Source organism: Scyliorhinus torazame, chromosome 18 (assembly GCF_047496885.1).
Source record: "Scyliorhinus torazame isolate Kashiwa2021f chromosome 18, sScyTor2.1, whole genome shotgun sequence".
Taxonomy (NCBI): domain Eukaryota; kingdom Metazoa; phylum Chordata; class Chondrichthyes; order Carcharhiniformes; family Scyliorhinidae; genus Scyliorhinus; species Scyliorhinus torazame.
Genome location: NC_092724.1, coordinates 161,732,303 through 161,849,957, shown reverse-complemented (window position 1 = coordinate 161,849,957; position 117,655 = coordinate 161,732,303). Strand labels below are relative to the sequence as shown.

General features: G+C 45.9%; 2 protein-coding genes across 5 annotated transcripts; one reads left to right on the top strand and one right to left on the bottom strand.

The window, feature by feature from the left end:
* Window positions 1-18,787: 18,787 nt before the first annotated feature.
* LOC140395701 (BUB3-interacting and GLEBS motif-containing protein ZNF207-like) lies at window positions 18,788-64,911 on the bottom strand. 4 transcript variants are annotated; one of them, XM_072483786.1, is made up of 12 exons: window positions 64,728-64,911; window positions 63,904-64,030; window positions 59,392-59,532; window positions 47,540-47,678; window positions 45,891-46,064; window positions 45,332-45,407; window positions 44,549-44,652; window positions 22,917-23,065; window positions 22,517-22,621; window positions 21,793-22,035; window positions 21,457-21,619; window positions 18,788-19,980 (listed from the first exon to the last, which is right to left on the bottom strand). In XM_072483786.1, the coding sequence occupies exons 1-12, from the start codon at window positions 64,766-64,768 to the stop codon at window positions 19,811-19,813; spliced, it is 1,632 nt and encodes a 543-aa protein (XP_072339887.1). In that variant the 5' UTR covers window positions 64,769-64,911; the 3' UTR covers window positions 18,788-19,810. The 4 variants fall into 4 exon arrangements, with proteins under 4 accessions (XP_072339887.1, XP_072339888.1, XP_072339890.1 ...); XM_072483787.1 differs by lacking the exon at window positions 22,517-22,621 and having other exon boundaries at window positions 64,728-64,909; XM_072483789.1 differs by lacking the exon at window positions 59,392-59,532 and having other exon boundaries at window positions 64,728-64,909.
* Window positions 64,912-88,619: 23,708 nt separating this feature from the next.
* On the top strand, window positions 88,620-112,682 carry c18h17orf75 (chromosome 18 C17orf75 homolog). The gene is made up of 10 exons (XM_072483785.1): window positions 88,620-88,985; window positions 96,532-96,627; window positions 98,190-98,315; window positions 101,069-101,215; window positions 102,319-102,376; window positions 105,241-105,360; window positions 106,004-106,068; window positions 107,345-107,481; window positions 108,560-108,663; window positions 111,409-112,682. The coding sequence occupies exons 1-10, from the start codon at window positions 88,855-88,857 to the stop codon at window positions 111,628-111,630; spliced, it is 1,206 nt and encodes a 401-aa protein (XP_072339886.1). The 5' UTR covers window positions 88,620-88,854; the 3' UTR covers window positions 111,631-112,682.
* Window positions 112,683-117,655: the final 4,973 nt, after the last annotated feature.

Below are 117,655 nucleotides of genomic sequence, written 5' to 3'. Positions count from 1 at the left end.
TCTCCCAGTTCATTTGAAATTCCCTATTAGTGCCCTATTGTTTCTGTCCTTCTATTTTTCTCTCTATACTGAAATGACTGTCGTCTCAGAATCCTGTAAAGAATCTCTATTTCTAGCACTCATCTTCCTGTCCTCTTGCAACGTTTTTAAAACCATGCCACTTAATCAAAACTTCCTGCTTTACCTGATCTCTCCTACTCTTCAGTTTTTGGAGTTCTCCTGGGGCCCTGGGCAGCATGGCGATTATTCCATATTTAACAATCCCGTATGACTATTTTAGGCCTCCTAAGGTTCAGAGACGGAATTAGATGTAATTCAGCAAAATAGCACATCAATTTAAAAAACTTGAGGAAAAGATTGGCAAATTTTAAAGTTAGATTTTAAAAAATCAACTTCAGATTTCAGTAAAGTCAGGCAATATTCATATAAATGTATTTCATCCATCCTGGGTGCTGGATCGCAGATCAAAATGATGTGCCTGTACAACAGGGCAGGTGCATTTTATCAGTCTGATCTGGTTATTGCAAGAATCAGAATGCTCCTTTTCGCACTCGTCTCAAGACACTTTGAATCAGGGCAAAAGCAACGTTTTCCCGGTGAACCCGAGGGGATGGGACAGGGGCAGAGCTGGAGGGCCTACCACTTAAAATAGCCTGAAACAAATTCCGCTACCTGGAAATCCACTGGGATCCAGATTGCCCACGACTGGACACGGATCGACAAGCGGAATCTGACCAGTCTGGCGGAGGAAGTAAAAAAGGACCTTCAGAGGTGGGATGCACTCCTGCTTGCCCTGGCGGAGAGGGTGCAGACGATCAAGATGAATGTACTGTCCAGGTTCCTCTTCCTATTCAGGTCCACACCGATCTTCATCCTCAAGGCGGCCCTCCTGAACTTGCAATACTACCACTGGGCAGCTACAGTGGAAAGAGCGAAGGGATGGGTAAAGGACCCAAACATGGAATGGGTGAGGCTGGACGAGTCATGGCCCCCATCTGCGGCAACCATAAGTTTGCACCAGCCATGCTAGACGCCACCTTCAAGAGGTGGAGGCATGACGGGGGGACACCGACGGTTAGGGTCTTTTACCCTGCAGGGTGACAGACTAGCAACCTAGGAGCTGACAGAGACTGGACACACCAAATGGGAACAAACTCCGACATCTACAGGTCAAAAAATGTATCCGCAAGGATACAACTACATACCCATGAACCCTGAAAAGCACAATGCTAGAGGAGTTACTGGGTGTGGACAGAATGGGGAGGGGAAACTGTGGGGACCTGTATGGACGATTGTTAGAAAGGAGGCGCTCCCAACTGGCCGAAACTCGGGAAAAATGGGAAGAAGGGGTAGGGACGGAAATAGGGTGGGCTTTGCAGCAAGTACACCACCCGAGGGTCGGACAAGTGCTTCCACAAAGCGTGGAAGCCATGCACCAACTTGTTCCAAGATCTGTCTGAAGCAGACATGCAATAGAACGGGGGAGAGGGGGAAGCACGGAAGCCAACGGGACACATGACCACTGGGAGCAAAGAGGAAATGAGGAGGGGGGGGGGGAAAGAGAAGGTCACCGGGAAAAGGGGGAGGTCAGAAAACAAACGACACCGAGGCCAAAGAGCCTTGAACAAGAACGCAAAAAAATAAACCCCCAAGGGAAGGCTGAAAACAGGGGGGTGGGGGAGGAAAGAGGCCCAACAACAAAGTGTGGGGCACTGCCCACTTGTAAAGGACCCTTAAACAGCGAGTGAGGGGGGGGGGGATTGATATGTACATTGTCATCTTGCACAGTTACCCTTACTGCTTGTATAGTGTAAACATGTAAAAGATACTTCAATAAAAACATTTTTTTAAAAAAAGGCTCTTTCTTTGGAAAACCAAGATCTAATTAAAATGGTGCTTGGATCATGAAAAAAAAAAATCAAATATGGTCAGAAATTGGTTTTAAACAAGTCAATAAAGTTACCAAAGAATGATATTCTAGACTAGAGCACTGAAATAGGCCATTGAACCCAACTAAGATAAGATAGTAATCTTTATTGTCACAAGTAGGCTTACATTAACACTGCAATGAAGTTACTGTGAAAATCCCCTCGTCGCCACATACTGGCGCCTGTTCGGGTACACTGAGGGAGAATTCAGAATGTCCAAATTACCTAACAGCACGTCTTTCGAGACTCGTGGGAGGAAACCGAAGCACCCGGAGGAACCCCAGGCAGACACGGGGAGAACGTGCAGACTCCACACAGTGACCCAAGCCAGGAATCAAACCTGGGACCCTGGAGCTGTGAAGCAACAATGCTAACCACTATGCTACCGTGCTGCCGAGGAAAGTGATCTTAAGCACTTAGTCAACTTCGGAGGAGGGATTGTTGGAAGTTCTTGAAATTGCTGGATGGGTCACTACAGAAATTGAGATGCTTTCAAACCAATGCATTTTATAGACTGCTATTAAAATTGCTTTTTACATCCAACATGTATTTACTAGAATGGTACCAGACTACAGATTATGTACAGAGGCTAGAAATGCTGGGGCTTGGGCAGCACAATGGGTTAGCCCTGCCTCACAGCACCGAGGTCCCAGGTTTGATCCTGGCTCTGGGTCACGGTTGTGTGAAGTTGGCACATTCTCCCTGTGTTTGTGTGGGTTTCGCCCCCACAACCCAAAGATGTGCAGGCTAGGTGGATTGGCCATGCTAAATTGCCCCTTAATTGGAAAAAATTAATTCAATACTTTAAAAAAAAAAAAAAAAGATGCTGGGGCATCTGTTCGTGATCACGGAAGGTCTAAAGGAGAATTGAGCTGTTCAAAGATCAGTAAATAAAGGCAAAAGTGTTTCCAGCAGAGGGATTGGTAACCAAAGAACACAGATTTAAGGTGTTTGACAAAGAGAACCAGAGGCGGCATGAGGATTGGTTTTAATAAATCGAGATGCAATCTTAAATGTAAATCGCAAGATTAGAAGCAAATTCAACATTAAATTTCAAAAAGGAATTGGATAAAAACCTAGAGGAGAAAAAGAAAACAGGGCCATGGGCAAACAGTGGGTGTGCTGGACTAACAGGAAAACTATTTCAAAGCATTGGCCTAGGCTTGATGGGATGAATAACCTCGAGTTATCTCTACGATCTACATAATTTCCATCAATCTTCATTGTAAATTATTCTATCCACTGCAAACTTGCTACAATAATTACACCTGCATTCAGCTGAGCATGCTTCTTTGGTAGGAAGGTGCAATTATAGGATGACATTTTTACCAGTTGCTTGCAAAATGAAACATTGCCACAACATTTTATCGCATGCCCAGCTCAAACTATACCACTTGTAAAAGGATCGCATTTGCCTCTGACTGCTTACGTGTATTGTCACAAGAGATCAAGGTGTACAGAAATATACAAAAGAATTGATGCGACTTAAGGGTTAAGATCTTCCACAGCAATGAGGCTGAACAGTAATGAGAGGAAGTGGGGCCAACTGTGAAATCTATTTAACAAAATTAAGATGGGTAAATACAATTGATATTGATGATCGGGACTCCTGGCGGCGGCTATGAGGTGAGCGGTCACCTTTGCTTTTGGCCCTTTTTGCCTGGTGAACAGGCGTAGGTTTGGGAAGAAAGGTGGACTAATTTAAGTTTGTTGGTTTCTCCTCCGGTGTGGGATGTCTCCAGGATACTACACCAGAGGTCGAATAAAGGCCCCTAATCAGACTCAGAAGTCCCTTGTGGCAGAGTGGATGAGAAAATGGCAGAGCCCTCCATGACGTCAACGGACAAGTTAGTGGAATTCCTTGCAAGGGGGATTGCAGAAGCAAAGACTGGTGATGTTGGAGGACCTGTCCAAAGCGATTGAGATGGAGGTGGCACCCATTCGCATGACTTTGGATAGGGTGGAGCAGCGGTTGGAATCGCAGGGCAAGTCAATTTGGGAGGTGGAGGAGGTGCCAACAGACCACAGTGGCTGGATTGTCTCTTTGGAGGCAGAAGTGGCACTGTTGGCAGAGGCCCAAAACATATTGAAGGCCAAGGTGGATGACCAGAACTGGTCCAGGCACCAGAACTGCACATCTTTGGGTTGTGGGGCTGAAACCCCCAGGTTGCCGGTACGAACGCACAGAGCACTTGCCGAAGATGTTCGGGATGTTGGTGGGGGAGGGGATCTTTGCGAACACTCCAGAGTGGTCCAGGCCCACTGGTCGTTGCGACAGAAGCCCAGACCTGAGGATCCACTGCGGGCAATCATAGTCCGCACCTCCATAGATATCTGGACACAGCTGAGTTTAAAATGGGTGAAGGCCACGCGAGAGTAGATGGGAGGGCCCATCCAAATTTACCAAGACATTGAGCAGAACTGGCAAAACGACGAGATGGGTTCAACAAGGCTAAGGTGGTGCTCTACAAGAGCAAGGTGCAGTTCGGAGTGGTGTACCCAGCTGGGTTGTGGGTCACATTCAAGGTTAGAGACCATTATTTTAATATACCAGAGGCGGCAAATGACGGAGGAAAAGTGGACTGGGAGATCTGATTGTGGCTGTCAGATGTTTTGAATTTTACATGTTCACGTTAATGTTTCTCGCCTTTTTCTGTGGTGTTGCTATTGTTTTTTTTCCTTCCCATGGTAGTATGAGGTTGCTTGGTATAGGTTGTTTCATTGAAAGGGGGTGCGGGTTCTTTCTTCCCAGAATATACTATATTTGCTGAGGAATTGGGAAGAGGGGGCTTTTGGTTCTTTTCTTGTTCTCCAAGTGTGGGGCACCCTGCCAGCAGTGGGTTAACTGAAGCGAAGTGGGGGAAGAAGGCTGCGGCTGGTGACCGGGGAAAGGGGGGGGGGTGGCCTTGTTTGAGGGATTAGGTAACAAGTCTAGGTTGGCTGGGTTTCTTCGTTTGGAGTAGGGAAGGGTGATTTTTGAAGCTGTGTGGGTTGGTTACTTGAAGTTCGAAGGGGGAGGTTCAGGGGCAAGTGAGGGAAGGATAGTAATGGTGGCCCCTTTGGGTGGGCCTGGAATCAGGGTAGATTGAGGCCCTGTTGGATCTCCTCAGGGGTGGAGTATGGCTAATTCCAGTGGGGGGGGGTTCCAGAGACCCCCAGTTAGGATGGCTACGTGCGGGCAGCACGGTGGTTAGCATTGCTTCCTCACGGCGCTGAGGTCACAGGTTCGATCCTGGCTCCGAGTCAATGTCCGTGTGGAGTTTGCACATTTCCCCCCTTGGTTTCGGCCCCACACGCAAAGATGTGCAGGGAAGGTGGATTGGCCACGCTAAATTGCCCCCCCAAAATTGGGAAGAATGAATTGGGTACTCTAAATTTATTTTTATATAAGGATAGCTACTTAGAATGTGAGGGTGTTAAAAACGGTCCCTGGTGTTTGCCCATTTGAAGAGTTTGAAGGTGGATGTGCAGGAGACACATTTGACGGTTAGGGATCAGACAAGGCTAAGGAAGGGATGGGTGGGGCAGGTGTTCCACTTGGATTTTGATGGGAGTACAAGGAGGCTGGCCTTTACAGCAGCCAGTATTTTTTTTCTTTAATGTATTTAGAGTACCCAATTCATTTTTTCTAATTAAGGGGCAAGTTGGCATGGCTAATCCACCTAGCCTGCACATCTTTGGGTTGGGGGGATGAGACCCACGCAGACACGGGGATAACGTGTAAACTCCACACTGACAAGTGACCCAGAGCCGGGATCGAACCTGGGACCTCTGCAGCCAGTATTTTGACAGATCCTGGGAGGCGATACGCGAGTGGGGTGTTGGTAGGCACTCTGATGGTTTTAGTTAACATAATTGGGACGTGGACGTTAAGATATTGCCGGCCATTTCAGGGCTAGATTCGCTTCAATTGATCACTGGGGGGGGGGCTTTAGATATCCGAGGGAGGGGGAGTTTTCCATCTTCTCGCATGTGCACCAGGCCTATACCCCAATAGATTTTTTTGTGGTGGGGAAATCGTTAATTCCAGGGTGATGGGAGCTGTATACTTGGCAATTGTAATACCGGACCACGCCCACATTATGTGGCTATACGGCCGGGGGTCAGCTGACCCCAACGCCCCCCGTGCAGGTTGGATACAACGCTCCTTGCCGATAAGGGTGTTTTATCGAAGGGTAGCATCGGCCATCAGGAACTATGTAGGTTTTTACAAGAATGTAGAGGTTTTGCCTTCCACATTCTGGGAAGCGTTGAAGGCGGTGGTCAGGAGGAAAATAATTTTGTCCACAAGGATAAGGTTGGGAGGGCGGAAGCAGAGGTTGGTCGACTCCATTTTGGAGTTGGACTGGCAATACTCCATGGCCCCAGTGGCAGAGTTGTTTGCGGAAAGAGGCTACGGATGGAGTTCCAGCTGTAATTGACAGGGGAAGGCGGTGAGCTAACGGTGTCGCTTGCGAGGGGCATTTTGTGAGTATGGTGAGAAAGCCAGATGGATATTGGCTCGGCTCACCAGTTGAGGCAGCAGCATGGGAGATAGCCATGTTAAGGACAGGGGGAGGGGGGGCCCGCGGCTGGTTACTGCTCCATATTAGATTAATGGGACACTCGAGGCTTTCTACCAGGTGCTGCACAAATCTTCCGGGGATGGAGCAGTTTTTGAATGGGTTGGATTTACGGTAGTGGTAGAGAAGAGGGAGGGATTGAATGCGCCACTGAGGAGGGGAGGCACCGGATGGTTTCACAGTGGAATTTTAGTTTGCTGCCTTGTTGGCACACTTATTGGTGATGTTTAATGATTGTCTCAGTGAGTGCTGCTAGCCACATTGGGATCAAAGAGATCAATGCCTGTGCCAACCAAAGAAGGCCAAGGATCCCATGGAGTGGGGGTCTTACAAACCTATATCATTGTTGAATGTCAATGGCAAGGTGCTGGCGACTCGTCTGGACGGGTGTTTGCTGGAGGTGATCTCAGAGGACCAGATAATGTTTGTCAAGGACCGACAGTTGTCGGCCAACATAAGACTTTAAAATATGGTCCTGTTGTCCTCTTGCTGCATAAATTGAAGCTGGCCACTCTGGTGGAGGGGATATGAGGGGAGATGCCCTCCTTTTGTCTTTGGTGGGAGAGTGCAGACGGTCAAAATGAACATTCTGCCAAAGTTCTTATTTGTGTTCCAATTGTCTCCCGATCTTCCTCCCCAAATCTTTCTCGTTAAGTCAATCTCGACTTCTGTCTGGGCAGGTAAGACTCCCAAGGACTCTCAGCCTTCCTGCAGAGAGGACGGCAATTGGGAGGATGGCGCTACCAAATCTGATGTTCATTACTGGGCAGCGAACATCGGGAAATTGAGGGTGGATGGAGGAGCTGGGGCTGAGGTGGGGGAGGCTGGAGAAGGCCTCCTGTGTAGGTTTGAGTCTAAGAGCATTGGTTATGGCCACTCTTCCGTTCTCTCCAGCCAGGTTCTCTGCTAGTCTGGTCGTAGTGGCAGCGTCTCCAAAGAATTCGGAACAAATTTAGGGAGCAGTTTAAATTGGGCCAATGTCAGTACTATCACCAATTTGTGAGCAAAGGTTTGTGCTGTCCGGGATGGATGCAATGCATTAGATATGGAAGAGGGAGGGGATCGAGAAGTTCAGAGATTTGTGGAGGACAGGTGTGAGCGTCGTTTGAGGGGGCCGGGTAACCATTCACACATGTTCTGGTCCTGACCTCTAAGTCGGTTGAGTTCTGGGTCCCCTTTGTTGAGACTAGGTCGCAGGTCGTGGGGGTCAGGCTGGGGCCAATGTCCATGGATGCTGATCTTTGGGACTTTGGGCTCACCAGCGCTGCTCCTGGAGGGCACGAACGTTGATGTCCTGGCCCTCACCTCTCAAATAGGCCAGAGATGAGTCCTGCGTGGTTGGAGCCACCCAAGGCCTTGGGCATGGTTGGGGGACTTGGCAGAGTTTGAGATTAGAAAAGATTAAGTATGGCATTAGAGGTTCGGAGGAAGGGTTCTATTCCAGCTGGAAGCCATTCATCACTTTCATTAAAGACTTATTCGTGGCCAACAACTTTGGTGGGTGGGGTGGGGGGTTATTTTTCTTAAAAGGAACAAATTGATTGTTTTATATTGGAATGTTTTGTATGCGATAATCTGAAGATTTTTGGAATAAAAATATTTTTAAAGAAAGATACTAATTGGTTGCAAGCCCTGTTATAATGGACACATTTGCCAGTGTTCAAAACAATTGGTTAAGGTTTTCAATGGGGACGGAGTGGAGGGCTTTAGAAAAATATGCCATGGCATCAGTCCCAGAAGTTTGAATTCAGTTTAGTTAAAACACAACTCAGTCTTAAGAAAAAATAATGTTGGACAAGGAACACCAGACAAAAATCAAGAACTTTATTTCAAATAAAAAGCATTTTCCAAACCTTAAAAGTTTTTCAACAACGATTAACTGCAAGAGAAAAGAAGCAAATAATTTTCTTGTAAACCTTGGTGCTGGCAATGACCTTGCATCCAGCTGGTTGACTGTTTAATATGTAAACAGAAGATTGCAGACGGACATGTGCAACCTAAGATCTGAAGATGTTTGAGGAGATTATTCAAATGCAGAGGTCAGGCAAGCTCCTTAACAGGGGTATCCAAACTACAGCCTGTGGGCCACATGAAGATCCTGGGCTCTGACAATCTGGCCCTTGTCCCAAGTAACTTAGACATATTGGCACTTAGTTCATATGTAGATTTGTCCTGTTTGAATTTCATGGGCCTTGAGGTTTGAGAAAAGATTTTTAAATCTGGTGATATGCCTCACTGGTGGAAAAATTCCAAACCAGAATATTCAAGATCTAATCCATCAACAGCTATGGGGGGCATGTAAATTAATGAAAATTTTGTTCTAAGTATTATACATGAACCCCAACACTCCATCGTTTACAGCTAACCTTGGATTAATACCAGTGCCCTTATGTCAGATCTTCATTAGGTCCTTATAATTCTGCTCACTTAAGGGAAACATTTTCTTCAGTACAGCCAAATAACAGATGTGACAGTTATCAATTGTCTCTTCAAATGTTCATCGTACAACATAGCCAAATGTATTTCATTTATCGATTTTTGTTCAGATCAGGCAATTACAACCAACAGTCCATAGCAGTGTTACTCACCACTTTGAGTTAAAGTTTGAATACTCCAATATATTGCAGTGATGGGACATAGGTTTGCACGTGACTCCCAGTGATCATCTGATTTTGGCTGAGTCACAATGAGCACTTGCCAAGCAAGAGCCCATCACTCCCCCTCAGTAAGGGAGAATGCATACCTTCAAAACCACCAGGCTTTTTTATTCTCATATAAAGATGTATCTCCATTTCCCATCAATTTGCTCATACTTACTATAGAGCAAGAGCAGACAAGGAAACCGTACCCAATCTTAGCTCCTTCAGATGGGGAAGCTTTAAATTGAGATCTTGAGTCAAATGATAAAATTATTCTGATGGCCATGAATGAAGCGCTGCAAATGGTTGTCATTTTGTAATTACTGCTGGGCTCAAATCAGGGTGAAATGATTTCGAAGTTTCACACAGCACATTAAGGCAGCCGTAAAAAGTCAACTACTTAAAAGTTAGCACCAACCGAACCCAGTGGAGACATCGTATACACAACTTTGATTTGTTTTGATCACGTTTTAGTGCCCTGGAGATTTCTGGTAAACCAACTGAGCAGACCAGAGGAACTGGGGGAAAAAAAACAAAAACTAGACAATAGTGATTGCAGAGCCCAAATTTCTCGTTTCAACATGGAATGCAATAAATTTGGTCCATTTTCTGAAAGTTATTCTGGTACGCACCATATTAATGAGGCAAACGCTGATCTGACCTTTGAAGATATTCATTGATTGAAGATATCCTTTTCAAATCATTTGCTAAATGGCTTCATAAGGCATCGGTTCTCCATTAGGAATTACTTTTCTTCAGGGGCACGTGAATTCAACGGTGCTTGGATTCTTCCGTCTTTCCCCCCCCTCCCCCCACTTGTCACAATAATTCAGATATCAATTAAAGGGGAACATTGATAACAAAGAAAGGATGTTCCTATCAAGGTTAGAGGAAAGAAAAATCCAATTGCACCTCTCACACCCAAGCATGCAATGGTTCCATAACACAACTTTGATTTAAGTTTGACATTGTGACATGGAGATGTTGGGGTAGCACACCCATTTCAACTCTGTGTATTCCAAGACCTTTAAACATTTACAAAACCCCAAGAATTTATCAAAATTGCTTGGCAATCAGTACGTTTTTTGATAAGATTAAAAACACAAATTCAGATTGTGTCAACTGGATGTGATCAGTAGATTCTATTCAGCCGACAGTAAAACCGGTATTAAATGTTACACTTCAAAAAGAAAAAGGCTGTAAACTATTAGCCAAATGTTCATCAACCCGAATCCTTCCAGCCTGTTTTTGTGTGAATGCACAGAACTCAGATTAAGACACAGGAGTGTTCACAGTCAAAAGGCCGTAGAAGGAAATTTATATAAAAATAGACAAGACACCACCTCCATTTTCAAACATTTTGCTAGAAGTAAAAATGCATTTAAAATTCTACAACATAAAACTCCATGCCAAAGTTATGGTATCCCCTCTGCAACATAAAAGTGTGGCAAAAGTTTCAAAAACCTATGACAAAATAGCTGACAAGTTTAAGGCACTAACTAAAAATCATACTGCTGTGTGGGCCTTTGTAAAACAATTCCTGGGTAATCACCAGAACTACGGCCTGGTTTGGTTCATCAGTGACTGTATAGAACAATAAAGGTTGGTGTTTCTGCTACTAAAGTACTAACATTTTTCCAGGATCATGCGGATGTAGCAGTGCTCCAGTCTGTTTCACTATGAAGTTCACAACATAGATGCTCGTATTTGAGGATTTCTTGACATCAGCTCTATTAGTACAACAGTAAAATGCACACCTTTCCAAAAACTACAAATTTAGAGTAAGAGACCCAGTAGAAAGTGCTTTTCTCGCTCTGATATAAACGTAGATTGGTTTGTGCTTTGTGCAGCAGGGAAGGGGGTGCAAAGATGGGCCAGCAAAGAAAAGCTCAACAAAAAACCATGGAACTTATTAATTTTATTTTGTCTCAGTCTTTCCTTTTGCCCCCATCTTCCTGAAAGGCACCAACTTTTGCAGGTTAGTTTCTTGGGTGCGGGGTTAGTCAATGGCCATTAGTTGACTATTTGGATGTGGAAGACTTTGCAGTCAAGCCAGATTCCTGTCCACACCTGAAAACCGCACAGAAAGGCTTCCTCAATAATCAGGGCTAGGAACCCCATTCATATTTCCTCTTTGAGTCCAAGGAACTCCAATCAAGATCAACAAATTCAGCAGGTGTGTGTGCATTGTTCAGTGCCCTGCTCAGTGCATTTACACATCAAGTCTTCTGAAGAGCCATGTAATTTTCAGTTAACATTTGTTATGATCCTTTATCACACTAGATGACATCAAGTTAGAAGTAAATAAGGGCAGCATGGTGGCACCAGCGCCGAGGTACCAGGTTCGATCCCAGCTCTGGGTCACTGTCCGTGTGGAGTTTGCACATTCTCCCCGTGTCTGCGTGGGTTTCACCCCCACAACCTAAAAATGTGCAGGCTAGGTGGATTGGCCACACTAAATTGCCCCTTAATTGGAAAAAATTGATTGGGTATTCTAAATTTATTTTTAAAAAGTTGGAAGTAAATAGTAATTGCATAAGAACGGCCAAACAAAAGTAACATTTAGCCATAAAGTTTTCTGTTTTTTTTCCAATTCTTACTGACTTATGTCGCAGAAAAATTTCTGCAGCCATGTGGGGAAATCACTTAATAAAGGTTTTACTGTCGATCGCTAGAAACTTGTTCTTTTTTGAAAACTGTTATAGACATTAGTTCTCAATGTGTTTTTTTTTAAGGAAAACTCCACCACTAATATTCACACTGTTTAGAGACAACAGATACTTACAGATTAAACTAACCTGTACTGCCAGAGCTCTTGGCATTTCCTTTCCTACACGTTAAAAAGCAAGTGACGGAACGCTGCTGTTATAGTTAACTGAAACAAAAATTATGTTGAAGAAAATCTCAGTTTTGGGTGCAGGGAACTTCCATATTAAAATATGCTGAACATTTGAGAACCCAATCATCTGAATGGAAATCACCAATAAATAAAACCAGTTTGCAACATTGCAAATTAGAGGGTTACATTTTCCATTCAGTGCTGATTTAGTACAAACATTAACATGGTCGCACCAAATTCTGGTCTACTGTTTTACCACTGGCTTTAAACCAACGGTTAAAAGGGCCAAGTGGAAAACCCTCAAAACAAAAAGATAAATGTGGTTAATAATCTGGAACTAATCTATTAAGTGAAATATTGTAAACGGCCCAAAATGTGACGCAGAAAATACCGGAATCAGGATCAGTTAAAAAGCACTAAATGAATTAACTGAATCCTGTAAACCCCAAGTTTGTGCCATTAGCCAAGAGGTCCCTTATTTACAGAAAAAGGAACATTGTATTCCAATCTCAATGTGTTTATATCCTGACGCTATACAATAAAATTGATCTCGCCCTTTTATACATTTCCTCCAATGTTGGACACAGGCTGTTCCCTCAGAAGTAAAATCCTGTGTTGCTAATGGAGCTGCAAGAGAAAATATCCACACACTCCCAAAGCTGCAAAACAGAGCAAGAATTCACCTTTGCATTTCATTCCCAACCAATAACTGGAGAAGTCCAAATTCCAACCCCCTACCCAGATTTAGCAAAGTAGCTTAATCTATGCTTCGCAGCTCCTTCATTACGAAGACCAGTTGACTGTTCTTGGACACGAATGGGAGCAATGCAGTTTTGAAATCTAAATACAGAAACTGTATATTTTAGTCAGAAGTTTACCATTGCAATTAGATTGAGGGTTTTAAAGCTCAACATTTCAAGAACCGAGCTTTTTCCATTAGTTTCAAAGATAAAATGGTGCATGCTCACTGGAAAGAGGCATACCAAAGCTTACTTTCGCAAAACATGCTCACACAAAGCGATCAAAATTTAGTGATGTCTATAGATAATGTGAACCTTCTCTCCAGATGATGCCTTGCCATGCTAGGGTAACTTCATGGGCTCCAGCAGACTTCCAGTATCTAGTCCAAGAGGTTATTCTTCACACAAAAATGGACAGCAAGTATTGGCAGTTTATTTCACTGTGCATGACATCACCTCTCCATTATTTCTCTCTCTTTCCTCTCTCTCTTCCCCCCCCCCCCCCCCCAAGTAGTACTGAGGCTAAGTGTAACAACACCTCTCTGAAAGTCCCAGCAGACATTTGTCCACAGGAGAAGGCAGCTTCAAACCTGTAGCCTATATCACTCAGTTATGGACTTCGTGGAAGCTAACTTTTAAAAGCAATATACGTCACCCCAATCAGATGACTGACTCATCCAGGTCATATTATTCCAACTAATTGTTTACTGGATCCTGCTTCCTCTTAGGACTCAGAACACAATGGAAGATTCCAGACAAAGTGAGATGCTCATTCACTGGCAGGTTTCCAATTACCTACCCTGCCCCCCCAGGCAGTGGGTTGTATGATGGGACCACAAGTCTATTGACTCTTCAGCTGCTTTTAATTAATCAAGGACAGAAGCTCATTACAACTTTGCCATGGGCAGAACACGGAGAAGCTGGAAAAAGGATACAAGAGCAAAGAAACTATGAAAAAAAGATTAGCAGGTAACAAAAGGGAAACCCAAAATCTTTTTATAACCATAAAAGGAACAGGACAGTTAAAGGAATGATGAAGTAGATCGCGAACAAAAGAATTCTTGGAGGCAGAAAGGATGACAGTGGATCCAGATGAACACCTGGTAGTCTGCCAAAGAGGATGAAGTTAACGTTGCAGTAACATGGTTTGGGGAAGATAGAAATTCAGGATAGATAAACATAAAAAGGTGATGAACAGGTTGGTATCACTTGCAGATTGGTATCACTTCAAGTTAAGTCATCTGGTCCAGACTGATCGGTGAGTCTCACGTCAGTGGTATGGAAACTATTGGGTGAGAATTCTGAAGCAGACACTTAATATGCACTTGGAAAGGCATGGGTTGATTAGGGATAGTCAGCATGGCTTTATCAGAGGGAGGCTATGCCTAACAAATCTGATATAAACTTTTTGATAAAGTGACTGCGTGGATGAAGGAAGTGCAGTTGATGTAGTTTATATAGATTTTAGCAAAGCTTTTGACAAAGTCCCACATGGGAGACTGACTAAGAAGGTTGACTAAGAAGGTCGGAGCACATGGAATTCAAGGAAACTTGGCAAGATGGATCGGAGTATGGGTGGGATGGTGGCACAGTGGTTAGCACTGCTGCCTACAGCACGGAGGATCCAGGTTCGATCCCAGCCCTGGGCCACTGTCTGTGGAGTTTGCACATTCTCCCCGTGTAATGGTTTTCTCTCCCCCCCCCCCCCCCCCACAACCCAAAGATGTGCAGGTTAGGTGAATTGGCCGCAATAAATTGCCCCTTAATTGGAAAATGATAATTGGGTACAGAGGTGGATCTGAGCTGGCTTAGTATTAGGACACAAAGGGTGGTGACAGAAGGCGTTTGAGTAACTGGAGGCCGGTGTCCAGTGGCGTACCACAGGGATAAATGATATAGACAAGAACATGGGAGGTATGATAAGTACGTTTGCAGATGACAGAGAGACTGGTCGGGTGGTTAACAGTGAACAGGGTCCTGTAGGTTACAGGATGACATAGATGGGTTGGTCAGACGGGCAGAGAAGTGGCAGATGGTATTGAACTCTGGTAAGTGTGAGGTGATACACTTTGGAAGAAGGAACAGGACAAGGGAGTGGTTAAGGCATATGGGACACTTGCCTTTATCAGTCATGGCATAGAATACAAGAGCAGGGAGGTTATGTTAGAGCTGTACAGAACGTTGGTTAGACCACAACTGGAGTAATGTGCAGTTCTGGTCACCTCACTATAGGAGAGAAGTGATTGCATTGGAGGGGTACAATAGGGATTCACCAGGATGTTGTCTGGGATGGAGCATCTGAGCTGAGAGACTTGATAGGCTTGAATTCTTTTCTTTAGAGCAGAGAAGGCCCGGGGTGGGGAGAGAAATAGATTGAGGTGTAAAAGATTATGAGGGGTTTGACCAGGATAAACAAAGATAGCAGATTTATTACAGCATATCTTGTGAGTTTAGCACACTGGGCTAAATCGCTGGCTTTGAAAGCAGACCACGGCAGGCCAGCAACATGGTTCAATTCCCGTACCAGCCTCCCCGAACAGGCACCGGAATGTGGCGACTAGAGGCTTTTCACAGTAACTTCATTTTTGAAGCCTACTTGTGACAATAAGCAATTTTCATTTCATTTCTTTAATGAAGTACCAGAAGGCTGATGTAAATAGAGCAGATGACATACACATGGTCATTCAAAAAGTACCTCGTGAACTGGTTTAGAAAAGAAGCATATAACATTAAAGAGCAAGTGGTAAAGTGGATGCATTATTGGATAGGAGATTCAAATGGATTAGAGATATATAGTGGGGTCTCCCAGCAGTCTGTGTTCAAACAACTTTTTTCATGTTGTGTATAAATGATCTGGCGTTGACCTTTGGGAACAGTTTTGAAATGTGCATATAATACAAAACAATTTACTAAATAGTAGGCAGGGTAGCAGCAGACTTCAGGAGAACATCCCAAGTGAAATAGGCACATATACCAAATGTAACTTAAATACAGAGATGTGTGAAGTGATATACTTTGGGAGAAAGTATATCTCCTTATTTTAGGAAAGATGTAGTGACATTGGAGGCAGTTCAAAGGAGATTCCAGAGAGGAGGGGTTTGTCATATGAAGAGATTGAACAGTTTAGGCCTATAATTTCTTGAGTTTAGAAGAATGAGGGGAGATCTAATTGAGGTATACAAGGTGATAAACGGTATGGATGAAGTAGATGTGGAGCGGATGCTTCTTCTTGTGGGGCATCTAGAACGAGAGGTCATAGTCTTAGGATAAGAGGTAGCAAATTGAAAACAGAGTTGAGGAGAAACTAATTCTCCAGAGGGTTGCGAGTCTGTGGAATTTGCTACCCCAGTGTGCGGTGGATGCTGGGACCGTGAGTAAATTTGAGGAGCAAGACTGATTTTTAATTGGTAATGGATTGAGGGATTATGGAGAATGGGCAAGACGGTGGAGTCGAGGCCAGAATGGGATCAGCCATTGTCGAATGGCAGAGCAGACTCAATGACCAAATTCTGCTCCTATATCTTATGAACTTATAAGGAAGATGAAGGAGCTGTGCTCTGAAAGCCAGTGATTCAAAACAAACCTGTTGGACTTTAACCTAGTTTGTAAGACTTCTTACTGTGCCCACCCCAGTCCAACGCCAGCATCTCCACATTATAAGAAAGAACACAGAGGTAGTATAATCTAAACAGGATTACTTGGTTGGGGAGGGTGCACAATTCCTTGAAGGGCAAGCTTATGAAACCATTTAAGAAATTTCACAAGATACTTGGTTTTACAAGAATAAATAAGTCATGCTTTACAAATCACTAGTTAGGCCTCCATTGGCATATTCCTGCCATTCTGCCACCACTTGGTGATACATAGTGAGAGACTTCAGTTATGTGGAGGGATGAGGGAAGTTGGGATTGTTCTCCTTGAAACAAAGAGGGTTAAGGAGAGCCCCAATAGAGGCATTCAAAAATGAAGTGTTTTGATAAAGTAGCAAGAAACTGTTTCCTTTGACAAATGGGTTGGCAACCAAAGGTCACAGATTTCAAATAATTGGCAAAAGAGGGAAAATTATTTCAGAAGGTTCTGGCAATCTGGAATGCATTAATTACCTGAGAGTGTGGCTATATGCAATTGTACATATACTTTGAGAATCAATGCGCAGGGTTATGGGGGTGGGGAGAAATGGGCGGATGACTAAATTGAGCTAGAGTCAAATGGTCCCCTTTTGTGCTGTAAGATCCTATATCAATATTACCATTGATCAAGTAGATCTCATAAGTTATATCTTTTCCAGAAACACATCAGCCCAAATTTGAGTGGACAGCAGGGTTTCTGCTGCTCAATTAAGATTTGCTTGTCTAAAGTTGACTGGTGCATCTTCTGCATGTGCAAGAAGCAAAATGGAATGAAGCGTCTTCCGATGCTGATCAGGACAAAATTCCGCAACAAAGGTACACAGGAAAAGTCAGCTTAATTAAATGTACATGGAAGTGTACATTAGGCCTGTCCTGACATTTCTGACACCCAAGTAGCACAGGAGTTTTAAATGTAAACTCCTACTCTTATTCTGTAATAGTCAGTGCTCAAGTATCTTTCTTTTAAACAACTTAATTGACTCTGCATGAGCAACTTTCCAGATGGGGTGGTGGGGGAAGGAGGCGCCCTCAATGTTCTTATTGCCCTGCACGTGATGTATTTCAAAATCCACTTTCAGCCAGCTTGGTAGTAATTTGAATTGTCTCCTGGTTCTGAAGTCCCTACCTAGAGATGTTGAACATTAAATGCCCCACACAATCAATCACACGCAAATGATAACCTGAATCTGTCTGAGATGCCATGTAGATAAGTGGTCCCCCCTTAAAAAAATACTCTGCTGCAAAATGCAATGAGCAATTCAACTAACAGTATAGCAGCAATAATGGTTGTCGCCCATCATTTATTGAGCACAAAAAAGTTTCTATCATTTATTGAGCACAAAAAAACAGAACTACGCATTGGCTGCAGATGCATGTTTCTGTGATCAGGACAGAATCTCAATGGTCACCTAATAATTATTCTTGGAGCATTTTAGGAAGCAAAATTTGCAGTGATTGTTAGGGACAGGTTTCAATTTCAGTTCTATTTCATTGGCTGGGTTGGATATTTAAAACCAATTCAATTCAAGCAACAAGCTCACTATGGTTAAACCTCGCCTCCAAGTTTTTATACATAGTGTAGGTTACGACATTTAACAACAGTCTGACCTCGGAGTTCAGAGGTCAGTGCAACCCAAGCAATGTCCCACTTGCCAGATACAAGGAAATAAAAATTTTAAAAGCTAGGCACAAATCTGAATGTGCATAATCTCTAGATAAGCATATGACCCCACCTGTTTCTCCATCTGTGGACTATAGAAAACGGTTTAAAAAGGGAAAAATAACCACAAATATTTAAAGTTTAGGTACATGGTAGCAGTAAATAGCAATCTAATCTCTGCAAGCATTAGGCTCCCATATCCAGCAAATAGCACTTCGCTCCAAAGTCAAATACAATCACAATACAATACAGTTGTTACTAATAATAGATTTTATAAAAAAGGGCCTTCACCAAACTTGCTACAAGTTTGGGGACAGAGAAATCCAACAGCCATAATAAGCTGTGAAAGCCCCTGGAAAGGAATAAAATGAAATCTGACTTGCCTCAGACTGAGAGGGCAATAACATTCAGCCTCAGCCTGTCCCATGGCAGGGCTACAGGAAGGAAGAAATAAATTCCAATTTTAGCAAAACGTTAGGGTGGTCAATTTCTACATCCATAAACCATGCATTCACGCCACGATCTTTCCAGAAAGGTTTTAAATATACTCTCTTTTTGTTGCTTTACTGACCTAGTTTCCCCACAAATATGAATAATTTAGTATATACTGGTCCAATATAAAGCATGCAGAGATATACACAGATATATACAATGTTGGTTCATTCCGAAAGCATAACCAATAAAATCCCCCTCCAATGCTTTTACTTTTATTTTTGCATTGAATCACAGCAACATGCAGTGGTACAAACCTTGAGGCAGTGATCCACAGCTGGTCATGAATAAAGCAACATTAATGTTTCCATCAAGTTTTATTACAATGAGCTTTACAACAGTACAGAAATTAAGAAATCAGGTACGACCTATTTAGGTTCAAAATGTTTTTTTGTACCCTGGATACGGGGTACGTTAAACAGTTACATAATCAAAACTCAACTTAACAGGTATATGGTGCTGCAACAAGCAATTGCACCAGAAGCCCTCACCAAACAATGTTGGGGACAGTAAAGTCCAACAGCACCTAAAGTGCTGCGAAGGCCTCACTTTTGTTTTTAATACAAAAGCAAATTTTAATTTACAGAACTTGCCTTTAAAGGTGGTACTGTACGTTCATGAAACTCCAGCGCCTTCAATATTTTTATATATAAATGGACCATATTTATTATACTTCACTTCTAAAAACCTAGATGAAACATGAGAAAAGAAGCTATACAACATGAATTGCAATTACATGGGGGGGGGGGGGGGGGGGGGGGGGAGGGAGAGGAGAGCGCGGAGAGGGAAGCGCATGTGAGGAGAGGGACGGGGGAAAAAGGGTGGGGGTGGAGAGGGAGGGGCGCAGGAGGGAGGGGGAAAGGGTGTGGGAGGGGAAGGGCGCGGGAGGAGAGGGAGGGGGAAATGGCGCAGGAGGGTGGGAGGGAGGGGGAAAGTGCACGGGAGGAGAGGGAGGGGGAAATGGCGCGGGAGGGAGGGAGGGGGAAAAGGGCGCAGGAGAGGGAGGGGGATGCGCGCGGGAGGAGGGGGAAAGGGTACAGGAGGAGAGGGAAGGGAAAACGCTGGGGAAAGAGCAAAAGGAAACGCATCAAGATTTTGCTTTTCAAGAGTATGCTTTTCTTTTCCCCACTATTGAGGTAAAACAAACAGCAGGTCCTCGGGTTTTGCAAGTGTTTGTGGTCATCATTAGCAGGCAGGAAGAGGTTTACCAGGTTTTTCTTAAAAAATGTTAAAGTCACTTATATTCACTGAAGCTTGTCTAGTTAACAGCAAGTTGAGAAAAGGTTGAATCTCCAAACCTATTAACGTAGGTACACCAACTTCAGTAGCGGCCCCCTTGTGACATTACTGGAGGCCTCATTCCTGACATTCCCATTGGCGGCCGAGGGGGTCCACCCTGGTAAGGGGGCACCATTGGAGGTCCCTGTCCATAGGGAGGCATGCCACCAGGGTGGTAACCTGGCATCGCCTGTGGAGGGCCACCAAACTGACCTGAAAGTAAAGAAAATAGGGCTTGTAAGTACAAACACTAGTGAACGGTCAAGTAAGTACGACAAATTTTAAAACAGGGCAAAAGTAAATTTATATGAGCTTAACACCACTTTTTGACTGATTGGTAGTGTGTCCTAGTATTTCTGACCTCATTACAGCCTTGGTTCAAATATGGATGAAAGAACTGAATGCCAGAGGTGAGGTGAGAGTGACTGCCCTTGACGTCAAGGCAGCATTTGAGAGTATGGCATCCAGGAGACAATGGGAATCGGGGAGGAAACCCTCCGCTGGTTGGAGTCATACATGGCACAACGCAAGATGGTTGTGGTAGTTGAAGGTCAAACAACACAAGTCCCAGGTCATCTCAGCTCCAGGACATCACTACAGGAGATCCTCAGGGTAGTCTCCTAGGCCCAACCATCTTCTGCTGCTTCATCAATGGCCTTCCTTCCATCATAAAGTCAGAAGTGAAAATGTTTGCAGGTGACTGCATAATGTTCAGCACCATTCATGATTGCTCAGATAATGAAGCAGCCCGTGTCCAAATGCAGCAAGACCTGGTCAATATCCAGGCTTGGGCTGTCAAGCGGCAAGTTGCATTCACGCCACACAAATGCCAGGCAATGCCCATTTCCTACAAGAGAGAGGATCTAACCATCACCCCATGACATTCAATGGCATTATCATTGCCGAATCTCATGGAAACCTCTGGTTTTGAAATTGTGCCCCCTCGTTCTAGATCTCGCCACCAGCTGGAAACATGCTCTCTGCACCTACGCTATCAAGTCCCCTCAGAATCTTGTGTTCCAACAAAATCATCTCTTATACTTCTAAATGCCAATGAGCATAGGCTAGTGGTGAAGGGTTTTGATACAGTAAATGCTGTTTCGAGTGACAGAAGGGTGGGTAACCAGGGGACATGAATTTGATGGTTACTGGCAAAAGAACCAGAAATGTCATGAAACAATTTTTTTGATATACAGCTGGTTGTGATCTGGAATGCACTGCCGTAAAATGGTAGTGAACAGTGATTCAATATTGACGTTCAAAATGGTCGTGAACAATGATTCAATACGGACGTTCAAAAAGATTTGGCTAAATACTTGCTTGACATGGAAAAATGTACAACTCTTTGTGGAAAGAGGGGGTGGGGCTCTACCAAAGGACCGCACCAGCAAAATGGATAGATGATCTTTGTGCTGTTTCATTCTTTGATCTCTGCACTATTAGGATTTCAAACTAGACACCATTAATTCAATTTTGTTTATAAACCTGTATATTTCCACTGGTTTTCCACTGCATTTACTCCTGCCACACAATGAACCCTTTATCGTATACAGCTTATCAAAATCAGTGGTTAGCTAACAGAAGTTGTATGCACGGGCCTCAAGTCATACGGAGTACTTCTTGGGCCTCTGAATAGTAGCAAATATAAATAAACCATGATTGCTAAACCTACAGAAAGATGTTCCTAACCTGGAGGTGGCATGGGAGGCCTCATTGCTGGTTGCTGAAGTGGCATTCCTTGTTGTGGTGGCATCATGCCACCCATTGGCCCAACTGGTGGTGGCCCCATAGGTGCCTGGCCTTGCCGGGGGATATTGCGCTGATACTTTGGAAATTGAGCTCTCCTTTCCTCCTAAGGGGGGAAGAGGAAAATAAATTGCACCAATACATTATTTCCCTTTCAAAGAAAACTAACTTTTAATAAAAATACGCTACTGAATTTTCTATTAGCATGGCACAGAAGTTATATCCAGTTAAGACAGAAGGATTTTAATTAAATGATTAGAGAAAAGCCCATACACTTACCAGTGATATATCCTCATCTGGATGGATCAACTTACTAGTTGCACTAGTTGTGGTTAGAGTAGCAGGCTTACTGGTTACAGGGATGGGTGGCTTAGCTGCTGAACTGTTCGACGTGCTGGTGGCAGTAGCTGCTGACTGCGTGTATGCTGGGAATGTGGGTTTTGGAGGTTCTGCAGTAGTGGCTGGCGTACTGTTGAGGGGTTTAAAATCTGTACCCACAGGTCCGGAGACAGACTGCTGGCTCTGTTGAATCAACACCGCAAAAGTTAGATTAATTGCAAATCCAAAAAATTTCAATCAAAATGAAGCCTCAAGCAAAGCAGTTTAATTTTCCAAATAACACTCTATTCTAAAAGTTGCAGGTTTACAAGTTTCAATTCTGACAATTCAAATTAAGTATCCTCAAAAGCGTCAGGAGGATTTTTAAAAAAAGGTGTGAAATTAAAAAAAAATCTGTCTCAATTTAAACTGGCAAACCTTCAGCAGACTCTGCATCAGATGTAAAAAGCTGCTGGGTGTTTCTTGGTGATTGCTTTTTATTTTAAATATAAAATTGCTAACTCTACAAAGTAGTACAGCACACTACACCAGATTTAGCATTACACAGCCCATACACACTCCAAAAGCCTCTAAAGCTAGTTTATAGCATGCTCAAGAATTATTCTGGCAGGTGAAGCACTGTGAATTAGTCTAACACCAGAACAGATGGTGACTGCCTGCGTACTTGTGCTGCACTAGGAAACAGAGGTTTAGAGGAAGTTGAGAGATTTGCCGAATTTGATGAAGCTGTAGTGGAGGTTGTAGTTGTGCTTGAAACACGAGTCCCCATCTGAAGCATAAAAAGAGCAGACAGTGAAAATCCTCAACAGCTGCCAGTACGCTGCACTAAAAGGGTGACTGTCAGACATTCAATGCATTAAAACCTAGGGGAATTTAAATTTCCTATAAACATTTTACAACTTACCCTGAATAAATGCATCCCTAGTCTAAGTATCAACTGTAATGAATTATGACCAGATAACGATTAATGTTATTCACACACCAGGAAACAATTGTTGCATTCAGATATTACGTAGGTCAAAAGGACTTTCTAACACTGATAATACATGTCAGCAAGCACTTACTTGGCCAGCACTGGGGAAGAGTGGCTTTGAAATAGGAGGTTGTGGACCAGGTCCAGGTAGTGGTGCTCTATTGGGTAGACCAGGTGCAACCACTGGCTGTGACTGGGTCATTGATGGCCCTCCTGGACGGGGAACAGGTGGTGGCATACCTGAAAGAGTACAAGAAAACTGTGAGAGGGAAATCAGCACAACTGAGACTTAGCAGAACAGTTAAGTTACTAATCTGCAATTCCACTCCGTTGTTCCACAATGCTTATTAAATACAAAGAATATTGTTCATATTATCTAGTTCCTTCAGAACTTAATGGTAAGTAAATTAACAGCTATTAAAGTAATTGGAGACAGTAACTGATTATTGGATTTTGTCACGCTTGTTGAAACCATAAATTATAAATCATAAATCCAGTTCCACCCATTTATTCAATAAAAATGACATTGAATGCCCTGTACCAGCTGCATCTTCAAGTATTTACCAGAATAAATATGGCCCCATATTTACAAAATGAATGGCTTATAGTGAAAGAAGTGAAATCGTACAGCCAGGAACAGGAATCTTTCTATACATGAGTTTAAAATTAGTGCGGAGGTAATAAAAGGAAGTGTGATTTAGGGTATAATTCACAGGGGCACATAAAAGCAAATAAAGGTTTTTAATTTGTACAAGATATTGGCACAGCTACAATTGTAATAAAGGCAAAGTGCTGAAGAAGTAACATTGGACTTGAATTGTTAACCCTTTCTCCCCACATTCTGCCAGACTTGCTGAGCTTTTCCAGCACTTTTGTTTTGTATTTATTCCACAATTGTAATATTAGCAATGGCAGTATTTTGTTTTTATATTAATGTTCTAATATCAATGGTGGCTTTGGACAGTCAATTATAAGATAAATGTTATATTCATTGTAAGGGTACAATAAAGATTAATTAAATCAAACCAACAAGAGTTTGTTCTTTTTACAACTTCTTTCATTCATTTGTCCATGAGATGTCACTCCAAAGCCAGCATTTATTGCCAATCTCCAAATGTCCTTCAGAAATTGGTAGTGAACTGCATTTTTGGAATAATGCAGACCATATGGCCTTGTGAGGGAGGGAATTCCAAAATTTTAACATTATGACAGTAAAGAACATGAGCAGCAGGACAGAGAAAAAAAAATAGATGGCAAGACTTAAAAATGTAAAAGCTTGATCTTGAAGAGAAAAGCTAGCTATTGAGTATAGGGATGGAGAAAGAGATAAGAGAGCTTCAGAGAGAGAAAGCTGTGTGAACCGCCTAAAGTGAAACTTAAGAAAGGAGAGAGTAATTCAGATGGTTACTTTGATTCCTTTGAGGAATTTTATTTTTACTAAGAATTTGAGGCCGGTAGCTAAATTCAGAGGATGGAGTTGAAAGATATTTCACCTCATTTGAAAAGATAGCTGTGAAATTGAAATGGCCAAGATATCCTTGGGGTTTTCATGTTAAAGTGTTTTGTTAGGTACAGCAATGAATGCAAGCTTATCAGAGAATCAGTTTGCAGATTGAGATAGTTAGGGAGGCAATTATTAATGCTTTATGAACTTGTCCCTGAAGCTTATCAGTTGAAGGTTAGAACTATAAGAAACAGGTCTAACCAAACTTTTGTCGGGTTTGCAAGAGAAAAAGAAGTCCCGTGGGATGAAAATTAGACGAGACTTTTGAAAACTCAAGAGTAGTAATGATTTTGGAAGAATTTAGAGACAGCTTTGCAGTGAACAAAGACACATTCAGATGAGACACAAAATAAAAAGATCAGGGAAGCTGCTATTTTAGCTGACATATTATATTCACACAATGTTGTCATATGAGAGTACCTTTAAGACATGGATGTTTAAGCAATGTACCTTTAAGAAATGTCAGAGAGTGGGTGGAGCGGAGGTCAGATCAGCCATTTTGGCAGTTTTTAGTTTTCAGTTTTGAAAAAGAGCTGGTGTGTCTGTGTGTTTCCAGAGAGCTGCAGTTTTGCAGTTTGAAAGAGCTTGGGAGTGTCTGTGTTTGCAATGAGCTGGATCTCTGCCATGAAAGACTATCTCTGGATCATTAGGGTGATTTAAACTAATAACAGTAAAGCCTTTAACCTGGTGTGATTCTGTTTAAAGGTGTTAAGTCTCTTCGAAGTTTGAAGGAACATTTTGAGGAATTATTTACTGTTGCAATATTTTCGGAGTTATCTTTGAAGTAAGGGGTGTTAAGAGATCCAATGTTTATTTAAGATGTTGAGTTCATGGAATAAACAGTGTTTTGTGTTTAAAAACCCACGTGGCCATAATTGTAATCCCATACCTAGGGAACAAGCCGTGTGCTAGGAAAAGCAACAAATACATTAAAGGGGGATGTTGGTTGAACTCCATGATACATTTTGGGGTTCTGAAAACACCTCGCCCATAACAACGTTGTCAAGAAAAGATCATATGAAATTAGCAGGAAAATTGGAGATGTAGGAAACCTAGTGGCGGTAAAAATATTAGTAACAAGGAAGGATGCCAGTTCACTAGCGATGGAAAAGTGGGAAATAAATCTGAAGATAAGAAGGCAATATGTTATCATCGAAATAAGACTGAACACACAAGGTCAAATTGTTGGAAGTTGAATGTAAAATTTATTTCAGTAAGAGACTCAGAAGAGTTACGTGACTAAGAGTCACTGCGGGCTCAGACTTGGTCCAGGACACACCAATAGGTTTTGCACAAGTGAAAAGGAAGGATTAGTGCTAGAGAAATGGGAATGTGTTCATAGTATACCCAAAGAAATTCTGAAAGGCAGGTAACAGAGATGGTCAAAGATTTTATATGCAGAGGGAAAGTATACCCATGCGTGCAGGAAAGAATAGGAGGGAGTGGCACACGACACAGTGGTTAGCCCTGCTGCCCGTGGCGCCGAGGATCTGGATTCGGATCCCGGCCCGGTGTCATTGTCCGTGTGGAGTTTGCACACTCTTCCGGTCGGTGTCTGTGTAGGTTTCACCCCCACAACCCAAAGATATGTAGATTAGGTGGATTGGCCCCTTAATTGGAAAAAAAATAATTGTACTTTAAATTTATTTTTAAAAAAGGAAAAAGGAATTGTTGTTAAGATTTTAAGGGACATGGGGGCTAGTCAGTCCTTGATGTTATAGGATAGTGCTATCTGTTGTCCAGAAGCGTTATTGCAGGAAAGAGTATTAATTAGAGGAATTCACAGAGAAGCCAAACCTATCCCGTTGTGTAGCAATTTTGAAAACAGGAAAAGTCATTGTTAGGGTAATGGAGAAATTGACCTTGCAATTTATAGGTCACAGATATTGACAATATCTACTAAGTAGTGCAACCTGTTGAGATGCATTCAACAGAGATTTTACAGAAAGAACATCCTGGATTGTTTCCAGGTTGTGTAATGATAAGTTCACAAGTTAAACAGGAAGAATCTAAAAAGACAGGGGGAAGGAAGTTGAAATTCAATGAGCTGTATCTGTATCTGAGATTAATCAGAAGGTTGGAGAGAAAGGGACTGATGGGTTATTCTGTGAAATTACCAGTGTTAGAACAGCAAAATCCCAGCATACTCCCACTGCTTCTGGACCTGGAATACCTGACCATGAAGTGTCGTCCATACTATCTTCCACGCGAGTTCACTTCAGCCATCATCACAGCAGTCTACATCCAAGCCCAGGCAAAAGTGAAGGCGGCGCTGGATGAACTGTACACAGTTATAAACAACTACGAAACAGAACACACAGAGGCCTTGTTCATCGTGGACAGGGACTTCAACAAGGCCAACCTCAAGAGTGTACTGCCAAAATTCCACCAGCACATCTCCTGTCCCACCTGGGGTGACAACACTCTTGACCACTGCTACTCAAAAACCCCTTGACCACTGCTACCATTCCATCAAAAAATACAGTGCTCCTTCTCCCGGCATACAAGCAGAAACTCAAGCGCAAGAATCCAGCTAAGAAGGTTGTGTGGTGCTGGTCTGAGGAAACAGAAGAGCTCCTACGTGACTGCTTGGAGACAGTGGACTGGTCCATATTTAAGAACTCAGCGACCAACTTAAATCACTACCGTCACAGACTTCGATGTGGAGATGCCGGCGTTGGACTGGGGTGAGCACAGTACGAAGTCTTACAACACCAGATTAAAGTCCAACAGGTTTGTTTCGATGTCACAGACTTCATCAGCAAATGTGTGGACAACTGCTTGCCAAAGAAAGCAGTATTTACGTTCCCCAACCGGAAACCAAGGCTCAATCCAGTGATTGACTCCCTACTGAAGGACAGGTCGGAGGCATTCAAGTCAGGCGACCCTGTCCGATTCAACAAATCCAGGTACGACCTCTGCAAAGCCATCCGAGATACCAAGAGAGAATATCAGACCAAGCTAGAGTCACAGACTAGCGCTATAGACTCCCGGAGGTTGTGGCAAGGCCAAAACAACATAATGGGCTACAAAGCGAAGCCAAGCAGCATCTCCAGCAGCAGCGCAGCACCCCTCCCCGATGAATTCAATGCATTGTGTGCTCGGTTCGAGCAGGAAATCAACGATCCGCTGTAGAGTGCCCCAGCAGCCCATAACACACCCATACTCACCATCACAGCTTCCAAAGTCAGATCGGCTTTCATGAAAGTGAATCCTCGGAAGGTGAAGGGTCCGGACAGGATCCCTGGTTGTGCACTCAGAGCCTTCGCGGACCAGCTGGCAGATGTGCTCGCGGACATCTTTAACCTGTCCCCACCTGCTTCAAGAAGACCACCATCATACCGATGCCAAAGAAGAACCAGGCAATGTGCCTCAATGACTACCGTCTGGTGGCCCTGACTTCAGTCGTATTGAAGTGCTTTGTGAGGCTGGTTAAGAAGCGCATCACCTCCATACTCCCAGAACGCCTCAATCCACAGCAATTCGCATACCGCCGCAACCGGTCTACAGCAGACGCCATCTCCCTGGCCCTACACTCATCCCTAGAGCATCTCGACAACAAGGACTCCCACATCAGACTCCTATTTATTGACTACAGCGCCGCTTTCAATACCATAATCCCAGCCAAGTTCATGTCAAAGCTCCAAAACCTAGGACTTGGCGCCTCACTCTGCAACAAAGATCCTCGACTTTCTTTTTTAAAAAAAAAAAATATTTTATTGAAAATTTTTGGTCAACCAACACAGTACATTGTGCATCCTTTACACAACATTGTAACAATACAGATAATAATGACCTTTTTTATTTAAACAAAAACAACAACAAATAAATAAATATTAAATAACAAAAATAAAAACTAGCCCTAATTGGCAACTGCCTTGTCTCAGGCCACCCCCCCCCCCCACCCAAGTCCTGGGCTGCTGCTGCTGCCTTCTTTGTTTTCCCCCATCTATCTTTCCGCAAGATATTCGACGAACGGTTGCCACCGCCTAGTAAACCCTTGAGCCGACCCCCTTAGGACGAACTTAATCCGCTCCAACTTTATGAACCCCGCTATATCATTTATCCAGGTCTCCACCCCCGGGGGCTTGGCTTCTTTCCACATTAGCAATATTCTGCGCCGGGCTACTAGGGACGCAAAGGCCAAAACATCGGCCTCTTTCGCCTCCTGCACTCCCGGCTCTTGTGCAACCCCAAATATAGCCAACCCCCAGCTTGGTTCGACCCGGACTCCTACTACTTTCGAAAGCACCTTTGTCACCCCCATCCAAAACCCCTGTAGTGCCGGGCATGACCAAAACATATGGGCATGATTCGCTGGGCTTCTCGAGCACCTCGCACACCTATCCTCCACCCCAAAAAATTTACTGAGCCGTGTTCCAGTCATATGTGCCCTGTGTAATACCTTAAACTGAATCAGGCTTAGCCTGGCGCACGAGGACGACGAGTTTACCCTGTTTAGGGCATCTGCCCACATCCCCTCCTCGATCTCCTCCCCTAGCTCTTCTTCCCATTTCCCTTTTAGTTCGTCCATCATAGTCTCCCCTTCGTCTCTCATTTCCCTATATATATCCGACACCTTACCGTCCCCCACCCATTTCTTTGAGATGACTCTGTCCTGCACCTCTTGTGTCGGGAGCTGCGGGAATTCCCTCACCTGTTGCCTCGCAAAAGCCCTCAATTGCATGTACCTGAATGCATTCCCTTGGGGCAACCCATATTTCTCAGTCAGCGCTCCCAGACTCGCGAACTTCCCATCCACAAATAGATCTTTCAATTGCGTTATACCTGCTCTTTGCCACATTCCATATCCCCCATCCATTCCCCCCGGGGCAAACCTATGGTTGTTTCTTATCGGGGACCCCCCCAATGCTCCGGTCTTTCCCCTATGTCGTCTCCACTGTCCCCAAATCTTCAGTGTAGCTACCACCACCGGACTCGTGGTATAGTTCCTTGGTGAGAACGGCAATGGGGCTGTCACCATAGCCTGCAGGCTGGTCCCCCTACAGGACGCCCTCTCTAATCTCTTCCACGCCGCTCCTTCCTCCTCTCCCATCCACTTACTCACCATTGAAATATTAGCGGCCCAATAATACTCACTTAGGCTCGGTAGTGCCAGCCCCCCCCTATCCATACTACGCTGTAAGAATCCCTTCCTCACTCTCGGAGTCTTCCCGGCCCAAACAAAACCCATGATACTCTTTTCTATCCTTTTGAAGAAAGCCTTCGTGATCACCACCGGGAGGCACTGAAACACAAAGAGGAATCTCGGGAGGACCACCATCTTAACCGCCTGCACCCTCGCTGCCATTGACAATGCTACCATATCCCATCTCTTGAAATCTTCCTCCATCTGTTCCACCAACCGCGTCAAATTTAGCCTGTGCAATGTGTCCCAATTCTTAGCTATCTGGATCCCCAGGTAACGAAAGTCTCTTGTTACCTTCCTCAACGGTAGGTCTTCTATTTCTCTACTCTGCTCCCCTGGATGCACCACAAACAGCTCACTCTTCCCCATGTTCAATTTATACCCTGAAAAATCCCCAAACTCCCCAAGTAGCGTTGTAGCGGATCCTTTTCCTTCTTTAAAAGAAGCGATATCGTTGCTTCTGACATAGTCGGGGGCAGTTGTCCCCTTTCCTTTGCCTCGTTAAAGGTCCTCGTCAGTAGCGGGGCGAGCAAGTCCAAATATTTTCTGTAAAATTCAACTGGGAATCCGTCCGGTCCCGGGGCCTTTCCCGTCTGCATGTTCCTAATTCCTTTCACCACTTCTTCTACCGTGATCTGTGCTCCCAGTCCCACCCTTTCCTGCTCTTCCACCTTGGGAATTTCCAGCCGATCCAAAAAATCCATCATTCTCTCCCTCCCATCCGGGGGTTGAGCTTCATACAATTTTTTATAAAATGTCTTGAACACTTCATTCACTCTCTCCGCTCCCCGCTCCGTCTCTCCATCTTCGTCTCTCACCCCCCCTATTTCCCTCGCTGCTCCCCTTTTCCTCAATTGGTGTGCCAGCAATCTGTTCGCCTTCTCTCCATATTCATACTGTACACCCTGCGCCTTCCTCCATTGTGCCTCTGCAGTGCCTGTGGTCAGCAAGTCAAATTCCACATGCAGCCTTTGCCTTTCCCTATACAGTCCCTCCTCCGGTGCTTCCGCATATTGTCTGTCCACCCTCAAAAGTTCTTGCAGCAACCGCTCCCGTTCCTTACTCTCCTGCTTCCCTTTATGTGTCCTTATTGATATCAGCTCCCCCCTAACCACCGCCTTCAACGCCTCCCAGACCACTCCCACCTGAACCTCCCCATTGTCATTGAGTTCCAAGTACTTTTCAATGCATCCCCTCACCCTTAGGCACACCCCCTCATCCGCCATTAGTCCCATGTCCATTCTCCAGGGTGGATGCCCTCTTGTTTCCTCCCCTATCTCCAAGTCTACCCAGTGTGGGGCATGATCCGAAATGGCTATAGCCGTATATTCCGTTCCCCTCACCCTCGGGATCAATGCCCTACCCAACACAAAAAAGTCTATGCGTGAATAGACTTTATGGACATAGGAGAAAAACGAAAACTCCTTACTCCTAGGTCTACTGAATCTCCACGGGTCCACCCCTCCCATCTGCTCCATAAAATCCTTAAGCACCTTGGCTGCTGCCGGCCTCCTACCAGTCCTGGACTTCGACCTATCCAGCCTTGGTTCCAACACCGTGTTAAAGTCTCCCCCATTATCAGCTTTCCGGTCTCTAGGTCTGGGATGCGTCCTAGCATTCGCCTCATAAAATTGGCATCGTCCCAGTTCGGGGCATACACGTTTACCAAAACCACCATCTCTCCCTGTAATTTGCCACTCACCATCACGTATCTGCCCCCGTTATCCGCCACTATAGTCTTTGCCTCGAACATTACCCGCTTCCCCACTAATATAGCCACCCCCCTGTTTTTCGCATCCAGCCCCGAATGGAACACCTGCCCTACCCATCCTTTGCGCAACCTAACCTGGTCTATCAGTTTCAGGTGCGTTTCCTGTAACATAACCACATCTGCTTTAAGTTTCTTAAGGTGTGCGAGTACTCGTGCCCTCTTTATCGGCCCGTTAAGCCCCCTCACGTTCCACGTGATCAGCCGAGTTGGGGGGCTTCCCACCCCCCCCCCTTGCCGGTTAGCCATCATCTTTTTCCAGCTTCTCACCCAGTTCCCACGCAGCTGTATCTCTCCCAGACGGTGCCCCCCCGCCCATCCTTTCCCGTACCCACTCCCCCCTTTCCCCAGCAGCAGCAACCCAGTAATTCCCCCCTCCCCCCCCCCCGCTAGACCCCCCGCTAGCGTAATTACTCCCCCCATGTTGCTCCCAGAAGTCAGCAAACTCTGGCTGACCTCGGCTTCCCCCCGTGATCACGGCTCGCACCGTGCGACGCCCCCTCCTTCCTGCTTCTCTATTCCCGCCATAATTATCATAGCGCGGGAACCAAGCCCGCGCCTCTCCCTCGGCCCCGCCTCCCATGGCCAACGCCCCATCTCCTCTCCCTCCCCACCTCCCCCCATCACCACCTGTGGGAGGAAGAAAAGTTACCATACCGCAGGATTGAATCATAAAACCCCTCTTCGCCCCCCCCCCCCCCCCCCCCCCCCCCCCCCCCCCCCCCCACTCGTCCCACCACTTTGTCCAAACGTTCATTTTCGTAGTCCAATCATTCCAATTTTTCTTCTACAATAAAAGTCCACGCTTCATCCGCCGTCTCAAAGTAGTGGTGCCTCCCTTGATATGTGACCCACAGTCTTGCCGGTTGCAGCATTCCAAACTTTATCTTTTTTTTGTGAAGTACCGCTTTGGCCCGATTAAAGCTCGCCCTCCTTCTCGCCACCTCCGCACTCCAATCTTGATAGACGCGGATCACGCGTTCTCCCATTTACTACACCGAGTTTTCTTCGCCCATCTAAGGACCATTTCTCTATCCTTAAAACGGAGAAATCTCACCACTATGGCTCTGGGAGTTTCTCCTGCAACGATCCTCGCACCATAACTCGGTATGCTCCCTCCACCTCCAACGGACCCGTCGGGGCCTCCACTCCCATTAACGAGTGCAGCATCGTGCTCACATATGCCCCGACGTCCGCCCCCTCCACACCTTCAGGAAGGCCAAGAATCCTCAAATTGTTCCTCCTTGCGTTGTTTTCCAGTGCCTCCAACCTCTCCACAGATCGTTTCTGGTGTGCCTCCTGTATCTCCGACTTCACCACCAGGCCCTGTATATCGTTCTCATTCTCTGCTGCTTTCGCCTTCACGACCCGAAGCTCCTGCTCCTGGGTCTTTTGTTCCTCTTTCAGCCCTTCAATCGCCTGTAATATCGGGGCCAACAACTCTTTCTTCATTTCCTTTTTTATCTCCTCCACGCAGCGTTTCAAAAACTCTTGTTGTTCAGGGCCCCATATGAAACTGCCACCTTCCGACGCCATCTTGGTTTCTGCTTGCCTTCCTTGCCGTTGTTCCAAAGGATCCGCTGCAATCCGGCCACTTTCCTCTCCTTTTTCCATCCGTGTCCAGGGGGAACACCCTTCTGGTTTACCGCACGGTGTTTTTAGCCGTTAAAATTGCCGTTGGGGCTCCTATCAAGAGCCCAAAAGTCCGTTCCACCGGGAGCTGCCGAAACGTGCGACTTAGCTGGTCATCGCCGCACCGGGAAGTCGATCCTCGACTTTCTAACCCACAGACCACAATCAATAAGAATAAACAACAACACCTCCTCCACAATAGTCCTCAATACCGAGGCCCCGCAAGGCTGCGTACTCAGCCCCCTACTCTACTCCCTGTACACACACGACTACGTGGCAAAATTTGGCTCCAACTCCATCTACAAGTGTGCTGACGATACGACCATAGTGGGCCGGATCTCGAATAAGGAGTCAGAATACAGGAGGGAGATTGAGAACCTAGTGGAGTGGTGCAGCGACAACAATCTCTCCCTCAATGCCAGCAAAACTAAAGAGCTGGCCATTGACTTCAGAATGCAAAGTACTGTACACACCCCTGTCAGCATCAACAGGGTGGTGATGGTTAGCAGTTTCAAATTCCTAGGGATACACATCTCCAAAACTCTGTCCTAGTCTACCCACGTCAATGCTACCACCAAGAAAGCACAACAGCGCCTATACATCCTCAGGGAACTAAGGAAATTTGGCATGTCCACATTAACCCGTACCAACTTTTACAGAGGCACCTTAGAAAGCATCCTATCTGGCTGCATCACAGCCTGGTATGGCAGCTGTTCGGCCCAAGACTGCAAGAAACCTCAGAGAGTCATGAACACAGCCCAGTCCATCACACGAACCTGACTCCCATCCATCGACTCCATCTACACCTCCCGCTGCCTGGGGAAAGCAGGCAGCATAATCAAAGACCCCTCCCACCCGGCTTACTCACTCTTCCAACTTCTTCCATCGGGCAGGAGATACAGAAGTCTGAGAACACGCACAAACAGACTCAAAAACAGCTTCTTCCCCGCTGTTACCAGATTACTAAACGACCCTCTTATGGACTGACCTCATTAACACACCGTGTATGCTTCACCCGATGGCAGTGTTATGTAGTTACACTGTGTATCCTGTGTTGCCCCATTATGTATTTTCTTTTATTTCCCTTTTTCCCCCCATGTACTTAATGAACTGCTCGCAGAAAAATACTTTTCATTGTACCTTGGTGCACGTGGTAACAAACAAATGCAATCCAATAAGGCATTTGTACCAGATAGCATGAAATAGAAGTAGAAGGGCAGCACGGTGACACAGTGGTTAGCATTGCTGCCTACGGCGCTCAGGACCTGGGTTTGAATGCCGGTGCTGCGTCACTGTCAAGAGTGGAGTTTCCACATTCTCCCCGTGTCTGCGTGAGTTTCGCCCCCACAACCCAAAAGATGTGCAGGGTAGGTGGATTAGCCATGCTAAATTGCCCCTTAATTGGAAAAAATAATTGGGTACTCTAAATTTAAAAAAAAAATAGAAGTAGAATGCATTCCAGTGTGATTACCCTACAAAATGTGTCCATAAGGAAATGGAGACTGTCTGATGTTCCGGCAGATGAAAAGTGGGCGGTACTGCACCAAGCAGTGATACCATATGGGTACCAGAATGAGATTCTGAGTGACTTATGAAATTTCAATAGCTGAGCATTTAGGAATACTCAGGTTTGAGATACAAAACCATTTCTATTGGTCTGGACTACATAAAGATGTAGTCAAATTTTGTCAAACTAGTTGAAAGACTAAACTCATGCAGTAATTACTCCTGTCACCTTTACTTCCGATTTCAGCGTTTGAGGAACCCATTAACAGGGTATTGACTGTATAGGACCCCATCCCAAGACTAAAAGTGGGAATCAATATTTGCTGACAATCATGGATGAGTCCACCAAGTTTTCAGAAGCAATACCATTGCGAAAGATTAAATGAGGGTATTTAAAAGTTTATTGGATAAGCATATGGATGATAATGGCATAGTGTAGGTTAGATGGCTTTTGTTTCGGTGCAACATCGTGGGCCGAATGGCCTGTACTGCGCTGTATTGTTCCATGTTCTATAGTAATTTTTAGAGTAGACCAAATTCTTTACAAGATATGAATTACCAAAAAAAGAAATCAGTTCAGGGTTTGGCTTCCATGTCACAGCTGTTTAAAAAATCTGGGAAGAAAGCAGTTTAGGTCATATTGTTGTTTGCTATTAGGAATACTCCGAATGGGGTGGCACTCGGCGCAGTGGTTAGCAGCAGGACTACGGCGCTGAGGACCCCGGTTCGAATCCCGGCCCTGGGTCACTGTCCGTGTGGAGTGTGTACCTTCTCCCCGTGTCTCACCCCCACAACCCAAAGGTGTACAGGATACGTGGATTGGTCACACTAAATTGTCCCTTAATTGGAAAAAAAATTTTTTTAATGAATGAAGGGGACCACTCAAGTTGATTCAGAAGTGAATGAGTCAAAGTTCTGAAACTACTCTCCTGGATTATGTGACAAAATTCAGAAAAAGATTTTGTAGGGCATGCAAATTAGCTAGGGAACATTTAAAGATATCACAGCAAGTGATGAAGGCAAGGGCAGATAAAAGAGCAAAGACTTGTTTTGTGGCTGGGAAAAAGCTGTCAGTATTGTTGCCAGTGTATGATGAATAACTAAAAGGCAGGGTCTAGTGGACCATAGCACAGTGAAAACAGATCGAGTGAGGTAAGCTACTTACTCAGTAATTAACCGACTTTAGTTATTTTTTCTTTATTCATTTGCGGGATGTGGGCTTCGCTGGCTAGGCCAGCATTTGTTGTCCATCCCCAATTGCCCTCGAGACGTTGGTGGTGAGTCGCCTTCTTGGACCATTGCAGTCCGTCATGTAGGTACATCCACTGTGCTATTAAGGAGGGAGTTACAGGAATTTGATCCAGTGACAGTGAAGGAAAGGAGATATATTTCCAAGTCAAGATGGTAAGGGCACCCTCCAGGTAGTGGTGTTCTCATGTATCTACTACCCTGTTCTTCTAGATGGCAGTGGTTGTGGGTTTGAAAGGTGCTTCCTCAGGAGACTTGGTGAGTTCCTGCAGTAAATTTTATAGATGATACACAAGGCTGCTATTGTGTGAAGGGGAGCCAATCAAGCAGGGCTGCTTTGTCCTGGATGGTATCACGCTTCTGGAGTGTTGTTGGAGCTGCACCCATCCAGGCAACTGTGGCGTATTCCATCACATTCCTGACTTGTGCCCTGTAGATGGTGGACAGGCTTTGAGGAGTAGGGGTGAGTTACTTGCCGGAGGATTCCTAGCCTCGGACCTAGTCTTGTAGCCACAGTATTTATATGGCTTGGCCACATCAGTTTCTGGTCAATGCTAATCCCCAGGATATTGATAGTGGGGGATGCAGTGATGGTAATGCCATTGAATGTCATGGGGCGATGGTTTGATTCTCTCTTATCAGAGATGGTCATTGTTTGGCACTTATGTGACGCGAACATTACGTGGCATCTGTCAGCCCAAGCCAGGATATTGTCCAGGTCTTGCTACATTTGCATGTGGACTGCTTCATTGTCTGAGGAGTCATGAATGGCGCTAAACATTGTGTAATCATCAGCGAACATGTGCAATCATCAGTGAACATCCCCACATCTGACCTTATGATGAAAGGAAGGTCACTGATGAAGCAGCTGAAGATGGTTGGGCCTAGCTCTTTAGTCCACGGTTGAGCTAAAGCTGTAATGAGGTCAGGAGTCAAGTGACCCTGGCGGAACACAAACTGAGCGCCAGTAAGCAGGTTATTGCCAAGCTTGATAGCACTGTGCTGACCTCTTCCATCACTTGATGATGATTTAGGGTGGTAATTGGCCAGGTTGGATTTGTCCTGCTTTTTGTGTACAAGACATCCCTGGGTAATTTTCCACATTGCCAGGTAGATGCCAGTGTTGTAGCTGTATTGGAACAACTTGGAAATGGCACAGCAAGTTCTGACAAGTCTTCAGTATTATTGCCAGAATATTGTCAGGGCCCATAGACGTTGCAGTACCCAGTCCATCAGCCTTCTCTTGCTATCACGCAGAGTGTCAAGAGTTCATTCGACAGCTTGAAAGCTATACGAACTACGATAGCTAGAGGGGTGCACGTGGCGCAGTGGTTAGCACTGCAGCCTACGGCGCTGAGGACCAGGGTTCGAATCCCGGCCCTGGGTCACGCGTGTGGAGTTTGCATATTCTCCCCATGTCTTTTTTTTTGTAAAATATTTTTATTCTCCATTTTCACGTTTTCTTCAGAATTTGCATCCCACCCACGAGCAGTAAATGGTAACAAATACAAAGTCGATTTCCTTATCAACAACGATCCCATCCTCCCACCACCCCAAGCAACAACCCACCTGACAATATAAACATCAAATAGAACAAACCCTCCCAACGGTGGGACAAACAAAGGAGAAATTAAAGAGAAAGGAATTAGGAATCGCCTATGGTCACCATTAACCTATAGAGTCCCTCCCTCCCCCTAACATTCAATGCCATCCAATCCCCGAAAGAGTAGCGTAGATGACACCCATGCATTGCAAACCCCCCACCCCCTCCCCTCCACTTCCTCTTACAAAAATCCTCCCCCAAACCTCCGTTCCTTTCCCCCATCTTTCCATCCCGGCTAGACTCATCGGAACCTGTTCTGCCGGGCTCAGATGGCCATAGCCCCTCCTCCCACCTCACTCCTGTTCACTGGCCGGCTTAAATCGGCCAGCCTGGAGGCCCCCACAGGGTCTCTTTCCCCCTTGCCCGGCCCCAGGAAAACCCAAGAAATCCCCTTTAGCACACGTACCCCGCATACACACCCAAGCCCCAAAGAACCATCATTGCAAGTGAAAGTCCCTTCTCTTCCCTTGTCCAAGTATATACAACGTTGGCTCATTTAGCACATACACCCCCGCCGCAGTGAAAAAATAGTTACGAGGCAACATAAGTACATGACCACTTCTCAATTCAGCCACAGTCCTTCTGCCTTCGCAAACTCCTCCGCTGCTTCCGCCGTCCCGAAATAAAGACCTTGGATTTGTAGGTCACCCTCAACTTACTGATGTACAGCACCTTCTTCACCCAGCTGAAGACAGCCTGACTCCTCGCCAGCTCCACCGTAAAGTCCTGATATATGCGTATACCAGCTCCAGCCCACTGCACCACCCGCTTCTGCTTTGCCCAGCACAGGACCTTCTTCACACTGTACCTATGAAAAGTGTCACTACTCTTGGCGGCTCACTCTCCTTTGGTGCAGGCCTCCACGATCCAATTCATATCGGGTGGGATCATCACCCTCCCCCAATTCTTCGCCAACATCGTGGCAAAATACTCAAGACGGCCTCGGGTCTTCCACTCCTTCGGGAAGACCCACAATCCTCAGATTCTGTCGCCTGGATCGGTTTTCCAAGTCGTCTATTTTGGCTCGCAGGCCCTCGTTGATCTCTATCACTTTCCGCATCGCCTTCCCCGTTGAGGTAAGGTGATCGCTGTGCTGTAACAATGTCTCTTCCACTTCCTTCTGCGCCCCGCCTTGCTCCCGTACCTCCGCCACTGCGTTCAATACCGCTGCCCTCACCGGGGCAATCGCCTCCTCCACCAGCACTTTCAATACCGCCCCATCTCCTTCCTCATCGCCTCCATGTGTTTTGTAAATTGCCTTTAGAGTTCCACGGCCATCACCATAGTCATTTCTTCAGCCGTGGGCAATGCGGCCTCCCCTGGTACCCCAGCCTCCACTTTTCTTGCTGTCCCCGCGGTGACCTTTCCACTCCCCGACGGACTTTCAGCTGTTTTTTTCACGGCCGTCTTTTTTATTTGTTCTCGACATCCTTCTTCACTGTGCCTTCTCCCTGCTTTTGCCGTCTGTTACCCCTGGGACCGGGCGTTAGACCCCGAAAATGCCATTCCCGAGCGGGAGCCCTCCAAAGTGCGGCTGCCTCCCGCCTGCCGTCACCGGAAATATTCTCCCCATGTCTGCGCGGGTTTCACCCCCACAACCCAAAGATGCATCGGTTAGGTGGATTGACAACGCTAAATTGCCCCTTAATTGGAAAATAATAACTGGGTACACTAAAAAATTTTTTTTTTTTTTTTTTTTTTAATAAAAACTACGAACACCGATCTCAGTTTCCTCAAGAAGCCCCAGCATCACAGGTGCCAGTCTTCAGCCCACGTGATATCAAGAAATCACAAAAATGGACCTGCTGTGTGCATATTGTCAAGTACCCATACAGGAAAGGGTGAAAGAGGTATCAGCTTTTGTGACGCCAGATGGTCTATATCAAGTCAAAGTCATGCCATTTGGTGTGAAGAATGTAGTAGCAACATTTCTCAGAGGCAAACAAACCTAGTAAATCAAGGACTGAGCGACTGTGCTGTTTATATTGATGGCTTAGTAGTATTCAGTTAAGTATGAGAGGAGCATTTGGAACACTTAAAGGAACTGTGTGAACAACTGCAAGGAGCCAACCTTGTTGTAAACATGGCTAAAAATGAATTTCCAAAAGCACAAGTTACATAATTAGGCCACAATGTTGCTCATGGTCAAGTGGTCCCACAAGACGCAACGGTACAAGCCATTGTGGAATTCCCAGTGCTTACAACAAGCCAGGAAGTTGAGATTTCTAAGCACGAGTTGATTTTATCGCAGTTTGTGCCAAGGTTTAGCAGTGTGGCTGGTTGCTCTGTGACTGGATTATTAAAGAAAAGAAAATTCCAAAGGACGCAGGAGTGTCAGAGTTCATTTGACAGCTTGAAAGCTACACTAACTACGATAGCTGGAGGGCTGCACGTGGCGGTGGTTAGTATTGCAGCCTACGGCGCTGAAGGCCAGGGTTCGAATCCCGGCCCTGGGCTACTGTCTGTGTGGAGTTTGCACATTCTCCCAGTGTCTGCGCGGGTTACACCCCTAAACCCAAAGATGCGTTGGTTCGGTGGATTGACCACGCTAAATTGCCCCTTAATTGGATAATAATAATTGGGTACACTAAAATTTATTTTAAAATAAAACTATGATAGCTGTTCTAGCAGCACGTAATCATACCAAGCAGTTTAACCAATGATGTGCGTGTTGCTATGTTATTACAAGATGAAATAAGAATTGAAAAGCCAGTAGGATATTTTTCATGAAAGGTGAATGGACATCAGAAGAAATATTCAACCAGAGAAAAATAAAGAAGTTTGCAGCGTTTTGAAATTTGCATTGAAAGCAATTCTTCAGTTACAATTATATAATGACCACAACAAAGTTAAAAGTTCTGGAAAATTTTCAAAACCAGAACGCCAGGCTGTTCAGGTGGAGTTTATTACTACAACCACTTTATAAATTATACATGTGGCTGGATGACAAAATGTAATTGCAGATGCAATGTCAAGAGTTTAAAATTCAAGAGTTTGGGCCTTTGGAAAATGGAATGAAATGAACTCTGTTTTTACAAAAACCTGGTGTATATTTTCCTGGTAGTGTAGTGGTTTTGTATGTATAGATGAAAGTAATGCGCAATGAGTTGAGATAATGAAACTTTTTTTGAATTATGACCATTTATTTTTCCATGAGGCTTAAGGCACAAAGAAAAGATATTATTTTTAATATCTCCTGCTGTGTTTCTGTGAAGCAGGCTTGTGGGAGGCAGTGTATGCGTAAAACTAAGTTAGGTAAAAGCAAATTACTGCAGATGCTGGAATCTGCAACAGAAACTACTGGATAATCTCAGCAGGTCTTACAGCACTGTGGTGAGAGAAGGGAGCTGATGTTGAGAGTGGGAATGACTCTGTCAGCTTTGACAAAGTCATCCAGAAACATTAGCTCCCTTCTCTCTCCACAGATGCTGTCAGACCTGCTGAGGTTGTCCAGTATTTTCTGGTTTTGTTAATTAAGCTAGGGATCGAGTGTCTACAAGGATGAAGATATCAAAGAAGTCTAGGAGTGAAATGCATGTATTTGAAGTAAATATAAAACAGTCGAATTTTCTATAAGTAAATATGTCACGAGTAGAAATTTGCCAAGGGAGATAACTTGCATCCATCGATTCCTGTCTACATCTCCCGCTGCCTTGGGAAAGCGGGCAGCATAATCAAAGACCCCTCCCACCGGGTTATTCTCTCTTCCATCAGGCAGAAGATACAGAAGTCGGAGAACTATGAACAGATTCAAAATCAGCTTCTTCCCCACTGTTACCAGACTCCTGAATGGCCCTCTTATGGACTGAATTGATTTCTCTACCCATCTTCTCTACTGTCGTAGTACTACACTCCGTATCTTCACCCGATGCCTGTCTATGTATTAACATTGTGTATTTATCATTTGTCTTATGTTTTTCATGTATGGAACGATCAGTCTGGACTGTACGCAGAACAATACTTTTCACTGCACCTCGGTACATGTGACAATAAATCTAAAACCTAAATGAGGATTTGGATTTTCAACTATTAAATTTCAATGCAAGGAAAAGGGGCCTTACAATTTCAAAAAGGTCATAAATAAGTAAGACACGGTTATTACATCTTATTTGACCCAAAAGTGGGGGCAATAAAGAGAACATTAAAAAAAACTAGATTCTGGGGAAGGCAAGTTTCAAAGGGCGAAGGACAACGAAAAGAAGATGAAATACCAAAAATATTCTCAAGGAGAGAAGCTGACAACTTTGGAGAGTGCCCATATAAGACCTTCTGGGGTGTTGGCTGTCCTGGGAAAGAATGAATTGGCAAACCAAGGCAGCTTTCCAGCAAACCCAGAAAACTGTTTTACAGAAAGCAGGGGTTGGTTTTAAAGTTTCTTGACTTTCCAAGCAGAGTGATGATATATCTTTCTGACTGCAGAAGCAGGTTTGACTACTGGACTTTCATAGTTACAAATGAGGGACAGTTGCCTGAAGGGGTGTTTATTTGCGAGTCTAACAAAGTAGGAAGTATCTATGGGGAATGTTAGGCAATCATAATTTTAACTTAGGTGGGTTACGGGGATAGGGTGGAGGCGTGGGCCTAAGGAGGGTGCTCTTTCCTATGGCAGGTGCAGACTTGATGGGCCAAATGGCCTCCTTCTGCACTGCAGGGATTTAATGTTTTTTTTTTTTAAATTTAAAGTACCCAATTCATTTGTTTTCCAATTAAGGGCAATTTAGCGTGGCCAATCCACCAATCCTGCACATCAGTTTGTGGGAGTGAGTCCCATGCAGACACAGGGGAAATGTGCAAACTCCACACAGACAGTGACCCGGGGCCGGGCTCAAACCGGGGCCCTCAGCGCCGGGAGGGACCCGGGTTCAATTCCAGCCTTGGGTGACTGTGTGGAGTTTGCGTGTTCTCCTTGTGTCTGCGTGGGTTCCCTCCGGGTGCTCTGGTTCCCTCCCACAGTCCAAAGATGTGCAGGTTAGGTGGAAGCCCCAACAGTTAAGTGGCGTTATGGGTTTACAGGGATAGGGTGGGGCAAGTGGGCCTAGTTGGGGTACTTTTAAGGCGGGTTGGTGTACGCTCAATGGGCCGAGTGGCCTTCTGCACTGTGGGGATTCCATGAACTGTGTAAGTAAAAGTTTACGTTTTCTTTTGTTAATAAATATTTTAATTTAATGTTTAAAATCTTTAAAATGTTACTAGAATTTGTGGCTTCTGAATTCGATGAACTTGTGGTCCAAAAATAAAGTTCTGAGAAGTAGGCCAAGTCTCCCTTTGGGATTTGGGTTGCACGGCAATTAACATCTGCCGGATGATAACAGTGAAATTAGAGTAAATTGTACCAGTTGAGAACATAGCACAAACAATCTTAATGACCCCAGCCTGTGCTGTAAACTCCATAATTCCCTCATCAGGTGACATCACAGCATTATAATTTATGGACTAGTTCAAGAGAAAATAGTGATACAGCTTAGAACTGGAGGTGTCGCTGTTTAAGCCCCTTGATGGTATAGATCAGTTACAGTCTAACTGAATGGCAAACATAACTAATGGGGCTAAATTGACACGGTCAACAGATGCATGGGAAGACCACTACCAAGTTACACACTACCCAGACTTCATGGTCACTTGATCAAAATCCTGAGACTCCTTACACAGCACTATGGGAATATGTATAACACAAAGACATCAGTAGTATTAGAAGGCATGAGTCCCTTCTCAATCGTAGAATTTACAGTGCAGAAGGGGGCCATTCGGCTCATCAAGTCTGCACCGGCCCTTGGAAAGAGCACCCCACCCAAGCCCACACCTCCACCCCATCCCGGTAACCCAGCCCAACCTTTTTTTTTGGACACCAAGGGCAATTGATCATGGCCAATCCACCTAACCTGCACATCTTTGGACTGTGGGAGGATACCGGAGCACCCAGAGGAAACCCACGCAGACACGGGGAGAACGCGCAGACTCCACACAGACAGTGACCCAAGCCGGAATCGAACTTGGGATCCTGGAGCTGTGAAGCAACTGTGCTAACCATGTTACCCCCTAATGGCAATCAAGAATTGGCAATAAAGGCTAGTATGTTCATATCCCAAGATTTATAGATGATAAATGGCCTATGTCTATTCCAATACTCCTGTACCCATACAGACGATATCCAAGTCATCATTTTAGAATGAATTTGATGGGTTGCATGACATCTTTACCACTGCTTTCTCTAGCTAGGAAGTAGCCATTTAGTATGTGAACTACTCATACTCTTCTGATTCAAATTGCAATACAACTTAATGGGATGTTTGTTTACTTTTCAGGAATTCTGAAAAATTCTGGAAGAATTTCTTAATGCGATGGTTTTTATAGCTATGCCACCTGCAAGTCTCCAATTGCCTCAATTTCTTTTGATTTATTGTAATGTTCTTCCCAATGGTTTTTCCTCATTTCTCTACTCAGGTAGTATGGAAATTGTATCCTTAACAATACGAGTGGATTTCCAGAGTAAGGACAAAGCACATTTCCCTCAAAGTGCTGCTTCAGCTGTGAGTATGGGGTCTGCAACTATATCAAATGGCAGTATGCAGCAGCTGCAGGCAGAACCTTGTCACTGAATAATTGAGCCGGAATAAGGATCTCCAGACATACGTCTAGATTTCTTGTTTATTCCTAAAATTTTGCAGAATTTTACTATAAATACAGGAATTACTAGTTTTAAAAACTGCCTTTTTTGTAGAAGTTTGTTTTCCCAAATGACCGTATATAATTTATGAGTCATTGGAAGTCTCTTCTGAGCCAGAAATTAAACATTTTTAAATTTCTTCAGGGGATGTGACACGGCCAATATTTCTTGCTCATCTCTAATTGCCCTTGAACCAAGAGGCTTGTTAGGCCATTTCAGAGGTCTGTGAAGAGTCATTACTGTGGACCTGAAATCACACGTAGGCCAGGCAAGGACAGCAGATTTTGCCTTAAGAGACTAGTTTTATATTGCAGATTTATTAATTGAACTTTAATTCCATCAGCTGCCGAGATGCAATTTGACATGCAACATGTCCTGAGGGCCTCTGGGTCACAAGTCCAGTGGCATTGCCACTATGCCAATATCGCCCCCCCGGAGTGAAAATAAGCAACTAGAAAGGTGCCTGTATTTGAAGCATCTCTTTGAAGAGAAATTGTTTGCCAATAAAGTCAAAGTTGATTAATTATGTATTTTGCTAGGTTTGGATATGTGGAAGCAAGTGATTTAGGAAGCAAGTGATTTGGGACACAACAGTACATTTTTGCATTGCTCTAAATAATTTGATGTTAAGATTCTCTGCAATACAGACCTAAGTTGCCGCCAACCGTTTTCAAATACCCACCAGGGTGCATGCCTGGCATCATGGGTGGCATTCCAGGTCTTGGAGGCATCATTCCACCCATGGGCATCATCCTGTGATGACAAGAGTTAACAGAAATTATATTCTGAAATTAGGTTGCGTATAAAAATACAAGTGCTCAATGAGCTTATTCAGTGTGCAGTTGATTTGTAGAAATCACAAAGACCCCAAACTGTGCTGACTTATTTTGGGGGGCTATAATTGACTTTGCAGGCCAAGTTAAGGGGAACGGCAGTGGAAGCCAGCAAGCTCATGCTCCTGATTGCTACCAGCAACTGTAGCTGGAACTGTGTTGTATGGACACAGGGTCAGGTTAGGCAGTGATGCTCTCTAGAGTATTGACACTCATGTTGAGACCCACAGGTGAATAATGGGCACCCTGCAAAGGTGCGAAAACAGCATCCATGGAATCATAAACCAGCCAAGTCAAGGCAGCTCATAATTTGCTTCAAAAGAAACACGTTAGTCCCCATTCACAAATTTAATTTGTTTTGATGCAGACATGAGGCAGATAAGAGACTGGATTGAATTTCATTTTTCTGAGGAAGCATCCTGTCCCATCTTTGTAGTGGGAAGGGTGGGTAAATGGAGAATAGCAGGACCATTTTAAGACACACTGTTAGTATATAGAGATGACAATAACAGGGTGATATAAAAAATTTGCCTTTGTTAATATTGATCATGAAGACAATGCAATAAAGACAGTAACAGATAAATATAGAGAACACTGACCCTGGAGGCATTCCTGGCATTACAGGTGGCATTCCTGGCATCATGGGAGGAACACCTGGTACCACTGGTGGCATCCCTGGAGAAGAATAACAATGTAAAATATAAATTCACAAATAATCCTGGAATATCGCAGCACAGAGGAACCTGCCTAATGACTTTGTTCCAATAATCTGATCAAGAATTAAACATTTGCTCTGGGGAAGGAAATTACTGAAACCAAATAAAATGTATGTACAGAAGATCTCCACTGGCATAGCTCGGAAGAAGTCAGGACTGCTGAGATCAGGGGATGCTTACAACTGCTTGTAAATTCCAGGCTCCAGATCAGTAATTGTGTTGTTTTTTAAATTTATTTGCTCAGAGGTCAGTACATGAATTCTGATATGACAACTGACATTACAATGCAGGATATGCTAACCTACAATGATTATACATATGCTCCCCTCTGGCCAGTGAGGACAACTGGAACTACAACAGGATGGTATTGCTCAAGCTCAAACATCACCTCACTCAGCATGAATCAGCAGTTTCTAAGAAAGAACAAGGTAGTTTGTGTCACCTGGAGGAATTCCTGGTGCACCCATTACAGGGTGCATGCTCGACTGGTTCATACTTGAAACAAAGTTCTGTTGTGGCTGCATTCCTTGCTGCTGGTATGAAGTCCCAGCCTCTGCATCGTCGTCATCAAACTCGTCAGAATCATCATCTTTCTGCTTCTTTTTTTGACTTTCCGCTGGTGGAAGATACAAGAATTTGAACACTTGCACCTTAAAACAGCTTGGGAGGAAGTTCAGCATGACAGGTGTTTGTAATCAACTTTAGGCTCCAGTCAAGACATTTTCCTACTACAGGGTTTAATGTAGGGTAACGGGAGTACTCTGGTACCTCACCTGGGCAGCCATTCATTGCTGCCAAATTGGACTTGTTTAAATTGGTTATTAGATCATAGGAGTCCAGATTTGTGTTTGCTATGGTGTATTACCAGCAGGATTTGCTGTTGTTATGTCTTGACGCAATTACTCCTCTCCTCATTAAGCAGGCCAAAGGAAGTGTTTCTACCCTCGCTGTGAGCAAACATCACTGGCCATGGAATTCATGGACAAAACCTGGCACCACTCCTCGTCTGAATTGCCTTTGTGCCACGTTACAAAATGAACTTATTCACCAAGCCAATTTATATATCGTAAAATTAGAATTCCAATCAACCCAAATGGATTCAACACCAGGCATATGGGTACAATTTATACCAAGTTAGCTGGAGTGGTTAAAAACCTCTTCGCATCATTGGGTATTCAAGAGTGTCCAATTTAGTTCATTAATCAGTGATCCTACCGGAAAGATACAAATAGTTGAAAACGGATCAGATATATCTGAATTTTCTCATTCACTTGAACAAGGTATAATGCAGGTGGAAACATAACCTGGCATTTAATACCACCACTCAGGGAATGAAAAACATAAATTGTCAAGTTTCTATCAAACTCCCCAACCTACAAAAACAGGACGCAGTAATTCTTTCTTGCAATCTGAATAAGGAATGAACAGCACAGAGGGAAAAACACTTCAATTCACAAAAAGCACCGTGTACTTATAAAGCACCTTTGACATAATGAAACGTACTAAGGCACTTCATAGGGTCATTATAAAACAAAATATGACACTGAGCCACAGAGATTGAAGGGAGGTGACCAAAAACTTGGCCAAAGAGATAGGTTTTTGGACCCCCTTAAAAGAAGAAAACAAGTGAGAGAAGCAGAGAGGGAGTGTATTCCAGAGCTTAGGCAACTGGGTGAAAAATATGTGGATTTGAAATTATTTTAATGTGCATTGAGCGACAGCATAAGGGGCGTCATATTCTGGACGAGACATTTAAAGATGCCACATGCCTGTCCAGGTGGATGAAGATAACTCCATTATAGTGTAGAGAGGATTTGGGGAGACCTCCCAATGTCCTGACTAACATTATACCTCAATAGATATCACCAAAAATAAACTACTTTACTGCTATTTGGATGCACACAAATGGTTATTCTCTAACATTGTAACAAAAGTACTTCATCTGCTGCAAAACTCCCTGATAGGAGCAATAGAATGCATATTATTTTGTTTTTTTATTTGGGAAAGGCTCTTATGAAAACAAAGTCCAGCTAGGACTAAATGCCATTAGATAGAAAAGGCCCACAAGATAGTGACCATCACACTATTTACCTTGTGTCTTTTGTTCAAGCAGTCGCCTCCTCTCCTCCATATCCTTTTCTGGAATTCCTTCCATTCCATAAATTTCTAATTCTATATCTGTTCTTCCTGGAATTGCATTTGGGACAGCATCTATTGTTTCCTTGTGAACCTACACCAGACAAAAATATTCCACAAATTTCAAAAGCAGTTGAAAAAATACAACAAAAACATTTTAATACAATTACCATGTAACCAAATAAAAATGACACAAAACAGTAGTCACCCCAGTACCCTTAAGGAACAAGAATCATAACGCAATCAGCACAGAAGATCATCTGGCCCACATTCGCTCTTTGAAAGAGCTATCCAATTAGTTCTGTACCCCGTATCTCGGCATATTTGTCCTCCCAAGTATTTATCCTTCCAAAGTTAATGAATTTGCTCCATCACCATTTCAGGAAACGCGTTACATAGATTACATAGAACATACAGTGCAGAAGGAGGCCATTCGGCCCATCGAGTCTGCACCGACCCACATTAATCCCTCACTTCCACCTTATCCCCGCAACCCAATAACCCCTCCCAACCCTTATGGACACTACGGGTAATTTAGCATGGCCAATCCACCTAACCTGCACGTCTTTGGACTGTGGGAGGAAACCGGAGCACCCGGAGGAAACCCACGCGGACACGGGGAGAACGTGCAAACTCCGCACAGACAGTGACCCAGCAGGGAATCGAACCTGGGACCCTGGCGCTGTGAAGCCACAGTGCTAATCACTTGTGCTACCGTGCTGCCCAATTCTAAAATTGAAAACCCAGTTTCTCATTTAAGATTTGAAAATCTATAAAAGCTTCCCGTTATCTTCTCAGCTTAAAGAGAGAAATGCAATGCAGAGGTCCGTATATACCAGGACTGGAGCACGGAGGTGGCCAACAAGAGGGCCGGGTACAATCGGGCTACGGCGGTTCTGCATCGGAAGTGGGTGAAATTCGGGATGCTGCAGCCAGCGTGACTGTGGGTCACGTTTAAGGACCGGCACCATTACTTTGAGACGCCGGTTGTGAGGGGAGGTCGCGGGGGGCTATTGTGGTTACTGTGCTTTGGGGGATGTTCTGTTCTGTATTGTTTCCTTGGATGCTGGGTGGGGTAGGGTGAATTGGTTCGATGGGGGGTCTATGTGAGTGTGGGCGTCGGTGGTTGGAAGGACGGGGCACGTTGGGGGGAGGGGGAGATGGGAGGCCCGAGGTGGGGGAGCTGGGATTAGGCCGCAAGAGAGAGATGCGGCAGAGAGGGCGGGGCCGGTCTGATGGAAAGCGCGGGCTTTTTCCCGCGCTAGGGAAGGAATGGGGCAGGGCCCCGGGGGGGGGGGGGGGGGGGGGTGTTGGAGAGGAGCACCTGCGGATGGACAAGGGGAGGAGAAAGAGACTACCACACTGGGAGGGGTCGATGGAGTGGCGGGGTCAGCTGACTTACAGGAGAGTGCTATGGGGGGAGCAACGCAGCTTGGGGGGGGGGACCTAGCTTGGGGGGGGGGGGGCGGCGGCACGACTGGGTTGCTGCTGCATTGGCCAAAGGTGAGCTGGTGTTCGGAGAGAGAGTCGGGGCGGGGGTCTGCTGCTGGGGGGAATGGAGAGTGCGGGCACGTGGCTGGCATGGAAAAGGGGATGGCTAATTTGGGGGGGGGCCTGATACCTTGGAATGTGAGAGGCCTGAACGGGCCGGTCATGAGGGCCCGTGTGTTGGCGCACCTGAAGGGACTGAAGGCAGATGTGGTTATGCTCCAGGAGACGCATTGGAGGGTGGCAGATCAGGTTAGGCTGAGAAAGGAGTGGGTAGGGCAGGTTTTCCACTCGCAAAAAATCGAGGGGTGGCGATTGTGGTGGGGAAACGCTGAACATCGTGGCAGACAATGGAGGTAGGTATGTGATGGTGAGTGGCAAGCTGCAGGGGGTGCGGGTGGTATTAGTGAATGTGTATGCCCCCAATTGGGACGATGCCGGATTTATGCGGCTGTATTGAAAGCTATCTAGAGGCTAACGATAATGGGGAGGTGCAGGTGGGGTTGGTCTGGGAGGTGCTGAAGGCGGTGTCTTAGGGGAGAGCTAATCTCCACTAGGGCCCACAAGGAGATGGAGAGGAGAGGGAGAGATTGGTGGGGGAGATTTTAAGGGTGGATAGAAGGTATGAAGTGGTCCCCAAGGAGGGACTACTCAAGGAGCGACGAAGCCTCCAGGCCGAGTTCGACCTGTCGACCACCAAGAAGGCAGAGGTGCAGTGGAGGAAGGCACAAGGGGTGCTGTATGAGTACGGGGAGAAGGTTAGATGGATGTTGGCACACCAGCTTCGGAAGCGGGAGGCAGCGAGGGAGATTGGGGGAGTTAGGGAAAAAAAGTGGGGAACACGGTGCGGAGTGCGGTGGGAATAAATGGGGTATTTAGAGACTTTTATGAGGGGCTGCATAGGTCTGAGCCCCCGATGGAGGTGGGGATGCAGATGCATCAATTTTTGGATTGACTGAGGTTCCCGAGGGTGGAGGAGCAGGTAACTGGGCTTGTAGGGCTGGAGGAGCTGTCTAAGGGGCTGGGGAGTATGCAGGCGGGGAAGGCACCGCGGCCAGATGGGTTCCCGGTGGAATTTTACCGGAAGTACATGGACCTGCTGGGCCCTCTATTAGTGAGGACTTTCAATGAGGCGAGGGAGGCTACCCCCAACGATGTCCAGGGTACTGATCCCGCTAATTTTGAAGCGGGACAAGGACCCATTACAGTGTGGGTCGTATAGGCCAATCTCTCTCAACGTGGACGCGAAGCTGTTGGCTACCAGAATTGAGGACTGTGTCCCGGGGGTGATTCACGAGGACCAGATGGGTTTTGTAAAGGGAAGGCAGCTGAATACCAATGTGCGGAGGCTCCTTAACGTAATCATGATGCCTATAGTGGAGGGGGAGGCAGAGATAGTGGCGGCGATGGACGCGGAGAAGGCCTTCGATAGGGTGGAGTGGGAGTACCTCTGGGAAGTGTTGAGGAGGTTTGGGTTCGGGGAGGGGTTGATTAGATGCCGGAGGTGATGCGGATCCTCAGGGAGTTTGGGGACTTTTCCGGGTATAAGCTTAATGTGGGGAAGAGTGAGCTCTTCGTGGTACACCCAAGGGACCAGGGAAGGGGGGATAGACGAGCTTCCACTGATGAGGGCGGAAAGGAGTTTTCGGTATCTGGGGATCCAGGTGGCCAGGAGCTGGGGGGCCCTACACAAGCTCAACTTGACGAGGCTGGTGGAGCAAATGGAGGAGGAGTTTAAAAGGTGGGATTATGCTGCCACTCTCCTTGGCGGGTAGGGTACAGTCGGTGAAGATGACTGTGCTCCCGAGGTTCCTTATTATATTCCAGTGCCTCCCCATCCTGATCTCCAAGGCCTTTTTTAAGCGGGTCAGGAGAAGCACCATGGGATTCGTGTGGGCGAAAAAGACCTCGAGGGTGAGTCGGGTGTTTCTGGAGTGGAGTAGGGACAGAGGAGGGTTAGCGTTACCTAATCTGTGTGGGTATTACTGGGCTGCCAATGTGGCGATGATACGCAAGTGGGTAATGGAGGGGGAGGGGGCATGGAAGGGGCTGGAGATTGCGTCCTGTGTGGGCACGAGTCTGGGAGCACTGGTGACAGCACCGCTGCCGCTCCCGCCGACTAGGTACACCCAAGTCCGGTGGCGGCGGCGACTTTGAAAATTTGGGGGCAGTGGAGGCGCCACAGGGGTGAGGTAGAGGCTTTGGTTTGGTCCCCGATCCGGGAGAACCATCGGTTCGTCCCGGGGAGAATGGATGGAGGGTTCCTGAGCTGGCACAGGGCAGGAATTAGAAGGATGGGGGACCTGTTTTTAGATGGGACGTTTGCGAGCCTTGGGGCGCTGGAGGAAAAATTCGGGCTTCCCCCCGGAAATGCCTTCAGGTACATGCAGGGAAGGGCGTTTGTAAGACGGCAGGTGAGGGAATTCCCGCTGCTTCCAGCACTCAGGATCCAGGATAGGGTGCTCTCGGGGGTGTGGGTTGGAGAGGGCAGGATCTCGGCGATCTACGAGGAAATGCAGGAGGAGGAGCTAAAGGGTAAATGGAGGAGGAGCTTAGGGAGGAAATAGACAAGGGTACATGGGCGGACGCCCTGGGTAAGGTTAATTCTCCCTCCTCTTGCACCAGGCTTAGCCTGATACAATTTAAGGTTCTTCAAAGGGCGCATATGACAGGGGCGAGGCTGAGCAGGTTCTTTGGGGTGGAAGACAGGTGTGGGAGGGCTCGGGGAGCCCAGCAAATCATACCCATACATGTTCTGGCCGTGCCCAGCGCTGGATGGGTTCTGGAGGGGTATTGCGAGGACGATGTCTAAGGTGGTGAACACCAAGGTTAAGCCGAGCTGGGGGTTAGCACTATTTGGGGTATCGGACGAGCCGGGAGTGCATGAGGCAAAAGAGGCCCGTATTCTGGCCTTTGCGTCCCTGGTAGCCCGGTGGAGGATTCTGCTACAGTGGAAGGATGAGAGGCCCAGAGCGTGGAAGCCTGGATCAGCGACATGGCAGGGTTCATTAAATTGGAGAGGGTAAAATTGGCCTTGAGGGTCTGTGCAAGGGAATAAATTTCCTCCCAGTTAGTAAGGTGTATAATCATCTGGAAAGGAATAATTTGATTAGAGATAGTCAACACGGTTTTGTGAAGGGTAGGTCGTGCCTCACAAACCTTATTGAGTTCTTTGAGAAGGTGACCAAACAGGTGGATGAAGGCAAAGCAGTTGATGTGGTGTATATGGATTTCAGTAAAGCTAATCTGTGTGGGTTCCCCACGGTAGGCTACTGCAGAAAATGCGGAGGCATGGGATTCAGGGAGATTTAGCAGTTTGGATCAGAAATTGGCTAGCTGGAAGAAGACAAAGGGTGGTGGTTGATGGGAAGTGTTCAGACTAGAGTCCAGTTACTAGTGGTGTACCACAAGGATCTATTTGGGGCCACTGCTGTTTGTCATTTTTATAAATGACCTGGAGGAGGGCGTAGAAGGATGGGTGAGTAAATTTGCAGATGACACTAAAGTCGGTGGAGTTGTGGACAGTGCGGAAGGATGTTACAAGTTACAGAGGGACATAGATAAGCTGCAGCGCTGGGCTGAGAGGTGGCAAATGGAGTTTAATGCAGAAAAGTGTGAGGTGATTCATTTTGGAAGGAATAGGAAGACAAGAATACTGGGCTAATGGCAAGATTCTTGGCAGTGTGGATGAGCAGAGAGATCTCGGTGTCCATGTACATAGATCCCTGAAAGTTGCCACCCAGGTTGAGAGGGTTGTTAAGAAGGCGTACGGCGTGTTAGCTTTTATTGGTAGAGGGATTGAGTTTCGGAGCCATGAGGTCATGTTGCAGCTGTACAAAACTCTGGCGCGGCCGCATTTGGAGTATTGCGTGCAATTCTGGTCGCCGCATTATAGGAAGGATGTGGAAGCATTGGAAAGGGTGCAGAGGAGATTTACCAGAATGTTGCCTGGTGTGGAGGGAAGATCTTATGAGGAAAGGCTGAGGGACTTGAGGCTGTTTTCGTTAGAGAGAAGAAGGTTAAGAGGTGACTTAATTGAAGCATACAAGATGATCAGAGGATTGGATAGGGTGGACAGTGAGAGCCTTTTTCCTCGGATGGTGATGTCTAGCACAAGGGGGACATAGCTTTAAATTGGAGGGGAGATAGCTATAAGACAGATGTCAGAGGTAAGTTCTTTCCTCAGAAAGTAGTACTGGCGTGGAATGCCCTGCCTGCAACAGTAGTTGGCTCGCCAACATGAAGGACATTCAAATGGTCATTGGATAGACATATGGACAATAAGGGAATAGTGTAGATGGGCTTTAGAGTGGTTTCACAGGTCGGCGCAACATCGAGGGCCGAAGGGCCTGTACTGCGCTGTAATGTTCTGTTACTGCAAGCCCTTAACCTACTTCATAAAATATGGTGCCCAGGAATTAAGATAATAGAGTTAGGAACAGTTTCAACAAATGAACCAGAGTTGAAATGGGAGATTATTTTTTCAACACAATCATCCAAAGTTCTCAATTTTACAAACTAAGATTCTACAAGCAGCAAATGCTGGTTTTGGTGATGGTATTTTAAGGAATATAGTGATCAGATTGCCTCAAATTAAGCAATCATATCAGATCAGCAAGAAGACGCTAGTTCAGGATTAGATAGGTTTAGTAAGCAACGCAAAGTTCATTACTCATACTGTAGCGGAGAAGCTGCAGACAGTGCGATCACTTGCATAACCCAGTCATTCAAGTGAACTGTTTTACTTGGAGGGCATTTGGTTACCCCTCCCAGGCAACGATTAAAAAGGTTAAAATGAACATCTGCTCAGATTACTGCCTATTCTCGCAGTAACAAAAGAAAACATACAACTCTTTGCACAAGAAAGAATTGAATATTTCAATTTACTCTAGTTTTAAAGTCCAAGTCACACAAAATAAATATTGAAAACATTCTAAGCTCAAATTGAACTTCTGGCCAATGCCACTTTAAAATAAGCAACCAATGAGCCAGCTTCTGATCCAGCAAAGTCGATAACCATGTTTTGTTTCTGTAGAAAAATAAAACTGCAGTAAAATGAATCACTCATTAAGACATGGGATTTCAGTGCTTTAAAAGAAAATGTGATTTTATATTCCATTTTTAGGATCAAAAACTCCAGGTAGCTCAACAATTGGCTCTTCCTAAACAGTCTAACTAATGTTGCATTCCCATCTATTTTAGCACTGGGGTTTTTCCAAATGAGCATATCTTTATGCTACAGCGCTTCAGAGAGTAGCTGTACATGATTATTTCAGAATTAGAGTTTAAATTTTTTTTTTTTAAAACGAGGACCCAATTCATTTTTCCCAATTAAGGGGCAATTTAACATGGCCAATCCACCTAGCCTGCACATCTTTGGGTTGTGGGGGCGAAACCCACGCACACAGGGGGCATCCCAGCCCAGGGTCACTGTCCATGTGGAGTTTGCACGTTTTCCGTGTCTGCATGCACCCCCACAACCTAAAGATGCGCAGGGTAGGCGGATTGGCCACGTTAAATTGCCCCTAAAAAGTAAATGCTCTCTCAGCAGAGCGGTAGGCCCATTGTGCAAAGAAGATATTTTTATTGGGAACTGATACAAATGAGAATCAAAACAGGAATCTCTGATGTAGCAGCCTTAACGGTAGATGGGTGACGAGCAAGTTTCATTTCTACAAATAACACTATCCGTGGAAGCGTTTTAGGACATTCACCATTAAAAAAGGAGTCCCAGAGCACAAATACTAAACCTTCGTTCACCTCACTTCAATGCCCATTCATGTTGTCATGTATCAAAGTTGCACCAAAGTGCACCAATATGCAATTTTAAAAAGTGGACTGAAATTGGATAGTGATAGGATTTGATTCGTGACATTCTGTGGGCACACAACTGACAATTCAATAATCAGGAGAAATTAATGATAATCTCACTGCAATGGGCAGGACGGTAGCATAGTGGTTAGCACTGTGGCTTCACAGCGCCAGGGTCCCAGGTTCGATTCCCTGCTGGGTCACTGTCTGTGCGGAGTCTGCACGTTCCCCCAGTGTCTGCATGGATTTCCTCCGGGTGCTCCGGTTTCCTCCCACAGTCCAAAGACGGGCAAGGTTAGGTGGATTGACCATGCTAAATTGCCATTAGTGTCCAAAAAGGTTAGGAGGGGTTATTGGGATTGGGTGGAAGTGAGGGCTTAAAATGGGTCGGTGCAGACTTGATGGGCTGAATGGCCTCCTTCTGCCCTGTATGTTCTATAATTCTGAACCCCCACCACCACCGTTCTACTAATCAAGATAAACTAGGCGCACACAATCATAATGCTATGGCAACCGTAATGCTTTTTGGAAGCTATAAATTAAATAAACAAATGCAACAGTTAATAAACAATGACGACCTGATAAAATGTGCCTTCCTTGTGTTCCAAATTCAAATATCCCATATTCTGAACAGTATAACATAGTAGGTAAAGTAAATTGCTCTCACCAGAACCAAGTGTCTACGAATATCTTTTAAAAAAATATATTTATTAAGCGTTTTTATACAAAATATCAGAACACAACCTAAAAAACCACAAATCCCCAAGCTCCCTCGATTCCAACACCTCACCGTCCTAATTTTAACCCCCTTAGTCCCCGTCCCCCCCCCCCCCCCCCCCCAATTGCTGACCCCTCAATCCTCCTTGACGAAATCCGAAATCAGTCAACAGTTTCCACCTCCGGGTAAACCCCTCTACCGGCCCCCGCAAAGCGAACTTGGCTTTCTCCAACCTCACAAATTCTGCCAGGTTCCTCACGTCTATGAGCATCTATAATGATCAGCAGGATTTATTGGCACTTTTTTGGTTCACATGCCCAGACACAATGCAAGACTGATGAGTGTTTCACCACAAGAATATTTTGGCCAATCTTTCCAGTCACAACCTCTTTTCCTACTCCACTCCCTCCAGACATGAGAAGATTGGAGCCAGTGTTCAGGGCCTCTTTTGCAATTTCCCTTCCCATTGCTTCAGCCTATACAACCTCAGCATCTTGTATGACATAGGTAGATGTCTGGTTCCATCTCCACCACTAATTATATTGCTTACTATTTTAGAAATTCCAAAATAATTTTAAACAAGAGGGTTGAGTTGATGAGCAGAGGATTTTTTCCATGCAACGTATCCAATTGATGTGCTAGTGAATGTACTTGACTACCCAATAATATACTGTTAGTTTACTTTTGTGAGATCAGAAAATTTATAGATGGGATTAGCAAATTGATATAGCATTTACAGTCAAATGGCGTGTGGATAAGAGATTGCATCTTTGACCATTTTTGCTTTTAAGAGAATGGGATCAGATCAACAGACATTATGTCAGAATACAATCAATTTAATATTGCCCCCATTATTTAAGTTTAGCATGCAAGTCCATGTCCCTCAATAAAGCACGAGGCAGCTTCACTATTTCTTTACTCAGAATGTGAAGTGTTTCAAGTCCAGAAAATGCCAGCCAAGTCATCTCATACTCAAGGACAAATATTTCATACACTTAACGTTTTGCGATACCAGGCATGAGCAATAATTGGATTAACGAGGCACTAGGATGAAAAATGAGTAGTCAGAGGTGTACAGCACATAAAAGGTCCTTCAGCCCATCGCACCTGCGCCGCTCAAAAACAATCATCTAGTCTAATCCCATTCTTCAGCACTTAGCCCATTCCCATGTAGGCCTTGGCATCGCAAGGTGCACTTAAATGTTAGGAGGGTCTCTGCCTCCACCCTTCAGGCAGTGAGTTCCAAACTCCTACCACCCTCCGAGTGAATTTACCCCCCCTCATACCCTCTAAACCTCCCGCCCCTTAATAATATAATAATCTTTATTAGTGTCACAAGTAGGCTTACATTAACACTGCAATGAAGTTACTGTGAAAATCCCCTAGTCACCAAATTACGGAGCCTGTTCGAATATACAGAGGGAGAATTCAGTATGCCCAATTCACCTAACAAGCACATCTTTTGGGACTTGTGGGAGGAAACTGGAGCACCCGGAGGAAACCCACGCAGACACTGGGAGAACATGCAAACTCCGCAGGCAGTGACCCAAGCCGGGAATCGAACCTGGCGCTGTGAAGCAACAATGCCAATCACTTGCTACCATGCCGCCATGGTCATTGATCCCTCCACAAAGGGGAAGTTTCTTCCTGCCTACTCTGCACCTCATAATTCTACGCATCTCAATCATATCCCCCCTCAGTCTATCCAATCTCTCTTCACAGCTAAAACTCTCCCGCCCAGGCAACATCCTTGTAAATCTCCTCTCCACCCTTTCCAGTGCCTATCAAATCCCTCCTATGAATGTGGATTCCAGAACCCCCCGCCAGTACATAAATAATAAATTAACATTAACACCCCGACTTAACACAACAGGTATATACACCCCCTCAGACCCTTCAGTGTAAATAACAAAAACAAAAATACCCCCCCCCCCAGAGTTGCTGCTGCCATTGACCAATGTCTACCGTTCTGCCAGGAAGTCTAAAAACGGTTGCCACCGCCTAAAGAACCCTTGTACCGACCCTCTCAAGGCGAATTTCACTCTCTCCAACTTGATAAACCCCGCCATATCGTTGATCCAGGATTCCACGCTTGGGGGCCTCGCGTCCTTCCACTGAAGAAGAATCCTCCGCCGGGCTACCAGGGATGCAAAGCCAAAATACCGGCCTCTTTCGCCTCCTGCACTCCCGGCTCTTCTGCCACCCCAAATATTGCGAGCCCCCAGCCAGGTTTGACCCTGGATCCTACCACCCTCGACACCGTCCTCGCTACGCCCTTCCAAAATTCCTCCAGCGCTGGGCATGCCCAGAACATATGGGTGTGGTTTGCTGGGCTCCCTGAGCACCTAACACACCTGTCCTCACCCCCAAAAAACCAGCTCATCCTTGTCCCGGTCATGTGTGCCCTGTGCAGCACTTTAAACTTATGAGGCTGAACCTCGCGCACGATGAGGAAGCGTTCACCCTCCCTAGGGCACCTACCCACGTCTCTTCCTCAATCTCCTCCTCCCACTTGCCTTTCACCTCCACCACCGAGGCCGCCTCCTCCATCAACTGGTACGTTTCTGAGATCATCCCTCCCCCCCACCCCGAGAGCACCCTGTCCTGTACTGTGCGTGGCAGCAGCCGTGGGAATTCCACCACCTGCCGCCTGGCAAACGCCCTCACCTGTAAGTACCTGAAGGCGTTCCCCAGGGGGAGCCCGTACTTCTCCTCCAGCTCACCCAGGCTCACGAACTTCCCGTCCACAAACAGGTCCCCCAACCTTCGTATCCTTGCCCTGTGCCACCCGGAAAACCCTCCATCTGTTCTCCCTAGGACGAACCGGTGGTTCCCCCGTATTGGGGTCCACACAGAGGCCCCAACTCCTCCCCCCCCCCCGTGCCACCCCCAGACTTTGAGGGCAGCCGCCGCCACCGGGCTCGAGGTATACCTCCTTGGAGGGAACGGCAGCGGCGCCATTGCCAGCGCCCCCAGACTCTTACCCACACAAGACGCCATCTCCAGCCTCTTCCATGCAGCCCCCTGCCCCTCCATCACCCACTTGCGCACCATCGTCGCATTGGCGGCCCAGTAGTATCCACAGAGGCTGGGCAGCGCCCCCCCACCCCCCATCTCTACTCCGCTCCAGGATAAATAAAGGGCTTTGGGATAAATACGGGGAGGCTCTGGAACAGGAACAAAAACCTTGAGAGCACCATCATTTTGCCTGACTGCACCCTACCCGCCAAGGACAGCGGCAACGAGTCCCACCTCTTGAACTCCTCCTCCATTTGCTCCACCAGCCTTGTGAAATTAAGCTATGCAGGGGCCCCCCAAATACCTGAAGCTCCTCTCCGCCCTTTTTAGTGGGAGCTCGCCAATCTCCCTCTCCTGGTCCCCTTGGTGAACCACGAACAGCTCGCTCTTCCCCATGTTGAGCTTGTACCCTGAAAACCCCCCGAATTCCCTAAGGATCCTCATTACCTCCGGAATTCCCAACACCGGGTCTGCCACATATAGCAGCAAGTCGTCCGCATAGAGCGACACCCTATGCTCCTCCCCACCCCGCACCAACCCCCTCCAGTTCTTCAGCTCCCTCTGTGCCATAGCTAGGGGTTCAATCGCCAGTGCGAAGAGCAGGGGGGACAGGGGACACCCCTGCCTCGTCCCTCGGTGCAACCGAAAGTACTCGGACCTCCTCCTGTTTGCGGCCACACTTGCCATCGGGACCTCATACAACAGCCTAACCCACCTGGCAAACCCCCGCCCAAACCTCTTCAGCACCTCCCATAGGTAGCCCCACTCTTACCCTATCGAAGGCTTTCTCAGCGTCCATCGCCACCACTATCTCCGCCTCCCCCTCCGGTATCATGATAACGTTCAAAAGCCTCCGCACATTCGCGTTCAACTGCCTCCTCTTCACGAACTCCGTGTGGTCCTCGTGGATGATCTGCGGCACACAATCCTCATGGCTAAGACCTTCACCAGCGCCTTGGCCTCTACATTTAGCAATGAAATTGGTCTGTAAGACCCACACTGCTGGGGATCCTTGTCCTGATTCAGGATCAAGGAGATCAGTGCCCGGGACTTCGTCGGGGGCAAAGCCCCCCTCCCTTGCCTCATTGAAGGTCCTAACTAGCAACGGGCCCAACACGTCCATATATTTTTTATAGAATTCGACCGGGAAACCATCCGGCCCCGGTGCCTTCCCTGCCTGCATACTTCCTACCCCTTTAGTCAGCTTCTCCAGCCCAATCGGGGCCCCCAATCCAGCCTCCACCTTCGGAAACCTCAATTGGTCCAGGAAGCGGCCCATCCCTCCCTCCGTGGGGGCATGGACCGGTACAATTCCTCATAAAAGTCCCTGAAGACCCCATTGATGCCAACCCCACTCCGCACCACACTCCCTCCCCTGTCCTTAACTCCTCCGATCTCCCTATCTGCGTCCCGCTTCCGAAGCTGATGCGCCAGCATCCGGCTTGCCTTTTCCCCATGCTCGTAAATCGCCCCCTGGGCCTTCCTCCACTACACCTCCGCCTTCTTGGTGGTCACCAGGTCGAATTCGGCCTGGAGGCTGCGCCTCTTCCTCAACAATCCTTCCTCGGGCACCTCCGCATACCTCCTGTCTACCCTCACCATCTCCCCCACCAGCCTCTCCCCCCCCCGTTCCCTCCTCTCCTTGCGGGCCCTAATGGAGATCAGCTCTCTCCTAACCACCGCCTTCAGCGCCTCCCATATCATCCCCACTCGGACCTCCCCGTTATCGTTGGCCTCCAGGTACCTCTCGGACCCGCTCGCTCACCTCCTCGTCCGCCAACAGCCCAACCTCCAAGCGCCACAAAGGGCGCTGTTCCCTCTCCTCCCCCAGCTCGAAGTCCACCCAATGCGGGACGTGGTCCGAAATGGCTATCGCCGAATACTCGGTATCCTCTACTCTCACTATCAGTGCCATGCTCAAAATAAAAAAGTCGATTCGGGAATTGAGAAGAATGAAAATTCCCTAGTCCCCGGCCTTGCAAATCTCCAAAGGTCCACCCCTCCCACCTGGTCCATAAACCTCCTCAGCACTCTAGCCGCCGCCGGCTTCCTACCCGTCCGAGACCTGGAGCGATCCAGTGCCGGATCCAGCACCGTGTTAAAGTCTCCCCCCATTATCAGGCCCCCCACTTCCAAGTCTGGGATCCGACCCAAATAATATGCTTTGTTAACCACTGTACCCACCTACTCTGCTACCTTGAGGGACCAGTGTACATGCGCACCAAGGTCCCTCTGATCCTCAGTGCTTCCCATGGTCCTGCCGCTGATCATGTATTCCCTTGCCTTGTTTGTCCCGCCTAAGAACACCACTCCATGTTTATTCAGATTGAATTTCATTTGCCACTGATCAGCCCATTTATATTCTCGCATAATCAATACTCCCGCAGAACAATACTTTTCACTGTACCTCGGTCCACGTGACAATTAATCAATCCAATCTAATCCTATCCTCTTCACTATTTACCACCTCACCAATTTTCGCATCATCTGCGAACATACTGATCAATCCCATTACATTCATATCTAAATCATTTATATAAACCACAAACAGCAAGGGCCCCCCAACACTGATCCCTGCGGGACCCCACAGGACACAGGCTTCCAGTCAGAAAAACACCCCTCTGCTTCCTGCCTCAGCCAATTCTGGATTCAAGGGCTCTTACCTTTGCTATCAATCTCTCATGTGGGACCTTGTTGAAGTCTAAGCAGATTAAGCAAATGCATTGCCTTCATCTACACATCTGGTCACCTCTTTGAAAAATACAATCAAGTTGGCCAGACGTGACCTCCCTTTCACAAAACCATTCTGACTGTTCTAGAGTAATCCCCACCTCTCCAAAGGCAGATTTATTCCGTCTCTCAGAATTGCTTCTAATAGCACCTCCGTCACTGAGGTTAGACTGACTGGTCTGTAGTTTCCTGGTTTTTCCATTCCTCCCTTCTTGAATAATGGTACCACATTGACTATCCTCCAGCACCTCTCCTGTGGCCAGACAGGGGAATGGAAACATTGCCAGCGCTCCTGCTATTTCCTCTCTCGCTTCACTCAACAGCCTGGGATACATTTCATCTGGCCTTGGAGATGTCTACTTTTAAGCCTGTCAGACCACTCAGAACCTCCTCTTTCTTATGTTAGTTCCTTGAATTTTATCACTGTCCTTCTCCCTGATTTCTACATCCACACTGTCCCTCTCACTAGTGAACAGCGACACAAAGTATTAATTTAAAACCCTACCTACATCCTCTGGCTCCACACACCAATTACCACTGTAGTCCTTAATGAGCTCTTTCCCTAGTTATTCCTTTACCCTTAATGCACTTGTAAAACAACTTGGGATTTTTCTTTATTTTCCCTGCCCATATCCTTTCATATCCCCCTTTAAGCTCTCCTAATTTGTTTTTTTAAGGCCCCTCTTGCACATTCTACACACCTCTAGGGCTTCTGCTGTTTTCAGCCCTCGATATCTGCCATAAAGCCCCTTATATTTTTATTCAATGCTGTACAATCGCTCAATATCAAGGGTTCACTGGATTTGTTGGTCCCACTAGTTTTCTTTATTGGAACATATTGGCCCTGTACTCTCCCTATTTCCTTTTTGAATGTGTCCCACTGTTCCGTCACAGATGTACACAAAAGTATCTGCTCCCAGTCCACGCTGGTCAAATCATATCTGATTAAAATCGGCTTTCCCCCAGTTTAGAACTGTAGTCTACAGAAATGTAACCTGAAAACGTTATTAAAATTTTTTTTTATTTTTAAAAAGAGTACCCAATTCTATTTTTTGAATTAAGGGCAATTTATTGTGGTCAATCCACCTACCCTGCACATCTTTTGGTTGTGGGGGTGAAACCCACGCAGACATGGGGAGAACGTGCAAACTCCTCACGGACAGTGACCCGGGGATTGGATCGAACCCGGGTCCTCGGTGCTAACCACTGCGCACCCCGTCGCCCTCTTCAAACCCCTACAGACTACAAATTGAAATCCAGGGTTCAACAAAACACCAATCAGAGCATAAGACATAGGAGCAGAATTAGGTCCTTCAGCCGATCGAGCCTGCTGCACCATTCAATCATGGCTGAGGTTTCCCATCCCCATTCTCCTGCCTTCTCCCCATAACCCCTGATCCCGTACTTGATCAAGAATCTATCTATCTCTGTCTTACCAGACAGTCAGTGACTTGGCATCCACAGCCTTCTGATGCAATAGATTCCAGATTCACCACTCTGGCTGAAGAAATTTCTCATCTGTTTTAAAGGACCAGCCCTTCAGTCTGAGGCTGTGCCCTTGGGTTCTAGTTTCTCCTACAAGTGGAAACATCCTCTCCACGTTCACTCTATCTAGGCCTCTCAGTATTGTTAAATTTCAATGAGATTCCCCCTCATCCTTCTAAAGGTGCATTTCAATGGGGTCATTCAAGAAACACAAACGCAACCTATACAGTCCCTGCCTGTCAACTAGGGAAATGTAAACATTTGAGCTGTACATGCTCTTTTATCAAGAAACTTATCAGAACTTCCCAATCCCCCCTCACCCAAATGATAATAATAGTCAGGCAACGCTCCAAGATCCCCCCAACCCAAATAACCATTTTATATGCCACCTTTAACTATGTTAAGTTAAAAATGTCATCACAGATGTACGTACCCCTCGCACCCAACAACACCTAATCAGTCCAAGAATCTAATTTTCAGATGTGATCTCAATCATAGAATCCCCCATCGAATCTCCATCTCTGAGAGTACTCCACTGTCCAATCTCAATAACCCTTTAACCTAATCTGCACATCTTTGGGTATGAAGGGGAAATTTTAGCAAGGCCATTCCACCTAACCTTCACATCTTTACACTGTGGGAGGAAAGCAGATCACCCAAAGGAAACCCACGCAAGCATGGGGAGAACGTGCAAATTCCACACAGACAGCCACTGAAGGCCAGAATTGAACCTGGGTCCTTGGCGCTGTGAGGCAGCAGTCTATTCAGGCAAAAAGCTTCCAGGACGCAATAAAAATTGAGGAGTCACCCCAGTATTTGTCACTCTTTATCTCAAGGTGTTTGCAGTTCAGAAGTAAATTGACTAGAAATTTAGGACAAGATGAAAAACACAGTATGTAAATGCTGGTTCTTTTCCTTTTTTACAAGTCGTCATAGTCTCACGGTGCATATTCAATAATGTTAGATTGTAAATTCACAACTCAGATCACAGACAATGAAGTGGTGTTGGAATACTACAGCCCCTAAAGTCATCTTAAAAATGTCAGTACATTAATCAGTAACAACATACCTGCATGCAGTGAATAGCAAGACCTGGACCGGTGTACAACTTTTTGTGACAAATGTGACATTTGAAATGTTTTGCTTTCTGATGCTGGATAAGGATTTTCTCATCATCAAAGTCTCTGTTGCAATACCTGAACACCTGCGGTCAAGGAAATGAAACACAAAACCCTTCCCGCTGCAAAGAAATAGAATATAACCCCCCCCCCCCCCAAAAAATAAAGCCACTTGAATACAGGTGAAGTTATCATTCAGCAGGCATCAGTCTTCATCGAGTGGCCCCACCTTTACTTAAAAATAGAGCACGTTTGTTAAATGTTAAAATTTTATAACCACGCGCAACAAATCGGGTGCAAAATAAAGCTATTTTTAAAAACAACCATTTTGGACTGGGTGGCCTGATGAGTAATTTGCGACATGACAACAGATTAGGCGAGGATTTGCCCCAGCTCACGCGCATTATTGTTTTGCAGTAATGGTTGGCCCCTCACTCGTTTGGGACAAAACGAAAGGAAAAGTCCTCAAGACGACAGGGGGGGGGGGGCTGACGCCATTTTACAGACAGAGCGCGACCTGGAGAGAGAAGCACAGGCCGCACATGGTCACCCACAGGGCGCAAACCTGGCCGGATGGAATGACTAAACGCCAATTCCCCACCCTCACTCGTCAGGTGTGGGTGTGAACGGGCCACCGCACCCCACTGCCCTCCCCCTGCCTGCTGTGGCCGGAGCCGGGCCTCCCTCTTGTCTATTGTGTCGCCGCGGCCCCTCTGACTGACTGCCTAATGGCGGCCGCAGAAAGCTCGCCGTCACGGCGGATCATCAAGGATACCAGCACCACGGCTTCATCTGCTTCTTCTTCTTTCGGCCCATCCTGTTGGGTTACCTGAGAGAAAGAGAGAGAGAGAAACACAAAGACCGAGCGGCGACCCAGAGTAACCGGAGCGAAGCCGCCTCTCCTCCTCCTCCTACCGCTGGCGCCGCGGCAACAAGCGAACAAAATGGCGCCCGCCCACGGCCCCGCCACCTCCCAACACCCGCTCCTCTGATTGGCTGCCTTCGCGGGGCGGCCGGCCGGCCGTTACCAGGGCAGCCGGAGACAACTGCTGCCAACGAGCTGGAGGCGGGCAGCCGGAGAAACGGAGCCGACGCCTCAGGTCGAGGAGCTGCCTCTCAAACCCCACCCCGGGCGCCTGTAATCTTCTAGCGCGTGCGCGCGAACCTATTAGCTCGCAGCAAGCTCCCACAATGTCAGAGTGACTGCTGTCCAGGGGAGCAGATCAATGGAGATTTGAGAGAGAGGTGCTCAAAACCATGAGGGGTTGGAGGGCAGCACAATGGCGCCGTGGTTAGCATTGCTGTCTCACGGCGCCGAGGTCCCAGGTCCGAATCCTCTGCCTCACTGTCCGTGTGGAGTTTGCACATTCTCCCCATGTCTGCGTGGGTTTCACCCCCTCAACCCAAAGATGTGCAGGGTAGGTGGATTGGCCGCGCTAAATTGACCCTTAATCGGAAAAAATAATTAATTGGGTACTCTAAATTTACATTCTTTTTAAATTGTAAGGATGGTTTCTTGAAGCAGTATGCAGACAGTCCAACTAGGGTAGGGGCCATACTGGACCCAGTACTGGGGAACAAACAGGTGATCAAAGTTTCAGTAGGGGAACATTTCGGGAACCGTGAACATAATTCCATAAGTTTTAAGATCCTCGTGGATATGGATAAGAGTAGTCCTCGGATGAAGGTGCTAAATTGGAGGAAGGCTAATTACAACAATATTAGGCAGGAACTGAGGAATTTTGATTGGGGACAGCTGTTTGAGGGGAAATCAACATCTGACATGTGGGAGCCTTTCAAATGTCAAATGATTAGAATTCAGGACTGGCCTGTTCCTTTGACGATGACGTATTGGGCAAGTTTTGGCAACCTTGGAGAACAAGGGAGATTGTGATTCTAGTTAAAAAGAAAGAGGAGGTTACCGTCACCTTCTAAAGGGAGGGAGGCGGTTGAGCTACTGGGGTGTTGGAGGATGAAGGGGATGTTGGAGTATTTTGTTGTGTTCTATATTTAAAAAAAATAAATTGAATAAAATATTAAAGGAAATATTCTCGAAGGCCCAGAACAGAAGAAGCGCTTGAAGAATATAAAGAAAATAAAAGCGAACTTAAGCAAGGAATTAGGAGGGTTAAAAGGGGCCATGAAATGTTCTTGACAAACAAGATTAAGAAGCATCCCAAGCCATTTTATACATATATAAAGAGCAAGAGAGCAGCCAGAGAAAGGGTTGGCCCACTCAAGGACAGAGAAGGGAATCTCCGTGGAACCAGAGGAAATGGGCGAGGTACTAAATGAGTACTTTGAATCAGTATTCACCAAAGAGAAGGACTTGGTGGATGATGAGTCTAGGGAAGGTTGTGTCGATATTCTGGGTCATGTTGCTATTAAAAAGCATTAAGGTGGATAAGTCCCCAATGCCTGATGTGATCTACCCCAGAATACTGAGGGAGGAAATTGCTGAGGCCTTGAGAGAAATCTTTGTATTCTCATTGGCTACAGGTGAGCGGTAGCACTGTGGTTAGCACTGTTGCTTCACAGCGCCAGGGACCCGGGTTCGATTCCCAGATTGGGTCACTGTTTGAAGTCTGCACGTTCTCCCCGTGTCTGCGTGGGTTTCCTCTGGGTGCTCTGGTTTCTTCCCATAAGTTTGTTAGGTGAATTGGACATTCTGAATTCTCCCTCAGTGTATCCGAAAAGGTGCTAGAGTGTGGCAACTCGGGTATTTTCACAGTAACTTCATTGCAGTGTTAGTGTAAGCCTACTTGTGACACTAATAAAGATTATTATAGAAGGGTAGCAGGGATAATTCAGGAATGAATACGCCAATGAGCTTATGTCAGTGGTAGGGAAATTATTGGAAAAGATTCTTGGGACAGTATTTACTCACATTTGGAAACAAATGGATATTAGCGATAGGCAGCATGGTGTTGTGAAGGGGAGTGTCTCTAACTTGATCGATTTTTTTGAGGAAGTGACAAAGATGATTGATGAAGAAAGGGCAGTGGATGTTGTCTACATGGACTTCAGTAAAGCCTTTGACAAGATCACTCATGGCAGACTGGTACAGAAAAGTGAAGTCACACGAGATCAGAGGTGAGCTGGCAAGATGGATACAGAACTGGCTCAGTCATAGAAGACAGAGGGTAGCGGTGAAGGGTGCTTTTCTGAATGGAAAGCTGTGACTAGTGGTGTTTTGAATAGATCAGTGCTGGGACCTTTGTTGTTCGTAGTATATATAAATGATTTGGAGGAAAATGTAGCTGGTCTGATTAGTGAGTTTGCGGACGACACACTAAAGATTGATGGTGTTGCGGGTAGTGAAGAGGATTGTCAGAGGATAGAGCAAGATATAGATCGGTTGAAGACTTAGGTGGAGAAATGACAGGTGGAGTTTAATCCGGACAAATGTGAGGTAATGCATTTTGGAAGGTATAATACAGGTGGGAATTATACAGTAAATGGCAGAACGTTTAGGAGTGTTGACAGGCAGAGAGATCTGGGCGTACATGCCACTGAAAGTGGCAACGCAGGTGGATAAGGTAGTCAAGAAGGCATACGGCATGCTTGCCTTCAGCGATTGGGGCATTGAGTATAAAAATTGGCAAGTCATGTTGCAGCTATATACAGCCTTAATTAGGCCACGATTGAAATATTGCATACAATTCTGGTCGCCACACTACCAGAAGGATGTGGATGCTTTGGAGAGGGTACAGAAGATATTTACCAGATGTTGCCTGGTTAGGAGGGTTGCGTTGAATTGAATTGAATTTGATTTATTGTCACGTGTACCTAGGTACAGTGAAAAGTATTGTTCTGCGTACAATCCAGACAGGTCGCTCCACACATGAAAAAACATAGGACATGCATAAATACACAATGTAAATACATAGGCACAAGCATCAGGTGAGCATACGGAGTCTGGTACTACTCAGTAGAGCAGATGTGTGAAAAGATCAGTTCAGTCCGTAAGAGGGTTATTCAGTAGTCTGGTAACGGGGAAGAAGCCGTTTTTCAACCTGTTAGTGCGTGTTCTCAGGCTTTGATATCTCCTGCCTGGTGGAAGAAGTTGGAAGAGAATAACCTGGGTGGGAGGGGTCTTTGATTATGCTGCCCGCTTTCCCAAGGCAACAGGAGGTGTAGACAGAGTCAATGGATGGGAGGCAGGTTTGCATGATGGATTGGGCTGTGTTCAAGATTCTCTGTAGTTTCTTACAGTCTTGGGCTGAGCAGGTGCCATACCAGGCTGTGATGCAGTCAGATAGGATGCTTTCTATGGTGCATCAATAAAAATTGCTATGAGTCAATGTGTACTGCCGAATTTCCTTAGTTTCCTTAGGAAGTATTTGTACTGTTGTGCTTTCTTGGTGTAGCGTCGATGTGGAGTATAGGGAGTATAGTAGGGGGCTAAGTACGTAGCCTTGCAGGGCCCCGGTATTGAGGACTATCATGAGGAAGTATTGTTGTTTATCTCTGGTATTAGCTATGAGGAGAGGTTGGATAAACTCCGATTGTTTCACTGGAACAACGGAGGTTGAGGGGTGACCTGATAGAGGTTTATAAAATTATGAGTGGCATGGACAGACGCTTTTTCTCAGGGTGGAAAAGTCAGTTATTAGGGGACATAGATTTAAGTTGTGAGGGGGAAAGTTTAGAGGAGATGTGCAAGCAAATCTTTTACACAGAGGGTGGGAAGTGCCTGGAACGTGCTGCCAAAGGAGGCGGTGGAAGCAGATACAATAACGCCATTTAAGAGGCACCTTGACGAATACATGAATAGGGTGGGAATAGAGGAATATGGACCCCGGAAGTGCAGAAGGTTTTAGTTTAGACAGGCATCATGATTGGCGCAGGCTTGGAGGGCTGAAAGGCCTGTTCCTATGCTGTATTGTTCTTTGTTCCCATTGGTGCAAAAGGTTCAAGAGCCAGGTGATTGACTAAATAGGAATTAGAACATAGAATAGCACAGAACAGGCCCTTCGGCCCTCGATGTTGTGCCGAGCTTTGTCCAAAACCAAGATCAAGCTATCCCACTCCCTGTCATTCTGGTGTGCTCCATGTGCCTATCCAATAACCACTTGAAAGTTCCGAAAGTGCCCGACTCCACTATCCCAGCAGGCAGTCCATTCCACACCCTAACCACTCTCTGAGTAAAGAACCGACCTCGGACATCCCTCCTATATCTCCCACCCTGAACCTTATAGTTATGCCCCCTTGTACCAGCTACATCCACCCGAGGAAATAGTCTCTGAACGTCCATTCTATCTATCCCCCTCATCATATAAACCTCTATTAAGTCGCCTCTCATCCTCCTCCGCTCCAAAGAGAAAAGCCCGAGCTCCCTCAACCTTTCCTCATAAGACCTACCCTCCAAACCAGGCAGCATCCTGGTAAATCTCCTTTGGGCCCCTTCCAATGCTTCCACATCCTTCCTATAGTGAGGTGACCAGAACTGCACACAATATTCCAAATGTGGTCTCACCAGGGTCACGTACAGTTGCACCATAACCCCACGGCTCTTAAACTCAAGCCCCCTGTTAATGAACGCTAACACACTATAGGCCTTCTTCACGGCTCTATCCACTTGAGTGGCAACCTTCAGAGATCTGTGGACATGGACCCCAAGATCTCTCTGTTCCTCCACATTCCTCAAAACCCTGCCATTGACCCTGTAACCCGCATTCAAATTTTTCCTACCAAAATGAATCACCTCGCACTTATCAGGGTTAAACTCCATCTGCCATTTTTCAGCCCAGCTCTGCATCCTATTAATGTCTCTTTGCAGCCTACAACTGCCCTCCACCTCATCCACTACTTCACCAATCAGCAAATTTACTGACCCACCCTTCAGCCCCCTCCTCCAAGTCATTGATAAAAATCACAAATAGCAGAGGACCCAGCACTGATCCCTGTGGCACACCACTGGTAACTGGTCTCCAGTCTGAAAATTTTCCATCCACCACCACCCTCTGTCTTCTATGTGATAGCCAATTACTTATCCAATTGGCCAAATTTCCTTCTATCCCACGCCTCCTTACTTTCTTCATGAGCCGACCATGGGGAACCTTATCAAACGCCTTACTAAAATCCATGTATACGACATCAACTGCTCTACCTTCATCTGCACACTTAGTTACCTCCTCAAAGAATTCAATCAAATTTGTGAGGCAAGACAAATGCCTGACACAAATCCATGTTGACTATCCCAGATTAAGCTGCATCTTTCCAAATGGCCATAAATCCTATCCTTCAGGACCTTTTCCATTAACTTACCGACCACCGAGTAAGACTAACCGGCCTATAATTACCAGGGTAATTCCTATTCCCTTTCTTGAACAGAGGAACAACATTCGCCACTCTCCAGTCCTCTGGCACTAACCCCGTGGACAGTGAGGACCCAAAGATCAAAGCCAAAGGCTCTGCAATCTCAACCCTTGCCTCCCAAAGAATCCTAGGGTATATCCCATCTGGCCCAGGGGACTTGTCGACCCTAAGGTTTTTCAAAATTGCTAATACATCCTCCCTCAGAACATCTACCTCCTCCAGCCTACCCGCCTGTATCACACACTCATCCTCAAAAACATGACCCCTCTCCTTGGTGAACACTGAAGAAAAGTATTCATTTAACGCCTCTCCTATCTCTTCTGACTCCAGGCACAAGTTCCCACTACTGTCCTTGACCGGCCCTAACCTCACCCTGGTCATTCTTTTAATTGACTATGAGGAAGATTGTTTTACTCGGGTGAATGATTTGGACCTGGAATTGACTGCCAGACAGTACGGTGGACGTAGATGCAATTGTGACTTTCAAAAGAGAATTGCCAATTATCTGAAGAGAAATAATTTGCAGGGCTAAGGGGAAAAAGCAGGGGGATGGGGATAATGAGTGCGAGTGTTAGCCCACATTTTGTATTCAAATCAGGCTTGAATTCACAACCTTTTTACTCCAAGGCAGGAGTGTTTCCAGCTGAGTAAAGTTAACTCTTCTTATAAAGGAGACCTTGTCTTCTAAAGTTGCCTTTCTTGTATTTCTTGGGCAGTCCTTCAGGGGTCGAGGATGACTTGCTTCCACCCCAGGGAGGTGGGTTCTGCAGCAGCTAACTAGTCCAATCCTGGATCCACAGACTCTGCCACAGGTTTAGCAGGTGGTGTTTGATGAGGTGGATGGGTGGGACGTTCTGGACTCTGCGCTCTCTGCTGTTTACGCTTGGCCTCCGTGTGCTCCACCCTGCAACACTCTAGGTGATTGGCGCCTTTGCGAATGCTTCTCCAGTTTGTGCGTTCTAAGGCAAACGATTCCCATGTGTTGATGGTGATATTGCATTTATTTAGGGAGCCTTTCGGTGTGGCCTTGTAGCGTTTCCTCTGCCCCTCCCTAGTGATTGTTGGCCATTAAGGAGCTCGGAGTAGAGCTCTTGTTTTGGGAGTCTTGTGTCGGGCATGCGGGCAGTGTGATCAGCCGATCACAGCTAGTCAAGTGTGACCAGTGCCTCAATACTGGGGATATTGGCCTGGGAGAGGACGCTCACGTTGATACACCCATCCTGCCAGTGGAGCTGCAGGATTCTGCAGAGGCAACATTGGTGATATCTCTCCAAGGGGGGTTTGAGGCATCTGCTGTACATTTTCCTTGTTTCTGATGCATACAGGAGGGCGGGGACCACGGAGGCTCTGTAGACCATGAACCTGGTGCTGGATTTGAGGTCTCAGTCTTTGAACAGTCTGTTCCTTAGGTGCCCGAAAACTGCACTGGCACATTGGAGTCGATGCTGGATTTCATCGTTGATGTCTGCTCACACAGAGAGGAGGCTCTCGAGGCATAGGAATTGATCCACATTGTCCAGGGGTTCACCATGGATCTTGATGATCGAGGGGCAGTTTGGTGTGGCAGGAACGGGCTGGTAGTGGACCTTTGTTTTACGAATGTTTAGCCTGAGGCCCATTCTCATATGTCTTGGTGAATGTGTCAACGATGGTTTGTAGCTTGGCCTCTGAGCATGCGCACACCCAGGTGGCGTCTGCGTACTGCAGTTCAATGACAGAGGTTGGGATGGTCTTGGTTCTGGCCGGGAGGTGTCGGAGGTTGAGCAGTTTCCCGCTTGTCTGAGGGTGATGGGGTGGAGCGTTGCTGCAAGGAAGATGGAGAAGAGCGTTAGCGTGGTGACGCAGCCCTGTTTGACCCCAGTTTGCAAACATATTGGGTCTGTGGCGGTTCCGTTGGTGAGGATCTCGGTTTGCATGTCATCATGGAGCAGCCGGAGAATGGTGATGAATTTCTGTGGGCAGCCAAATTTGCGGAGGATGTTCCACAATCCCTCAAGGTTGACAGAGTTGAAGGTCTTTGCGAGATTGATCTACAGAGGTTGATGCTTGATAGAATATTGATTTATTCATGGTTTTAGGTGCTAATTGAATGCATAGCTGAGGAGTGAAATTATTAAAAGTGTCTTGACTGTGAGAATACAGTCATTGTTTCAGTTAATAATTAACTATTGCACTCTAGTGTCTTGACTGTGAGAATCCAGACATTGTTTCAGTGAATTGACTATTGTATTTCAATGTATTCAGCAATAAGGATGTATCGACTAATCAGTTACAGCAAGGTCTTTGGCCAAGTGTGGCGTGAGAAACCTATTCAGTAATTTTCCTAAGTCTGCATACAAAGACACTGAGCTAGCTTTGATAGACACCAGTCAACCTTAAGTAATGGCCAATGTTTGATTAATAAATCATCCTCTAAGTAACAGGCATCCATTTGAACAAACCAGGCGGTCTCAGCTGAGAATTAGAGTAAATGAAGGGTTAAACCAGAGATAAGAATCCTTTTTAAAGTTTGACTTCGTAGTCAAGGTCTTTGTTCCTGAATTCCTGCCATCCTGAATTCTTGAATTATCTATCTGTTTGTGTTTAAAATGATTCCTTTATGCTTTTATGTTTAATGCTTTTTTGCCATGTCTTTGACCCTCTTATGTATTGATTGATATTTTGTTTCTAAGTTTTGATTCAGTTCTTATTCAAGTATTCAAGTGAATAATTAGTAATAAAGTTGTATTTTTGACACCTCCAATCAACCGGACTATCGACTCTCATTAGAAGGTAAATCAAGAGTCCCAACAATGCTGCTCCCTGCACTTTTCCTGGATTTGCCGCGTGTTAAAGATCATATCCATTGAGCATCTTGATGGGCGGAAGCCGTACTGAGACGCAAGGAGGAGCTCTTCAGCCACTGAGAGAGAGGAGGTGGTTGAGGAGTATTCTTGCAATTACTTTTCACGTGGTGGAAAGTCGGGAAATCCCTCTAAATTCTGCAGTTGGATCTGTCTCCTTTCTCAAAGATGGTCACAATTAAGGCATCTCTGAGTTCAGCCTGCATGCTCTCTTACTTCCAGATGAAGGTGACGAGGTTGTGGATTCTTATAAAGAGTGCCTCTCTGCCGCATTTTAATACTTCTGCGGGGATCCATCTGCGCAAGAGGCCTTGTTGTTTTATGCCTTTATGACAGACAGCAATACAGTGACATTGTCTATATACATGTAGACCAGGCCAAGGTGGCCATCCACAAGTCCAGATTGGATTCATGGCCCTTTAGTAGCTCAGGAATCTCAGAATGGGACTTGACTTAAGAACCAGCCCTTAGGATAGAATAGTTGAACAGAGTACAATCGGTAGTATACCTAATACTGTGGAAGACTGCACTGAAATACAGGAAGACTAAGACGTTTACACAGTGGATGGATAAATATCAGAACCTCTACCACCTAGAAGGATAAGGGCTTGGAAATCACCAACTGCAAGATTCCCTCTAAGTCACACAGCATCCTCAACTCCCTAACAGCACTATGCATGTGCCTACACCACATAGACCGCAGCAGTTTAAGTCGACTCACCACCACCTTCTCCAGAGCAAGTAGGGATGGACAATAAATGTTGGCCTTGCCAACGACACTCCTATTCCAAGAACAAATAATAAATTGAAATTGCATGTGGGCGGTTTGTACATAAGTTTTTTTCACTTCCCACATGTAATCCTATATTCTCCTGAACCTTTACAAACCACAAGATAAATTATTATTTTATTTTTGCCTTACTCTAGCTACAGATCTTGTACAGTACGTGCTGTAGCCATCTGGGATGGCCACTTCCAGAATACAAAATGGACATTTGCAAAGATTGCAGGGGAAAATGGACAATGTTAAGAAAGCAAGCAGGCACAGAGCCTGTCTGCATATTGGAGCCGCAGCTCCCAGACAAGACTGAAATTGTAGGCCCATTAGCATATGGATGGCCCATCTCTGGGAACAAAGGAAGATACGTAAGTAACCGAGGGTTTAAACCAGTTCAGCAGGGGATTGGGAACCTGAATTGAAGCTCCAGTATACAGGAGGTTGAGAGTAGTGAGGTCATGAGTAAGGTTTCAAAGTTGCAGGAGTGTACCGGCAGGCAGGAAGGTGGTTTAAAGTGTTTCTTCTTCAATGCCAGGAGCATCCGGAATAAGGTGGGTGAACTTGCGGCATGGGTTGGTACCTGGGACTTCGATGTTGTGGCCATTTCGGAGACATGGATAGAGCAGGGACAGGAATGGTTGTTGCAGGTGCCGGGGTTTAGATATTCCAGTAAGCTCAGGGAAGGTGGTAAAAGAGGGGGAGGGGTGGCATTGTTAGTCAAGGCCAGTATTACGGTGGCAGAAAGGACGTTTGATGAGGACTCGTCTACTGAGGTGGTATGGGTTGAGGTTAGAAACAGGAAAGGAGAGGTCACCCTGTTTGGGGTTTTCTATAGGCCTCCGAAAAGTTCCAGAGATGTAGAGGAAAGGATTGCAAAGATGATTCTGGATAGGAGCGAAAGCAACAGGGTAGTTGTTATGGGGGACTTTAACTTTCCAAATATTGACTGGAAACGCTATAGTTCGAGTACTTTAGATGGGTCCGTTTTGTCCAATGTGTGCAGGAGGGTTTCCTGACACAGTATGTAGATAGGCCAACGAGAGGCGAGGCCGTATTGGATTTGGTACTGGTAATGAACTAGGACAGGTGTTAGATTTGGAGGTAGGTGAGCACTTTGGTGATAGTGACCACAATTCGATTACGTTTACTTTAGTGATGGAAAGGGATAGGTATATACCGCTGGGCAAAAGTTATATCTGGGGGAAAGGCAATTATGAGGCAAGACTTAGGATGCATCGGATGGAGAGGAAAACTGCAGGGGATGGGCACAATGGAAATGTGGAGCTTGTTCAAGGAACAGCTACTGCGTGTCCTTGATAAGTATGTACCTGTCAGGTAGGGAGGAAGTAGTCGAGCGAGGGAACCGTGGTTTACTAAAGCAGTCGAAACACTTGTCAAGAGGAAGAAGGAGGCTTATGTAAAGATGAGACATGAAGGTTCAGTTAGGGCACTTGAGAGTTACAAGTTAGCTGGGAAGGACCTAAAGAGAGAGCTGAGAGGGGCTGTTTAGCACAGGGCTAAATCGCTGGCTTTGAAAGCAGGCCAGCAGCATGGTTCAATCCCCGTACCAGCCTCCCCTAACAGGCGCCGGAATGTGGCGACTAGGGGCTTTTCACAGTAACTTCATTTGAAGCCTACTTGTGACAATAAGCGATTTTCATTTCATTTCAAGAAGAGCCAGGAGGGGACATGAGAAGTCTTTGGAAGGTAGGATCAAGGAAAACCCTAAAGCTTTCTATAGATATGTCAGGAATAAAAAAATGACTAGGGTAAGAGTAGGGCCAGTCAAGGACAGAAGTGGTAAGTTGTGCGTGGAGACCGAGGAGATAGGAGAGGTGCTAAATGAATATTTTTCGTCAGTATTCACACAGGAAAAAGACAATGTTGTTGAGTACTGAGATTCAGGCTACTAGACTAGAAGGGCTTGAGGTTCATAAGGAGGAGGTGATAGCAATTCTGGAAAGTGTGAAAAAAGATAAGTCGCCTGGGCCGGATGGGATTTATCCTAGGAATCTCTGGGAAGCTGAGAAGGAGATTGCTGAGCCTTTGGCTTTGATCTTTAAGTCAACTTTGACTACAGGAATAGTGCCAGAAGACTGGAGGATAGTAAATGTTGTCCCCTTGTTCAAGAAGGGGAGTAGAGACAACCCCGGTAACGATAGACCAGTGAGCCTTACTTCTGTTGTGGGCAAAGTCTTGGAAAAGTTTATCATAGAATTTACTGTGCAGAAGGAGGCTACCCGGCCCATCGAGTCTGCACCGGCTCCTGGAAAGAGCACCCTACCCAAGGTCAACACTTCCACCCTATCCCAGCAACCCCACCCAACACTAAGGGCAATTTTGGACACTAAGGACAATTTATCACGGCCAACCCACCTAACCCACACATCTTTGGACTGTGGGAGGAAACCGGAGCACCCGGAGGAAACCCACGCACACACGGGGAGGACGTGCAGACTCCGCACAGACAGTGACCCAAGCCGGAATCGAACCTGTGACCCTGGAGCTTTGAAGCAATTGTGCTATCCACAATGCTACCATGCTGCCCTCATGTCCCCTCCTGGCTCTTCTTAGCTCTCTCTTTAGGTCCTTCCTAGCTAACTTGTAACTCTCGAGCGCCCTAACTGAACATTCATGTCTCATATAAGAGATAGGATGTATAATCATCTGGAAAGGAATAATTTGATTAGAGATAGTCAACACGGTTTTGTGAAGGGTAGGTTGTGCCTCACAAACCTTATAGAGTTCTTTGAGAAGGTGACCAAACAGGTGGATGAGGGTAAAGCAGTTGATGTGGTGTATATGGATTTCAGTAAAGCGTTTGATAAGGTTCCCCACGGTAGGCTACTGCAGAAAATACGGAGGCATGGGATTCAGGGTGATTTAGCAGTTTGGATCAGAAATTGGCTAGCTGGAAGAAGGCAAAGGGTGGTGGTTGATGGGAAATGTTCAGACTGGAGTCCAGTTACTAGTGGTGTACCACAAGGATCCGTTTTGGGGCCACTGCTGTTTGTCATTTTTATAAATGACCTGGAGGAGGGCGTAGAAGGATGGGTGAGTAAATTTGCAGATGACACTAAAGTCGGTGAAGTTGTGGACAGTGCGGAAGGATGTTACAAGTTACAGAGGGACATCGATAAGCTGCAGCGCTGGGCTGAGAGGTGGCAAATGGAGTTTAATGCAGAAAAGTGTGAGGTGATTCATTTTGGAAGGAATAACAGGAAGACAGAGTACTGGGCTAATGGTAAGATTCTTGGTAGTGTGGATGAGCAGAGAGATCTCGGTGTCCATGTACATAGATCCCTGGAAGTTGCCACCCAGGTTGAGAGGGTTGTTAAGAAGGCGTACGGTGTGTTAGCTTTTATTGGTAGAGGGATTGAGTTTCAGAGCCATGAGGTCATGTTGCAGCTGTACAAAGCTCTGGTGCGGCCGCATTTGGAGTATTGCATGCAATTCTGGTCGCCGCATTATAGGAAGGCTGTGGAAGCATTGGAAAGGGTGCAGAGGAGATTTACCAGAATGTTGCCTGGTATGGAGGGAAGATCTTATGAGGGAAGGCTGAGGGACTTGAGGCTGTTTTCGTTAGAGAGAAGAAGGTTAAGAGGTGACTTAATTGAGGCATACAAGATGATCAGAGGATTAGATAGGGTGGACAGTGAGAGCCTTTTTCCTCGGATGGTGATATCTGGCATGAGGGGGCATAGCTTTAAATTGAGGGGAGATAGACATAGGACAGATGTCAGAGGTAGGTTCTTTACTCAGAGAGTAGTAAGGGCGTGGAATGTCCTGCCTGCAACAGTAGTGGACTCGCCAACACTAAGGGCATTCAAATGGTCATTGGATACACATATGGACGATAAGGGAATAGTGTAGATGGGCTTTAGAGTGGTTTCACAGGTCGGCGCAACATCGCGGGCCGAAGGGCCTGTACTGCGCTGTAATGTTCTATGATCTGGCCCCAGACCTCGCGGCGCCAGTTCCTCAAACCGAAAGCAGAAAACAATGCAGGCCAACGGCCACCTAGGACACGCCCAGCCATCAGGGCACCCACTCCTTTATTGGGCAAGATCAATACGAGTGATCAAGATACTGCCCAATTGATTGGGGCCAAGTTCAAGGCCTGCCCAAAAGCGCGCGAAGCCCCTTCAGGTATAAGAAGAAGGCCCCAAGGGAGAATCGCTCTCTTGGAATCGGCTCTCAAAGCGGAGAGACCCTTGCACCAGCTGCACCAGAAGCAAGTAAGTCCAAGGTCAACACTCGCTACCAGACGGCCGACCTTAGCTGTTTCCCCTCTACCACTTTGACCCCAGCAGCCTCAGATCCGAAGAACGGCCATTGTTCCTCTGACTGAGTGGGCGCCTGAAGCTAAGTATAGGCTTTAGCAGTGGTGATAGTTTAGTCTGTCGTATTTCGTGCATGAGTAGATATTACTGTGTGTGTAAATAAATAGCATTGACTTTGAACTAACTAACTGGTGTATTGGCTCTTTTGATCAGTATTCGGGTTTGAACCATGTGGCGATATCGAAAGATACTTGGCGACTCTAGAGCAAACATAATTAGGATTAAGGAAGGCGACCATATTGATTTCCATGTTCAGAGCCAACCAAAGAGAGCAACATTTACTGGCGACCTCTGACGGGACTCGACCTAGAAGTGGCCTAGTCCATCCAAGGCAAAACCGTATTTGTTAAAACCGAGGAAGAACAGGCAGACATGGTGCGTCCCCGCATGGGTAAATAAGGGCAGGAACAGCCCACAGCTACCCAAATCCCAGGAGTGTTACAATTGTGGACAATTAGGACACTACGCACGAGAGTGCAATGCGCCCCAGAAGCAGCAGAGAAACCAACAGACAGGCACCCTAAATAAGAATAGGGCAAAGCCAATCCACAGCGTTAGCGCCCGTTCTGAGAACGCAGATATGAACGGCACCGACTGACGGTGTTCGGGCTCCCCAACTTGGGTCTGCAACACCCTTTGGGACAAGTCCAGTACACCGGTAGTGGCAGGCACAGTCCGGGGACACCCCGTAGAATTCCTTTGGGACACAGGGTCCTGCACCACGCTCAATTCCTTCACGATGTTTCAGTGAGACACGTGGCCCACGACAGACACCATTACACTCAGCGGTTTTACAGGTCATTTACAGCAGGGACACATCACAGCCCCTGTAGCAATCGAGATAGGGAACATTAAAACAAAACACCCCGTAGTTCTGGTCGATCTACCCCAGACAGCCGAACACATCTTAGGAACTGACTTTATGAGCTCCCACAATCTATCATTTGATCCGGTAAATAAATGTGTGTGAAAAATGGCAAAGGCAGCACGAGCCCCCGCCACGCTCACAGTTGGAGAGTATGAAAATAGAATCAGCGCAGTAGGAGACTCCTGGTTCGACCCTCAAGCCATTAGTCAGGACAAACAAGTTGGGGAAGTCCTGCAGCAACATAAAGCAGCATTTGCACAGCACAAGCAAGACTGTGGCAAGATCGCTGGCTCAGTGAACATTACAGACCCCGACCCCAGACCCCAAAAGTAGTACGGTTTTCCCCAAGAAGCAGAGGGAGAAATCTCAACGGTATTATGGAGTCTGCTTGATCAAGGCGTACTCCGATCAGTAGCCTCCACGAATAATGCACCAATTTGGCCCGTCAGGAAACCCGATGGATCATGGCGACTGACCATCGATTATTGGGAACTGAAGAAAGTAACCTCAGTAGCAGCCCCCACCGTAGCCACGAGTCCCGAGACCATGCTCAAACAGGGACCCCAGTCAAAAAAAAATTCGGTTTTGGACATTAGCAACGGCTTTTGGTCCATTCCATTGGATAAAGCTTGCCAATATAAATTCACATTCACATTCCAGGGACAACAATATACATGGACATGCCTTCCACAAGGCTTCCACAACTCCCCCTCCATTTTCCACCGACAGCTGGCAAATGGATTAGCAAAATTTTCCCTACCCGATTGTCTGGTCCAATATGTAGATGATCTGCTACTACAGACGGACACAAAGGGAGAGCATGTTTCGCTTCTCACCAAACATTTAGGACTCCTACAACAGATTGGATGTAAAGTGAACCCCAAGAAGGCCCAGAGTTTGCAGGAAAAAGTGATTTACTTGGGTACAGTAATCACACATGGTAAACGCGAGATCGAGCAAAAGAGAATTGACTCTATCGTCAAATTGCCCCTTCCCCATAACGTAACAGCCCTCCGGTCATTTCTAGGACTGGTTGGCTACTGTAGAAACCATATTGACGGTTTTGCCACAAAAGCAGCGCCCCTGTCCGAACTTCTCAAGAAACAAGCACCTTGGGAATGACTTCCACAGCACACGGATGCCGTGGATGCATTAAAAAGAGCCCTCAGCACAGCCCCCGCATTACAGGTCCCAGATCCACTTTCCCCCTACACAATTGAATTTGCAAGCGCCGACCGAACCCTTTCGGACGTGCTCCTCCAAGAACGCCATGACCGATTAGGCCCAGTGGCATACGCCTCATGCGTGTTAGATCCTGTCAAGCAAGGATTTTCTGCCTGTGAGAGGCACCTGCTCGCAGTTCTTTGGGCAGTACAGTACTTCGCCTACATTACAGGACTCGACCCCATCACCATTCTCACTGAACTCACCCCAACACAGCTACTACTAGATGGTTGACTTAAGGATGGCACAGTCAGCCAAATCCACGCAGCCCGTTGGACCCTTTTACAGGGACGGGACATAACAGTTAAGAGAACCAAGACCCACACTTTCCTAGCCGATAATTTACAATATGCAGGTACCCCACACGAGTGTGAGGTCATCTCCACTAAACATAATACAGGACCCTTTATACCTAAGTCAGCTCCCAGGAAAGCAGGTACTACACTCCAGAGACCCCAGCCCACAGACACGTGCGCACCCCTTAGAATCTATGTGGGTGGCTCCTCCACAGTTTTAAATGGGAAAAGAATTACCGGATGCGGTATTTATGTAGAGGACGCGCAGGGACGCGCCCCAGAAGAGATTTCGTTAAAATTGCCAGGACACTTAGGCTCGCAGGCACCAGAACTGGCAGCCATGGTGTACATTGTAGATCACCCCGACTCGTTTCCGACCCCAGCCGACATATATTCGGACAGTTTATATGTCTGCAACAGTTTAAACAAATTCCTACCCCTGTGGGAAACTAGAGGATTCGTTTCCGCAGACGGAAAGCCCCTATCCTCAGCCCCAATACTCCGGCATATCCTAGAGACCGCTAAAGATAGGAAATATGGCATTATTAAAGTTCGTAGTCATCATCGTTCTTCCCCCCACTGGTAATGTTAAAGCAGATGCCCTAGCGAAGGCAGGTTCCAGACATGGTCACTATTGGAACCCCCCCGAAAGCGCCCCAGTATATGCGGTTCAGGTCTCACAGACCAACATTCAAGATTTGGCAAAGGCTCAAAAAGAAGATGAGAATCTCAGGGAAGTTTTGAAAGGCAACTTCCCAGCCCCTTATGATAAGTTTAAAAACACGATAACCACACATGAGGGTGTGATTCTAAAAGATGGCATTTATGTAGTCCCCAGCCAGGACAGGAACCAAATTATTTGTCAGTTCCATGACAATCATGGACACCAGGACATTGAACCCACCCTCACCCACCTCAGACCTCTCTGCTGGTGGCCTGATTTAAAAGCCAATGTTACACATTACATTGAGAATTGCTTAATCTGTGCCCAGAACAATCTGGACAGATATGCAAGAAAAGCCCAGCTAAGTCACACCCGCCCCATTAATGGCCCCTGGACGAATTTGCAAATCGACTATATAGGACCCCTACCCCCTGCAGAAATGGTTTTAAGTATGTTGGTGGTCATCGACACCTTCACAAAATGGGTGGAAGCTTTTCCATCTAGAACAAACACGGCCAAAACGACAGCTAAAATCCTAACATAGCACATCTTTACAAGATGGGGACTCCCACGCAGTATAGAGTCTGATCAAGGCTCCCAATTTACAGGCCGAGTGATGAAAAACGTCCTCATAATTTTCGGAATAAAGCAAAAGTTTCATATAGCATACCACCCACAATCAAGCGGCATTGTAGAAAGGATGAACAGAATTCTAAAAGCCACCCTCAGAAAAATGGGGCAACAGCACAATAGCACCTGGGACACCGTTCTCCCATTTGCTTTAATGTTCATTCGAAACACGGTATCCACGTCCACAGGATACACCCCCCACACCCTCATGACCGGACGTCCCATGAAAGGGACAGAGTATTTATTAGGACTGGATTTGGCCAGCCCCGCAGTTACAGCCCTCATGCATGAAAAAGCAGTACAGCAGCTTATTGAGAATATAAAGGCAGCCCAGCTCGCAGCAGCTGTCAGACTTGGGACACGGAAGAAGCAAAGCAAGGCTTGCTTTGATAAAACGGTACACGCCACCGAGTTTGCAGTAGGGCAGCAAGTGATGCTATCCCTATACAACCCCAGTTCATTCCTTTCCCCAAATTTTCCGGACCGTACTCTATCTCTGACAAAGTCAGCTCCTCTGTATACAAGATCACATATCCCAATGGCAAGTCTGGGTGGTTTCACATAAACCAGCTTAAGGCTTATGGCTCGCAGAACAACCATGCACACCACATGTCGCTCGCAGCAGCAGATGAGTACACCACGAATGACGTATTCCTACCCTCCCCCAACCAGTCCAGCCCGTCCTCAGACACGACTTCGACTCCACCCCCAGAGGCACAACTCTGCCTCTCCCTTCAACCAGCACCGACAGCAATAGCGACAGCGACAGCCCCATAGCACCGCGACACGATTACACTCCTGCACCAGGCCCCAGTCCCAGCAATTCCGAACATGATTCCAGCGACCCCTTCGAGATAACATACATTAAAGCCCCTGACCCAGACCCACCGCCCGACGATTATGGATTAAAACCTTGCAGTTCCAATCTCGACACAAGATTCTGGCACCGAGACAATTCGTTCAGGCTCATCCGGAATAATGAGATGGACCCCAATTCGCCCCACGTAGCTTTAGCAAACCTACTCCAGTCAAGAGTATGGCAGCCGGGAGAAGATGATGACATAGAGTCTGACTCCCACCAAACAAATCCCTTTGCAACTCTGTTCACTACTGAGCAATGAGGTGTCCAGATGATGGTAAAAAGGAACCGATAGAGAGTTACGGTGTCCTTTCTGATGGAACCTGCACCATGTTTGTAATGTATGTTTGTTTGTTATTGTGAATGTTAAATGTTGTTTGTTAATTTAAAGTTTTCATGGCCCCATGCCACCACTATTTTAACGCCCACTGGCAGTTAATGGAACAAGTTTGTCCGCGGACAACCAATCATAACTACTCTCCTGATTTGAAGGTATACGCGAGAGGCAGCCCCCACGACGACCACATATTCGTTCTGTTCTTGCCGGTCGCTCAGGCAGTGGAGAATCGGCACTGGTCCCCGCCCTGCCTGAGGACCCCCCTCTGGTCAGCTACGCTCGGGTAGAGCACACACGGCACTGGTCACCGTCCTACCCGGGGATTCCACCCATTCTTACCCGCCGCGGCCCATATGCACCCCATTTTGGCTCTTTAAGTTCAAAACTCTTTTGTTTCTTTATGGCAACCGTTAGGTTGCTTCCAAATGCTATTTACATCCTCGAACACTGGGATGGTAGATCACACAGGCTGCGAGACGGCTCGCATTGTGTCAGGTTTTCTCAGATGTCTTGTCCAAAATATTTGGTTTAAAAAACAAAATGAGGGAGTCACAGGTGGTGACCAATTAGAATGAGTAATTGGCAATAAGAGGACAGACAGACATACGAGATCTGAAGCAAGATAATAATAGATATTATGCTTGTGTCCAGAGAACTTCGGAACCTCAGAAGAAGAAAAAAAGAAGACAGAAAGAAGGGAAGATGAAGACAACCATCATGCTCTACAGTTGGATCTTAGCAGGATCCCTCCAGTTGCGCGCGGAAGCTACCCCCCTGACCCCTACCATGCAGGCCGTGAATGTTTCCCACTCCTGCCATACACTAAACCCCGAGATAGTAACCAGTACACTGACCTGGTGTGACCGGTTCATCACCTGGTATTCCCTATCCTACTTTGTGGAATCACTATTAGTACTTGCGATACTCTGCAGTGTCGTTCAGACTCTAAGACTGAGGAAATGACGGAGGAAAGCCTCCCGCACTCGCACTCCAATATACACCCTCAGATCCCCTATTTTCGGACTTCAACAAACCCCCCAACCCCTTTAAGTGAATTAAAGTGCATCCGTTTTTTGTGTGTGTTTTGTTCGTTCCAATAAAAAGACATGTAAAACTCTGTGCTTGACTACCAAGCCAGAGAGACCTGTGTTGCTGCTATTGGTACAGTTTAAAATGTTGTAAATTTTGATTGTTTGAGTAAGGATAGTTTAGTTAAGGATAGTTAGAGGTTCCAGTTTTTTTATTTTGTAATGCCTGCCTGAATGTCATAGCGCCCCGTAGAATTTTATAATGATGTATGTACATAAATAATTTAGGTAAGAGTTGCAATTCATAGGACAGAGCAGTGTAGAGCCTCTGAAGTGCTTACGGGTGCCCAACTTGGGATGAGAACGAAGACAACGCGGTTATTTGCTCCTTCACGCTTCGCATTGAGGATCACAAGGAGGGTGTGTAGCCATCTGGGATGGCCACTTCCAGAATACAAAATGGACATTTGCAAAGATTGCAGGGAAAAATGGACAATGTTAAGAAAGCAAGCAGGCACAGAGCCTGTCTGCATATTGGAGCCGCAGCTCCCAGACAAGACTGAAACTGTAGGCCCATTGGCATATGGATGGCCCATCTCCGGGAACAAAGGAAGATACTTAAGTAACCGATCTGGCCCCAGACCTCACGGCGCCAGTTCCCCAAACCGAAAGCAGAAAACCAAGCCAGGCCAATGGCCACCTAGGACACACCCAGCCATCAGGGCACCCACCCCTTTATTGGTCAAGATCAATATGAGTGATCAAAATACAGCCCAATTGATTGGGGCCAAGTTCAAAGCCCGCCCAAAAGCACGCGAAGCCCCTTCAGGTATAAGAAGAAGGCCCCAAGAGAGAATCGTTCTCTTGGAATCGGCTCTCAAAGCGGAGAGACCCATCCACCAGCTGCACCAGAAGCAAGTAAGTCCAAGGTCAACGCTCGCTACCAGACGGCCGACCTTAGCTGTTTCCCCTCTACCACTTCGACCCCAGCAGCCTCAGATCCGAACAACGGCCATTGTTCCTCTGACTGAGTGGGCACCCGAAGCTAAGTATAGGCTTTAGCAGTAGTGATAGTTTAGTCTGTAGTATTTCGTGCATGAGCAAATATTACTGTGTGTGTAAATAAATAGTATTGACTTTGAACTAACTAACTGGTGTATTGGCTCTTTGATCAGTATTCAGGTTTGAACCTTGTGACGGTATCGAGAGATACCTGGTGACTCTAGAGCAACCATAATTAGGATTAAGGAAGGTGACCATATTGACCGCCATATTTAGAAACAACCAAAGATCATAGTGTTTATGTGTGAGTATTTTGTACAAAGCTGTGACAACTGCAGAATGGGTACACTCAATTCCTCTATCTACATGGATAGAGGATAGATTTCTGCCATTAAACTGAATTGAAATGTTGCATGTTTCAGTTAATGAATTAACTATTGTTAAATACTGCCCTGCATTTACTATTGTCTGCATTTGACATATATTGTACAGGCATATTGTTAGTATATTGTAGTGATTAAACTCCAGGATCTCCCCCCGGCTACTGAATGTTAAACCAGGTTCACAGATCAGCTGAATTTTAGGTAACTTGTTGGACTGTAGTTAGCACTGCTGCTTCACGGCGCCAAGGACCCAGGTTCAGAATGTCCAAATTACCTAACAGCTTGACGTCAGTGGTAGGCAAACTGTTGGAGAAGATACTGAGGGATAGGATCCATTCACATTTGGAAGAAAATAGACTTATCAGTGATAGACAGCATGGTTTTGTGCAGGGAAGGTCATGTCTTACAAACCTAATAGAATTCTTTGAGGAAGTGACAAAGTTAATTGATGAGGGAAGGGCTGTAGATGTCATATACATGGACTTCAGTAAGGCGTTTGATAAAGTTTCCCATGGCAGGTTGATGGAAAAAGTGAAGTCGTATGGGGTTCAGGGTGTACTGGCTAGATGGATAAAGAACTGGCTGGGCAACAGGAGACAGAGAGTAGTGGTGGAAGGGAGTGTCTCAAAATGGAGAAAGGTGACTAGTGGTGTTCCACAGGGATCCGTGCTCGGGCCACTGTTGTTTGTGATATACATAAATGATCTGGACGAAGGTATAAGTGGTCTGATTAGCAAGTTTGCAGATGATACTAAGATTGGTGGAGTTGCAGATAGCGAGGAGGACTGTCAGAGAATACAACAAAATATAGATAGATTGGAGAGTTGGGCAGAGAAATGGCAGCTGGAGTTCAATCCAGGCAAATGCGAGGTGATGCATTTTGGAAGATCTAATTCAAGAGCGGACTATACGGTCAATGGAAGAGTCCTGGGGAAAATTGATGTAGAGAGATCTGGCAGTTCAGGTCCATTGTACCCTGAAGGTGGCAACGCAGGTCGATAGAATGGTCAAGAAGGCATACAGCATGCTTGCCTTCATCGGACGGGATATTGAGTACAAGAGTCGGCAGGTCATGTTACAGTTGTATAGGACTTTGGTTAGGCCATATTTGGAATACTGCGTGCAGTTCTGGTCGCCACATTACCAGAAGGATGTGGATGCTTTAGAGAGGGTGCAGAGGAGGTTCACTAGGATGTTGCCTGGTATGGAGGGTGCTAGCTATGAAGAAAGGTTGAGTAGATTAGGATTGTTTTCGTTGGAAAGACTGAGGTTGAGGGTGGACCTGATTGAGGTCTACAAAATTATGAGAGGTATGGACAGGGTGGATAGCAACAAGCTTTTTCCAAGGGGGTGTCAATTACAAGGGGTCACGATTTCAAGGTGAGAGGGGGAAAGTTTAAGGGAGATGCGCGTGGAAAGTTTTTTACGCAGAGGGTGGTGGGTGCCTGGAACGCTTTGCCAGCGGAGGTGGTAGAGGCGGGCACGACAGCATCATTTAAGATGCATCCAGACAGATATATGAACGGGCGGGGAACAGAGGGAAGTAGATCCTTGGAAAATAGGTGACAGGTTTAGATAAAGGATCTGGATCGGCGCAGGCTGGGAGGGCCGAAGGGCCTGTTCCTGTGCTGTAATTTTCTTTGTTCTTTGTTCACATCGTTTGGGACTTGTGGGAGGAAACCTGAGTACCTGGAGGAAACCCATGCAGACACGGGGAGAATGTGCAGACTCCACACAGACAGTGACCCAAGCTGAGAATCAAACCTGTTACCCTGGAGCTGTGAAGCCATAGTGGGGAAATGTTAAGAGGCACCTCTTCACTCACTGGGGGCGATTCTCCAATATGGAGCCCACGAGGGCGTGAACCGGGCCTGGGTACGACAGATTCTATGGCGCCATTCACGCTGCTCCAGCCTCCTTTCGCGGTGCCAAATGGGCGCCATGCCAACCCATGTATGTGCAGTTTGGCCGCGCCAACCTGCACATGTGCGGGGGACTTCTTTAGCACACTGTCCCCGACTCAACATGGCGTCAGTGTTCAGGGGCCGGCCACGCCAGAATGTAGGCCCGGGGGGTGGAGAGGCCGATCCACCGATCGGTGGGCCCCGATCATGGGCCAGACCCCATCGGAGGCACCCCCCCCCGGTGAAGGAGCCTCCCCCCCCCCCACCCAAACAGGCTGCCCCGACCGTTCACGCAGAGTTCCTGTCGGCAGCGGCCAGGGGTGAACGGCGCCGGCGGGATTCCATTGTATTGGCACGGCTGCTCGGTCCATCCGGGCCGGAGAATCGGCGGCCCTGCCAATTCCAGCGGCCGGCGCCGCGCCGGCGCAAATGGCGCCGATTCTCCGCACTTCGGTGAATCGCGCACTGGTGTCGTGGCACGGTTGCGGCGATTGCCTGGCGCGGGGCTCGGAGAATCGCCCGCCATAGGGTGGTAGAGGGGCTTTTCACAGTAACTTCATTGTTAATGTGAGCCTACCTGTGACAATAAAACATTATTAGAGGTTTGGAACTCTCCTACAAACTGCAGTTGAAGCTAGATCAGTTAATTTTAAATCTGAGACAGATAGAGTTTTGTTAAGTAAAGGTATTAAGGGATATGGGCCAAAGGCAGGTTTATGGAGTTAGGTCACAGATCGACCATGATCTCATTGAATGGCGTGGACAGGCTCGAGGGGCTAAATGGCCTACTCCGTTCCGATGTTGCCTTTGTTGTACCTTTGATAGGGGGGGGTACCCTTGTGCTGGTCAGGGGGGTTACCCTTGTAGTGCTGGTCAGGGGGGTTACCCTTGTTGTGCTGGTCAGGGGGGTTACCCTTGTTGTGCTGGTCAGGGGGGTTACCCTTGTTGTGCTGGTCAGGGGGGGTTACCCTTGCTGTGCTGGTCAGGGGGGTTACCCTTGCTGTGCTGGTCAGGGGGGTTACCCTTGTTGTGCTGGTCAGTGTGCATCCCTCGGTGAGCATCACAAATGCAGACTACCTGGTCATTATCACATTGCTGTTTGTGGGAGCTGCTGGATTTCTTACAACTGATCACATTTCAGGACTATGACCTTCTGGCTTCAGTCCAAAGTGTGAGTATAACTGAGGCAACCGGATGGCCCAAAATATTTAATTTGTGAAATGGAACGAAGGTCAATCCACTAAAGTTTTTATGAAGAAGCAGCATTGGAGGCGGTGACTTGAGCAGCGTTTGGATGCAGCCCCAGGGCGGAACCTTTGTGCGGGGAAAGCGGCCGCCAGCGGGGCTCTTACCGAGCGGCGGACCGAGCGGCGCCGCCCACAACAGCTTCCCCCGTCTCACCGGGCCCGTGTGCGGGGGGGGATGATCAATCAGACTTCCCTGCAGGACTCCATGGACGGAGATGAGAAGGAGACGGACTTGGAGCCGGAGGACGAGCCGCCGAGGGATCAGCAGCAAACGGACACTTACTACAGCCTGTACCGGAGGCACAGGTCAGGCCGGCCCGGGACTGCACTCCATTCACCCCCCGGGCGGCTGTCAGCCCCCTCGCCTCGACTCCCCTTCACTCACTCCACTCCCCTCCCCTCCCCTCTCCTTCACTCACTCCCCTCCCCTCCCCTCCTTCACTCACTCCCCTCCCCTTCACTCACTCCACTCCCCTCCCCTCCACTCCACTCCTTCACTCACTCCCCTCCCCTCCACTCTCCTTCACTCACTCCCCTCCACTTCACTTCACTCTCCCCTTCACTCACCTCATCATCTTCACTCTCCTCATCTCCCCTCACCGCAATGGGGCAACAGCACAGAAACCTGACCCTGCTGCTGCTGTCAGCTTCACACCAGCCCCTCGCTGTCTACATCCTTCCATTCCTTTCTCAATTTATCCACCTTCCCCTGAAATCTTTACACGGTGGCGCAGTGGTTAGCACTGCTGCCTCAAGGCGCTGAGGACCCGGGTTCGATCCTGGCCCCGGGTCACTGTCCGCATGAAGTTGGCACATTCTCCCCGTGTTTGCGTGGGTTTCACCCCCACAACCCAAAGATGTGCAGGGCAGATGGATTGGCCTCACTAAATTGCCCCTTAATTTGAAAAGAAAAATAATTGAGCACTCTAAATTTATTTTAAAAACAAAGACATCTTTACTATTCATCACCACTATTTGTGTTTTTATATTTTTCCAATTAAGGCCATTTTAGAGTGGTTAATCCGCCTACCCTGCACATCTCATTTGGGTTGTGAGGGTGAGACCCATGCAGACACTACGGGGCACCTCAACTATCTGTGCCAGTGACTTCACATTCTCCTCACCCTCTCATGAGAGAATCCCATTTTGGATTTATTAGTGACCATCTTGTATTTATGATCCAATGTTCTTGTCCTGCCCGCAAATGGAAGCAACTTCTCTACATCTGCTCTGTCCACCCTTTAATTATCCTAAAGACCTCGATCAGGTTATCCACTAGTCTTCTTTCATATTCCGAAAAAGCCCCAGTCTAATATTTCCTGGTAGGTCTAATTCCTCACTGAACAACCATAGAACAATTAAGTGCAGAAAATGGCCATTCGGCACATTGAGTATGTGCTGGCTCTTTTTATGAAGAGCAGTTCAATTTGTCCCACTCCTACTTTTTCGTATATCGCATTCCTTGCATGTATATCCAATTCCCTTTTTGAAACTGATTCTGAATCTGTTTCCACCACTATATCAGGTAGTACATTCCAAATCTCAATCACTCAAGTTTTTAAAAAAAAGGTTTTCTTTATCTTGCGTGAGTTACCTTAAATGAACCCTCACTGGAAAGTTCCTCCTTAGAAACACTTCATGATTTTAAACATCTCTATCAAATTTTGTCTTGGGCTTTTCTCTGTCATGAAGACAAGCAAACGCACCATCTCCAGTCTGTGCATGTAACTGTCATCCCTAATCTCTGGAATCATTTAATAATAATAATAATTGCTTATTGTCACAAGTAGGCTTCAGTGAAGTTACTGTGAAAAGCCCCTAGTCGCCACATTCCAGCGCCTGTTCGGGGAGGCCGGTACGAGAATTGAACCCACGCTGCTGGCCTTGTTGTGCATTACAAGCCAGCTGTTTAGCACATTGTGCTAAACCAGCCCCTATATCAAGCTCTTCCTAAGCTCAAGATCCCTAAAGTCACTTTACAGCCAATTAAGTACTTTTGAAGTGTAGTCCCTGTTAAAACGTAGGAAAGATGACCACTCTGATATTATTATTTTTTACACCTTCTCTGATACCTCTCTCTCCTCCTTGTAATATGAAGACAATAAATGTTCACTGTACTCTACATGTGGTCTAATCAAGATTCCGTACAAGTTTAACATAACTTCATTGCTGCCATAGAACCCCTTCAGTGCAGAAGGAGGCCATTCGGCCCAACCTGCCTACACCGACCCTCTGAAAGAGCACCCGACATAGGCCCACTCTCCCACCCTAACCCCATAACCCCACCTAACCACATCTTTGGACATTAAGGGGCAATTTAGCGTGGCCAATCCACCTAACCTGCACATCTTTGGACATTGAGGGGCAATTTAGCATGGCCAATCCACCTAACCTACACATCTTTGGACTGTGGGTGGAAACCAGGAAACTGGAGCACCTGGAGGAAACCCGCGTAGACAGCCACACAGCCCCTCAACACTGGAATCAAATCCGGGTTCCTGGTTCTGTGAGGCAGCAGTGCTAACCACTTTGCCAATTCTATTCCTGTAGAAATGAACCCTTGTTCTTTGTTTTTTATGACTTTATTTTGCAACATTGCTACTTTTAGTTATTTGTGTATCTGTACCCCTGCACCTTTAGACATTTTCCCCCCACAAAGTACTATGTAAGCTCTTTATTCATTCTACAAAATGTACCATTTCACACTTGTCTATATATAAGTTAATTTGCCAATTACATACCCATCCTGCGAGTTTATTCACATCTTACTGCATTTTGTCACCATCCCCCTCTACTAACTATTCCATCTCAATATGTGCTGTGTTTACATATCGCTGGAAAGATATATGCAAAAATATAATTTAGCTGTTAAAATTCCTTTGGTGTTGTTAGAATTGGACTTTATTTCAAGCAGCTTTTATTTAATTGGACCACATAGATTATGTTTTAGTAGCGTCCTTCAAAGGTACACTAGTGATGCTGACTTTTGTCAGATGACACTGGGGCAACGCAGTGCTTCCCCTAATGGTCCAATTAAAATAGCCCAACGTAGGTCAGAGATCAGGAGTAATGCGAGAGCAGAATTTGATATGGAAAAAGACTGCTGTCAGTATAAATACAGGGTGATTTAATACCTTGTTACAATCCCAGTTGGTGTTATAACTGGATGGGAAGATCACAGAATGGATCTCTGACTTATAAATTTGTAATGTTTTATTTGTTTTAGAAAATGTGAGGGATAGAGTCAAAGGACCACTAATTTGTTTTAAGAAGGAAAAACATTTATTAAACATGAACATGTTGATTATGATATAATATTTACTTCCCTCCCCCCCCACCCTACTTTTAGCTTCACAACCCATAGAATAGAATCCCTACATTGCCGAAGGAGGCCATTTCATAGCTTTCATAGGCCCATCGAGTCTGCACCGGCTCTTGGAAAGAGCACCCTACCCAAGGTCCACACCTCCACCCTATCCCCATAACCCAGTAACCCCACCTTACACTAAGGGCAATTTTGGACACTATGGGCAATTTAGCATGGCCAATCCACCTAACCCGCACATCTTTGGACTGTGGGAGGAAACCGGAGCACCCGGAGGAAACCCACGCACACACTGGGAGGATGTGCAGACTCCGCACAGACAGTGACCCAAGCCGGAATCGAACCTGGGACCCTGGAGCTGTGAAGCATTTGTGCTATCCACAAGGCTACCGTGCTGCCCACGGTATCAAATTGAATCATTGAATCAAATATACACCGATTTTAAGGTTACAAAGTATATCTTAGGCTACGATGGTCTCAGTAACACACAGTCCCTTTAAACACACAAGCTGGGGAAATTTGCTAATGCTCTTCGGGAGGGTTTAAACTAGTTCAGGGGCTTGGGACCCTGAATTGTAGCTCCAGTCTACAGGAGGTTGAGAGTAGTGAGGTCATGAGTAAGGTTTTAAAGTTGCAGGAGTGTACCGGCAGGCAGGAAGGTGGTTTAAAGTGTGTCTTCTTCAATGCCAGGAGCATCCGGAATAAGGTGGGTGAACTTGTGGCATGGGTTGTTACCTGGGACTTCGATGTTGTGGCCATTTCGGAGACATGGATAGAGCAGGGACAGGAATGGTTGTTGCAGGTGCCGGGGTTTAGATATTTGAGTAAGCTCAGGGAAGGTAGTAAAAGAGGGGGAGGGGTGGCATTGTTAATCAAGGACAGTATTCCGGTGGCAGAAAGGACGTTTGATGAGTACTCGTCGACTGAGATAGTATGGGCTGAGGTTAGAAACAGGAAAGGAGAGGTCACCCTGTTAGGGGTTTTCTATAGGCCTCCGAAAAGTTCCAGAGATGTAGAGGAAAGGATTGCAAAGATGATTCTGGAGAGGAGCGAAAGCAACAGGGTAGTTGTTATGGGGGACTTTAACTTTCCAAATATTGACTGGAAACGCTATAGTTTGAGTACTTTAGATGGGTCTGTTTTTGTCCAATGTGTGCAGGAGGGTTTCCTGACACAGTATGTAGATAGGCCAACGAGAGGCGAGGCCGTATTGGATTTGGTACTGGGTAATGAACCAGGACAGGTGTTAGATTTGGAGGTAGGTGAGCACTTTGGTGATAGTGACCACGATTCGATTAAGTGATGGAAAGGGATAGGTATATACCGCAAGGCAAGAGTTATATCTGGGGGAAAGGCAATTATGATGCGATGAGGCAAGACTTTGGATGCATCGGATGGAGAGGAAAACTGCAGGGGATGGGCACAATGGAAATGTGGAGCTTGTTTAAGGAACAACTACTGCGTGTCCTTGATAAGTATGTACCTGTCAGGCAGGGAGGAAGTGGTCGAGCAAGGGAACCGTGGTTTACTAAGGCAGTCCAAACACTTGCCAAGAGGAAGAAGGAGGCTTATGTAAAGATGAGACATGAAGGTTCAGTTAGGGCGCTCGAGAGTTAGAAGTTAGCTAGGAAGGACCTAAAGAGAGAGCTAAGAAGAGCCAGGAGGGGACATGAGAAGTCTTTGGCAGGTAGGATCAAGGATAACCCTAAAGCTTTCTATAGATATGTCAGGAATACAAGAATGACTCGGGTAAGAGTAGGGCCAGTCAAGGACAGTAGTGGGAAGTTGTGCTTGGAGTCCGAGGAGATAGGAGAGGTGCTAAATGAATATTTTTAGTCAGTATTCACACAGTAAAAAGACAATGTTGTCGAGGAGAATACTGAGATTCGGGCTACTAGACTAGAAGGGCTTGAGGTTCATAAGGAGGAGGTGTTAACAATTCTGGAAAGTGTGAAAATAGATAAGTCCCCTGGGCCGGATGGGATTTATCCTAGGATTCTCTGGGAAGCTAGGGAGGAGATTGCTGAGCCTTTGGCTTTGATCTTTAAGTCATCTTTGTCTACAGGAATAGTGCCTGAGGACTGGAGGATAGCAAATGTCCCCTTGTTCAAGAAGGGGAGTAGAGACAACCCCAGTAACTATAGACCAGTGAGCCTTACTTCTGTTGTGGGCAAAATCTTGGAAAAGTTTATAAGAGATAGGGTGTATAATCATCTGGAAAGGAATAATTTGATTAGACATAATCAACACGGTTTTGTGAAGGGTAGGTTGTGCCTCACAAACCTTATTGAGTTCTTTGAGAAGGTGACTAAGCAGGTGGATGAGGGTAAAGCAGTTGATGTGGTGTATATGGATTTCAGTAAAGCGTTTGATAAGGTTCCCCATGTTAGGCTACTGCAGAAAATACAGAAACATGGGATTCAGGGAGATTTAGCAGTTTGGATCAGAAATTGGCTAGCTGGAAGAAGACAAAGGGTGGTGGTTGATGGGAAGTGTTCAGACTGGAGTCCAGTTACTAGTGGTGTACCACAAGGATCTGTTTTGGGGCCACTGCTGTTTGTCATTTTTATAAATGACCTGGAGGAAGGCGTAGAAGGATGTGTGAGTAAATTTGCAGATGACACTAAAGTCGGTGAAGTTGTGGACAGTGCGGAAGGATGTTACAAGTTACAGAGGGACATAGATACTCTGCAGTGCTGGGCTGAGAGGTGGCAAATGGAGTTTAATGCAGAAAAGTGTGAGGTGATTCATTTTGGAAGGAATAACAGGTAGACAAGAGTACTGGGCTAATCGTAAGATTCTTGGCAGTCTGGATGAGCAGAGAGATCTCGGTGTCCATGTACATAGATCCCTGAAAGTTGCCACCCAGGTTGATAGGGTTGTTCAGAAGGCGTACGGTGTGTTAGCTTTTATTGGTAGAGGGATTGAGTTTTGGAGCCATGAGGTTATGTTGCAGCTGTACAAAACTCTGGTGCAGCCGCATTTGGAGTATTGCGTGCAATTCTGGTCGCTGCATTATAGGAAGGATGTGGAAGCATTGGAAAGGGTGCAGAGGAGATTTACCAGAATGTTGCCTGGTATGGAGGGAAGATCTTATGAGGAAAGGCTGAGGGACTTGAGGCTGTTTTCGTTAGAGAGAAGAAGGTTAAGAGGTGACTTAATTGAGGCATACAAGATGATCAGAGGATTGGATAGGGTGGACAGTGAGAGCCTTTTTCCTCGGATGGTGATGTCTAGCACGAGGGGACATAGCTTTAAATTGAGGGGAGATAGATATAAGACAGATGTCAGAGGTAGGTTCTTTACTCAGAGTATAAGAGCGTGGAATGCCCTGCCTGCAACAGTAGTGGACTTGCCAACACTAAGGGCATTCAAATGGTCATTGGATAGACATATGGACGATAAGGGAATAGTGTAGATGGGCTTTAGAGTGGTTTCACAGGTCGGCGCAACATCGAGGGCCGAAGGGCCTGTACTGCGCTGTAATGTTCTATGTTCGACCCCCCCACCACCTCCCCCGTGCTCTGAGCCCAAGTGAATGTCTGGATTTTGCCTCAAAATTCCCACAGATGATTCTTATACCATGGGCCACCTTGTCTCACTGAACTTCGGCTTCCACACGAGTGATTTCAAATTCTGCTTTCAAAATCTCATGCTTCAACTTCTTTTCGAAACAATGCTTTCCCTCACTGCGCCCACCAAGGTTTCGCTTTCAGGTTTTACACCTCCCTCTTTAGTTTTCCTTTGTTTTAAAGGCTTTTATACAAACTCCGAGATCCAGCTACTGATTTTCATGTTTATTTCAAATAATGTCTCCTAACCTGTAGTAAAATCTTCCAAACCTGAAAATCACTTCAGATATCTTTCTGACATCTCCGCCTTCTTTACATCTCCGCCTGTCTTTACTGAACAGTTCTCTGTTCTAGCACCTTTAACCTCGGGCTTCTTGGAAGCTTCCCTTCATTTCTCTCATTTCCTTAACGAGCTGAATTTAATTTGTTTTCTTAACAATTATTCTGTGGTATGGCTTTTCTTATAGTAAATAAAAGTGTTATGACCCAGATAATCTATTTTAATGATGTCGGCCCAAGGAGTAAATATTGGCCAGGGTACAGGGAAGAATCTTCCTACTCTTTTTTGAAAAATGAATTTAGAGTACCCAATACGGGGAGAATGTGCAAACTCCACACGGACAGTGACCCAGAGCCGGGATCGAACCTGGGACCTTGGCGCCATGAGGCTGCAGTGCTGACCACTGTGCCCTACTCTTCAAACAGTGCCATGGGATTTTTCCTGGCCACCTGAAGGGGCAGATGCAGCCTCTGTCATTTGAAAGATAATCGCTCTGGCAATGCAACACTCCCCCACTTCCCTGCACTGAAATGTCAGCATCGATTATTTGCTGAGGCCTCTGGAGGGGTCTTGACCACCTGATTCAGAGTTGAGAGTGCGACCCAATGAGTCGCGGCTGGGAGTGGCCTCTGTACTATAATGGAAATGGAGCAATAACCATAAATTATCTTCCAGGTCCCTGCAGCTGGGAGATGAGGGAGACGCGGGACACCGAAGAAATGGACCATCAGACACTTTCCCCAAGGAAACAGTGTCTCAGGAGGATTTCAGGTAAAGGAGGGTGTTGCTCTCTCACTATATCATTTTTGTCCCATAAAGATCGAGATAACCCTGACTGCATGATAGAATCTTTCAAAATTCCATGTTTGTGGCTGTTTCTGAATACAAGGTACCCAAATAAAGCAACGCCACAGATGTCACTTCAGAGTAAATATTGACTGGGATTGATTGAATTCTTGGAACAAATTATACATTGAACCTAGCCATGTCTGGCAGCTTAACCAGCAGAGGTTTGGTTTAGCATTGTCTCCTCACTCCCTGGTGACAATTATTCTACTTAAATTTTTCCGGGTGTTGTCAAGAAACACATCATGTTATTACCACTGGGTGATCCACATCAGTAGTGTTTCCTTCTGCCGGAGATGACGTGCACACTCTCCCTGAATCCACTTTACCTAATTCCACAAAACTCGTATCAGATTGAGAAGAACCAAAATTTAAGGTCACCTTTGTGCATGTAGGGGCAATGTCAAAGTTTAGCCAGCTAAAACCAAAAAGTCATTGTGCGTTCTTTAACTTCCCAAACTCGTCAAACATGCAGTTAAAGAGTGTTGGTTGCCAGTCACTCAGGATCCCGGCTCTGGGTCAGTGTCCATGTGGAGTTTGCACATTCTCCCTGTGTTTGTGTGGGTTTCGCCCCCACAACCCAAAAGATGTGCAGGCGAGGTGGATTGGCCACGCTAAATTGGAAAAAATGAATTGGATACTCTAAATTTATAAAAATAAAGAATAGCTGGATCAAGGAGTCGGGAGTGAAATTTACCTGACTCTGATGAGATAAGGAAGTCAGGAAACACAAGTTATTCTAAGCCACCATGGGGACCAGTTCACCAAGTTCCTTTTTGATATTTGAGCAGTAAAGATGTTCGAAAAACCTCTTTCGAATTGAAACTGTGTTCCCATTATGGACATAGTCTCTGTTGGACTCGGGTAAAGGCGTGAGGTGGTCTGTCAATGCAGGGCAACATTCTGGGATGAGTGAGGATGCGGAGTGGGATATTGGAGCGACTGAAATTGATTGATATCACCTTCCAACAGCAGATTTCTTTCCAAATATTTTAAGAACTGAATTCTAATTCTCAAACTGCCACAGCGTGATTTGAATTTGAGTTACCTGAATTACTGCTCCAGCAACATAACCGTTACCTCACTGCGCAAACATTGTCTTGTTACCCACCATGTTTTATCTGACTCAGAGTGCTTGGGTCTCTTACAGTTCTTGCCCCTCATGGATTGACTTACTGTGGCAGTCAGATCTGTTAGAGAATGGTGACTCACCACAAGCCATTTGGTAACGTTTTCTTTGATCAAATAACAACGAACCTTCAGACGATCAAGTTATTTTCCAAGGTTTTTATGTTCAGCTGGCTTACTGCCCTCTGGAAATGAAAGTCTGTCCCTTCTCTGAATATTGGGAACATAAATGTACTTGTGCCGTACTGATCAGTAGTAGCTATCTGTCAGAGTATGCGCGAACACGTGTCTGAAGATGTTTCGTTGTGTAAAACCCTTTCTGACCTTGCTGAGCAATTAAATCTTTGTGTTTTCCACAGCCTCTTTTTATTGGCTTCTAACTTGTCCGTCGTGGCTGAGCCAGAGCTTAGAGCGTTTGTCGCTAAACGTCTCAGCAAAGGGGCTTTCTTGGGCGGAATGGGCACTATAGCAGCTGTGGATTTGAGGTGAGAAAGAATATCTAAAGAATGAGCATATCGAAAGAACCTTTCATGAGCCAATGTCGTCTGTTTTGAAGTCACTGTTGTAAATTAAGGAAATTTGGCATCCAATTAACTTTCAACATCGTGGCAAGTAGCAACGTACCTGGGAGAACCGGTCCCGGTGGCACAGTGGTTAGCACAGCTGCCTCAAGCGCCAGATACTCTGATTCAATCCGACATTGGGTGACTCTGTGTGGAGTTTTGCACATTCTCCCCGTGTCTGCGTGAGTTTCCTCCGGGTGCTCCGGTTTCCTCCCACAGTCCAAAGATGTGCGGGTTAGGTGGATTGTCATGATAAAAAATTAACCTGTAGGAATGGGGTTACGAGGTTAGGGTGGGGGGGGCCTAAGTAGGGTGCTCTTTAAGAGGGTTGGTGCAGACTCGGATGGGCTGAATGTAGCACTGTAGGGATTCTTTTTAAATAAAAATTTCCCAGTTCTTCAAATAATAATTATCTTTATTAGTGTCACAACGTGCCACGGGATCTGGTTTGCCCACATAGGTGGGCGTAGCAGCTGAGCCATGCAAAGTAAATCTTCAGAACTCTATTGGCCCTGTGTTTGCAGGTAGCAGTTGGGAAACCAAACTGGGACTCAACATTCCATGGTTAGGAATGGATTTCTGTTCCTGTTGTTCGTGTTATTCCAGTATCTCCGGCTGAAATGTAGGAATGCATGAATTTTGGGAGTGAACGGGATCCACTCCACTACAATGCTTCCTGGCTGAATGGCTCCACAGTATGGGACCAGACTTGCACATGAGAAAAAGTCAGAGCTTCCAGTGGCCCTATAATCCTGCACTAGCCCAGATTGTCCGAGAGGTATTAGAGCAATGAAGGGTTAAGAGGAGATTTGATAGAGATGCTCATTTTGACAGTGGAAATAAAGAATAAACTGTGTGCAACTAGAGGATTGTAATGGTCTTCTTAGATACTGATAACCTTTTAAAAAGAGAGGAACCCACACAACAACAAGGAAAAGAAAATTGCTGAACAAGATTTCACTTTTAAAATGTTTTACTGTGACCAACTAACTGACATAACTCAAACATTGACAGGTGGGAGATATTTCAAAAAGGAAAATTTCATTTTTTTAAATTGCTACAGCAAGAAAACACTTCACTTAGTTATAAGCATTCATATCACTTTCTACACAAATATGACATCCAATGTAATCTCAGTCTTTCCACTTGGCCTCCATAGTGTAGGATTTCTCCCTTCTCATCTGATTGTTTTGGTTCTTGAGTCACGTTTTTCAGCGGGTCTGTTCCATCCATAGTCCTTGGGCATGGTTACCACCAATAAGTCACACATTGATGGACCCTCTCACTCAGGTCCCTGGCACAGAAACCCTGGAGACCTCCATGTCCTACCCCTTCAAACAGTCTGGTGGGCTCTGGCACCACTTCAATAGCAGCAATGGGTATTGTCGAATCCACAATTCCTTGCTCTTCCTGTTTTCAGTAATCTGCACTTTCCAGCTATTGAACACACAGTAACACAGTCTCTGCTCTATTCTCAGAGACCTGCTCCAACACCAAGTTCTGTTCGAAGACTACCAAACTGAAAATGCTCCCATCCGGAGAGAAAAAAGAAAACTACCCCACCCCGTTGCAATCAGCTTTCTATTTATCATTTGCTTCTTAGCTGTTCATCTCCTTAGCAACCCCAGTCCACATGGGCATTTCTGGAAACCTTGCGATGCCATAATCAGAAAACCAATTAACCCTCTTTCCAAATACTCCCCATCTCGTATTGTTCTGAAAAGGAATCAAATAAAATATCGGCTTTTCCCAGAACATGGGTCATGACAGGACACAAGTTAAGAGTAACTGACAAAAAAACTGAGGTGACAATTTTGATTGAAAAAGTGAGGTGTTGTGGTGAGGTGTTATGCCTGTAATCCAACACCTGAAGTGAAAATATTCAAAGGCATCTTTGGAAAGGGATTTTGATAATACTAGAAGGGAAAACAGTTGCCGGTCTCGGGAGACAGAGCCAGGCAGTGGGACTAATTGGATAGGTCTTTCAAAAGGGCAGGTCAGTCACAAAGGGCCAAAAGGCCTCCCTCTGTGCAAAATCGCAAGTGTACTTCGTGGCGGAAAATATTTATTACTTGAATGTCTGTCACCATTGCATAGCCAAAAGAGGGAAACATTCACAACAATGCACTGACAATCGCAAATTGTGTTTTCTGTTTTACCATTTTACCAACACAAGCACAATGAAAATTGAAAGTTCACATACATACAGAGTGGGAGCACACACTCACAACCATGTGGAGTTTGCACATTCTCCCCATGTCTGCGTGGGTTTCACCCCCACAACCCAAAGATGTGCGGTGTTGATGGATTGGCCACGCTGAATTGCCCCTTAATTTAATAAAAAGACTCTCAATCATGTCTATTTTTGCTTCCTAATTGGCAGTACAATTGGCCAGTAAGTAACTTATTGGACTACACAGTCGTATAATCCAGGGGAGGGCAAAACGTACAAAAATAATGTGCGTGAAATCACAAAGCAAATCAAGAGCATTGGACATTCATTCATGATCTTTTTTAAAAAAAAATAAATCACAAATGTAAAAACTAGAGGGAGGGATGTTCATGTTGCATTGCCCTGGGAGACGATGAGTACTGAGATGGCCTTTTTGCTTGCCTAAAGTTAATGATGTAAAGTTAAAGATTGTACTAAGTGAAGTGTGTTTGCTTATTTCCAGCATAGCTGAGCAGCCTGTCGCTTGCTACTATTGCCTCCTCCACCAGAACCAATCTCCGGGGCCAGAAAATGACAAACTGGAGTCAAAACCTCTGGTCACTGATTATGTTCTCTGCTTTCTGGGAAGTACAGAAAAGAGCCTTGAACTATATCCTTCAAAGCGGCAGCCTTCGAGTTTATCACGAGTAACCGAGCTACGTGTGTCAGTTAGGTTCTGGGTTTGTGCTGTGTTCGCTGAACTGAGGCAATGCTGCATGTGAGTTGGGGTGGTTTTGGGGAGAAGGTGGAAGCCGAGAGACAGTGTCCCTGCAGCTATCCAACAATCACTGGGTGAATAGCCAGCACTAACTATTGAGCCTTTCACATGAATAAAATTGCAGAGGAGAAAGGAAAGCAGATTGGCTGCTAACGCACGCAGCCTAGACAATCCTCCATTTACATTGTCACCTAATAATGCAGATGGTAGGGCAGCACGGTGGCACAGTGGTTAGCATTGTTGCCTACGGCACGGAGGTCCCGGGTTCGAATACTGGCCCTGGGTCACTGTCCGTGTGGAGTTTGCACCTTCTCCCCGTGTCTGCGTGGGTTTCGTCCCCACAACCCAAAAGATGTGCAGGGTAGGTGGATTGACCACGCTACATTGCCCCTTAATTTGAAAAAATAATTGGGTACTCTAAAAATTTTTTAAAAAATTATGCAGATGGTACTTTCCACCCTGGATTGACCTTGCTGGGTAAGGAAAATAAGACTGTGCTCCTGATCTAAACCCTGACTAGGTAATTTATGCACCAGGTTGGGATTCATTCTGATGTTCCCATGTTCAATAACCTGCCATGTTCAATAACCTGCCTATGAGTGCTTGCACACATTAGAAGGAATCTCGTGATCGTGGAACTGCGACCATCTTAGAATTGCCACCTTTGTAATTTTGGGGTGGGGGGAGAAAGCATTACAACGTCCAAGTTCAAAACCAATTAAAACGGCAACTTTGGGGGCGTCACGGTGGCGCAGTGGTTAGCACTGCTGCCTCGCGCCGCCAAGGACCCGGGTTCGATCCCGGCCCCGGGTCACTATCGGTGTGGAGTTTGCACATTCTCCCCGTGTCTGCGTGGGTTTCACCCCCACAACCCACAGATGTGCAGGGTAGGTGGATTGGCCACGCTAAATTGCCCCTTAATTGGACTTTTTTTTTAAACTGCAACTTTGGGATATTTTGTGCTGTCCTCTTTCATTTGCTTAACAAAACCATACTTTCAGAATTGAGTTGGATAAATACGCCCAGGGATTGCAGCTTTACTTGACTGCTGAGGTAAGGTTTTAAAATTTTTATCTTCTATTTACAAGAAATTACAACAAGCTCCTAAGACCAACTGCATGCTGCTACTTAGGAACATAGGAACAGGAGGAAGCCATTCAGCCCCTCGAGCCTGGCCTGCCACTCAATGACATCAAAGCTGATCTGTGACCTAACCATAAACTTGCCTTTGACCCTTATCCCTTAATATCATTGCTTATGAAAAATCTATCTATCTCAGATTTAAAATTAACAACTGTTCCAGCTTCAACTGCTGTTTGTAGGAGAGAATTCCACCCTTTGAGTGAAGATGTTCTTCCTAACCTGAGAACGGCCTAGCCCTAATTTTTAGACTATGCCCCCTAGTTTTAGAATCTCCAACCAGTGGGAATAGTTTATCTTTATCTACCCTGTCTTTCCCTGTTAACATCTTGAATACTTCGATCAGATCACCCCTTAACCATCTAAAATTTTAGCAAAAACAGGCTTAATCTGTGTAATCTCTCCTCGTAACGTAACCCCCATAGTCCAGGTATTATTTTTGTCAACTTACTTTGCCCTCCCTCCACAGTCAAAATATCCTTCCTAGGGTGTGGTGCCCAGAACAGCTCCAAGTGGGATCTAATCAGGGTTTTGTATATCTGCAGCATAATTTTGGTGTCTTTATGCTCCAATGTTCTAGATATAAAGGCTAGCATTCTGTTAGTCTTTTTAATTATTTCTCTGAACTTGTTTGTGGAATTATAAGGATCTATGCAACTGAACCCCCAAGTCTCTTTGGACATTCACTGTACTTAACCTTTTTCAATTTACAAAGTACTCTGCTCTATCCTTTTTTGGTCCAAGATGGATAACCTCACACTTCCTTACATTGAATTTCATCTTCCACAATTTTGCCTAGTCTGTCAATATCTCCTTGCTATCATCCAGGCTGTCTACAATGCTACCTAACTTGTAGCATCAGCAAATTTGGATATATCATAGAATTTACAGTGCAGAAGAAGGCCATTCGGCCCATCGAGTCTGCACCGGCCCTTGGAAAGAGCACCCTACTCAAGCCCACGCCTCCATCCTATCACCGTAACCCAGTAACCCCACCTAACCTTTTTGGACACTAAGGACAATTTATCATGGCCAATCCACCCAAACTGCCCATCTCTGGACTGTGGGAGGAAACCGGAGCACCCGGAGGAAACCCACGCAGACACTGGGAGAACGTGCAGACTCCGCACAGACAGCGAGACTTTCTATGCCATTGTCCAAGTCATTAATGAATAATTGAGGTCCCAAAACTGATCCCTGTGGTACACCACTAATCATCTCCTGCCGATTAGAGTATTTACCCATTATCCCAATGTTCCCTAATCCCAGTTCTCTGCTCTGTCATTCCTTCATCCCAGTCCCCTACTCTGCCATTCGCTGCCATGTTATCCCTAATCCCCGTTCCCTGCTCTGTTATTGCTCCTCTCCTTCAAGCACCTAGCCAACAATTTTTAAATATTGACAGGGCCTCTGCCACAATCACTAACTCCGAACCGTGGATCCCTCAGTCTTTCAATGTCTTTGCTAAACAAATTCTGCTACTCTCCGTCCTGAATTCCTCACATTTAATCATGTATCTATTTTCAGCTACCTTATCTCGTTTCTTAATATTCCTGAACACTTCTACAAAATCGCTCCTTAATTTCTGTTCTGATGTAAGCAGCTCCAATTTCTTAAGTGCTTTTCTTTGGATTTGAAGGTTGCCATTCCAGGCACTTTTCCTAATGAATCTGCACGGTAACCTCTCTATTGCCTCAACATCCCGGCTGTAGTGTGGAGACCAGTACTGCACTCAGTAATCCAACTGTGGATTTACTCGGGTTTTTATATGGTTACCGTTACGCTCTCTTTTACCTGAGCAATCTATTCCAGCCCAACCTGCAAGTCAGATGGTACGTGACCAGTCTTTAGCTATCTGCTTCAGAAGTGATCAAACGGTGTGCCTGAGAGGTTTTAGGAATTGTTCTGTGGGCAGAGTTCCTGCTGTGACCTGGGAGAGGGTGAAGTGACAATTAATGTTGGTACTTCGATACAAACTGCATTTCTTTTGAACAGTTTTCCCCCCCTTTGTAAATGTTGATGTGTGTTCCCTCGGCCGTGGTTCCTTCTCCTCATGGCCCCCTACAGAAAGCACACATCTTGTGGATGTTGTTTGAGGACCGAATTGGGTTCACTGGTGATGCTGCCCCTGATTGGATAGTCCACTGGTTTGGCTCGGTGTGAGGGTCAAACACTTAGATGAAGCAGCCAAGGATTCCTCATCTTATGCCACCTGTGGTATTTGTTCACAGATTAGCTTTATAATGGTAGCAGGATGTAACACAGACGAGTCTTGACCCTGTCGTTGGACAACTTTCACATACATGCTTGCCAAATTCTTATTGGATTCAAATTCCTTCCATGGCCTTGCCCCTGCCCTATCTCTGTATCCGCATCTGTCTCTACAATCCATTACGATATCTGCATCCCTCCAATTCTCGCCCCTCGAGATTCCCAATTTTAAAACATTTCCACTGTTGTTGGTTGTGCCTTTAGCTGCCTCCATCATCAGCTCAGAAATCCCTCCCTGAACTTCTCCACGCAACCACCGTTCCCGTTTAAAGACTCTCTTTAACCACTCTTTGTCCGAGCTTTACATGTCTGCCTGATCTCTTAAGTGGGTCGGTGTCAAACATTGCCTGGTTACGCATCTTGCAGTATCTATTCTAGTTTTAGGTGCTATATAAATGCAAGTTGTGATATGTCAGCACATATGACACTGAAGCCAGGGCTTTTTGTGGTCTGATCAGTTTGCTGTTTGCTAGATGAAACCTGCTGTGTGCTTGTGGATTCCACAGGTTGGTGCTGTTGAGCTGCATATCCAGCCATACCTGAGCAGCTGGTATGATGACTCTGTGCTCTACATACAACGGGTGGTGCAGTTGTTCCAGGACAGGCTTCCTATTCTGCTACGGGCTGTGAGTATTTATGTCAAAGACGGGCACTGCTTGTTGTCTGAAATATGTACTTACAGGGAACATAATGAAAAATAGTCTTTTCTGACAATTCCTGTCCTGCTACCCCACAGGTTCTGGTGCGTACAGTTCTGAGAACTCTGCTCTCGTCTTCCCCCCCCCCACATGCTATAGTGCCCATCGTGAGCCTTCAGAATGATTATCACCAGGATGTTTGACTGTGGAAGGCACCACGTCTGATCCCAGGCGTATCCCTATCAGTTGCTAGATTTTGACAGTAAACCCAGCTCTTTCCCCTTGGTGCCTCCTAACTGAGACCAGCTAACTCAGCACTGCCCAGGGACCTGTCTTTCGACCGCCATGACCTTTTAACCCTTTCTAAAACCTGACATAGGAGCACTAAAGGCAATCGCAATGGCCATAAACTGACACCGACCTGGATCTGTTGACTCGGCATGGTTCGAAATTAAATCTATAGGCTTCTGTGTATGGTTTTCTTTCATTCTGTTCAAAAATGCAGGTTATAAAGATCATGTCCCCAAAGTTGAATTGGATATTGATGCCATTTTGGGCTTACATATGTTTTAGATTCTGAATGCTTTAGTAATTGTTCTAGTCTCTAACAATCTACTGTTACTTTTTTTAGGCTTTGAGTCACACTCCAGTTGAAGTTAAAGGTACTGATAACAAAATAAAACAGGATGTTGAAAGGTGAGAAATACTCTGATATAACCATAGAATCCCGACAATGCAGAAAGAGGCCATACGGCCAATCGATTCTGCACTGACCCTCTAAAAGAGCATCCTACCTGACTGCTCCGTAACACCGTAACCCCACCTAACCTGCACATCCCTGGACACCAAGAGGCAATTTTTACCATGGCCAATCCACATAACCTGCATATCTTTGGACTCTGGGAGGAAACCGAAACACCCGGAGGAAATCCACGCAGACACGGGGAGAAAGTGCAAACGTCACTCATACAGTCACCCAAGGCCAGAATTGAATCCTGGTCCCTGGCGCTGTGAGTCAGAAGTGCAACCCCTACCCACTGTGCTGCCAATCTGATATCAATCCGATCTTGTACCTGGTAACTAGCATGTTCCTTAACAAAATCAGCTATTTTTAATTTAATGATCTGGCTTTTGATCCTCTTTTCTCCCTGGTCAATTGCACTCCCACTTCAGCTGCGATTAACTCACTGTGAACTAGAGATCTATTTTCTAGTCTGTGTGCCTCAGCACACAACAATTTGTCTTTAACATGGTAAAACCTCTCGAGGTGCTTTGCAGAAGCATAATCAGGAAAACATTGACACTGAGCTCAAATAAGAAGCATTAGCAGGGGATTGGTCAAAGAGATGGTTTTGAAGTAACGTCTTTAACGGAGTAGAAAGAAATAGAAACTCTACAGTGTAGAAGGAGACCATTTGGCCCATTGAGTCTGCACCAACCCTCTGAAAGAGCACCCTACCTAGGCCAACTCCCTCACCATAACCCCAAGTAACCTGTACATCCCTGGACACTGAGGGGCAATTTAGCATGGCCAATCCACCTAACCTGCACATCTTTGGAGCACCCGGAGGAAACCCACGCACACACGGAGTGAATGTGCAGACTTCGCACAGCCACTCACCCGAGGCCGGAATTGAACCCGGGTCGCTGGCGTTGTGAGGCAGCAGAGCTAGCCACTGTGCCACCCCGAATGGAGATGTTTCCGGAGTGAAATCCGGAGCTTGGGGCCTCGGCTGCTGAAAAGGTGGCTGCCAATGGTTGGGTGAAGGGAATGGAAAATGGACATTCTCAATCCTTTAGATTATTGAAGTTGAGAGATTTATCTGAAAAAGTAGAAATAAGGGTTGCAAGAGTGTGGCGGGAAGCTGAGGCCAGGTGATTTTTAATACGGAGTGCTCTAATGTACAAACCTGTGTTATTGCAGAGATTAAATCAGCATTTCAAACCAATTGTAAATCTTGCTGTGTACCAGGTTTCTCAATGCCGCCAGCCTTCAGGGCCTGATCCAAGAGGACTCTCTAGCTTCACTGTGTAAGGTGATGACCGATGAACAACAGAAAGTCATTGTTATAGACTGCAGTGAATCTACTCCTGCCTTTCAAAATGCTGGTAGGAAATCAAAGTCCCCACTAACGACACAAAGAAAAGTCTCCTTGTTTGCATGTTCCTGAGTTTGCCTAACTCTCTGCTTTTTTAAAAAGCGTATTCTCATACACACACACACACTTTTTTACCTTTTGGGATTAGTGGGGAAAGGAGTCTGGAGCTGATTACCAGCCTGTTAAACCACATTATGAAGGCTCTTTTTGTGGCCAATAAGTCCTGGTGTTGGACATGTACCCGGAGCTTCTGATCCAGAGTTAGGGATGGTACCCACAATACCTCTCTCCACTCTGTGCAGTGAGGGAACGGAAGTTGAATGGCAGAGTGCATGCAGCTGAGCTTCCAGGATGAACCAGCAGGGGGTGCTTAGATATGCAGTTAACTGGAAAACCGTAGGTTGAAACATAGAAACTGGAGTTGGCGATATGCTCCTTCGAGCCTTATCCTGCATTCAAGTCATTCATAGCTGACCCAGCACAGCTCCACTTCCTCGACACATAATGATCTATCAATTCAGTCATGAATATACTCACCGACTGAGCATGTGCAGCTCCAGATATTCACAACTCTGAGTGGAGAAATGTATCTTCTCAGTCCTAAATGGTTGACCCCTTGCCTTGACTCTCCCCCCCCCCCCCCCCCCGTTCCGAACCCTCCAGCCAGGGAAAACAGCCTCTCCCCATCACCCTGCCAAACCATTCCAGAATGTTCTGCTAGTATAACGTAACTTGGATAAGAGAGCTTGGATCTACGTTGGCTGATTTAAAAAAAGATATATTATTTATTCTTGGGATGTGAGCATTGCTGGGGTGCTCAGCATTTATTGCTCATCTCTAATTGGCCTTGAGCAGGTGGTGGGGGGCTACTGCCTTGAACGACTGCAGTCCACCTGGTGGGGTGCATGCACGGTTTCTGCGGGCCATGTGCTAATTCATTGAACCAGCAAAAAAAATACAACTGCAGGTGAAGAACCCCTCGCTTTGTACCACCGAATAAGCTTGGGACGACTGTCTCAGCTTTCAAAATGTTGTTCTTTCATGGAGCGTTACCCACAGCACTCACACAGCACCTTTTTGTTTTGCAGTGAGCAACAAGTTCTGTGAAGACTGGATTCCTTCCTTCTTGAACAGTCTGGAAAGTGGAAATCCTTTCCTCATGAGGCAGATCTTGGAGAATTTTAAATTAAAGGTAAGGGCCTATGTGTCCCTCAGAGCTGAGAGAGAGGAGGGCTGGAAGAGAGGGATTTAAATAATAATTGCTTTTGTTTTTTCGTTGCTTTTCCGCAGCTGATGTAACTTGGGGTACAGCACCTGACTGGGATATTAGGATTCACACCATTAATTATTTCCACCAGGGAGTTTTTCCTGAAGGTGATGGCTCTTATGTTGCCGAGAGCCAGGACACTTTGTGTCCTCTGGTGCACTTTTATCATTTATAATCTCTTTCAATATTCTTTCTACCAAAATGAATACCTCGCACTTCCCCACATTATACTCCACCTGCCATCTTCTTGGTACGCTTGCCCAATCTGCCTGTATATCTTTGAAGACTTTGTGCCCTTACAGCTGACTTTCCCATTTAGCTTTGTATTGTCAGCAAACATGAGTCATGGGCAGCACGGTAGCACAGTGGATAGCACTGTGGCTCCACAGCGCCAGGGTCCCAGGTTCGATTCCCAGCTGGGTCACTATCTGTGCGGAGTCAACACGTTCTCCCCGTGCCTGTGTGGGTTTCCTCCGGGTGCTCCAGTTTCCTCCCACAGCCCAAAGACGTGCAGGTTAGGTGGATTGGCCATGCTGAATTGCCCTTAGTGTCCAAGAAGGTTAGATGGGGTTATTGGGTCACGGGAATAGGGTGGATAGGCTTAAGTGGGTCGGTGCAGACTCGAACGGCTGAATGGCCTCCTTCTGCTCTGTGTGTTCTATGCTAATTCCCTTCATCCAAATCATTAATAGGGATTGTTCCAGCACCTTACAAGAACTGAAAATGGCCTGTTTATTTCGACTGTTTTCTGCCCTTTAGCTAATTCATGCTAATGCCAATCCATCACCCCTTCCCCTTACCTTAGTCCAACAGACTTAGTGAATGTTTTTGAAAATCCAAATCTATTGCATCCACCGGTTCTGCTGTTTAACACCAAAGCACCACACCTTCAAAACAGTTCTTAACTCTGCCTCTTCATATTGTTTTCTCAGTGCTCTCTAGACACTGGTTAAGCATTTTCCAATGTTTGATGTCAGGCTGACTGGCCTGTGGTTCCCTATTTTCCTCCTCCCCTTTCTTGAACAGTAGTGTTCCATTTACTACCTTCCAATCCATTGAGACTGTTGCAGAATTAAGGACATTTTGGAAGATTTTAACCAGTGCAACCGTTATTTCTGCTGTCTCTTTTCGATCCTTAAGATTAAACCATAAGATCCTGGGCGTCAGCTTTCAATCCAGTTAATTTCCCCAGTGTTTATTGTTTGTTAATATTAATTACTTTAGGTTCCTCACTCTCACTAGACCCTTTGTTTCGCACTATTTGTGTAGTGCTTCATGCACCTTCTACTGTGAAGATAGACACAAAATGTTTGACTTCTTTGCTATTTTCTTTATCATTTCTCCTGTCTCAGCCTTTAAGGAATCCACAATTTATTTTGCAACTGACTTCGTTTTTACATATTTGTTGAAGCATCCACCATTTGTTTTTGGGTTTCTTACTAATTACTCTCGTAGCCTATTTTCCTCCCCTTTATCAACTTTTTGGTCACCCTTTGTTGGTTTCCGAAACTCTCCCAATCCTCAGGCTTACTCTTCGTCTTTGCAACATTATAAGTCTCTTTTAATCAAACACTATCCTTAGCCTCTTTAGTTAACCATGGAATGTTTTTCCCACAGAGTTTTTATGAATGGAATGTGGATTTGTTGAGTGTTATGAAATATTTCTTGAAATGTTTGTCATTGCTTAATTACCGTCCTGCCTTTTCATCTAATTTCCCAATCCACTTTGCACAACTTGCCCCTCACGGTGGCCTGTGGCATGGACTGTGCATGGATGGTAATGAGTCATCGAACCACTCCTCAAACCCAGTCCAGCCTGCAAACTCTGCAAACCATCTCGCCCATAGAACCCCAGCATCAGACTTTACCCACTGAGCCACAAAGAAGCATTCGCAAAGCTGTTTCTGCTGGACGTATTTTGTGTAATATACTTGTCCAAGTAAAGTCAGAGGAGGCGGTGGTTTGTGGTATTATCACTGGACTAGTGATGCAGAGACCCGGGTTTGAATCCCACCTTGACAGCTGGCGAAATATGAATTCAATAAAACATGTAATTAAAAGTCTAATGATGACCATGAAACCATTGTCGATTGTTGTTAAAATCCATCTGGGTCACTAATGTCCTTTAGGGAAGGAAACCTGCCGTTCTTACCCAGTCTGGCCTGAATGTGATTCCAGATCCACAGCAATGTGGTTGACTCTTAAATGCCCTCAGGGCTGGGCAATAAATGATGGCCCAGCCAGCAACACCCACAGATGGGCGGCACGGTAGCACAGTGGTTAGCACTGTTGCTTCACAGCACCAGGAACCCAGGTTTGATTCCCGGCTTGGGTCACCTGTGCAGAGTCTGCACATTCTCCCCGTGTCTGCGTGAGTTTCCTCCGGGAGCTCCGGTTTCCTCCCGCAAGTCGCGAAAGATGTGCTTGTTAGGTGAATTGGACATTCTGAATTCTCCCTCAGTGTACCTGAACAGGCGCCGGAATGTGGCCACTAGGGGCTTTTCACAGTAACTACATTGTAGTGTTAATGTAAGCCTACTTGTGACACTAATAAAGATTATCCCATGAACACATTTTAAAAAAAGTTATTTTTGTTTTAAAGAAATGTGGATTAACGTGGTTGATTCCAATCTAATCTAAACCTTTTACCCTCATGGGGGTGTCTCTCAGGCCATCCAGGATATGAACAGCCTGAAACGGTACATTCGTCATGCCGAGATGAACAACTACGCCCTGTTCAAATGTTTTGTCTTTCTCAAGAACTGCGGCAATGGAGATGTCCTCCTGCATAATGTCAAGGTAGAGCATGTCGAGATGCCGGAAGCTCAGAATGTAGTGAAGGTTCTAGAAGAATTCATGTATGAAGAAGGCGTGATTACTCCCTCTAACTAAGAAAAAGTACCTACGTCTGACTAATGGTTTACTTTAGCAAAGACTTTATTCTGTGTTTTGTTGTGCTTGTTGCTGTGGAAGTTAATAATCAAAAGTACTATCATTTCCATCAGCGTCACATTCACTTGCAAGAAAACCCAGGTCTGGTGCAGCTTCTGTTGTGTGATGTACTCTGGAAGCAGCCTGTGGGGTAACAGGTCAGCATGAACCAGCTGTGTGTGTGTATTATTATCCAGCATAGAATCCTGACACATGGACCATCTCCTCCAATGTTGTGGCAGTAACACACGCCTTTTCCAGCTCCCTCAATGAGATTTGGACTTCTACAGTCACAAAAACAAGGGGCTGGTTGTGTCTCTGATAAATACAGCTGGCCCTTGCATCTTACTGTGGAATGTGGAGTGAGGCAGTAGAAAATTATCATTTTAGGTTCAATAGCACAGATCTGAAGTGAACTGTGAGCGGACCCAGACAGACAGTTGGAGATTTCCCTCTCCGGATTAAGGGTTTAAGCAGAAGTCCTGTCGGAGACTGGGCACAAGCGAATTGGGACAAGTAAAGAACTACAGAATGATGCCGCTTACCTATTGGGGCAGGTGGATAGGAGAGTAAAGTCTGCTTCAACCTAAGCATTCCTGACCGGGGGTGGGGTGTATGTGTGTGTGTGTGGGGGGGGGGCTAGTGTAAGAAGGAAGAGGAGGGAGGTGAAAAGAAAGGCAATAAATGTTTTAACAAGTAAGTTTCTGAGAAACTGCGATTATTGGAAAATACAGTATAATGAATTACGGGCCTATCAGTAACAAAGGCTTTATTTTTCTCAGCTATTAATAATGCAATTGTTAATGTGATGGCTTAAAATACCGCAGTAATTTTACTGAACCTCATCAACCAGTACGCACCATATTCGAGAGGCTGCTATTAACCAGCTGTAAATAGGATAGAAAACGTGTCCCCTGGGACTCCACTGTTATGAGGAGAATGTATTTGCAATTGAATTTTCTTTTGTTCTTTGATTCTAAATAAAGTTTTATCACAGGGGTGCCTTTGGTTTATCTCTGTCTTGCTCTTTGCTAACTCATAAGTGAATAATAATTATTTTTATTGTCTACACCCAAACCATGCTGGGTCCACTGTTCTGCAGAATCATAAAACTAGGATAGTAGAGAGAGCTTTAAACTAAGTAGTGGGGTGAAGGTGCAAAAAATCAGCTTAAATTTGAAATCCAGCTGAGCAATGCCACTAGCAAGCCAAAACTATTTGCTCAAAAGATTTTCCACATAATCCCTGAAGTTTAAAATGGCTCCGTCACTGTGAAGGGAGCCCACCAAATCCTGACAGGCGTGGGTGGGAAGAAAGCAAATGATGTTTTAAAGCTGTACTTTCCTGTGCTGAAAACAGCCATGGATTGTAAATCAACACTGCCTGACCAATTCGGGCAGATGGAAGGGCCAGACCAGGGGCAAAATTGGTCATGACGGAGAAGAAGATTTATAAGATAAATGATAGCACTGGCTATAAGAAAACAAGCTGAACAAGTGAATACACTACTATATTCAGTAGGTCCAATAGCCGACAACACAATTGCCAAAAAAGAATAAATGAATCTTCCGATAACTTTGAAGAGGTCATGAAGTCCTTTTTTTCCAATTAAGGGGCAATTTAGTGTGGCCAATCCACTTAGCCTGCACATCTTTGGGTTATGGGGATGAGACCCACGCAGACAGGGGGAGAATGTACAAACTCCACACTGACAGTGTGGGGTCAGGATCAAACCCGGGTCCTCGGCGCCGTGAGAAGGCAGTGCTAACCACTGCGCTACCATACCGCCCTTATGAACTCCTTTGATACCTATTTTAACCTAAGAAGCAATAATATTTTGGAGTGAGCAAAATTGCTTAACAAAAGTCCCAAAGCCTGGGGAACCTGTTGGCTCTTGCATAAATGAGTTATATAGAGTGGCAGAAGGCTGTAACTATGGTGACATTAAAAGGGGGCTCAGAAGAGACCAAATAGTATTGGCTGATAATACTCTTCTGGATGTACTCCAATCTCCAAACTTTGGAAGAAACCATTAAAATCGTCAACTGGATGTCTGCCAGCAAATCCGATCCACTTTGTGTGGCAAAGTTAAATCGTGGTACAGCCAACAATCCAGCTCATAAAGCAACAAAAGATCAAGGAGACTCCAGGGCAAGGAAAGCAATATCCAAGATATGGGCAGACCATGTCAGTGCTGTGGCACCAAAAGTCCTCACTGGCAGGAGAAATACCCAGCAATCACGGTGTAGTGCTTTCACTGCAAATGCCTGGACACTTTGGAAAGATGTGCCAGTCTAAAGCCTTAAGACAGGCAGAGGATTCCAAACACTCCCATCAGATAGATGAGCCTCACCAAGAAAAAAATCCAGCAATGCTCCTTGGGAGAGATTAAGAATCCCAGATTCACATTTGGAAAGCTGACAGATCTGCAAATCATAGATGATCCTGTCCGATTAGGAATCGTGACCAAAACACTTCTGGCTACGGATGACAGACACAACACCGTATGATCCTAGAGGAATCCAACTACCAGTTGTAGAAGTGACTCAGCAAGTGAGATAGGTTGTCGACAAAAGAAAAATAGCACACGAAGCAAGCTAAATGTTGACGCACAAATAATTCAAACCCCTTCAACTCCAGACCAAAGGCACTGAGGTTCCTACTCCTCCAAACCTGAAAAGAATAAGGTCTGGAAGACCACCTGAATCCGTAAAATCACAAGCATGTAAGTATTATTGTAAATACATTTTGGTAAAGACTAGGGAGGAGGTGTAGTCGTAGGGTGTCTGGGGCTGGTTAAGCACAGTGGGCTAAACAGCTGGCTTGTAATGCACAACATGCCGGCAGCGCGGGTTCAATTCCCGTACCGGCCTCCCCGAACAGGCGCCGGAACGTGGTGACTAGGGGCTTTTCACAGTAAATTCATTGAAGCCTGCTTGTGACAAGTGATTATAATGTGGGACTGGGGAATCATTGCTCCAGCATTTATGCTGGAAAGAGTCACACGAGAGGAGTAGAGTGTAGGGGTCCTATGTCTTATGGGCTTATGGACATGTATGTAGTTGTTTATTAATAAACAGTTATTGTTCAACAATGCAAGTCTGTTCATGAGACAACGTACCCTACAATAGGAGGGATCATGTGACAGGAGGTATAGTAAAGGGAACAAGTAAAGGAGCAGGGCAGCAATTTGGGTGATGAACACCAGAGTGTGACAGGAAGGTACAGAACATCGTAAGAGTGCACCAGCAGGTAAAGCGGAAAAGAAAACAGCGTTTAAGGCCTGTAACTGAATACACGCAGCATTTATAACATATAGGATGAATTGCTAGCACAGATAGAGATAAATGTATAAGACCAGAGACATTGCTGAGGCATGGGTGCAAGGTGACTAAGTGGGACGTGAACGTTGAAGGACATTCGATGTATTGGATTGACAGGAAGCTAGGAATGTGGCAGAGTAGTTCTGTTAATGAAGGATGACATTGGTACAATACTGCAAAGTGACTTTAACTTGAAAGAGCAAGATGTAAAATCAGTTTGGGCAGAGATCACTTCTGGGAGTAGTTTATAGGCCCCTTACCAGTAGTTACACTGAGACAGAGCATATAGGAAGGAATAAACCTGGTGTGTGAGAGAGGTACAGTGATGAACATGGGTGACTTTAATCTACAAGTACATAGTCATTGAGGTCTACAGCACAGAAAAGGCCGATCGGTTCTGTGCTGGTCAAACACAACCACCTAACTATTGCAATCCCACTTTCCAGCACTTAACCCATTGCCTTTTATGCCTCGGGATCGCAAGTTCACATCTAAACACTTCTTGAGGGTCTCTGCCTCCACCACCCTTTCAGGCAGTGAATTCCAGACCCTCACCACCCAAAACGTTTTCCTCACATCCCCTCTGAACCTCCTGCCCCCTGACCTTAAATCTCTGCCCCCTGGTCATTGATCCCTCCGCCAAGAGGAAACGTTTCTTTCTGTCTGTTCGACCTGTGCCCCTCATAATTTTATACATCGCAATCGTGTCCCCCCCCCTTCAGTCTCCACTGCTCGAAGGAAAACAACCCCAGTCTATCCAATCTCTCTTCACAGCTAAAACTCTCCCGCCCAGGCAACATCCCAGTAAATCTCCTCTGCATCCTTTCCAGTGGCTATCACATCCCTCCCATAATGTGGATTCCAGAACTGCTCACAATACTCTAGCTGTGGCCTAACCAACATTTTATACAGTTCCAGCACAACCTCCCTGCTCTTAAACTCTCTGCCTCGGCTAATAAAAGCAAGTACACCATATTCCTTTCTCTTTCCAATTAAGGGGCAATTTAGCATGGCCATTCCACCTACCCTGCACATCTTTGGGTTGTGGGGGTGAGGCCCACACAGACACGGGGAGAATGTAGATTCTCCACGCGGACAGTGACCCGGGGCCGGGATCGAACCCAGACTCCTGCCGTTCATTATGTAATTCCCTTGCCTTGTGTGTCCTGCCCAAGTGCATCACCTCACACATATCCGGATTGAATTCCATTTGCCACTGATCAGCCCATCTGACCAGAAGAGAATCAGATTATCAAAGGGGACCTGGAATATGAGTTTGTAATGTTTTGGGGATAATTTTGTAGAGCAGCATGTTTTATAGCTAGCCAGAGAGCAGGCTATTCTAGACCTGGTAATGTGCAATGAGTCGGGATTAATCAATAACCTCATGGTAAAGGAGCCGCGAGGTGATAGCGATCACAACATGATGTAATTTCATGTTCACTTTGAAAGGGTTGGTGTGATGGGTCCATGGCGAGTGTTTTAAACCTAAATAAAGATAAACCTGTGGTTATGAAGGCAAACCTGGCTTACGGTTAACTGGGAAACTAGGTTAAAAGGTAGGCCAATCGGGTTGCAGCAGCAGCCTTTCAGGGAGATATTTAATTACACTCAGCAATGATTTATCCCAGTCAGAAAAAAGGCTCTTTGAGAAAGGTGCATCACCCAGGGCTAAATAAGGAAGTTAACATAGTATTAAATGGAAGGAAACATTGTACAAATCTGCAAAGATTAGTGATCAATCAGACGATTGGACAGATTTTAAGAACCAGCAAAGAATGACTAAAAGAATAATAAAGAGTCAGAGGAAAGAGTATGAGAGGAATTAGTCATTTAAAAACTGAAGTATTTAAATAGGAAAAGAGTGACTAAAGCTTGTGTTGGTCCTCTAGAGAGTAAGGCTGGGGAACTAATAATGGAAAACAAATAAATGATGGAGGTGTTGAACAGGTATTTTATGTCTGCCTTCATGGTAGAATATTTAGAAAACTTCCCAAAGATACTTGATGATCAATTGGTGATGAGGAGAGATGAGCTTAAAACAATCACGATCACAAAGGAGAAGGTGTTGGGGAAACTATTAGACCTAAAGCTGACAAGTCCCCGGGACCAGATGGTCTATATTCTAGGGTTTTAAAACAATGGCTGAAGAGATAGTAGATGCATTGGTTAGAATCTTCCAAAATTCCTTCGAAACACTAGCCATGGACTGCAACATTCCCAGTGGTTTGGAAAATAACTAATATGTAACTACTTTAGTCAAGAAAGGAGGGAGACAAAAAGCGGGAAACCATAAGCCAGTTAACTAACATCTGTCAGAGGGAAAGTGCTAGAATCCATTATTGGGGAGGGGGCGTTAAGGGAGGATACTTTGAAAATCACAATGTGATCCGACATAGCCTACATGGCTTTCTGAAACAAATTGTGTTTAATTATTAAGACTTTTTGGACATAGCATTTAAGGTGGATGAAGGGGAACTGGTAGATATGGTGTACTTGAATTTCTAAAAGGCACTTGATAACATACCACATCAAAGATTACCTCACAAGACAAATACATATGGTGTAGGGACTAACCTATTAGTATGGATAAAAGATTGGTTAGCTAAGAGGATGTTTCCTCTTGTGGGGCAGACTCGAACTAGGGGGCACTGTTTAAGAAA

Coding starts and splice junctions, on each gene's coding strand:
- LOC140395701 (XM_072483786.1), bottom strand. CDS start 64,768: ATGGGCCGAAAGAAGAAGAAGCAGATGAAGCCGTGGTGCTG. Junction 44,653..45,331: donor ATGCCAGGAATGCCTCCAGG/GTCAGTGTTCTC, acceptor TTGTCATCACAG/GATGATGCCCATGGGTGGAA. Junction 22,622..22,916: donor TCTTCCCCAGTGCTGGCCAA/GTAAGTGCTTGC, acceptor TTTATGCTTCAG/ATGGGGACTCGTGTTTCAAG.
- c18h17orf75 (XM_072483785.1), top strand. CDS start 88,855: ATGATCAATCAGACTTCCCTGCAGGACTCCATGGACGGAGATGAGAAG. Junction 102,377..105,240: donor AGCTTTACTTGACTGCTGAG/GTAAGGTTTTAA, acceptor TGGATTCCACAG/GTTGGTGCTGTTGAGCTGCA. Junction 107,482..108,559: donor TCCTGCCTTTCAAAATGCTG/GTAGGAAATCAA, acceptor TTTGTTTTGCAG/TGAGCAACAAGTTCTGTGAA.